Source organism: Hyla sarda, chromosome 7 (genome assembly GCF_029499605.1).
Source record: "Hyla sarda isolate aHylSar1 chromosome 7, aHylSar1.hap1, whole genome shotgun sequence".
In the NCBI taxonomy this organism is placed as follows: Eukaryota; Metazoa; Chordata; class Amphibia; order Anura; family Hylidae; genus Hyla; species Hyla sarda.
The window spans coordinates 27,995,448-28,113,476 of record NC_079195.1 but is presented as its reverse complement, the minus strand read 5'-3'; the positions used below and the strand labels follow the sequence as shown (position 1 = coordinate 28,113,476).

Genomic DNA, 118,029 nt, shown 5'->3' with positions numbered 1-118,029 from the left:
TGCTGTTTTCAGTTATGGCCAAGTTGTGCTGGTTTTGTGTTTTTGTTATGATTTATATTTTTCTAATAAAAGATCTACAGAATATAACTCAGGGTCAGTACAGGATAAGTAATGTAATGTGTTTACAACATTAGGGTACATTTACTCGTACAGTATCCTGCACATATTAGATGCTGCAGATTTCAATGTAAACTAAATAAATGAACACAGCATCAAATATGCGCAGGATTCTGTACATGTGAATGGAGCCTTACTCAACATTTTATGTAAGTTGGGGGAGATTTATCAAAACCTGTGTAGAGAAAGAGCGGTTGCATTTACCCATAGCAACCAATCAGATCGCTTCTTTCATTTTCCAGAGGCCTATTTAAAATGAAAGTAGTGATTTGATTGGTTGCTGTGGGCAACTGCCCCACTCTTACTCTACATAGGTTTTTATAAATCTCCCCCTTTGATTTTATACGTGAACAATAGAGGGTATAAGGTTGCGACTATTATGGGGGGTCCAGGAAGCTGAGCTGTGAGACGCTGTATAGAGCATGGTGAGACGATTTCCAAGTATTGATGATTTTGTAGGGTTGTGCACAGATCCAGTAGATTCTGGCCTTAAAGGGGTACTCCACTAGAAAAACATTTTTTTTTTTAATCAACTGGTGCCAGAAAGTTAAACAGATTTGTAAATTACTTCTATTAAAAAATCTTAATCCTTCCAGTACTTATCAGCTATTGTAATGCTCCACAGGAAGTTCTTTTCTTTTTTAATTTCTTTTCTGTCTGACCACAGTGCTCTCTGCTGACACCTCTGTCCATTTTAGGATCTGTCCAGAGCAGGATAGGTTTTCTATGGGGACTTGCTCCTACTCTGGACAGTTCCTCAAATGGACAGAGGTGTCAGCAGAGAGCACTGTGGTCAGACAGAAAGGAAATTCAAAAAGAAAACAACTTCCTGTGGATCATTAAACATCAGCTAATAAATACTGGAAGGATTAAGATTTTTTAATAGAAGTAATTTACAAATCTGTTTGACTTTTTGGCACCAGTTGATTAAAAAAAAAAAATAATAATGTTTTCCAGTGGAGTACCCCTTTAATTCTTATTTGCTGGACCTTGTGTCAGAACTCCGGGCTCGCCATCCCTTGGCGACTCAGTTGCTGAAATCCTATGATGGGATCTGGTTACAGAGAGTCAACGTTTCAGCGAGTTTTTGCAGATAAGACTTTGGTGCATAGATCAGTATATAACACCGTGTTCCCCAACCGGCGTGCCTCCAGCTGTTGCAAAACTACAACTCTGAGCATGCCCGGACAGCCAACGGTGCATAGATCAGTATATAACACAGTGTTCCCCAACCGGCGTGCCTCCAGCTGTTGCAAAACTACAACTCCAAGCATGCCCGGACAGCCAACGGCTGTCCGTGCATGCTGGGAGTTGTAGTTTTGCAACAGCTGGAGGCACCCTGGTTGGGAAACACTGGTATAACACAATAGAGGTGTAAGAGATTCTGCACTTGTCTCGATCAGTGATTTTCGGCGCACAGGCCGAGCAGTGGTGTGTTACCGTGCGAGTGGTGCACAAGCAGCTGTGCGGGGGTGGATGGTGTAAAGTTGCACATACAAACATGCTGCAGGTGTGCGGATGTGTGTATTGTGCCGATACCTTGTTGTGTGCAGGGACCGGGGGATGTGAAATTAGGGGGGGGGGGGGGGGGGGAGGGGGGGTATGAGCATTCAGAAATTCAAAAACTACCAAGTCATTGTTAAATGACACCGTCATCGATAAGAAGTGATAATGTGGTGTCCCAGCACCAGTGGCTGTCCCGTGGTTTAGGACTGTCCTGACAGCACAGGGTGTTGGGCCCATTGGACTTCTGCTGTTGAAATGATTATGTATTTGTTATAATATTGGAGCAATATATTTTCCTAAATTAACTTTATTATTCTTCAATGTATATATGTTCAATATGTTACTGCGCCTTTAAAGGACAACTGTAGCGCAATATACACTTATCCCCTATCTACAAGATAAGGGATAAGTGTTTGATCGCGGGGGGTCCGAGCGCTGGCACCCCCCGCGATCTCCCTAACGGGGCGCCGCCATTAGCGCTCATAGTGAGCGCTAAGGCGCGTAGCGTCGACCTAGAGGTCGGCGGTGACGCCCCGTCTCCTCCCCGTCCCCACGAAAACTGTCTCCCCGCCTCTCCCATAGAGATGCATGGAGGAGGCGTGCCGGCCACAACGTCATGCTGCGGCTGGCACGCCCCCTGCATGGGAGAGCCACGGCAAAGCCACGGGGCGTACAGAAGATCGAGGGAGGTCCCAGCGGTCGGACCCCCCACCCCCCCCCCCCCCCCCCCCCCGCGGTCAAACACTTATCCCCTATCCTGTGGATAGGGGATAAGTGTATAGTGCACTGCAGATGTCCTTTATGAGTGCTACCCATGTGACCCTGCCTGCCAATGAGACCCCAAAAGTCTCCCCTGTATAGTGAGGTACAGGGAAGGAGTTAGGGTGCGTTCACACCGGCCGTCTGTCCCCGTTTTCTTTTTTTATCTCCGTTTCGGTTCCGTTCTTGCAAGCTCTAAACGGATTCATGTCAATGGGATTTTTTTAACAATCCGTTTCCATCCGTTTGTACCCGTCTGCGCTCATTTCCGTTTTTTTGATGGCAGAAAAAAACGGCACATGCAGTATTTTTTCTTCTGTCAAAAGAACGGAAGCAAAAAGGGATACCGTAAAATTAACATTGAAGTCTATGGAAAACGGGAGAGCCTTTAATGTCATCAGTTTGCATCCGTTTTTTTCAATCCATTTTTTTATCCGTTTTTACTACCGTTTTTAAATTTTTTACATTTTTTTGGTTCATTAACAATAATGGATCCAAATGGATAACATCCGTTATTGTCCGTTTTTTTTTTTAAAGTCCCTTTTTATTTTTGAAGGGAGAACGTTCAGACGAGCGTATTTTCGCAACGTATTTCTCTGCGGATCCGCCGCTGAAGGACCTCTATATGCTGGCTTTACATGTGCCTGCTTGGAGCGGCAATACGCTGCTACGAGCAGACACACTGCGATGTGCGAGTCGCCGCGTGCATGCGCAGTATACTCGCACATCGCGGCAGCTCTGGGCCTAGCTCATTGAGCAGGGGGAGCGGCCGCGATGTGTATGAGTACACCGCACATGCGTGGCGACTCGCACATCGTTTCAGTGTGTCTGCACGTAGCGGCGTATTGCAAAATCCGCTGCGAAAACCCGCTCGTCTGAACGTACCTTTAGTCAGTCCACTGCTGACTAAATTAGTTCCATCAAGGCTCCTGAGGCAACAGCTTGGCTCAGGGTGTGCTGCGTGTCGTGTGCTCTGAGGAGAGGCCTACTTCTACTCTAATCTCTATCCTGGTCATCCTGCAAGAAAATACTCACGTGTGATAAATTCATGCCCTGAGGAGAAAGCTACAGTATGTTGGCAGGACCCTAGCTACCAGAATTCATTCATTCATTCAACTACTACAAGTCTCAGAACGGCAACAGGGCTCCCAAGGGGTTATGCTGCACTCTCGCACCAAAGGCCAGTTGTCTATGCAATTCCACCTTCATCTGCCTTAGTAAAGACAGTTATCCGTAACCTGACATCAGTGTGTTCATTTGCTCATCGTGTCTGGCCAGGAGACACTGCCTCCAATCTGAGACCATGTATAGGATAACTGTGCCCTGGCATCACGAATTATCAGATATTTCCACCATCACCACCCTGTGTGATAGTGATAAAAGCCTTGTACATTCAATTGAAAAATGATTGTCCATCTCCAATCGTGCACTGGGCCTGTTCCATGTAGAGACCTTTATTAAAGGGGTACCCTGGTAGATTTAAAAAAAAAAATATTTAATCAACTGGTGCCAGAAAGTTTTACAAATTTGTAAATTACTTCTATTTAAAAATCTTAATCCTTCCAGTACTTATCAGCTGCTGTATGCTCCAGAGGAAGTTGTGTAGTTCTTTCCAGTCAGACCACAGTGCTCTCTGCTGCCACCTCTGTCCATGTCAAGAACTGTCCAGAGCAGGAGAAGTTTGCTATGGGCATTTGCTCCTACTCTGGACAGTTCCTAAAATGGACAGAGGTGTCAGCAGAGAGTAGTGTGGTCAGACTAGAAAGAACTACACAACTTCCTCTGCAGCATACAGCAGCTGATAAGTACTGGGATGATTAAGATTTTTTTAATAGAAGTAATTTACATATCTGTATAACTTTCTGGCACTGGTTGATTTGAAAACATTCATTTTCCTCCGGAGTACCCCTTTAACCTGTCCCAACTAGGTGTTCCGGCTGTGGCATAATTTGACACTGTATGACGATATTATTAAGGTACTATATAGCAGTGCTTTTTTGGGCACTGTTTCAGTTCACTGTATGGCACTATTATGTAGATGCAGTGTTATGTGCAGTGTTAGTTTAAACCATGTGGCGGTATTATTTGGGCACTATTATGTCGCTATGTTATTTATTTTTTTCTGCTTATACAACAACAACATATTCCGCCGCACTACGCAGATTGTCGCTATGTCCCAATGAGGCTTAAACTCTAATTGGTTCTTAACCAGGGTGCCTCCAGCTGTTGCAAAACTACAACTCCCAGCATGCCCGGACAGCCTTTGGCTGGTTTAACTGGTTTACTGCATGGCGGTATAATTTTGGGCACTGTTACAGTTCACTGTATGGCACTATTATGTAGATGCATTGTTATGTTCAGTGTTAGTTTAAACCATGTGGCGGTATTATTTGGGCTTTTAATGGCGCTGTTATTTATATTTTTTCCACTTATACAGCACCAACATATTCCGCCGCACTGAGCAGATTGTCGCTATGTCCCAATGAGGCTTAAACTCTAATTGATTCTTAACCAGCGTGACTCCAGCTGTTCCAAAACTACAACTCCCAGCATGCCCGGACAGCCAAAGGCTGTCTGGGCATGCTGGCAGTTGTAGTTTTGCAACAGCTGGAGGCACCCTGGTTGCGTCTTTTGCTTCCTGGGCTTCACTATATGGTATTATTTCATAGACTTTGTACCAGGGGCATTGCTAGGGACCTAAAACATCCGGGGCACGGGAGCACTCCATAATGCTCAATAAGGACAACACAAGTTGACATACTCAAATAACCAAAATTATGCTGGGAGTTGTTGTTTCGGCCATCATAACTGCAGAACTTACAAGTGGCTACAGCTCTGAATGGACAGTAAGGCAGCATACACAATGATATCAGTGACTACAGGGGACGTCTTCTCTATAGTGAGGAGAATACACAATGATATCAGTGATTACAGGTGACATCTTCTCTATAGTGAGGAGAATGTACAATGATATCAGTGATTACAGGTGACGTCTTCTCTATAGTGAGGAGAATACACAATGATATCATTGACTACAGGTGACATCTTCTCTATAGTGAGGAGAATACCCAATGATAAAAGTGACTACAGGTGACGTCTTCTCTATAGTGAGGAGAATACAAAATATCAGTGACTACAGGTGACATCTTCTCTATAGTGAGGAGAATACACAATGATATCAGTGACTACAGGTGACGTCTTCTCTATAGTGAGGAGAATACACAAGGATATCAGTGATTACAGGTGACGTCTTCTCTATAGTGAGGAGAATACACAATGATATCAGTGACTACAGGTGACGTCTTCTCTATAGTGAGGAGAATACACAATGATATCAGTGACTACAGGTGACGTCTTCTCTATAGTGAGGAGAAGACACAATGATATCAGTGACTACAGGTGACGTCTTCTCTATAGTGAGGAGAATACACAATGATATCAGTGACTACAGGTGACATCTTCTCTATAGTGAGGAGAATACCCAATGATATAAGTGACTACAGGTGACGTCTTCTCTATAGTGAGGAGAATACACAATATCAGTGACTACAGGTGACATCTTCTCTATAGTGAGGAGAATACACAATGATATCAGTCACTACAGGTGACGTCTTCTCTATAGTGAGGAGAATACACAATGATATCAGTGACTACAGGTGACGTCTTCTCTGTAGTGAGGAGAATACACAATAATATCAGTGACTACAGGTGACATCTTCTCTATAGTCTTTCCTTATCTAATTCAGATGGTACATACCGCCAGGACTTCATCCAGCAAAATCTTCTCTCTGCAGAATGTGATGCCCAAATGGCTTCTCACTATGTCAGTGAATTCTGATCCTTTATATAAAAACAATCATCATTATAACCCTGCTACACACTGTACTCTCTGAATATAATACTGCTACACACTGCGCTCTCTGAATATAATACTGCTACACGCTGCACTCTCTGAATATAATACTGCTACACGCTGCACTCTCTGAATATAATACTGCTACACACTTCACTCTGTGAATATAATACTGCTACACGCTGCACTCTCTGAATATAATACTGCTACACGCTGCACTCTCTGAATATAATACTGCTACACGCTGCACTCTCTGAATATAATACTGCTACACACTGCCCTCTCTGAATATAATACTACTACACGCTGCACTCTCTGAATATAATACTACTACACGCTGCACTCTCTGAATATAATACTGCTACACGCTGCACTCTCTGAATATAATACTGCTACACGCTGCCCTCTCTGAATATAATACTACTACACGCTGCACTCTCTGAATATAATACTGCTACGCACTGCACTCTCTGAATATAATACTGCTAAACACTGCACTCTCTGAATATAATACTGCTACACGCTGCACTCTCTGAATATAATACTGCTGCACACTGCACTCTCTGAATATAATACTGCTACACGCTGCACTCCCTGAATATAATACTGCTACACACTGCACTCTCTGAATATAATACTGCTACACGCTGCACTCTCTGAATATAATACTGCTACACACTGCACTCTCTGAATATAATACTGCTACACACTGCACTCTCTGAATATAATACTGCTACACACTGTACCCTCTGAATATAACACTACCACACACTGCACTCTTTGAATATAACACTACCACACACTGCACTCTTTGAATATAATACTGCCACACATTGTACCCTCTAAATATAATACTGGCACACACTACACCCTCTGAATATAATACTACCACACTCTGAACTCTTTTAATATACTACTACCACACACTGTACCCTTTGAATATAACACTACCACACACTGTACCCTGTCCTGTGCCCTCATCATATTAATGCCCCCTGTCCTGTGCACCTACATAATAATAATGCCCACTGTTCTGTGTAAACGTCGACTGAATGGCATTATTATGTAGATGTTATGTGACACTATATGGCGATGTTATTTTTACATTTCACAGTGGTATTGATGGGCTCTTTATTGTGCTGTAACTGGTTTACTGCATGGTGGTATAATTTTGACTGTGTTGAACTTTTATATGTTCCCTTTCTGGTACTATTACATTAGACACCATATGGAAGTACTATGCAGAAAGTGGCCCCCCAACCCATGTCCCTCGCCCCCCCCCCCTCCCCTCCCCTCCAGCTTCAGTTTTCAGCATTATTTAGCAGCAGGAGGCTATATGAAAGTATTATATAGGCAGGTGGTCTCAACCTGTGGTTCTCCAGCTGCTGAAAATCTGTAACCCACAGTAAGGGGGAGGTTATAGAAAAGTAAAATCTTCACAACCACAGGATGGAGACCACAGATACAGACACCCGACACTGGTATTTTTACCAATATACTGGTATTATTTGGGCTCTGTTTAGCTCATTATGTGTTCACTATAATTGTATGGCATGATTATGTGAATATTACTTGCCAGTACTATTTCTGTTTGTTGGTATTTTTTTTGCCATTGTATGGGGGTTTTGTGTAGGCACAGTATTGCGATTGTATTGTGGTGATGTTAAGGCACATGTGGTGGCCCAGTATGGGAGTTGTTACCCCTTACCCTAGCTGTTCTGTCAGGCAGCCTTCACTCAGTGTCCCCTGGGCCCCCTCTACACCTGTCTCCTCATGTATATATTTTCTGCCATATGTTCTACTGTAAAGTGTGTATAGAAGTGTTATTGCTTTAATAAATGTTAACATGTGATCCCCAGTTGTCATGTGAGTTGTCATGTGATTGTTACCCAGGAGGTATCAGTGACCATGTGACCTAAGGGTGACCTATGGGACCCAACCAGAGTCTCCCCTATAAAAGCCCTGGGAGGAGTCTCTTTTCTCTCTTAGTTCCTAAGTCTTTGCTGAGATTCAGTCTAAGAGTGTTCAGTCTGGAGTCATAGGAGCCTAAAGTCAGTCCTGCAGCCACAAGATACAAGGAAGCTAACGTCACAGCTTAGTCTGACTCAAGTCAGTCACTGTCATCTATTGTCAAGTCAACGTGGCCTGCACTAAAAATGTCCAAATCTACTCCAAATCCCAGCAAGCCCTTAAGGTCTCTGAAGTCACTGGTCACCTCCGTGGCCCTGGCTACACTGTATAGACTGTACCATCTGTCACTCAATAAAGCTAACATTGTCCACAACATGGTGTCACAGTCATTATTGCCCCCGTGCCTAGCCCAGGATTCAGCGGTATACCTTCGGGTGGTATTGAGGATAAACCACGGTCTGGCGTCACAAATACAAGGGGTTAATGCCATCTGCCCCTAGGGTAATTCCACCTGCCCTATGTGGTAGCCCTTGGGGGGTGTTGGTAGTAGGGGTATTGTTTCGGTAGATGAGGGGTTAATGTTAACTCTATAGTTCGTGACACCAGGCTGAGGGCTAGTATGCTGAGGTAATCCTCCGGCCTATCGCCGCCCTTCCCAGAAACGACAGGTGCATGTAATGAAATGACTGAAGGTCCACAATGTACTTGAACTTGGGTAACTTTACTTAAAGGGGTACTCCGCCCCTAGACATCTTATCCCCTATCCAAAAGATAGGGGATAAGATGTCAGATCGCCAGGGTCCCGCTGCTGGGGACCCCGGGGATCGCTGCTGCAGCACCCCTCTATCATTACTGCGCAGAGCGAGATGGCTCTTCACGTAATGACGGGCAATACAGGGGCCGGAGCATCGTTAAGTCATGGCTCCGCCCCTCGTGACATCACGGCCCGCCCCCGTCAATACAAGTCTATGGGAGGGGGTGTGGGTGGCGGTCGTCACGCCCCCTGCCATAGACTTGCATTAAGGGGACGGACCGTGATGTCATGAGGGGCGGAGCCATGACGTCACGCTGCTTCGGCCCCTGTATCGCCCGTCATTACGCACAGAGCGAACTCGCTCTGTGCAGTAATGACAGCGGGGTGCCGCAGCGGCGATGCCAGGGGTCCCCAGCAGCGGGACCGTGGCGATCTGACATCTTATCCCCTATCCTTTAGATAGGGGATAAGATGCCAGGGGCGGAGTACCCCTTTAAGAGCTTGTGGTACATCCAGGGCCGGATTAAGAGCATCATGGGCCTGGTGCTGAAGATTTTGATGGGCCTTTTTGAAGAAATATATAAAATGAAAACTCAACACAAAGCAATTTTGTTTAACTCAAATAAATTGCATTCGTCACATGTTTTAAGCACATAAAATTACCAGGATAAATGAGTATATGATAGTGTATGGAAACTTTGCATATCTTTATAGATTCTGTTCTTCAGCTATAAAAAATAAAAATCAATTTTTTTGGGGCCCATATAAGCAGATATGCCATTCAGGAGCATGAAAAAGCTAGGTGAGAAATTATCACCTAGCTTTTCTGGGCTCCTGAATGGCATATCTGCTTTTCATAGCTCAGCTATTATAGACAGATTTGACTAAAAGTTATAGGTAAATCTATTTATAATAGCTGAGCTATGATAAGCAGATATGCCATTCAGGAGAATGAAATAAGAAAGGTTAGAAATTGTCACCTAGCTTTTCTGGGCTTCTGAATGGTATATAGCTCAGCTATTATAAGCAGACATGCCATTCAGGAACATGGAAAATCTAGGTGAGAAATTGTCACCTAGTTTTTCTGTGTACCTGAATGGCAGGTAAGTTCATGCCTGGTGGACTGGTGGTACCTTTGGGGAGAGACCGCCGGCGGGACCTCAGGCAAGCGGCAGAAACTGCTAATACTTCAATCTTAGCTGAACTAAAATGCAGCACATACGCTGCTTTTTCTAGAAATGGGGAGGAGCCTCCTATGCTACCCTGACGTCACGTGGGGCACGCGGGTCAAGAGGTTAAGCAGCCCGCTGTCCACCTAACCACCCAGGGTCGTAGGTAAGGAAACAGGACTGCCCTGGGACATCACATGGCCGCAGAGGCGGCTCTAGACTTTGTGACGCCTTAGGCGAAATGAGAACATGAGGCCCCACATAATTTTCAGCGGTCCTCCCATGGTGATCCGATCCTGCACTCAGGGACCGGAGCAGGACACCGGAGGCCCCATAGGAGCGCTGGAGGTGAGTACAGGTTTAATTTTCTATATACTAGATATAGGCATAATTCTGAAAATAAAACCCTTCAGCCAGATAGCCCCTTTAACAGTGTATTGTGACATCACTGTGCATATTAACCCTGTACTGGCATGTCACGGTATATATTAACCATGTATTGTGATGTCACTGTGCATTTTAACCCTGTACTGTAAATCACAGTACAGGGCTAACATGCACAGCACCATCACAGTACATGGTTAATATACACAGTAATATCACAGTACAGGGTTAATATACACAGTAATATCACAGTACAGGGGGAGGCCATGCTGCAAAGTACAGGGTTAAGCAGTGATGTCACAGTACAGTGTCAGTGTGGCACTGCACATAGTATTAGGGAGGGCATATAGCATGATGGGTATCATGGGTCGGCCAGGGCATGGTCAGTGTTATCATGACTGTAATGTTTTTGTAGCCGGCTGCTACAGAGTAGTGGAGCATTGTGATGGGGGAAAAGGCACAGGAGGCTGCACTGCCAAACACTGTCTGTGCTTACATACTGCGGTGCAGGGGTGCACTGACAACTCATGGGGCCACCATCCATCCATCCATGTGCAACACAAAACATTTATATTTTAACTCCTTTGGGACAGAACCCCTTTTGGCCTTGAGCCAAGATAGATAGATAGATAGATAGATAGATAGATCATTGTTTCCCAACCAGGGGGGCTTTATCTGTTGCAAAACTACAACTCCCAGTATGCCCCAAGGCTCTTTCGGCATGCTGGGAGTTGTAGTTTTGCAGTAGCTGGAGGCACCCTGGTTAGGAAACACAGATAGATAGATAGATAGATAGATAGATAGATAGATAGATAGATAGATAGATATGAGATAGATAGATATGTGATAGATTGATAGATATGAGATAAATAGATATGAGATAGATAGATAGATAGATAGATAGATAGATAGATATGAGATGAGATAGATAGATATGAGATATATAGATAGATATGAGATAGATAGATATGAGATATATAGATAGATAGATATGAGATATATAGATATTAGATAGATAAATAGATATGAGATAGATAGATATGAGATATATAGATATTAGATAGATAAATAGATATGAGATAGATAGATAGATATGAGATAGATATATACAGATACAGATAGATAGATATGAGATAAATAGATATGAAATAGATTGATAGATATGAGATAGATAGATATGAGATAGATATATACAGATACAGATAGATAGATATGAGATAGATATATACAGATACATATAGATAAATATGAGATAGATATGAGATAGATAGATATGAGATAGATAGATAGATAGATAGATAGATAGCTATGAGATATATAGATAGATATGAGATAGATGATAGATAGATAGATAGATAGATAGATATGAGATAGATAGATAGATATGAGATAGATAGATATGAGATAGATAGATAGATAGATAGATAGATATGAGATATATAGATAGATAGATAGATAGATAGATAGATATGAGATAGATAGATATGAGATAGATATGAGATAGATAGATATGAGATAGATAGATAGATATGAGATAGGTATGAGATAGATAGATATGAGAGATAGATATGAGATAGATAGATAGATAAATATGAGATAGGTATGAGATAGATAGATAGGAGATAGATAGATAGATAGATAGATATGAGATAGGTATGAGATAGTTAGATCGATATGAGATAGATAGATAGATAGATATGAGATAGATAGATATCAGATATATAGATAGATATGAGATAGATAAATATGAGATAGATAGATATGAGATAGATATATACAGATACAGGTAGATAGATGAGATAGATGATAGATAGATATGAGATAGATAGATATGAGATAGATAGATAGATAGATAGGTGCTAGATAGAGAAATAGATCAGTGTTTCCAACCCGAGGTGTCTCCAGCTGTTGCAAAACTACAACTCAGCTGTCCGGACATACTGAGAGTTGTAGTTTTGCAGCAGCTGGAGGCAGACTGTTGGGAAGCATAGAAAGATAGATAATCACATATCTATCTATCATTTCATATCTCTCTCATATCTATCTATCTATCTCATATCTATCTATATCTATCTCATATCTATCTATATCTATCTCATATCTATCTATGTATCTATCTCATATCTATCTATATCTATCTCATATCTATCTATATCTATCTCATATCTATCTCATATCTATCTCATATCTATCTATATCTATCTCATATCTATCTATCTCATATCTATCTATATCTATCTCATATCTATATATATCTATTTCATATCTATCTATCTCATATCTATCTCTCTATCTCTTATCTATTTATCTATCTCATATCTATCTATCTCATATCTATCTATCTATCTATCTATCTATCTATCTCATATCTATCTATATGCATTTTCCAAACAGGGTGTCTCCAGTTGTTGCAAAACTACAACTCCCAACATGCCCAGACAGCCGTTGGGAGCATGTTGGGAGTCGTAGTTTTGCAACAGCTGGAGGCTCACTGTTTTGAAAACACTGGGGGATTACTACCGGACAAAATGAGAACCCATTAAGGCATCCTTACCTCAACAGGACTACTAACTGCACAACAGATGACCTCCGCCCCCCACCCCCTCCCCCCCCCTTGGGACAGTTCTTCTTATCTTCTACACAGGCAGGTCTCAGGGGAATGAAGACAAGAACTTTTCAGAGCAGGGGGGCTGGGGGTGGGGGGGGGGGGGGGGGTTCAAGGTCACTGAGGGGGCACCTGAATCAGGCAACAGGCAGCCACGGACGTGATGGTGCTGAGGGTCGGCGCTCTTTTCTCCCGCGCTCCTTCTTTCTCCCATGCTCCAGGGCGGGGACATAGGGGACGTGTCTGCGCACGGCACACTCAGCAGCCCCAGGAGCCACCTGGAAGTGGCTCTTCCATTAGACCACTTAGGGCTTGAGCTTTGGTCGGGAGTCAGAGCGAGGCCTCCTCCAGAGCGAGTCCTTAAGCGGTGGCCTAATGAAAGAGCCTCCTCTACATGGTCGGCCCTCTTTTTCTGTAAATATAGCTGTCGCAGGCCGCCCGTGCTATTCGCTGGGCCTATTTTAACGTAGGGGCCTGGAGCGGCAGCTCCATCCGCCCCTACGTTAATCCGGCCCTGGGTACATCCAATGAACAATGACAGTCTCAGGCAAACAGTCTCTATATATCTCAATGACTGACAATTGCTGCGGACCTTGAATTAAATTAAAGTCTCTGACTTTAGGGTAATTATTGCAGATCCGTCCGGATTTAGGGGATAGATAAGGTCCGGTGATCCTGCAGAGTGCTTAGGGATTGATACACTCGCGATCCTAGATATATCAGCCGTTGCCGCAAGACTCAGGCCTAACTCACTGCGATAGACAGCTGCGCAGATCCTGCTCGTTTGACAGCCCGGGAACAAGAGACAGAACAATGGCTGCCGCTCCCCCCATATGGGCAGGGGCGGGGTGAATCTGATTGGTCCGAACATCTGTCATTCACTGTTACACAGTGTGATGGGATTACCTACGTCACAAGGACCTCCAAAGGTCCTAAAGCAGAAATACCATAGAGTTCACTTAACCACGTGACCCGCAGGTCCTGCTACGCTATAGCCAGGTAATTAACTAATTATAGGGCATTAATATAATATTTACATGCTTTCTAAGTAAGCTATTGGAGCAATAACTATCTGGATGAGAGGTGACTAGGGGTGAACTGGACAATGGGGACCCCCGACGTCCTAGGGACTCTGGCTAAGGGGACCCACACACGCAGGTACCGGATAGGATACGGTACCGGGACACCACACCTACATCTCACACCCCATACCACAACTTTTGGCATCCCACGAACAGGATACGGGTGCGCCTTATGCCTAAAGTCCCTCCCCACCCCCCACCCCAGTCTGAACTGTGCCCAGTATTGCAGAGTAAAATTTGCATGCCAATGCGAACAAAGTTTGCACCAGAAAGTGTACGGGACTTTGTCAGTGAAAAGTGTTTTAGCCGAGGCGCTTGTGAAATAGAGGGGGAGGTGAAGAAAGGACTGTTATTTGCCAGTGTGAACTATAGAGAGTCGGTACCTGAAAGGGTTAACATGGTCAGGTGTTTCCCGTGTGCACGAGCGGTCGCAGCTGTGCCCCGTCAGTCCCCAGCGGTGACGTCTCTTCAGTACAGCGAGGAGGAACCAAAGAGCCGCCCTATGTTGCACAGGGGAAGATTTTGCAGATCGGACATAAACCGGAAGTTCCCTGGGCGCAGCCATATTGGAAGCTCTGCTGCACTTGTCTCTGCTGTTATCTGTCAAGCACCTGCTGCAGCGCAGACTCTGCAAACACCAACTATTGTCAGTATTAAAGGGGTACTCCGGTGAAAACCTTTTTTCTTTTAAATCAACTGGTGGCAGAAAGTTAAACATATTTGTAAATTGCTTCTATTAAAAAATCTTAATCCTTCCAGTACTTATTAGCTGCTGAATGCTACAGAGGAAATTCCTTTCTTTTTGGAACACTGATGAAATCACGAGCTCAGTGCTCTCTGCTGACATCTCTGTCCATTTTAGCAACCATGCACAGGAGTGGTATGCTAAGGGAAGCATGGTGGCTCAGTGGTTAGCACTGCTGCCTTGCAGTGCTGGGGACTTGGGTTCAAATCCCACTAAGGACAACAATAAATAAAGCATTGTTATTATTATAATAACGTCAGCAGAGAGAACTGTGCTCGTGATGTCATCAGAGAGCATTCCAAAAAGAAAAGAATTTCCTCTGTAGTATTCAGCAGCTAATAAGTACAGGAAGGATTAAGATTTTTTAATAGAAGTAATTTACAAATATGTTTAACTTTCTGCCACCAGTTAATTTAAAAGAAAAAAAGGTTTTCACCGGAGTACCCCTTTAAGTCTCTGGTGCCAGTAGCTGTCAGCATTAACCCGTTAGAGCCTGCAAGTCTGGTCGCAAGACTATTCACAACCGGGTGCCCGCAAAATAGAGGGGGAGCACCCATTACAGTACCCCCATTAGTCAAGTTAAAGCCGCTACAGCGATACAGTGAGAATCTTGAAGGAGAATGCACCTTATTTCTCTTAAAGTGACAGCGCACTCAAAAATCAACAGGATGTCAGATCAACCAGGCAGCAGCACCCCTTCATCTCCAGCAGCGAGGTCATCACCTGCCCCAGCAGTCGGGACCCTGCCCACCCTCAGTAGTAACCAGTCTGCACTGGTATTTATGGGGAATCCTGTACTCCCTACCTACAATGGAGAGCCCTTCACCTTGAGGGATTTCAAAGAGAGGATCCAGAGTTTCTTTGTCTTTTACTCTTTCCCTCCTAATCAACAGGTGCAATTGCTCACAGGACAACTTCAGGGACCAGCGTTAGAGGAAGTCTGCACCTGGCCAGCCTCCGAGAAGGCAACTGTAGAGCAGATCTTTGAAGGACTGTATCAGGTATTTGAGTCACATTCTCCATCAGAGGTACATCTCCGGCTGTATGAAAGGCGACAAAAGCCAGGCGAGACCTTGAGAGCGTATAATGTAGCCCTGCAGAATGCCCTAGAGACTGTCCAAAAACTAGATGGTATAACCCCCGAGCAGGGCACCCAAGGTGTTAATAGACAGATTTATTGATGGGGCCCTTAACAAATGGGACAAAGCCCAGCTGAGAATGTTAGTGGTCCAAAACCCCAATATGTCATTCCCCGCTTCCAAAAGACTGGCTATCCAAGTGATTGAGTCCGGGACAGAGTTAGAGGAAGTTTGTGTACGCCTTACACCCATTCAAGAGCCACTGGGGGGGGGGGGGGGGGGGGGGTGGAAGCCAGACCTATACCACCACTTTCATCTGTCCGGCCCCAGTGTTATCTACTTTGCCAGTTGCACTGCCTCAGACTTACAGACTGTTAGGCAGGACGTTAAACAACTGGCCAAGGCTGTGAAGGAGCTTGCCACCCGGCCTGCTCCCCCTGACCATGAACCACTCCTGCCTAGAAAACCTTCTCCTACCTCCTGCAATCCCAACTACCACAATCCTCCACCTAGTAGAGCCTCTGGGACTCGAAGACCCTTTTGCACTAACTGTAATAAGCCAGGACATTGGAAAATGCAGTACTGGGATTGAGGACCGGAACTCAGGAAAACAGTTAGGACTCTCACTTTATGTCACCTCCTGCCCCAATGTAAAAATGGTTGTAGAAGGTGTACCGTTGGAGGCATTGATAGATACAGGGCCACAAGTCTCTACTATACCTAAAAGTGTTTTCTATCAGCATTGGAATGCTAGTTTATTGTGTGAGTCTGATGATATTAACTTCAGAGTAGTTGCAAGTAATGGTCAACCAGTTCCCAGACATGGATACTGGGAGCCATCTATTCAGTTTGGAGAGCATGTACTTACCGGGCAGGGAGTGATTGTAACTAATGTGACAGATGAGGGGTCTGACGAGTTTATATTGGGATGAACATTATGAAAAATAGTTTTGCCAAAATATTAGATGCCTTGCATGCCTCTCTTCCCCATCTGTCCCCCTTCAGGCCAGTGGGCTGCACAGCACCACTTGAAAGTTCTACAGGTTGAGCAGGAGTTTACCAACAAGCAAGATGAAATCTGCAGAGAACGAGTTCAAGACATCAGGTCGATGACCTTACAACCCAACACAGAGACCATCATCTGGTGTTGTTCACATCCCGGAGTCAAGAATAGGGACTATCAGGCCCTGCTGGGACCTATGCAACTAGAAGATCATCCTCTTGTTCGAGCTGCAAGAAGCCTTGTCACTGTCACCAACGGGAGAGTCTCAGTGCGGTTAGTAAACCTGTCTGATTCTGCTACTGTCTTGCTCAAATACACTCCTGTAGCCCAGCTGTATCTCCTAGAGTCGAAGGACATTGTGACAGAGAATCTGGTGGCCCGACAGTGTGTAACTCAATTGGCTGAAGGATCCAGTGTCAGCCTTCCAGAGCCTGGTGGGTGCAACTCCAGGTTGGAGATGACACCACCCCAAGGGACCAAGTCAATGGAATCATCAATGTCGCCAAGAGGTACCATGAGGCTTTCAGCAAGCACCCCACAGACTTCGGGCAGACTTCAATGATCCAGCACCGAATCCTCACAGGTGACAGCCCACCTATCAAGGAAAGACACCGTCCGGTCGCACCAGGCATGTATCAGACTGTCAAGAAGATGCTGGTCGACATGAAAGAGGCAGACGTGATTCAAGAAGTCAGAGCCCTCGGCGGCGCCACTTGTCCTGGTCAAGAAGAAAGATGGAACCATCCACTTCTGTGTTGATTACAGGAAACTGCTTACTTCTCCATCCTGGACTTAACCAGTGGATACTGGCAAGTGCCCATGACCGTGGAGGACCGGTAAAAGACCGCCTTCGTGATACCCATGGGACTGGTCGAGTTTAAAAGTATGCCGTTTGGGTTGTGCAATGCCCCTGCTACACTCCAGCGTCTGATGGAAAGGTGCCTGAGCCATCTGAATTTTCAAAGTGTCCTATTGTACCTGGACGATGTCATTGTGTATTACAAGTCCTAGCAGGAACACCTCAGTCATCTGTCGGACGTCCTTCAAGTCCTAATCAAGCACGGATCAAAGTGTCATTAACTCCCACCTCGAGCGCATTACTTGGGTCATGTTGTAAGCGCAGAGAGAGTCAAGCCCAATCCTAAAAAGGTGGAAGTTGTCCAGAACTGGCCTACCCCGCGCACGGTGAAAGATGTCAGGAGCTTCCTGGGATTTACCGGCTACTACCTGTTACAATTTGGCAGGCTGGATGTGGATCCTCTGTGTCAGCGAAGGATTGGCGTGGACCGTGTCGGTGGACTGGTTCTAAGTTGCTACTGGTATTCACCAGAGCCCGCCGCAAAGCGGGATGGTCTTGCTGCGGCAGTAGCAACCAGGTCGTATCCACCGGCAATGGCTCAACCTCGCTGACTGCTGAGAAGGCGTGGGACAGAAGAACTAGGCAGAGGCAAGGTCAGACGTAGCAGAAGGTCGGGGCAGGCGGCAAGGTTCGTAGTCAAATAGGAATAGCAGAAAGTCTGGAACACAGGCTTTGGACAACACTAAACGCTTTCACTGGCACAAGGCAACAAGATCCGGCAAGGAAGTGCAGGGGAAGTGAGGTAATATAGCCAGTGAGCAGGTGGAAGCTAATTAGGCTGATTGGGCCAGGCACCAATCATTGGTGCACTGGCCCTTTAAATCTTAGAGAGCTGGCGCGCGCGCGCCCTAAGGAGCGGAGCCGCGCGCGCCAGAACATGACAGCCGGGGGCCGGGACAGGTGAGTGACTTTGGAGGCGATTCGCGAGCGGGCGCGTCCCGCTATGCGAATCGCATCCCCGCCAGCAGTGTCAGTGCAGCGCTCCCGGTCAGCGGGTCTGACCGGGGCGCTGCAGAGAGAGGAACACCACGAGCGCTCCGGGGAGGAGCAGGGACCCGGAGCGCTCGGCGTAACACTACCGCTGCTTCACCCCATACTTCACCCAGATTGCAGAACCCCTCACAGCTCTACTATAGGGTACAGTGAAGGAGAATTAAAATGGAAGACTACTGATTGAATGGGCCGAAGAGCAAGAGACAGGGTTCCGAGCTCTTAACCCCTAAATGACTCAGGGTTTTTCACTTTGGTTTTTTCCTCCTCACCTTAAAAAATTCATAATTCTTAAACTAAACTAAAACTAAAAATCCATATGATGGCTTATTTTTTGTGCCACCAATTCTACTTTGTAATCACATCAGTCATTTTACCCAAAAATCTACGGCAAAACGGAAAAATAATCATTGTGCTACAAAATTGAAGAAAAAACGCCATTTTGTAACTTTTTGGGGTTTCCGTTTCTATGCAGTACATTTAAAATTTTAAATTTTTAAATTTAAATGATTAAAATTATACCCTACTTATATAGGTTTGATTTTGTCTTCTGGAAAAAATCATAATTACATGCACGAAAATTTATACGTTAAAAATTGTCATCTTCTGACGCCTATAACTTTTTTTATTTTTCCGCGTATGGTGTGGTATGAGAGCTGATTTTTTTTTGCCGTGATCTGAAGTTTTTAACGCTACAATTTTTGTGTTGATCGGACCTTTTGATCTCTTTTTATTCATTTTTTCATGATATAAAAAGTGACCAAAAATATGCTATTTTGGACTTCCGAATTTTTTGGTGCGTACGCCATTGACCGTGTGGTTTAATTAATGATATATTTTTATAATTCGGACATTTCTGCAGGCTATGATACTACATATGTTTATTTTCATTTTTATTTACACAGGTTTTTTTTATGACTAAAAGGGGGTGAATCAAACTTTTTTTCCACTTTTTTTTTGCAGTGTTATAGCCCCCATAGGGGGCTATAACACTGCACACACTGATCTTTTACATTGATCATTGTTATCCCATAGGATAACATTGATCAATGATTCTGCCACTTGACTTCTTATGCCTGGATCTCAGGCACTGAGCAGTCATTCGGTGATAGGACACACAGGAGGAAGGTAGGGGCCCTCCTTGTGTGTTCCAGCTGTTCAGGACACCGCGATTTTGCCGCAGCGGTCCTGAACAGCCGACTGAGCTAGCCGGACTAGTTTACTTTTACTTTAGACTTTGAACGCCGCGTCCAAAGGGTTAATAGCGCGCGCCACCGCGATCAGTGCCGTGCGCTATTAGCCACAGGTCCCGGCTGTTGTTAGAGGCCGGGCCCGGCCCACTATGACGTTATAGAAAGGGAGCAGACTCAGGTACGTCCTGAGTCCTTCAGTGGTTAAACATTTGTTGATAGGACCACCCATCTTGGCGTATCCAGACTACAGTCAGCCGTTCCAGCTATACACTGATGCCAATTTTGAAGGTCTGGGAGCTGTCCTATCCCAGGTCCAGGATGGACAAAAGCGAGTAATTGCTTACGCCAGTCGTAACCTGCGAGGAGCAGAGAAGAACGATGCTAATTACAGCCCATTCAAGTTGGAACTTCTTGCCCTAGTCTGGGCCGTGACCGAAAAGTTCAAAGACTATTTGGCTGCCATGCCATTCACTGTCTACACGGATAATAACCCGTTGGCCCACCTGAATGCTGCCAAGTTGGGTGCCATTGAACAGCGATTGGCTTCAAGATTGGCCTATTACAGCTTCACTATTAAGTACAGAAGCAGAAAGTCAAACGTCAATGCCGATGTATCTCGAATGACCCCCGGGGAAGAATCACCTGTCGAAGACGTGTAGGAAGATCTGGAGATGCCCCCATTTTATCAATGGTTTGTGAACCAAGATGTTGTGATGGACCGTGAACTCAGGTCCGAAAAGGATAAAGAAGACCTGTACACCTGGAAGACTCTTCAAGATTAAAGTCGAGTCATGGGGGATCTGTTGGACTACCTTCTAGCGAAAAAGGTACCAACCCGTCTACGCCGGGCCCAGTGTAATTATGAGCTGAAACGTCTGTGGCAACAGAGGAAGCGCCTGTTTCTGCACAAAGGACTATTGTACCAAAATTCTTTGGATCCGGTCTCTGGTGATCGACTTCATCAGATTCTGTTTCCCCGAAGAAACGCGGTGATGGTCCTCAACGCATATTATGATCAATTGGGACACTTTGGAGTCCACAAGACCGAAGCTACCGTCAGGCAAAGATTCTATTGGATCGGAATGCGGAGTGACATTGGGAAATGGTGCAGTGAATGTGCAATCTGTAACATCACCAAGAACGTGTGCAAGGATGCAAGAGCACCCCTCCATTCCATCCAGAGTGAAACGCCATACCAGTCGGTCGTGCTAGACCATGTCCAATTGTCTCCTACCTGGTCTGGGTATACTTATGCTCTCACCATCGTGGATCATTACTCCAAATGGGTTGTTGTTGTACCCATCAAAGATCTCATCGCCAAGACAGTGGCCCAGATGTTCTACTCCAATTGGGTGCAAACCCTTGGGTGTCCGGAGGCTGTCCTAACGGACCAAGGAACGGCCTTCGAGGCCCAACTCTTCCAAGAGTTATGTCAATTCCGTGCCTGCAACAAACTCCGGACTACTGCTTACCACTCCCAGGGGAAAGGGCTCTGTGAGTGCATCAATCAAGTCTTTATCCACATGTTGCGAGCAGTCTCTGTGTCAAGGCACAAAGAGTGGCCCCGACTGCTGCCCGAATTACTGGAGATAGATAACAATACAGTCCATTGTTCTACAGGGTATACCCCTTTCTACTTGATAATTGGGTGACATGTGCAGCTGCCTAAAGACCGTACATTTGGGTTCCAGGCACCGTTCAACAACTCTTCACAAGCCTACCTAGAATGGGTCTCTGACCACCAGAGAAGGATCCATGAAGCCAAAGAAATTGTCAGCAAGAAGATGGGCGAGGCTCAACAGAGACAACAAGAGGACTATAACCGTCATGCTTCCGCCAAACCATTCCAATTGGGCGATAAAATCTGGCTACGAAAGTTCCCAAGGACCAACAAGTTAGACTATCTGGGAGACAGAACCGTACACGGTGACGGCCATACCCTATCCTTAGTCTGATTTTTACAAAGTACTAAAATCTGGATATGAGCCACAAGTTGTTCACTGGAATCCAATCAAGTTATGTCTCAAAGAAGATCTACCAGTGCTCCCAGCACCGCCTCCTCCAGCCTGACCTGCGAGGGAGTACGTCCCGGGCAAGGGAATCCACTAATCTATGGATTTCCCCATGTTTTCTCCAAATCAGCCTGCGATCTTCTGTGTCTCACCAACCCCGGGGCTGGTTCAACCCACACTAGTCTCCCCGCCAGCCCCCACTCTGGGTCCAGCCAGTCCTGAACTAATACCATCTCCTGAGTTCACTGTGGAAGAGCCAGCCGCAGCTCCAGAAGTTCCAAGAGTTCCAGACTCTCCAGAGGTGGTGTTGCACAGGTCCAAAAGGTCGCCACAAGGACAAATACCAGCTTGGTACAGAGAATAGTGACAGTACCGTGCATAAAGTTGTCAGTATAATGTATAGTCCAATTCAGTAATGTACATAATGTATTATGTAGGCTAGTCATAAGTAATGCTTAGATAGGACTCCAACTAAAATGTATATTTCCAGTCCATAATGTCCAATGTTCACATGCCTAACCTTTTTCCTGTGTACAGGGCCCTCTACTGGCCAGAGGGTTCCCCTGAGATATAAATAAAGCACATATAGTGACAGAGTTGCTGTGTATAAAGGTAACAGTGGTATTTTGTATAAAAGTATGTATAGTGTTCTGGGGAGTAGTAGCTTTTGCCAATGGGCCCCAGCAGCTAAGGCATTGGGTAGAGAGCCTCCGGCAGCCCAATCCACACCGAATGTGTTAAAGTATGCTTAATTGTGTCCAGTATGCAGTTACGAGGGTAATGAATGCCACATGTTTATGTCTCAGTATCAAAAGGAGCATGTATGGACATTTTCACAAAGTGCTACATGGACTCGTCCCCTGTTTTTCTTACTCATATTCAGACCTGTGAAGGACATTTGACAATAATGCCCCAGGAACTGTTGACATCTGGCACCAGTGGCCACTTACAGTTGTCCACCCTCCAGGACTGGGTGCCGAGGACGGCTGTGTTCAAGAGGGAGAGTTTGTGGTGGCCCAGTACGGGAGTTGTTACTAGTGTTGAGCGGCATAGGCCATATTCGAATTCGTGAATATTCGCGAATATATGGACAAATATTCGTCATATATTCGCGAATATTCGCATATTCGCAATGTTCACGTTTTATTTTCGCATATACGAAAATTCGCGTATGCGAAAATTCGCATATGCGAAAAGTAGCATATACACAAATTAACATAAGCAAACATTGGCATATGCGAAAATTAGCATATGTAAATTTCCGCATATGCGAAAATTCACACACCAGTCTCACACAGTAGTATTAGAGCCTTCTTTACACCACACAAGCTGGAAGCAGAGAGGGATGATCACTGTGATGTGTACTGTGAAAAATAAATAAAAAAAATGAAAACAATATTCGTAATTACGAATATATAGCGCTATATTCGCGAATATGAGATATTCGCGAATAAAATTCGCATTGCGAATATTCGCGAGCAACACTAGTTGTTACCCCGTACCCTTGCTGCCCTGTCAGGCAGCCTCCCTTCAGTGTCTCCTGGGTCCCCTCTACACCTGTCTCCTCATGTATATATTTGATGCCATATGTTCTACTGTAAAGTGTGTATAGAAGTGTTATTGCTTTAATAAATGTTAACATGTGATCCTCAGCTGTCATGTGAGTTGTCATGTGAATGCAACCCAGGAGGTATCGGTGACCATTTGACCTAAGGGTGACCTATGGGACCCCACCAGAGTCTCCCCTATAAAAGCCCTGGGAGGAGTCTCTTCTCTCTCTTTGGAGATAAGTCTTTGCTGAGGTCAAGCCAAGCCTAGGAGTGTGTCTGGAGTCTATAAGAGACCTCAAGTCAGTCCTGCAGCCATAAGTCTACAAGTCTACAAGTAAGCTACAGTCACAGCTTAGTCTGCCTCAAGTCAAGTCAGCGCTAAGGCCCCTTCCTCCGGAACCCAAAGCAAATTACGGAACTTTAGTGGACGACAACTTGGCGGCAAGAAAACCTAAAAAAGTAAGTGACCTGTGTATGGACTCTTGTTCACCCACACTATAACCCAGTGTATTTGGCACTGTATGGCAATTGTATAGTGTTGCTGTTTAGGCACAGCATGGCAGTTGTATGTTGGTTTTAAATATGCACGGTGTGGTGCAGTTGTACAGTATGGCACATGCATTGGGATGTTGCATAGGCACAGTATGATACTTGTATAGTGCTATTGTATAGTCACAGTACGGCATTTGCATTGAGTTGTTGTATAGGCACAGTATGGCACTTGTTTGGTGCTTATGTTTAGGCTCAGTATGGCATTTGCATTGTGCTGTTGTATAGGCACAGTATGGGACTTGTAGGGTGCTGCTTTTTATGCACAGTATGGCACTTGTATGGTCCTGTTGTATAGGCATAATATTGCACGGTATGGTTTGGAGCTATTGTATAGACAACATTTGGCACTTGTACTGCACTGTTTTTAGGCACAGTATGGCATTTTATATGGTGGTGGTGTTTAGGCACAGTATGGTATTTGTATGGTGGTGGTGTTTAAGCACAGTATGGCATTTGTATGGTGGCGGTGTTTAGGCACAGTATGGTATTTGTATGGTGGTGGTGTTTAGGCATAGTATGGCATTTGTATGGTGGTGGTGTTTAGGCACAGTATGATATTTGTATGGTGGTTGTGTTTACGCACAGTATGGTATTTGTATGGTGGTGGTGTTTAGGCACAGTATTGCATTTGTATGGTGGTGGTGTTTAGGCACAGTATGGTATTTGTATGGTGGTGGTGTTCAGGCACAGTATGGCATTTGTATGGTGGTGGTGTTTAGGCACAGTATGGTATTTGTATGGTGGTGGTGTTTAGGCACAGTATTGCATTTGTATGGTGGTGGTGTTTAGGCACAGTATGGTATTTGTATGGTGGAGGTGTTTAGGCACAGTATGGTATTTATATGGTGTTGGTGTTTAGGCACAGTATGGTATTTGCATGGTGGTGGTGTTTAGGCACAGTATGGTATTTGTTAGTGGTGGTGTTTAGGCACAGTATGGTATTTGAATGGTGGTGGTGTTTAGGCACAGTATGGTATTTGTATGGTGGTGGTGTTTAGGCACAGTATGGTATTTGTATGGTGGTGGTGTTTAGGCACAGTATAGTATTTGCATGGTGGTGGTGTTTAGGCACAGTATAGTATTTGTATGGTGGTGGTGTTTATGCACAGTATGGCATTTGTATGGTTGTGGTGTTTAGGCACAGTATGGTATTTGTATGGTGGTGGTGTTTAGGCACAGTATGGTATTTGTATGGTGGTGGTGTTTAGGCACAGTATGGCATTTGTATGGTGGTGGTGTTTAGGCACAGTATGGTATTTGTATGGTGGTGGTGTTTAGGCACAGTATGGCATTTGTATGGTGGTGGTGTTTAGGCACAGTATGGTATTTGTATGGTGGTGGTGTTTAGGCACAGTATGGTATTTGTATGGTGGTGGTGTTTAGGCACAGTATGGTATTTGTATGGTGGTGGTGTTTAGGCACAGTATGGTATTTGTATGGTGGTGGTGTTTAGGCACAGTATGGTATTTGTATGGTGGTGGTGTTTAGGCACAGTATGGCACTTGTATGGTGCGGATGTTTAGGCACAGTATTGCATTTGTATGGTGGTGGTGTTTAGGCACAGTATGGTATTTGGTGGTGGTGTTTAGGCACAGTATGGTATTTGTATGGTGGTGGTGTTCAGGCACAGTATGGCACTTGTATGGTGCGGATGTTTAGGCACCATATGGCACAATTATTATTTTAAGAGACACAAATTATTATTTCCTAGCACAGAAAATTGAATTTTATTAGTTAGGTCCAATGATGCAAAAACATTATCACGGGTCCCTCTGCTTGGCATATATTATAGCAGTACAGGTATACATGTATATTATACAATAGAAGGTACAGCTGGCCTTATTAAATGTCTTTATATTGCAATTGTTACATCACTACATGTATATGGATACAGAGGCACAGATATTTTAAAAGGGCAATGTCATGTATTATGTAGTGCAACTGAGTTATCCCTGTAGATGAGTCCTACGCTGATCCCAGACCCCAGTATACAGCCCGGCCTCCTACAAGCTGAGGTAAATACTGCTCCCTAAACTTCTAGTCCCAGCTAATGTCAGCATGAATGTCTCAGTAAGGGTAGGGTCACGCGTAGCGCATCCGCAGTGTATTTGACAATCCCTAGAGTCAGCCTCTGGATGTGCCCATGTGTCCTGCTCGCAGCAGCACTCTAAAAGCCACTACGAGCAGACACAGAGGGAGCTGTGAGTTGCTTGCGCAGTGTACTCCAGACATCACGGCCGCTCTCGGCCTAGCTAAGGGAGCAGGGGGAGTGGCCGCGTTGTCTGGAGTGTACTGAACATGCGTGCACCAACACACAGCTCCCTCTGTGTCTGCTCATAGCGGCGGATTGCTGCTGTAAGCAGGACGCACGGGCACAGCCAGAGACACACTCCACAGGGATGGTCAGTAGCGCATCCATAGTGTCAAAAACGCTGCAGATGCGCTACGTGTGACCCTACCCTGAGACTGTCTTCACATGGGGTATTTAATTAGCAGCACTGCTGATTATTACTGCAGCAATTTTACTGCTATTTTCTGAAATCGCTTTCAAAATGTAACTACAGTTTGAATAATCACGTTAAGATTTAGCTATTTGCAAGAAAATTGCAACATTTTCACAGCGATTCCGAAAATTGTGGTAAAATTATGGGGGTAATTAGCAGCAGTACTGCTAATTAAACTCCCTGTGTGAACACAGCCTAAACTGTCATATACTGTGTCCATCCCTTATGATGGAGTACACATTTATATATTTTTCCTTTGCCAATTCTTGCCTACTGCTGGATATTATATAATCCGAGCACATTCATACTGCCCCCTAGGTGTCCAAATATGGAGGAGCGACGATCAGGTGTCTACACACTATAATACCGCCTCCTAGGTATAAAGGTAAGACTAATATAATACTTCCCCTTTATGACCAAGATTATAACTACTATAATACTGCCCCCTATGAATAAAAAATACAGATCTGATCAGGTAGGAAGGTTATGAGACCAGAATAGATTGTGCAAATTAATTTCTCAAAAAAAAAAGTGTCCCCTATGTGCAATGACCCTCGCGTTAATCCATGCCGACACCACCAAAGATGGCATCTGCATAGAGACTAAACTGGTAATGGGGTCGGTGTATGGGACAAGGCGGTGTATGGGACAATAATGCTACTAAATTCAGTGTTCTGAAGAAGGTCACCCCACCACCGGAGTGTATAATATTGGGGGTTTATAGACGATGTTTTTTGTAGTTAGTTCTCGTCAGGTGCGCCCTCTGCAGGTTCTTGAAGTTCTGGCTGGCGGCGTGGAGGGAGCCCAGCGAGCTGGCGACACTTTTCATCTGTTCATAAGAGAACACAAACATGACAATGAAACAACCGGGAGGGAGATGATTGGTTTCTTAGGTCAAGTTCACTCAGCTTAATGTCCGCGCTCAATTCCGCAGAAGTATTCCGCATGGACATTCCGTTACAGCAGAGACCCATTGAATTCAGTGGGATTCTGCTGCATTGTTCAGACGGTTGAATTTCTAGAAATCCTGATTCCGCAAAATGGTGTCCGCAAAAATAAAATAGCCGTTCTTTTGCAGACTTCTCTCAGAAATGCATTGCCGTCTATGAGACGGCGCATTTCCGACTGGCCCCAGTGGGCACCGGATTATTTGAATGTGCGGAATGTCTCCATGTGTTTTTCCTTGCGGACATTTTACGCTGTGTGAACATGGCCTTATAATCTTTAGGGCCCGTTCACACTGCGGAATGTTCCCCTGAAAATGTTCCAGACAGACATTCCGTGGGCCGTAGGCGGCGGCAGAACATGCCTGCACTAGGACCGCTCGGAAATGCACCATCTCCATAGACGGCAATGCAATTCTGAGTGGATTACGCTGAAAGATTGAACACGATATTACATTTCTGCGGCTGATGTTTCTACAGCAGAAATTCTGCCGCATGCGCGGTGCAGAAGAATCCCATTGCAAACAATGAGAGTCTGCTGCACCGCTGGATTCCACTTGGAAATAATGCCATGTGAATGGGTCCTTAGGGTGCGTTCACATTGAGGAATAGGAGAGGAATAGGAGAGGAATCCTCGCGTAAAAATTCTACGGGAATATAGGAGGAAACTGTTTTTTTGTTTTTTTTTGCTGGACTACAACCACCAATTGGAATTTCCCTTTTTATTTATTTATTTATTTTTTTTTGTGGAATTTCCGCGCGAATTTCGTTCAAATTCTCAGCAAATTCCATGTGGGAACCGATTTCAAGTGGAAAATTTTTAACCATTGACTTCAATGGACTTCTGCTCGGGTAGTCCCCAAAAGGAATGAACATGTTCTTTCTTCTAGCGGAACAGAATTCCGCAGTGGAATTCCGCGAGCAGAATTTACGCAGTGTGAACAGTGCAGAGTAAAATACATTGAAGTCAACGGCAAAGCAGATGTTAATTATTTCTAAGCGGAGAATTCAAGAGGAATTACTCGAGTAAATTCCTCTTGAATTACTCAGTGTGAACGCGCCCTTAGGGTATGATCACGTGATGGAATTTCCCAGCGGAATCCTAAGGAAAAACTCTGCTGCATTGTGCACAAGGCAGAATTTCCGCGTCACATATTTCCTCTGCAGAAATTCCGATCATGTCAATTATTTCTGCGTTATCCGCTCGGGAATGCCTTCCTGTCTATGGAGACAGAGCATTTCCGAGCTGTCCTAGCCATGGAGAAAAATGTTAATTGGACATTCTGGAATATTTTCCACCGTGTGAACGAGGCCTTGGCCTCTTATAAGACTCACCTTGAATGATCTCGTCTTCCTTGCACATGATCTTTGTACAGATCTCTTTATTCACCATGTAGACGCGCCGGACGCTGAAAGTAGAATGCAACGATTACAGGTAAAGGGAGGAGGAGCGGGAACCCTGTCGGGGAGGACAAAGATACAGCACGGTACGTACCTGGTGACACATAGGTAGCTGATACACTGCTTGACCGGCTTCTGTACCGAATATACGCGGGTGCAGGGATACTGAACCTCCTTACAGCCTGAGAGGGGGAAAAAAATCATGAAAAACAATGAGCTCTAAATTCCCTGTACAGACCTGTAGGGGGAGCTCCCTGCATATTGACTTATCCAGCTCCTTAAAGGGGTATTCCAGGCCAAAACTTTTTTTCATATATCAACTGGCTCCGGAAAGTTAAACAGATTTGTAAATTACTTCTATTAAAAAATCTTAATCCTTCCAATAGTTATTAGCTTCTGAAGTTGAGTTGTTGTTTTCTGTCTAACTGCTCTCTGATGACTCACGTCCCAGGAGCTGTGCAGTTCCTATGGGGATATTCTCCCATCATGCACAGCTCCCGGGACGTGACATCATCATTGAGCAGTTAGACAGAAAACTTCAGAAGCTAATAACTATTGGAAGGATTAAGATTTTTTAATTGACGTCATTTACAAATCTTAAGCCACTAGAGAAGAAGAGAGCACACCGTATAGCTTAAGCATGCAAATATACGATACCACTGGTATACACTGGCAGCCTCCGGACCCGATAAATAACGCAGCACCTGCGGGGTGCACACACTAGATAAAGTATCAAACAATACAATGAAAAAGAGTAGCGTGCACTCACCGCGGGTAAACAGCTGCAGGCCTGAGGTCCGGGATCACCGCGGCATAGACGAGGACGGTAAGGGGCGCTCAGAGGCTACGCCGGCTGTTTCGGACGTAGGAACGTCTGTTTCGGACGAAGGACGTTTCTACGTCCGAAACAGCCGGCGTAGCCTCTGAGCGCCCCTTACCGTCCTCGTCTATGCCGCGGTGATCCCGGACCTCAGGCCTGCAGCTGTTTACCCGCGGTGAGTGCACGCTACTCTTTTTCATTGTATCATTTACAAATCTGTTTAACTTTCCGGAGAAGGTTTTGCCTGGAATACCCCTTTAAATCTGTCTTCATTAAGTCTCCCCCTAGTGGTGGCCGCAGACAGTTAGAATGAAAGCAATAAAAGCAGTGGCCTCCAAAATGTGGACCTGCAGATGGTGCAAAACTACAACTCCCAGCATGCCCGGACAGCCGTTGGCTGTCCGGGCATGCTGGGAGTTGTAGTTTTGCAACATCTAGAGGTCCACAGTTTGGAATCCGCTGATTTAAAGCATACATAAAAATGTTGACGTGCAGGGAGTGAAGCACATGCCCAGGCACTTAATCAACGTCCTCCAACCCTGCCTACTCCCTACAGTACTCCTGCCAGTTCCCTGTTCAGAGCTGCTTCAGAACATTGCTCTACACTGGGGACTCACCATACTCTGTAGTAGCTGCTGCATTACCGTATATACTCGAGTATAAGCCCCCCTCACCCCCCTCGGCTAATACTCGAGTGAACAAAAACCGCTTCTGGCTTAGCTGTGAGGGGATGGGAAAGGCCATCCATCTTCGGCCATCTATGCTGCAGGAACCGTCCTGTGGGGAGGGTTAGTCGTTCCGGGCTGTCCATCTTCACCGGGAGGCCCTCTTCTCCGCTCCGGGCCGGCCCCGAACTAGTGATGCTTCCTTGACGCCACCGGGCAGGGACATTCATGCGCAGGGATGCCCCGGATGTCACGGACATCTGCTGCATACGGATGTCCCTGCGCGTCGTCGTCAATGCAACATCACTAGTCCGTGGCTGGCCCGGAGCAGAGAAGAGGGCCTCCCGGTGAAGATGGACAGCCCGGAACGACTAACCCTCCCCACCAGATGGTCCCTGCAGCATAGATGGCCGAAGATGGACAGCCCGGACCAGCTCACCCTTCCTTCCCACCGAGAAAGCAACAACTGGGGAGGTGAGTAGAAAACATAAGGTGGGTCTGGATGATGATGAAGGGATTGACAGGCGGTGATGATGAAGGGGGATGATGACGAGGGGGATGATGACGGGGGTGTTAATGACGGGGGTCTGGATGATGACAGGGGGGGATGATGACGGGGGGGGGGATGATGTATTTCCCACCCTAGGCTTATAGTCAAGTCAATAACTTTTCCTAGGTTTTTTGGGTGAAATTAGGAAGGGCTAATACTCGAGTATATATGGTAATTCCCTGTCTGCTCCTCTGCCTTTGGCATCATTCAGCACAAGGCAGCACGCTGTAAACACACCTAATTCTTTCTAAATATGTGTATATATATGACAGGAAGATGGTGAGGTAGGCTGTAGGCTGGTCAGAGGTGATGAGAACACTCAGGGGCGGGTATAGAGTGCAGAGACAACACAACACCGACCATAATAGGACTACACAACTTCATATCAGGTTAAAGGGAGGAGCTACTGAGACAACAACACACTGACAATGAGAAGAATACACAAATTCCTATTAGTATAGGGGGAAGAGCTACTGAGACAACACCACACTGACAATGAGAGGACTACACAACTTTCTGTCAGGATAGAGGAAGGAGCTACTGAGATATTACCTCACTGACAATGGGAGGACTATACAACTTCCTGTCAGGAGAGGGAGAGGAGGTGTTGAGACAACACCACACTGACAATGAGAGGACTACAAAACTTCCTGTGTGGGGTGAAGCAAGCTAAAACATGCTGAAGCCCATACAATTAGTGACAACACTATATTAGTAGGTTACATATCTATGGGGCTGATAGTTAAAAAAAAAAAAATCAGATACCGGAATACCCCTTTAAAGGGGATATCCAGAAAAAAATTTTTTTTATATATATATATATATCAACAGATTTGTAAATTACTTCTATTAAACAATCTTAATCCTTTCAGTACTTATGAGCTGCTGAAGTTGAGTTGTTCTTTTCTGTCTAAGTGCTCTCTGATGACACCTGTCTCGTGAACTGTCCAGAGTAGAAGCAAATCCCCATAGCAAACCTCTTCTATTCTGTGCAGTTCCCGAGACAAGCAGAGATGTCAGCAGAGAGCACTGTTGCCAGACAGAAAAGAACAACTCAACTTCAGCAGCTGATAATTATTAGAAGGATTAAGATTTTTTTAATAGAAGTAATTTTCAAATCTGTTTAACTTTCTGGAGCCAGTTGATATATAATTTATTTTTTTTTCCTGGAATACCCCTTTAATTACAGTGCCTCGCACTTGCACCTACTGGAGGGGCAGCTACTACCATGTGGTGTCTCTCGCAGTTCCATGAGCACCTCAAGAAGGGGTTCATCTATTATGTTATCTATTGTACTATGAGCCCCTGAGGATGAAATGTATGGTGGGGAATGCATTTTTTGGGTGGAGTGTCACTTGTCCCTGTATTCTGTCTTCCATTCTCAAAAATCCTAGGGGGGGGGGATGCTGTTTTATGAAAATGATATGGCAGTTTGTATAGAATCCCCCCCATCATACTCATTGGGGGAGATTTATCAAAACCTGTGCAGAGGAAGAGTGGGGCAGTTGCCCATAGCAACCAATCAGATTGCTTCTTTCATTCTCCACAGGCCTCTAAAGAGGCCTGTGGAAAATGAAAGAAGCAATCTGATTGGTTGCTATGGGCAACTGCACCACTCTTCCTCTGCACAGGTTTTGATAAATCTCCCCCCATTGTGTACTTACCTCCAGGGGACGGAGTCACTTTATTACCAGAATCATCTGTAACAGACAAAGGTTATGTTACTACCCACGGGCGCGATGACTTTATTATTTGGAAGAAATAATAGAAAACGAAATATTTCCTGATGGTATTTGTGTAAGGGGAACAGCTTCCTTTGGAAAGGACAGTGTGGGGGTCTCCCGAGGAACTTTGTGTTACACCTTATGACATGACGGATACTACAACCCTTATCATCAAACGCATACAAATACATGTCTGACCTTGGCTAAGGAGGTCCTACAGTTTGCAACTAAATACATTAGGGGTCTCTTCTATAAGTTCCTGAATATTAGCAGAAAATCAGAAAATCATGCAGGAATGTGCCTTGGGTGGTGGAGCGCGTCCCTGCTGCTGGCCTGTAGCGCCCTCTAGCAGCTCTATATGTGAATGGAATGGAAGCATGATAATATAGCTCAATGACTGAGCAATGACAGAATCACACTCTAAGAATCAGGGCCGGCTCTGCCTATAGGCAAAATAGGCAGCAGCGTAGAGCGCCCTCTTGAGGGGGGGCGCTGCTCTGATTGCCACCAAAAACTTAGCCAGCCAACATCCAAACCCTCTGCTCACAGCCAGAATCACACCACCATTGCTAGAGATTACTTAAGGAGCAGGTTTGTTACAGTGTGTCACCCCAGTAGTAACATTACATGAGGAGGAGGTTTGTTACAGTGTGTCACCCCAGTAGTAACATTACATGAGGAGGAGGTTTGTTACAGTGTGTCACCCCAGTAGTAAGGAGATTACATGAGAAGGAGGTTTGTTACAGTGTGTCACCCCAGTAGTAAGGAGATTACATGAGGAGGAGGTTTGTTACAGTGTGTCACCCCAGTAGTAACATTACATGAGGAGGAGGTTTGTTACAGTGTGTCACCCCAGTAGTAAGGAGATTACATGAGAAGGAGGTTTGTTACAGTGTGTCACCCCAGTAGTAACATTACATGAGGAGGAGGTTTGTTACAGTGTGTCACCCCAGTAGTAAGGAGATTACATGAGGAGGAGGTTTGTTACTGTGTGTCACCCCAGTAGTAAGGTGATTACATGAGGAGGGGGGGGGGTTGTTACAGTGTGTCATCCCAGTAGTAAGGAGATTACATGAGGAGGTGGTTTGTTACAGTGTGTCACCCCAGTAGTAAGGAGATTACATGAGGAGGGGGGTTGTTACAGTGTGTCATCTCAGTAGTAAGGTGATTACATGAGGAGGAGGTTTGTTACAGTGTTTCACACCAGTAGCAAGGTGATTACATGGGGAGGAGGTTTGTTACAGTGTGTCACCCCTGTAGTAAGGTGATTACATGAGGAGGAGGTTTGTTACAGTGTGTCACCCCTGTAGTAAGGTGATTACATCAGGAGGAGGTTTGTTACAGTGTGTCACCCCAGTAGCAAGGAGATTACATGAGGAGGGGTTTGGTTACAGTGTGTCACCCCAGTATTAAGGTGATTACATGAAGAGGGGTTGGTTACAGTGTGTCACCCCAGTAGTAAGGAGATTACATGGGGAGGAGGTTTTTTTTACAGTGTGTCACCCCAGTAGTAAGGAGATTACATGAGGAGGAGGTTTGTTACAGTGTGTCACCCCAGTAGTAAGGAGATTACATGAGGAGGAGGTTTGTTACAGTGTGTCTCCCCAGTAGTAAGGAGATTACATGAGGAGGAGGTTTGTTACAGTGTGTCACCCCAGTAGTAAGGAGATTACATGAGGAGGAGGTTTGTTACAGTGTGTCACCCCAGTAGTAATATACATGAGGAGGAGGATTGTTACAGTGTGTCACCCCAGTAGTAAGGAGATTACATGAGGAGGAGGTTTGTTACTGTGTGTCACCCCAGTAGTAAGGTGATTACATGAGGAGGGGGGGGGGGTTGTTACAGTGTGTCATCCCAGTAGTAAGGAGATTACATGAGGAGGTGGTTTGTTACAGTGTGTCACCCCAGTAGTAAGGAGATTACATGAGGAGGAGGTTTGTTACAGTGTGTCACCCCAGTAGTAAGGAGATTACATGAGGAGGAGGTTTGTTACATTGTGTCACCTTAGTATTAAGGAGATTACATGAGGAGCAGGTTTGTTACAGTGTGTCTCCCCAGTAGTAAGGGGATTACATGAGGAGGTGGTTTGTTACAGTGTGTCAGCCCAGTAGTAAGGAGATTACATGAGGAGGAGATTTGTTACAGTGTGTCTCCCCAGTAGTAAGGAGATTACATGAGGAGGAGGTTTGTTACAGTGTGTCACCCCAGTAGTAAGGAGATTACATGAGGAGGAGGTTTGTTATAGTGTGTCACCCCAGTAGTAAGGAGATGACATGAGGAGGAGGTTTGTTACAGTGTGTCACCCCAGTAGTAAGGAGATTACACGAGGAGGGGGTGTTGTTACAGTGTGTCACCCCAGTAGTAAGGAGATTACATGAGGAGGTGGTTTGTTACAGTGTGTCACCCCAGTAGTAAGGAGATTACATGAGGAGGGGGGGTTGTTACAGTGTGCCACCTCAGTAGTAAGGTGATTACATGAGGAGGAGGTTTGTTACAGTGTTTCACACCAGTAGCAAGGTGATTACATGGGGAGGAGGTTTGTTACAGTGTGTCACCCCTGTAGTAAGGTGATTACATGAGGAGGAGGTTTGTTACAGTGTGTCACCCCTGTAGTAAGGTGATTACATCAGGAGGAGGTTTGTTACAGTGTGTCACCCCAGTAGCAAGGAGATTACATGAGGAGGGGTTTGGTTACAGTGTGTCACCCCAGTATTAAGGTGATTACATGAAGAGGGGTTGGTTACAGTGTGTCACCCCAGTAGTAAGGAGATTACACGGGGAGGAGGTTTTTTTTACAGTGTGTCACCCCAGTAGTAAGGAGATTACATGAGGAGGAGGTTTGTTACAGTGTGTCACCCCAGTAGTAAGGAGATTACATGAGGAGGAGGTTTGTTACAGTGTGTCTCCCCAGTAGTAAGGAGATTACATGAGGAGGAGGTTTGTTACAGTGTGTCACCCCAGTAGTAAGGAGATTACATGAGGAGGAGGTTTGTTACAGTGTGTCACCTCAGTAGTAAGGAGATTACATGAGGAGGTGGTTTGTTACAGTGTGTCACCCCAGTAGTAAGGAGATTAGATGAGGAGGAGGTTTGTTACAGTGTGTCACCCCAGTAGTAAGGAGATTACATGAGGAGGAGGTTTGTTACAGTGTGTCACCCCAGTAGTAAGGATATTACATGAGGAGGAGGTTTGCTACAGTGTGTCACCCCAGTAACAAGGTGGGGTATGTCAAAAGGCGGAGACAATAGATGAGGTCAAGGGGGCAGCAAAATTAGCTTTCACCTAGGGTGACAAAACTCCTTGCACCAGCCCTGCTTAATATATATAGGTGAGGTCTTTGTATATAGATCCTATACGGAGTGATAAACTCACAAATGAGAATGTGGTTGTAACCCCCTGAAATTATTGCTGTCATTTTTCCTGCAATTACATGAAGTGTCAAGTAGATGGCAGACTGCACAAACAAATGAACTGAGCAGTGACTAAAGCTGGGGAAGAAGGAGTTTTGTAGACGTGCTCGTTGCCATCTTGGATTTTGCCGTTTCAGCCAAGCAAGCAAAAAGACAGGGCACCGAGGGACAGCCTTTCGAAGGGTCCTGGTTCAAAGAGTGCCTGCAGCAGCTGAGAGGAATCTGCCAGCAGGTTGAACCCTTCTCCCCTGTCCCATAACAGGGCACCCTGAATTTACATTCCGATGAAAGACCTTGAGATCTGTTTGCAGACATATTGAGAGTTTTAGCCTTCTCCAGGTCAGGTAAAGTATTTGGTGTTATTTTACCTTGTACAGAAACGCTCACCTGTGTCTTCAGCTGGAGTCACTGTATCCTCTGTCAAAAAAATATTAAAAATATTCCATTAATGAGTGAGGTATCATATACTGAGATGTAGTAAAAGTAGCAAGGTGGCCTATACAGATAAGGCTTAGATACGGGCAAGGTTTCTGAATATTATCACAAGGATTGCATTTCCCCTTTGTGTGCTGGGATACACTTTTCCTGCAGCATAAAAGGGGTTAAAGGGGTATTCCAGGAAAAAACTTATATATCTCAACTGGCTCTAGAAAGTTAAACAGATTTTTAAATTACTTCTATTAAAAAATCTTAATCCTTTCAATAATTATCAGCTGCTGAAGTTGAGTTATTCTTTTCTGTCTGGTCATAGTGCTCTCTGCTGACATCTCTGCTTGTCACGGGAACTGCACAGAGTAGAAGAGGTTTGCTATGGGGATTTGCTTCTACTCTGGACAGTTCCCGAGACCTGTGTCATCAGAGAGCACTTAGGCAGAAAAGAACAACTCAACTTCAGCAGCTCATAAGTACTGAAAGGATTAAGATTTTTTTATTGAAGTAATTTACAAAACTGTTTAACTTTCTGGAGCCAGTTGATATATAATTTGTTTTTTTTTTTCTGGATAACCCCTTTAAGCGAGATTTATAGAAATCTCCATGATCTCCATTGTGATTGCTGGACTGTCTGTAAGAAATTAATTATGAGATGCAGTTTTCAAATTGACCACTAGATGTCAGCAATACGACACATTGAAACAAATGGCAACACATAGGTATCCAGACTGCTTAGACCAGTATTTGTTAATCAGGGAGCCTCCAGCTGTTGCAAAACTACAACACCCAGCATGCCCAGACAGCAATGGCTGGAAAGTTATGGGGCACTAACGCCCCCCTTTAAGGAGATAACAATAAGAAAGGAATGAGCGCAGCCTCAAGTCTCAGCAGGCTTCATGGATAAAAGTTTCGCCTTCTTCAGTTCATGATGTTATAGAGGAGGCTTAAGTTTTAACCTCTGGCGATTTTAAGAATCACAGATATCACACTCACCAGAATTCCTCCGGACCACATTCCCCAAAGCGGGCAGCACTGCGGGCACAAAGCAACACAACAACACATCAGCCAAACATTGTATAATAGATAATGAGGAACATTACATCAGTGAGGCCTAAGAGACATAATACCTCTGTATACATGGTGTTAGATATGAATGCATGTAATGTTCAATGATATTAAGAATTGTACAGAACCTTTGTAATACTCACCGAGGGACAAAACTGTGAGAAGCAACAAGCAGCAATAACCAGTGTGCAGTCCTGACATCTCTGTGGATAGAAGACAACACAAAGGATGGGGTGAAGTCAATACACAAAATACATATTAAACACAGTGCCTGCATAATAGAGCCAGGTACAGAGCCTATGTAATAGAGCCAGGTAGAGTGACCATATAATAGAGCCAGGTACAGTGCCCATATAGTAGAGCCAGGTACAGTGTCCATATAATAGAGTCAGGTACAGTGTGCATATAATAGAGCCAGGTACAGTGTCCATATAATAGAGCCAGGTACAGTGTCCATATAATAGAGCCAGGTACAGTGTCCATATAATAGAGCCAGGTACAGTGTCCATATAATAGAGCCAGGTACAGTGTCCATATAATAGAGCCAGGTACAGTGTCCATATAATAGAGCCAGGTACAGAGCCTATGTAATAGAGCCAGGTACAGTGCCCATATAATAGAGCCAGGTACAGAGCCTATGTAATAGAGCCAGGTACAGTGCTCATATAATAGAGCCAGGAACAGTGCCCATATAATAGAGCCAGGTACAGTGTCCATATAATAGAGCCAGGTACAGAGCCTATGTAATAGAGCCAGGTACAGAGCCTATGTAATAGAGCCAGGTACAGTGTCCATATAATAGAGCCAGGTACAGAGCCTATGTAATAGAGCCAGGTACAGTGCTCATATAATAGAGCCAGGAACAGTGCCCATATAATAGAGCCAGGTACAGTGTCCATATAATAGAGCCAGGTACAGAGCCTATGTAATAGAGCCATGTACAGTGCTCATATAATAGAGCCAGGTACAGTGTCCATATAATAGAGCCAGGTACAGTGCCCATATAATAGAGCCAGGTAGAGTGCTCATACAATAATAGAGCCAGGTACAGTGACCATATAATAGAGCCAGGTACAGTGCCCATATAATAGAGCCAGGTAGAATGCTCATATAATAGAGTCAGGTACAGTGCTCATACAATAATAGAGCCAGGTACAGTGACCATATAATAGAGCCAGGTACAGTGACCATATAATAGAGCCATGTACAGTGCCCATATAGTAGAGCCAGGTGCAGTGTCCATATAATAGAGCCAGGTACAGTGCCCATATAATAGAGCCAGGTACAGAGCCTATGTAATAGAGCCGGGAACAGTGTCCATATAATAGAGCCAGGTACCGTGTCCATATAATAGAGCCAGGTACAGTGCCCATATAATAGAGCCAGGTACAGTGCCCATATAATAATAGAGCCAGGTACAGTGCCCATATAATAGAGCCAGGTACAGTGCCCATATAATAGAGCCAGGTACAGTGACCATATAATAGAGCCAGGTACAGAGCCCATATAATAGAGCCAGGTAGAGTGACCATATAATAGAGCCAGGTACAGTGTCCATATAGTAGAGCCAGGTACAGTGCCCATATAATAGAGCCAGGTACAGTGCCCATATAATAGAGCCAGGTACAGAGCCCATATAATAGAGCCAGGTAGAGTGACCATATAATAGAGCCAGGTACAGTGTCCATATAGTAGAGCCAGGTACAGTGCCCATATAATAGAGCCAGGTACAGAGCCCATATAATAGAGCCAGGTACAGAGCCCATATAATAGAGCCAGGTACAGTGCCCATATAGTAGAGCCAGGTGCAGTGTCCATATAATAGAGCCAGGTACAGTGTCCATATAATAGAGCCAGGTACAGTGCCCATATAGTAGAGCCAGGTGCAGTGTCCATATAATAGAGCCAGGTACAGTGTCCATATAATAGAGCCTGGTACAGAGCCCATATAATAGAGCCAGGTACAGTGCTCATATAATAGAGCCAGGTACAGTGCTCATATAATAGAGCCATGTACAGTGCCCATATAGTAGAGCCAGGTGCAGTGTCCATATAATAGAGCCAGGTACAGTGCCCATATAATAGAGCCAGGTACAGAGCCTATGTAATAGAGCCGGGAACAGTGTCCATATAATAGAGCCAGGTACCGTGTCCATATAATAGAGCCAGGTACAGTGCCCATATAATAGAGCCAGGTACAGTGCCCATATAATAATAGAGCCAGGTACAGTGCCCATATAATAGAGCCAGGTACAGTGCCCATATAATAGAGCCAGGTACAGTGACCATATAATAGAGCCAGGTACAGAGCCCATATAATAGAGCCAGGTAGAGTGACCATATAATAGAGCCAGGTACAGTGTCCATATAGTAGAGCCAGGTACAGTGCCCATATAATAGAGCCAGGTACAGTGCCCATATAATAGAGCCAGGTACAGAGCCCATATAATAGAGCCAGGTAGAGTGACCATATAATAGAGCCAGGTACAGTGTCCATATAGTAGAGCCAGGTACAGTGCCCATATAATAGAGCCAGGTACAGAGCCCATATAATAGAGCCAGGTACAGAGCCCATATAATAGAGCCAGGTACAGTGCCCATATAGTAGAGCCAGGTGCAGTGTCCATATAATAGAGCCAAGTACAGTGTCCATATAATAGAGCCAGGTACAGTGCCCATATAGTAGAGCCAGGTGCAGTGTCCATATAATAGAGCCAGGTACAGTGTCCATATAATAGAGCCTGGTACAGAGCCCATATAATAGAGCCAGGTACAGTGCTCATATAATAGAGCCAGGTACAGTGCTCATATAATAGAGCCAGGAACAGTGTCCATATAAGAGAGCCAGGTACAGTGACCATATAATAGAGCCAGGTACAGAGCCCATATAATAGAGTCAGGTACAGTGTCCATATAACAGAGCCAGGTACAGTGCCCATATAATAGAGCCAGGTACAGTGCCCATATAATAGAGCCAGGTACAGTGCCCATATAATAGAGCCAGGTACAGTGACCATAAAATAAAACAAGGTACAGTGACCATATAGTAGAGCCAGGTACAGTGACCATATAATAAAGCAAGGTACAGTGTCCATATAATAGAGCCAGGTACAGTGACCATATAATAGAGCCAGGTAGTGTTGAGCGGCATAGGCCATATTCGAATTCGCGAATATTCGCGAATATATGGACGAATATTCGTCATATATTCGCGAATATTCGCATATTCGTAATATTTTCGTTTTATTTTCGCATATGCGCAAATTCGCGTATGCGAAAATTAACATATGCAAACATTAGCATATACAAAATTAGCATAAGTAATAATTCGCATATGCGAAAATTCGCACACCAGTCTCACACAGTAGTATTGGAGCCTTCTTTACACCACACAAGCTGGAAGCAGAGAGGGATGATCACTGTGATGTGTACTGTGAAAAAAACAAAAAAACGAATATTCGTAATTACGAATCTATAGCGCTATATTCGCGAATATTCGCGAATTGGCAAATATGCGATATTCGCGAATAAAATTCGTATTGCGAATATTCGCGAGCAACACTAGAGCCAGGTACAGAGCCCATATAATAGAGCCAGGTACAGTGCTCATATAATAGAGCCAGGTATAGTGCCCATATAGTAGAGCCAGGTACAGTGTCCATATAATAGAGCCAGGTATAGTGACCATATAATAGAGCCAGGTACAGAGCCCATAGAATCGATCCAGGTTCAGTGCCCATATAATACAGTCAGTTGCAGAGCCCATAGAATCGATCCAGGTTCAGTGCCCAGATAATGGAACCAGGCAGAGTGCACAAGTAATACAAGTAAGCCATGTACAGTGCTCACATAATACAGCCAAGCCATGTACAGTGCACAGATAATAGAACCAGGCACGCTGTCCGTATAGTAGAGCCAGGTACAGTGACCATATAATAGAGCAAGGTACAGTGACCATATAATATAACCAGGCACGCTGTCCGTATAGTAGAGCCAGGTACAGTGACCATATAATAGAGCAAGGTACAGTGACCATATAATATAACCAGGCACGCTGTCCATATAATAGAGCCAGGTACAGAGCCCATATAATAGAGCCAGGTACAGTGCTCATATAATAGAGCCAGGTACAGTGCTCATATAATAGAGCCAGGTACAGTGTCCATATAATATAACCAGGCACGCTGTCCATATAATAGAGCCAGGTACAGAGCCCATATAATAGAGCCAGGTACAGTGACCATATAATAGAGCAAGGTACAGTGACCATATAATAGTGCAAGGTACAGTGACCATATAATAGAGCCAGGTACAGTGACCATATAATAGAGCCAGGTACAGTGACCATATAATAGTGCAAGGTACAGTGACCATATAATAGAACCAGGTACAGAGCCCATATAATAGAGCAAGGTACAGTGACCATATAATAGAGCAAGGTACAGTGACCATATAATAGAGCCAGGTACAGTGACCATATAATAGTGCAAGGTGCAGTGTCCATATAATAGAGCCAGGTACAGAGCCCATATAATAGAGCCAGGTACAGTGCTCATATAATAGAGCCAGGTACAGTGCTCATATAATAGAGCCAGGTACAGTGCTCATATAATAGAGCCAGGTACAGTGACCATATAATAGAGCAAGTTGCAGTGACCATATAATAGAACCAGGTACAGAGCCCATATAATAGAGCCAGGTACAGTGCCCATATAATAGAGCCAGGTACAGTGACCATATAATAGAGCCAGGTACAGTGCCCATATAATAGAGCCAGGTACAGTGTCCATATAATATAACCAGGCACGCTGTCCATATAATAGAGCCAGGTACAGAGCCCATATAATAGAGCCAGGTACAGTGACCATATAATAGAGCAAGGTACAGTGACCATATAATAGAGCAAGGTACAGTGACCATATAATAGTGCAAGGTACAGTGACCATATAATAGAACCAGGTACAGAGCCCATATAATAGAGCCAGGTACAGTGACCATATAATAGAGCCAGGTACAGTGACCATATAATAGAGCCAGGTACAGTGACCATATAATAGAACCAGGTACAGAGCCCATATAATAGAGCCAGGTACAGTGACCATATAATAGAGCCAGGTACAGTGACCATATAATAGAGCCAGGTACAGTGACCATATAATAGAGCAAGGTACAGTGACCATATAATAGAACCAGGTACAGAGCCCATATAATAGAGCCAGGTACAGTGCCCATATAATAGAGTCAGGTACAGGGCCCATATAATAATAGAGCCAGGTACAGTGCTCATATAATAGAGCCAGGAACAGTGTCCATATAAGAGAGCCAGGTACAGTGACCATATAATAGAGCCAGGTACAGAGCCCATATAATAGAGCCAGGTACAGAGCCCATATAAAAGAGCCAGGTACAGTGACCATAAAATAAAACAAGGTACAGTGACCATATAGTAGAGCCAGGTACAGTGACCATATAATAAAGCAAGGTACAGTGTCCATATAATAGAGCCAGGTACAGTGACCATATAATAGAGCCAGGTAGTGTTGAGCGGCATAGGCCATATTCGAATTCGCGAATATTCGCGAATATATGGACGAATATTCGTCATATATTCGCGAATATTCGCATATTCGTAATATTTTCGTTTTATTTTCGCATATGCGCAAATTCGCGTATGCGAAAATTAACATATGCAAACATTAGCATATACAAAATTAGCATAAGTAATAATTCGCATATGCGAAAATTTGCACACCAGTCTCACACAGTAGTATTAGAGCCTTCTTTACACCACACAAGCTGGAAGCAGAGAGGGATGATCACTGTGATGTGTACTGTGAAAAAAACAAAAAAACGAATATTCGTAATTACGAATCTATAGCGCTATATTCGCGAATATTCTCGAATTGGCAAATATGCGATATTCGCGAATAAAATTCGTATTGCGAATATTCGCGAGCAACACTAGAGCCAGGTACAGAGCCCATATAATACAGCCAGGTACAGTGCTCATATAATAGAGCCAGGTATAGTGCCCATATAGTAGAGCCAGGTACAGTGTCCATATAATAGAGCCAGGTATAGTGACCATATAATAGAGCCAGGTACAGAGCCCATAGAATCGATCCAGGTTCAGTGCCCATATAATACAGTCAGTTGCAGAGCCCGTAGAATCGATCCAGGTTCAGTGCCCAGATAATGGAACCAGGCAGAGTGCACAAGTAATACAAGTAAGCCATGTACAGTGCTCACATAATACAGCCAAGCCATGTACAGTGCACAGATAATAGAACCAGGCACGCTGTCCGTATAGTAGAGCCAGGTACAGTGACCATATAATAGAGCAAGGTACAGTGACCATATAATATAACCAGGCACGCTGTCCATATAATAGAGCCAGGTACAGAGCCCATATAATAGAGCCAGGTACAGTGCTCATATAATAGAGCCAGGTACAGTGCTCATATAATAGAGCCAGGTACAGTGCTCATATAATAGAGCCAGGTACAGTGACCATATAATAGAGCAAGGTGCAGTGACCATATAATAGAACCAGGTACAGAGCCCATATAATAGAGCCAGGTACAGTGCCCATATAATAGAGCCAGGTACAGTGACCATATAATAGAGCCAGGTACAGTGCCCATATAATAGAGCCAGGTACAGTGTCCATATAATATAACCAGGCACGCTGTCCATATAATAGAGCCAGGTACAGAGCCCATATAATAGAGCCAGGTACAGTGACCATATAATAGAGCAAGGTACAGTGACCATATAATAGAACCAGGTACAGTGACCATATAATAGAGCCAGGTACAGTGACCATATAATAGAGCCAGGTACAGTGACCATATAATAGTGCAAGGTACAGTGACCATATAATAGAACCAGGTACAGAGCCCATATAATAGAGCCAGGTACAGTGACCATATAATAGAGCCAGGTACAGTGACCATATAATAGAGCCAGGTACAGTGACCATATAATAGAACCAGGTACAGAGCCCATATAATAGAGCCAGGTACAGTGACCATATAATAGAGCCAGGTACAGTGACCATATAATAGAGCCAGGTACAGTGACCATATAATAGAGCAAGGTACAGTGACCATATAATAGAACCAGGTACAGAGCCCATATAATAGAGCCAGGTACAGTGCCCATATAATAGAGTCAGGTACAGTGCCCATATAATAATAGAGCCAGGTACAGTGCCCATATAATAGAGCCAGGTACAGTGCCCATATAATAGAGCCAGGTACAGTGACCATATAATAGAGCCAGGTACAGTGACCATATAATAGAGCCAGGTACAGAGCCCATATAATAGAGCCAGGTAGAGTGACCATATAATAGAGCCAGGTACAGTGTCCATATAGTAGAGCCAGGTACAGTGCCCATATAATAGAGCCAGGTACAGTGCCCATATAATAGAGCCAGGTACAGAGCCCATATAATAGAGCCAGGTACAGTGCCCATATAGTAGAGCCAGGTGCAGTGTCCATATAATAGAGCCAGGTACAGTGTCCATATAATAGAGCCAGGTACAGTGCCCATATAGTAGAGCCAGGTGCAGTGTCCATATAATAGAGCCAGGTACAGTGTCCATATAATAGAGCCTGGTACAGAGCCCATATAATAGAGCCAGGTACAGTGCTCATATAATAGAGCCAGGTACAGTGCTCATATAATAGAGCCAGGAACAGTGTCCATATAAGAGAGCCAGGTACAGTGACCATATAATAGAGCCAGGTACAGAGCCCATATAATAGAGCCAGGTACAGGGCCCATATAATAGAGCCAGGTACAGAGCCCATATAATAGAGCCAGGAACAGTGTCCATATAAGAGAGCCAGGTACAGTGACCATATAATAGAGCCAGGTACAGAGCCCATATAATAGAGCCAGGTACAGGGCCCATATAATAGAGCCAGGTACAGAGCCCATATAATAGAGCCAGGTACAGTGACCATAAAATAAAACAAGGTACAGTGACCATATAGTAGAGCCAGGTACAGTGACCATATAATAAAGCAAGGTACAGTGTCCATATAATAGAGCCAGGTACAGTGACCATATAATAGAGCCAGGTAGTGTTGAGCGGCATAGGCCATATTCGAATTCGCGAATATTCGCGAATATATGGACGAATATTCGTCATATATTCGCGAATATTCGCATATTCGTAATATTTTCGTTTTATTTTCGCATATGCGCAAATTCGCGTATGCGAAAATTAACATATGCAAACATTAGCATATACAAAATTAGCATAAGTAATAATTCGCATATGCGAAAATTCGCACACCAGTCTCACACAGTAGTATTGGAGCCTTCTTTACACCACACAAGCTGGAAGCAGAGAGGGATGATCACTGTGATGTGTACTGTGAAAAAAACAAAAAAACGAATATTCGTAATTACGAATCTATAGCGCTATATTCGCGAATATTCGCGAATTGGCAAATATGCGATATTCGCGAATAAAATTCGTATTGCGAATATTCGCGAGCAACACTAGAGCCAGGTACAGAGCCCATATAATAGAGCCAGGTACAGTGCTCATATAATAGAGCCAGGTATAGTGCCCATATAGTAGAGCCAGGTACAGTGTCCATATAATAGAGCCAGGTATAGTGACCATATAATAGAGCCAGGTACAGAGCCCATAGAATCGATCCAGGTTCAGTGCCCATATAATACAGTCAGTTGCAGAGCCCATAGAATCGATCCAGGTTCAGTGCCCAGATAATGGAACCAGGCAGAGTGCACAAGTAATACAAGTAAGCCATGTACAGTGCTCACATAATACAGCCAAGCCATGTACAGTGCACAGATAATAGAACCAGGCACGCTGTCCGTATAGTAGAGCCAGGTACAGTGACCATATAATAGAGCAAGGTACAGTGACCATATAATATAACCAGGCACGCTGTCCATATAATAGAGCCAGGTACAGAGCCCATATAATAGAGCCAGGTACAGTGCTCATATAATAGAGCCAGGTACAGTGCTCATATAATAGAGCCAGGTACAGTGCTCATATAATAGAGCCAGGTACAGTGACCATATAATAGAGCAAGGTGCAGTGACCATATAATAGAACCAGGTACAGAGCCCATATAATAGAGCCAGGTACAGTGCCCATATAATAGAGCCAGGTACAGTGACCATATAATAGAGCCAGGTACAGTGCCCATATAATAGAGCCAGGTACAGTGTCCATATAATATAACCAGGCACGCTGTCCATATAATAGAGCCAGGTATAGAGCCCATATAATAGAGCCAGGTACAGTGACCATATAATAGAGCAAGGTACAGTGACCATATAATAGAGCCAGGTACAGTGACCATATAATAGAGCCAGGTACAGTGACCATATAATAGAACCAGGTACAGAGCCCATATAATAGAGCCAGGTACAGTGACCATATAATAGAGCCAGGTACAGTGACCATATAATAGAGCCAGGTACAGTGACCATATAATAGAACCAGGTACAGAGCCCATATAATAGAGCCAGGTACAGTGACCATATAATAGAGCCAGGTACAGTGACCATATAATAGAGCCAGGTACAGTGAACATATAATAGAGCAAGGTACAGTGACCATATAATAGAACCAGGTACAGAGCCCATATAATAGAGCCAGGTACAGTGCCCATATAATAGAGTCAGGTACAGTGCCCATATAATAGAGCCAGGTACAGTGACCATATAATAGAGCCAGGTACAGTGACCATATAATAGAACCAGGCACGCTGTCCATATAATAGAGCCAGGTACAGAGCCCATAAGATAAAGCCATGTACAGTGCACAGATAATAGAACCAGGCATGCTGTCCATATAATAGAACCATGTACAGTGCACAGATAATAGAACCAGGCATGCTGTCCATATAATAGAACCAGGCACGCTGTCCATATAATAGAGCCAGGTACAGGGCCCATAAGATAAAGCCACGTACAGTGCTCACATAATAGAGCATATACTAGAGAATGGAAGCTGCCCAGATCCAATACAACCATAGTGGAGTAAATAACAAGTTATTTTGTACAATGCATTTCACATTGACCACCATAAATCGACCAATAGACTAGGAAGACCTTCCAGGCCCATTCAACTTCAGTAAGTGGTTTAGGTTCCAGGTGATTGCTGACTCCTCAATCCTAGATGGGGGGGGGGGGGGGGGGGGGGGTGATCACATGTAAGAGCTTGAACCCCTGAGACCTCAGCCCTTACTGGTCTTAACCTCAAGGTTCGATCTTCTTTTATATAAGTAATGTTGATGTAGTTTATCCTTAATGGCATGAGGAAAGCCTTAGTGTCTATTCACACGTACAGTATTCTGTGCAGATTTGATGCGCAGGATTTGAAGCTGTGTTCAGTCATTTAGTTTATATTAGAATCTGCAGCACAAAATCCTGTGCATCAAATCTGCGCAGAACACTGTACGTGTGGAAAGACCATTAATGTTAAAAGATCGCTGCTTTACCCTTTTGTGGTGTGAAATAAAGCTTTGAACACTTCGCTCTGGCAAGGCTTTAGACCTTGGACAGCAGCAGGAGGGTACACAGGATCACTGTCCTACTATCTGGAGCCACGAGATGCAGGCTGTCAGAGCATGTGGGAAGCTGGAGCCACAAGTTGAAGATCATGGTTGTAAATAATTGATGTAGAATTATACCTTTCTCAATGGAAGTTAAAATAATTTTTTTACATTTTTTATAACAATACTTTAAAATCATTTTATACATTGTGAGCACCGGCTACTAACTGCAGCTGACACCCACCTTCAAGGTCAATAGTAACTGCAGCATCTAGGCGGTTAGGTGCCATCTTTGGAGCCTAAATGCCAGTTGTCCATCTTACCTCTGCTCTGATGAACCCTCCCCCACAGGGCAAACTAACAGAGCAAATGTCTCATATCCTGTCCTCACTTCCAGACCTCATATCTTGTTCTCATATCCCACCCTCAAATCCGTCCTCCTATTCCATCCTCATATCCCAACTTTATAGCATATCCTTATTTTCTTTCCTCATATTCCGTCCTTATATCCTGACCCCTGCATTAACTGTCCTGGGAAATCTCGGCAGCCTCAGAGTAGCAGGATTAGGAGATGTCCCAGAAGTCCCATAGGCTTGCATGGGACTTCAGACATAAACCCCACCCACCCACATGGGGGTAGGTTAGGATTAATTTAACTATCATATTGTTGGTTGAATTATAAGTAACATGTGACCAAGTTTCATCTAAATATCTCCAGCTGTTTGAAAGTTATGCTGGAACACATGCATACACACATATAAACACATACATACATACATATACATACATATACATACATACATACATATACATACATACATACATACACACACATACATACAGACACATATATACATACATGCACACACACATACACGTACATACATACGTATAAATACATATACACACACATACACTCAAACATACACACATATATACACACAAACATATATACACACATACATACATATACATATACATATATACACACATACATACACACAAACATATATACACACATACATACATATACATACATACATACACACATACATACATACACACATACATACACACATACATACACACAAACATATATACACACATATATACATTTACATACATACACTCACACATACATACACACACATGTGTACATACATGCATACACACATACACACATATATACATACATACACACACATATATACATACACATATATGCATACATACACATACATACATACACACACATATATACATACATACACATACATACATACATACACACACATACATACATAAACACACATATATACATACATACACATACATACATACATACACACATACATGCATACATACACACACATACACACACACATATATACATACATACACATACATACACACATTTATACATACATACACACACATATACATACATACACATACATACACACACATATATACATACATACATACACACACATATATACATACATACACATACATACATACATACACACACATACATACATAAACACACATATATACATACATACACATACATACATACATACACACATACATGCATACATACACACACATACACACACACATATATACATACATACACATACATACACACATTTATACATACATACACACACATATACATACATACACATACATACACACACATATATACATACATACATACACACACATATATACATACATACACATACATACATACATACACACACATACATACATACACACACATATATACATACAGACACACACATATATACATACATACACATACATACATACTCATAAATACATATACACACACATACATACACACTTACATACAAACACACACAATACATACACACAAACATATATACACACATACATACACACATATAAACACATACTTACACACATATACACACACATATACACACATACATACACACACATTGAGTTACATAAATATTTATATATATATATGACTTTCTATAGTCAGCCTTGGAGCTTTCCTTCCATCCGGCTCTACAGCTCTTGACGTAGAGTCTTGTGGCCCTCCAGCTATAAGTGTTAAGGAGCTCTGATACACAGAATGTTACATTGTTACTGATTTGTTCTTTTTAGGAAAAGCCGGTATGTGAGGTGGAACCAGAAAGAAGTCAGGAATGCATGAATAGGCCGCATCTTATTACAGATCACAAGGGCCTCGTGCCAAGTTGCCTGGGGGCCGGAAAGTGAGAGCTGAGGTTTTCTCTGCAGTGTTTATATTCACATTCATAACTGCAAATTTAATGCCATATGTGAAGTCCTGTACAATAGATGGCGGTGGTCTATAGAAAACCTTACACCCGTAATACTAATGTTACCCCTTTAAATGGAGCCTGTCTTTAAAAAAAAAAAATGGAAACATATCAAAATTTTCATCAGTTGGGGTCTGAGTGTTCAGCCCCCAACCATTCACAAGAAGGGGCGGGGGAAAAGTCTGCAACTAGCATGTTCTCCTCCGGATCTGTGTCATGTGACATGGAGGGACTTAATATGAGATGTCCCCTTCAGCACAGGTGGCTGATGTACCCTGTGTACCCTAAGATGTTTGCCTGGCTACACTATGGCATAGGGGGGCACTGTGGTTTAAACCACCTTTCACTCTTTTGATAGCTTAAGTGATTCCTAAATCATTTCTAAATCACTTGTTTAACCAAAAATGATGCCTTACCTCACAAAAACAGCCCAGGAAGTGGTGGCCAAGTTTAGTATGTACTATGTGTAGAAAAGAGAGGGAGAGATCATGAGAAAGCCTGCACTCTGAACCTGCATGCTAAGCCAGTCTGTCTGCTGAAGAAAGTCCACACTGTACCTGAAAGGTAAAAGAAGGATTCCCTCACATCTCTGAACACCTTTAAAGCTCTGGACTGCTGTCCCTTGTGCAATTAGCAGTGTACCTACTGCTGCATGTCCATAGTGCAGTGTAATCCTCCCCTCATCCCTCAGCAAAAATAGTAGCAGCTTTGTGCTTAGTGTAACCCTTTCCTGGCTGTAATCCTGCTACTAGTGTTCCTTACCTTTCTGATCACACATTGTAAACCCAGTGCATTAGTAACCCTCTTCTCCCCTTCACATGCAATTTATAGTACTGTACTATATAAATCATCAACTCAGCATAGTGTTAGCCTGTTCAGTCCAGTGTAATTTCTCTTTGTTGTGTTATAGCAGAGAGTAGTATGTTCTTTGATTGGCTAGGGAAGTATAGGAAAGGAAGTCCCTGTGGATGTACTACTGGCTCAGGTCAGGTCCCACCCCCTAAAATGAAAAGAATGAGAAATATCTGTACACCATGGAGCGGGCTCTCAGGGGCCCAGCAGTAAAAACCCTAATGTGACCTTGTAACCTCTCTAAAGGGTTAATTTAACAAAACCAGGCATTTGAATAGAAATCTTTTTAGCACCAGGTAGACTTTAAGGCTTTCACTAAGAAAATGATGCTAACTGGTAGCACTATGGCTTACACTGGGGGCTGACACTAGAGGAAATGAATAGTACAGGGGGATAATGTCAGACATGGAGGCATTATAGTCCTCACTGGGGCATTGTGGCTAATACTGGGGGAAATAAAGCTGGACGTGAACTGTGGCTGACATTACAGTATGCACACTGGCCACGGAGGTTCACTAGGGTACTATAGCTTATGTTAGGGCCAACACTGAAGCTGGCACCGGGTCACATTGATCAATGCTAAAATACAGCAGTCCCTCAGCTTATAATGGCCCCAGGTTACAATATTTTCGGTCTTTTCTGGACTATTGTAACTTAAACTCTGACTCACCATACAATGCTACAGACAGTCCAGATCTGTGAAACGTGTCAATGGCTGGAAGATCTGACCAATCAGAATGGGCATTCACTGGTGAAACACCTGTATCACTGAAGTGCATGCACTGACTGGTGTCTGGTAGCGCCCCCTACAGTAGAGGGAGGTATTACATGTTCTGTACTCTTTACCTGTATTACTGAAGTGTATGCACTGACTGGCTGTCTGGTAGCGCCCCCTACAGTACAGGGATTTATTACACGTTCTGTACACTTTACCTGTATCACTGAAGTGCATGCACTGACTGGTGTCTGGTAGCGCCCCCTACAGTACAGGGAGGTATTACATGTTCTGTACTCTTTACCTGTATTACTGAAGTGTATGCACTGACTGGCTGTCTGGTAGCGCCCCCTACAGTACAGGGATTTATTACACGTTCTGTACACTTTACCTGTATTACTGAAGTGCATGCACTGACTGGTGTCTGGTAGCGCCCCCTACAGTACAGGGAGGTATTACATGTTCTGTACACTTTACCTGTATTACTGAAGTGTATGCACTGACTGATGTCTGGTAGCGCCCCCTACAGTACAGGGAGGTATTACATGTTCTGTACACTTTAGCTGTATTACTGAAGTACATGCACTGACTGATGTCTGGTAGCGCCCCCTACAGTACAGGGAGGTATTACATGTTCTGTACTCTTTACCTGTATTACTGACGTGTATGCACTGACTGATGTCTGGTAGCACCCCCTACAGTACAGGGAGGTATTACATGTTCTGTACTCTTTACCTGTATTACTGAAGTGTATGCACTGACTGATGTCTGGTAGCACCCCCTACAGTACAGGGAGGTATTACATGTTCTGTACTACTCTTTACCTGTATTACTGAAGGGCATGCACTGACTGGATTTCTGGTTGCGCCCCCTACAGTACAGGGATTTATTACATTTTCTGTACACTTTACCTGTATTACTGAAGTGCATGCACTGACTGGTGTCTGGTAGCGCCCCCTACAGTACAGGGAGGTATTACATGTTCTGTACACTTTACCTGTATTACTGAAGTGCATGCACTGACTGGTGTCTGGTCGCGCCCTCTACAGTACAGGGAGGTATTACATGTTCTGTACTCTTTACCTGTAGTACTGAAGTACATGCACTGACTGATGTCTGGTAGCGCCAATACAGTACAGGGAGGTATTACATGTTCTGTACACTTTACCTGTATTACTGAAGTACATGCACTGACTGATGTCTGGTAGCGCCCCCTACAGTACAGGGAGGTATTACATGTTCTGTACACTTTACCTGTATTACTGAAGTGTATGCACTGACTGATGTCTGGTAGCGCCCCCTACAGTACAGGGAGGTATTACATGTTCTGTACACTTTACCTGTATTACTGAAGCGTATGCACTGACTGGTGTCTGGTAGTGCCCCCTACAGTACAGGCAGGTATTACATGTTCTGTACACTTTACCTGTATTACTGAAGTGTATGCACTGACTGATGTCTGGTAGCGCCCCCTACAGTACAGGGAGGTATTACATGTTCTGTACTCTTTACCTGTCCCAGGGTTAGCTGCTCCTTTGGACACCAGGTGGGGCCGGCTCCAAGTTACTTTTTTAGGACATTGTGTGTACTGTACAGGACCCTGAAGAAGCTCCTGTCCTCTATAGCAGATCTTTCTTACTTTTATATGTAAGGACTTGCTTTATCTGTATCTATAACTTTATCTATAACTTTCTGGCACTCATTGATTTGATAATATATATTTTTCCCTTTGGAGGACCCCTGAGCACTGGCTGAGGATTTGTTACAATGTGTCAAGTCTAGGCAAACCCCTATGTGAGCTAAGCACAGCAGCAGCGTCCTCTATCCTCTCCTGATACTTTGCAACAATGCAGCTAATGCATAGGATTGTACAGCTCACAGAGGATTGTCTAGTCTGGATACAAATGCACCAAACCCTCAGCAGCGAGAAGTATTTTCAAATCAGAATACTCTAAATGCAAAGACAGAAAGCAGAAAACTTGAACATAGTGACGCATTGAAACACAAAGTAAATTAGAAAGTTGCAGAACTTTTTTTTTTAACACAATAAATATATTCTGGAGACCCCTTATAAATAGAAATATATTAAGGCAATATTCACACACATATATATATATATATATATATATATATATATATATATATATATACACACAATAAATAAAAATAAATCTAAATAAATTTTAGAGACCCCTTATAAATAGAAATATATTAAGGCAATAGTCACAATAAATAAATTATATAAATATATATATATATATATATATATATATATATATTTATATATATATATACACACACAATAAATATACATAAATTCTAGAGACCCCTTATAAATAGAAATATATTAAGGCTATATATATATATACACACACACACAATAAATAAAAAATAAATATATGTACAATAAATAGATTCTGGAGACCCCTTATAAATAGAAATATATTAAGGCAATAGTCACAATAAATAAATAAATATATATATATATATATATATATATACATATATATATATATATATACATACACAATAAATATACATAAATTCTAGAGACCCCTTATAAATAGAAATATATTAAGGCTATATATATATATATATATATATATATATATATATATATATATACACACACACACACAATAAATAAAAAATAAATATATGTACAATAAATAGATTCTGGAGACCCCTTATAAATAGAAATATATTAAGGCAATAGTCACAATAAATATATATATATATATATATATATATATACATATATATATATATATATATATATATATATATATATACATACACAATAAATATACATAAATTCTAGAGACCCCTTATAAATAGAAATATATTAAGGCTATATATATATATACACACACACACACAATAAATAAAAAATAAATATATGTACAATAAATAGATTCTGGAGACCCCTTATAAATAGAAATATATTAAGGCAATAGTCACAATAAATAAATATATATATATTATACATATATATATATATATATATATATATATATATATATATATATACATACACAATAAATATACATAAATTCTAGAGACCCCTTATAAATAGAAATATATTAAGGCTATATATATATATACACACACACACAATAAATAAAAATAAATACAATAACGTACAATAAATAGATTCTGGAGACCCCTTATAAATAGAAATATATTAGGGGCGATATATACAATAAATAAATATACACAATAAATAAAAGTAGATACACTATAAATAAATTCTGAAGACCCCTTAAAATAAAAACATATTAAGGCAGTGTTTATCAAACAGTGCATCTTAAGCTGTTGCAAAACTACAACTCCCAGCATGCCCAGACAGCCAAAATATATATACAATGAATACGTTCTGAAGACCCCTTATGAATGCCAACATGCCGGGATATGTAGTTGTAGTTTTGCAACAGCTGGAGACGCACTGTTTGGAAAACACTGTGTTGAGGAATTGCTATGTATCCAATCCAGTAGATAAAGCCGCCACTTACTGCTCTGTGTCCTGGATCTCTGCTCCTTCTCTCCGCCTGACCCAATGCCTCTCGTTCCTTCCTCTGTCCCCTTCTCTGTTCCCCCCTTCTATTCTACTAGATATTTGTCTTTTATCCAATATTCCTGAATTAAAAGCCGCACCCAAAGACACACAAAAAAATGTGAGCACTTGGGCAGCTGCTTGGCCTTGACACGGGGTCTGCATGTGCTCATATAATGTGTAAGTAAAGACGCCATCTATATGTCACACCTACTCTACTATGGAAAATAGGAATATCCTCCCGAATACTAGAGCTACAATATGGGTAACAGGAGCAGAAGTGGAAATTCCAGGAGATGGCAGAACCCAAAACAATCCGCAGACATTTCCATCCAGACTGAAAAAAGTTCTAAAGGAGTACTCTGCTGGAAAACATTATTTTATATATACAGTACAGACCAAAAGTTTGGACACCTTCACATTCAGAGTTTTCTTTATTTTCATGACTATAATAATTGTAGATTCACATTGAAGGCATCAAAACTATGAATTAACAAATGTGGAATTATATACATAACAAAAAAGTGTGAAATCTGTCATATTCTAGGCTCTAGACACCTTTTGCTTTGATTACTGCTTTGCACACTTTTGGCATTCTCTTGTTGAGATTCAAGAGGTAGTCACCTGAAATGGTCTTCCAACAGTCTTGAAGGAGTTCCCAGAGATGCTTAGCACTTGTTGGCCCTTTTTGCCTTCACTCTGCGGTCCAGCTCACCCCAAACCATCTCGATTGGGTTCAGGTCCGGTGACTGTGGAGGCCAGGTCATATGGTGCAGCACCCCATCACTCTCCTTCTTGGTCAAATAGCCCTTACACAGCCTGGAGGTGTTTGGGGTCATTGTCCTGTTGAAAAATAAATGATTGTCCAACTAAACGCAAACCGGATGGAATAGCAGCCGCTGCAAGATGCTGTGGTAGCCATGCTGGGTCAGTATGCCTTCAATTTTGAATAAATCCCCAACAGTGTCACCAGCAAAGCACCTCCACACCATCACACCTCCTCCTCCACACCAGCACACCTCCTCCTCCACACCAGCACACCTCCTCCACCACATCAGCACACCTCCTCCTCCACACCAGCACACCTGTGAAGTGAAAACCATTTCAGGTGACTACCTCTTGAATCTCAACAAGAGAATGGCAAGAGTGTGCAAAGCAGTAATCAAAGCAAAAGGTGGCTACTTTGAAGAACCTAGAATATGACATATTTTCACACTTTTTTGTTATGTATATAAAATTACTTTTATTTAAAAATCTTAATCCTTCCAGAACTTATCAGCTACTGTATGCTCCAGAAAAAAGTTATTTTCTTTTTTGAATTTCCTTTCTGTCTGACCACAGTGCTCTCTGCTGACACCTCTGTCCATGTCAGGAACTGTCCAGAGTAAGAGAAAATCCCCATAGCAAACCTCTCCTCCTCTGGACAGTTCCTGACATGGACAGAGGTGTCAGCAGAGAGCACTGTGGTCAGACTGAAAAGAAATCAAAAAAAGAAAAGAACTTCTAGAGTATACAGCACCTGATAGGTACTGGACGGATTAAGATTTTTTTTCGATAGAAGTAATTTACAAATCTGTTTAACTTTCTGGCACCAGTTGATTTTAAAAAAATGTTTTCCAGTGGAGTACCCTTTTAAGCTTAGGTTTGTATTGTGTGTGCAGGTTCATGGGGTAAGAATATATTGCTACTATCCATTTACAGACAACAAATCACTGTCAAAAAAGTGTCATTTTGGAAACACATTACATTACGGTACTTGTTCTGCACTGATCAGAATAGTGAGAACAGCTCTGCACTATAATACAGGGTATTATGCAGGATCAGTACAGGATAAGTAATGTACACAGTGACCCTCACCAGCAGAATAGTGAGTACAGCTCTGGGGTATAATACAGGCTATAACTCAGGATCAGTACAGGATAAGTAATGTAATGTAATGTATGTACACAGTGACCTCACCAGCAGAATAGTGAGTACAGCTCTGGGGTATAATACAGGATATAACTCAGGATAAGTACAGGATAAGTAATGTAATGTATGTACAGTGACCTCACCAGCAGAATAGTGAGTACAGCTCTGGAGTATAATACAGGATATAACTCAGGATCAGTACAGGATAAGTAATGTAATGTATGTACACAGTGACCTCACCAGCAGAATAGTGAGTACAGCTCTGGAGTATAATACAAGATATAACTCAGGATCAGTACAGGATAAGTAATGTAATGTATGTACACAGTGATCTCACCAGCAGAATAGTGAGTACAGCTCTGGGGTATAATACAGGGTATAACTCAGGATCAGTACAGGATAAGTAATGTAATGTATGTACACAGTGACCTCACCAGCAGAATAGTGAGTACAGCTCTAGAATATAATACAGGATATAAATCGAGATTTTCCTAGCTTGTGACAGAAAATATTAGTTATATGAAGACAGGAGGCGAGTATCTTGCATTAATCTTTCTTTATTAATGCCCATAGCAGAAAAAAATAAAACTTTCAGTTTAATGTATTCAAAGAGAAACTCCCAGCAGCCCCTTTGAGGTCCCTGTAGCCAATCGTAGCCCAGGTGGCTCCTATAAAGGGGGCTGCTGTACCATAACTCCTCCTCTTTCTTGACACGACTTCATAGCCGACTCAGTATAACCGAACACCGACACCATGACCACTCCACACCACCTTGACGGACTTCCAGAACCAGAACTCCATGGCGTGACCAGACGCAGGACCGCCGTCTTCCGGGTAACCGAACTGAAGAAAAATGTCCCAACGGGGACAACAGGAACATCTCAGCAGGCGTCACATGGGCACCGGCGATCGTCAGTAACCTGAAATTAGAGGAGAAAAGAACACCATAATAGAGTTGGGTTGGGAGGGAAGATACTCGCCTCCTGTCTTCATATAACTAATATTTTCCGTCACAAGCTAGGAAAATCTCAATTTATATATCAGACAGGAGGCTTGTATCTTGCAAGTTCAAAGCTATAACAATAAACACAGCACCGACCTGTCAAAAGTAAAAGTCAAATTAAACCCACGGTAGACAGGACCGACATGGAGACATGAGATTCCGGTCTGAAATAAAATTGGCGAAAAGTCGTCTCTGACGACCAGTCCGCAGCTAAAAGCAGATCTGAGAGAGAAGCAACTACCTTAGTGGCCATAGCACCCCTGGAAGAGTGTGCGCCGAAAAGGGAGACATCTATCCCCGCCATGTCCATGGCAGACCGAACCCACCGGGCTAAAGTAACTGATGACACCGGCAGGTGTGGTTGGACATAGGAAATGAGGAGCTGAGAGGAATCTGGTGACCGTAAGCTCGTCGTCTTTGCTTCATATGCCTGAAGGCAGCGAACAACACAGAGACGAGGATGATCGGGGAAAAAAGGATAAAAGACCGAGTGAATCCCGGTTTTGGTCCTACGAACGACCGAAAACTGGCGAAAAACTGAGTTTTTTTTTTTTCACAGTACACATAACAGTGATCATCCCTCTCTGCTTCCAGCTTGTGTGGTGTAAAGAAGGCTCTAATCCTGCTGTGTGAGACTGGTGTGCGAATTTTTGTATATGCTAATTTTCGCATATGCGAATATTTGCATATGCGAAAATAAAACGTGAATATTCGCGAATATATGACGAATATTCGTCCATATATTCGCGAATATTCGCAAATTCGTATATGGCCCATGCCGCTCAACACTATTTACAGAGACCAGACATAACAGAACGGTCAATTTGAAGGATAGAAGTCGTAAAGAAAGGTCCTCGTTATCCGCCCATGCGGAGAATAAGTCCAGGAGTTTGGAGACATCCCAAGTGGCCTGGTATTTGGGACGAGGGGGTCGCTTAAACTTAACACCCCTCAAAAGGCGGAAAAACAGAGGATGTTTGCCCACAGGCAAGGTGTCCACCGGGCAATGATAGGCTGAGATAGCCGATCGGTAGACATTGATGGAACTAAAAGACTTCCCTGATTCAAAAGAGTCCGCCAAGTAGTTGACCACTACGGACACAGGAGTGTGAACCGGATCAACTTGCTGTTGATCACACCAACGGACCCAGAGTCCCCAGGCTGATCGATATGCCTATCGAGTCCCGGGGGCCCAGGCCAGGGCGAGGAGATCCCTAGCTGATTTTGAAAGGTTGTTATCTGATTCTGGGACTCCGAAACCAACCACGCGAGGAGAGGCAGTTTGCCTTCCAGCACCAGAGGATGGAGACCCTTGGTCGGATTGGTGAGAAGGTGAGGGAGATGAGGAATCAACCGGGGATAGTCGATCGCCATCCCAAGAAGGAGAGGGAACCACGGTTGCATCGGCCACCAGGGAGTGATCAACACAATCGTCGCCCCCTGGTTCATCACATGAAGGAGAACCCTGGATATCATTGGAAACGGTGGAAATGCATAATGCGTCCCCTGAGGCCAGCGTTGTTGAAGCGCATCGACCGCGCAAGCTTCTGGGTCCGGCCTCCAACTGTAGAATTGGGGTAGTTGATGGTTGAGGCGGGAGGCGAAGAGGTCCAAACGAAGTGGACCCCAGAGTCGTTGTAACGCCACGAACACTGAGCGATCCAATCTCCAATCGCTTGCATCGATTAGGTAATGGGAATTCCAATCCGCCACGGAATTGGAAACCCCCGGAATGTATTCCGCCACTGGTACAATATTGCGGAGTAGGCAGAAGTGCCAGATATCCTTCACGATATCTGCCAGGATTTTGGACCTCGCGCCCCCTAAGCGGTTGACGTATTGAACCGCTGTCATATTGTCCATGCGCAATAGCACACAGCAATTGTATGCGTGTGGTAAAAAACTTCTGATGGCGAAAAACGCCGCCAGGAGTTCCAGCGCGTTGATGTGCAACAGCGACTCCTCTGCGGACCACGTCCCTCCTGTGGAGGACCCCCCGCACCGAGCACCCCAACCCTGACGGCTCGCATCCGACTCTATGATGAAGTCCGGACTGGAATTGAATATGGTCTTGCCGTTCCACTCGACGGCATGACAAAGCCACCACTGCAATTCTTCCGCTGCCTCCGGACAGAGGGGTACCACGTCCGAATATCTGAGACCCTGTCAAAGGTGTAGAGTTTTAAGCCTCTGAAGGGCCCGATAATGGAGTGGGGCCGGAAATATAGCTTGGATGGAGGCCGACAATAGGCCCACCAGACGAGCAAGGATGCGTAAGGATACGCAACCCTTGCGAAGCACAGCCCTGATCTCTTTGTGGATGAGGGTTAGTTTGGACGTGGGAAGCCGGAGAACCGCTTGTGCTGTATCCACCAAAAAGCCTAGGAATTCCATTTCCTGAGCCGGGGCGAGAACAGATTTCTCTTGATTGATCAGGAATCCCAAGTCCTGTAACAGGGAAACCGTCCATTCCATATGGGTAATGTCCTGAGCCCTGGAACGAGCCATGATAAGCAGGTCGTCCAGATATATGATTAGCCGTACTCCTCTGCTCCGCAGGGATGCTATCACGGGCTTCAGCAGTTCGGTGAAGCACCATGGGGCGGACGATAGGCCGAAAGGAAGGGAAGTGAATTGCCACATTCGACCTCTCCAAAGGAAGCTGAGAAATTGTTGGGACGAAGGATGAATGGGTACGGTAAGGTAGGCGTCCTTTAAGTCTACCTTTATCAGCAAATCCCCTGGCCACAAGAGATCCCGAAGGAAGTGGATCCCTTCCATTTTGAAGTGTCTGCACACTACATGTTGGTTCAAATTTCGCAGATTTATCACTGGGCGGAAACCGCCACCCTTCTTCTTGACTAAGAAGAGGTTGCTGATAAACCCTGGAGATGATGGATCGACTTCCATGACAGCTTGTTTTGACAGGAGATCCTGCAGCTCGCTGTCTATGAGAGTGGCGTTGAGGCTGGAGAATCGTATGGGGGGTGGGAGCACATCCAGCTCCGGAAGGGAGTGGAATTCTATCTGGTATCCTGCTACTGTACTGAGGATCAACGCATCTGCCGTAATCGCAGACCAGACGGGGGTAAAAAATTTCAGTCTGCCCCCCACTGGGATGTGAGAGTGTGTGTGAATTGGGGTACTCACCCGATGATGGACGGGAACGGGGATATCCTCTGGCACCACGTCCTCTCCACGGTCTACCTCTAGGAGGGAAAAATGGCGCGGGTTGTGCCACGGGAAGCAGATAGGATGGAGGAGCCTGTGGGTACTGAACTGGAGCTCGGGGGTTTGGCCTATAGTAGGTAGACCGGCCGGCAGATCGGCCCTTATTTCTGCCGGCCTTAGCAAAAATTTTGTTTGAGAGGTTGGACTTTTCAAGGACGTCTGGGCCTTGTCCAAACTGGTAAAGAGACCCATGAATTTATTTATGTCCTTGATTAGGATGTCTCCGAACAGCATGCCCTCGGCCGAGGGACCCGGCTCGGACTCCGCCAGATGAGACAGTTGAGGATCTAGCCTCATAAGTATGGACCTACGCCTTTCGGTAACGCAGGTGGTATTGGCGGATCCTAGCATACAAATGGCCCGTTGGGCCCAACCCCTGAGTTGATTAAGATCTACCGGTAGGCTGGATGCAGCCGCTTGCTCAGACAGATTAAGAATCTTTGTCAGAGGTCCCAGGAGATCAAGTATCCGGTCCTGGATAGATTTAAAGGACCATTCAATGCCTTTTTTAGTAAATGTACCATTTTTTGGAAGGTATTTCATAACTATAGGGTTGACCTCAGGGGTAACGGACACTTATTTAGGAATCGAGGGCCTAGGACACTCCGCCCTCAACTTGTTCCTGTTCGACTGTTGGATGGACCTATGGGTCCAGTGTTCAACAAATTTAGACACCTGGGGAAGAGGTGTCCATTTACCAGAGCGTGGGTGCGAAATGTCGTCTGAGTCCAGTATGGCATCGCCCTGGGGCTCAGGGTTAGCATTATCAGGGAACGCTGCGGTCCCAAACTCCTCATCAATAGATGCAGACTCAGCAGATGACTCAGAGTCTCTGGACGATTCCTCATCAGAGGAGTCCACAAAAGAATGTGGTTTTATGCCTCTTGTTCTTTAACTCCTCGAGGCTCGAAGGTCGGAGAGGGTCAGGAGGAAGTATGGGTTGGCAGTCGTGTTAGGGACTGGCGGGGGCACCAATTGTTCTTCCCCTGCCAGGGAGTCGGATGCAGGCATAGTGTGTTTGCGTTTTTGTGAGGCCTTACCCCTTTTTACCAAAGGCTCAATACTGTGAGGCAGTGAGTGTTGAGAGCCTGAAGGGAGCACAGCGGACGCCAGGGCCGCCTGTACGGACTTTGTAATGAGGTCCTGAATTTGGGCAGCATTCATAAACTGTGCCGAATCAGGGTTAGCCTCTGCCCCTGGCAAATCCCTGGCATTATCTTCATCAGACATGTTGGAGATATTAGAACTATAATCTCTAGAACTAACTATAAAAATTTGCTCTATCCAGGTAGGAGTAAATCCCACCTGTGGAATATATCTCTGAAAAACCTACAGTTTGGGCGCTCCTAATTTTCAGGCTCCTCTCCTCTACGCCGCTCATGCTGAACTGGCGATGCGGTGGGAGGAAGAAGCCTAGTCTCAGCGTCTAGAGACCTAGTCTCGTGAGACTACGGCACCTAAACGCTGTGATTGGAGGAGCGGAGAGTGCGCCTCCCGAAGTGCCCGCCCCTCCGCGCGTCAGCTGCGCGCGAAACTGAGGCGGCGGGAAGGAACGAAGGAGAAGAAGGGCGTGCCAGAAAAACACCGAGTAAGATGGCACCCGTAGAAAGTAAGTCGCGGAAAACACCGCGACCGCAAGGGAAATAAACGCGATGGTCGGGAGTATGTCCCACAGGTATAAACGCTGCGCTGCGAGTGCCAGATGTAGCGTTGGTATAGAAACTAATGGGAATGCAGTTTCCACTAGCAAACTACAGTTAGAGAGCAGACACTGCGCTCCTATGAAACAAGACAATACTCCAATGAGAGCTGAGACACTGTTGCGCCCTCAGTGAAGTGTAGAAACAATGAATAGCAACGTACAATAGACAATAAGTATATACAATAGACAATTAGAGAATACTTATCTGCAGCTATGAGCAGAAAGAAAGAGGAGGAGTTATGGTACAGCAGCCCCCTTTTTAGGAGCCACCTGGGCTACGATTGGCTACAGGGACCTCAAAGGGGCTGCTGGGAGTTGTAGTTGAGAAAAGTTTTTCTTTGAATACATTAAACTGAAAGTTTTATTTTTTTCTGCTATGGGCATTAATAAAGAAAGATTAATGCAAGATATGAGCCTCCTGTCTGATATATAACTTAGGATTAGTACAGGATAAGTAATGTAATGTATGTACACAGTGACCTCACCAGCAGAATAGTGAGTACAGCTCTGGAGTATAATACAGGATATAACTCAGGATCAGTAACTCAGGATCAGTACAATATAAGTAATGTATGTACACAGTGACCCCACCAGCAGAATAGTGAGTACAGCTCTGGGGTATAATGCAGGATATAACCCAGGATCAGCACAGGATAAGTAATGTAATGTATGTACACAGTGACCCCACCAGCAGAATAGTGAGTACAGCTCTGGAGTATAATACAGGATACAACTCAGGATCAGTACAGGATAAGTAATGTAATGTATGTACACAGTGACCCCACCAGCAGAATAGTGAGTGCTCTGGAGTATACTACAGGATATAACTCAGGATCAGTATAGGATAAGTAATGTAATGTATGTACATAATGGGTTCACCAGGAAAATAGCGAGTGCCGCTCTGGAGTAGTGGTAGTTGGTAGTGGGGTCTGTCATTAATTGGCTTAAAAATGTTTTTTTACGCAGTATGCACAGGGATGCTTTGAGAAAACATAATCTGTTCTGGAAGTGTAAAGACTGATGTCTGCAGACTCTGGTGAGACACGTGATTCGTGTGTAACACATCTTGATGTGTGCCATTTTGATCAGGGGACTGGTAGGAAGTCACCTGAATAGCCAGGGAAAACTATGCTTTGCTAGAGCAGGATTTATTTTGTATTTTTGTGTTTGAATGTACAGGATGTATTTACATTTTTTTTTTCTGAAAATAAAGTCTAGAGAAGCCCAGTTTTAAGCTGTACCACTATGTCACTGTCTCTGACTGCTAATTTGCACTATCTGCTTGTCTCTACTGAGCTAATCTCCCAAGATATAAAGTGTGTGAAGGTGGATGTAAAACCTTTTAAGTTAGTTGCAGTATAATGCACAAAAATTTTTATGAAACAAAATCAGTTTTGGAAGTAAAATTATTTTTGCATAAAATTAAATCAATAAACTTAATAGCTGTGTATTCCCCTGATGTACAGGTAGAAACACTCAACTCTTGGACGTATCCCCTATTGTATTGGAGGATGAGGCTCAGGCAGCTGTGGTCCAGTATATCAGGGTTTCTCAACCAGGGTGCCTCCAGCTGTTGCAAAACTACAACTCCCAGCATGCCCGGACAGCCTTCGGCTGTCCGGGCATGCTGGGAGTTGTAGTTTTGCAACAGCTGGAGGCACCCTGGTTGGGAAACACTGCTGTATACAGTCGCCATACGTCCACCTCTCGCTCGCTTCCCCTCTCTTTGCCTGTGTCTCTGGCCGTCTTCCCAGCTCTCTTCTCACTATTTAGGAATTTCTGGAAAGTGACCTGTTACATTATGGCAGCTGCGCCCCTCCCTGCCTCTCACACACTGCAGCGCAGCTCGTCGGCCCTCATCGATTAGGATTATGATATCATTGTGTATATGTAATACAGAAAGCAGCCATGAAGGACAGATAGAATCACATCCAGACAAGCCAGAGCTCTTGTTCAGAATTACATATTGGAGTTTGTGGTGGCCCAGTACGGGAGATGTTGCCCCTTACCCTTGCTGTCCTGTCAGGCAGACTCCTTCAGTGTCCCCAGGGCCCCTCTACATATGTTCTGCAGTGTATTGTATTATAAAATGTGTTGTATCTTTAAGAGTTATGTCATGTGGTTGTTACCCAGGAGGTACCAGTGACCAGGTGATCCCAATAGTGACCTATGGGCTCCCTGCTAGTCTCCCCCATATAAGTCCTGGGTGGAGCTTCTCTCTCTCTTCTGCTGAGGTCCAGTGCAGTCTTGTCTAGTGTGTGTGTCCAGAGTGTTGGAGACCTCAAAGTCCAGTCCTGCAGCCACCATCAAGTCAAGTAAGATAAAGTCACAGCTTTATGAGTCAAGTCAAGTCAGTCCCTGTCATCTGTCAAGTCAGCGTGGTCTGCATTCAATTGTCCAGTCCTACTACAAGTCCAAGCAAGCCCTTAAGGTTTCTGAGTCACTGGTCACCTCCTTGGGCCTTGGCTGAACTGTATAGACTTTACCATCTGTCTACTCTCAGTAAAGCTACCGTTGTCCGTAACTTGGCGTCGGAGTCCTTATTGCCCCCAGTGCCTAGCCCAGGATCCGACGGCATACCTTTGGGTGGTTTTTGGCTAAACCACACCCTGGCGTCACGAATACAAGGGGTTAATGCCATCTGCCCCTAGGGTAACAACATCTGCCCTCATCACACCCCGCTACCACAGAGTCAATAAAGCTCCTGGGGGCAAAATGACACTACAGCTGGATGTAAATGTAATGATAATCACTAATGATAATTATCCAGTCTGTAATGATAAAATGATCATTTTATAGACAGACACATCTGACTGAGGGTATATGGGTCTCTCTTGACCAAGTACAGTGATCACTCAACATACGATGGTAATTCGTTGAAAATAAACCATTGTTACTTGAATCCATCATATGTTGAGGGACCCGTGCAATAGTAATATAGAAAGTTATACTCATTACTCACGTGTCCCTGCCGCTCCGTACCGTCACCGCTGCCCTGGATCGTCGCTGTCATTCCGTCCCCGGGGTGTCCTTGCTGCTTCGGACCGTCACTGCTGCCCTGGATAGTTGCTGTCATCACGTCACCGGGGTGTCCTCGCTGCTCCGGACCGTCACCGCTGCCCTGGATTGTCGCTGTCATTCCGTCCCCGGGGTGTCCTCACTGCTCCGGACTGTCACTGCTGCCCTGGATCGTCGCTGTCATTCCGTCCCCGGGGTGTCCTCGCTGCTCCGGACCATCACTGCTGCCCTGGATAGTTGCTGTCATCACGTCACCGGGGTGTCCTCGCTGCTCCGGAACGTCGCTCTCCATTGCCGTCATCACGTCGCTGCGCACACCGCTCCTATTGGATGACGGGACGGTGTGCGCGGCGACATGAAGACGACGAAGGAGAGAGACAGCCATGCAGCGGAGCCTGGAGAGGACGGTCCGGAATGGCGGGGACAGGTGAGTGACACTCATCGGAGCCCACGGGGCACATTAAACGTCTATCCAGTGGCAGCTGAAGCAGTCTGCGCTGCCGGATAGCTGTTTATGCGATGGCCCCCGAAATTATCGTATGTCGGGACCATCGTAGGTCGGGGGATCACTGTGGTCGGCTCTCTCCAGATTCCCTGAGCAGCTCCTGATAAATACTATGATAGTATTGTTTAGAGCAGTTATACATCAAAAGCAACAATGCTAAATAATGCAAAAGGGATGACATTTGCAATATGGTTAATGATGATGGGAGAGATTTATCAAAACCTGTCCAGTGGAAAAGTTGCTGAGTTGCCCATAGCAACCAATCAGATTGCTTCTTTCATTTTTGACAAGGTTTCTGCAAAATGAAAGAAGCTATCTGATTGGTTGCTATGGGCAACTCAGCAACTTTTCCTTTGGACAGGTTATGATAAATCTCCCCCACTACAGTGTACAGCCTACAGTCTTCACTCTTTAGTAATATTACTCCTCGAGTGGGATTTGTGACGTCATTGAGGGGGCGTGGCGTCATTTAGGGGGCGTGACGTCATTGAGGGGGCGTGGCGTGACATCATGACATTTAGATTCCATTTCTGTTCATTATCTTTAGAATGACTTTGTTTTTCCCCATTGTCATCAGGATTGTTGCCTTGCTTGTTTTTGCACACACACCGAGAAAAACTTTCCTAATTCACGGCTCAAATGCGAATAATTCGTTGGAAGGGTTCACAAGAGCCAACAATACAATAGCGTGTGGGAACACACCTGACAAGAATATGTGAAAACCCCTAAGGTAAAATACCGTAAATAAAATAAAAGAGAAAAGAAGTATAATACACTAAAAGTTCATAGTTAAAAGTATTCTTTATAACAAATAGTATATATAAAAAATATATTCATACAGAATTGATTCATATGGGCATAAAAAGTATATATGTATATTAAAAAACAATGCAATATGGGGGTGCTGGGATATAGAGTCCTGTATAGCTAATAATATCACATATAATACGGCATAGGCCATATTCAAATTCACGATATATCCCGAATATATGGACGAATATTCGTCATATATTCGCTAAATTCGCATATTCGTGTTTTTTTCTTTTCGTATATGCGAAAATGTATGAACTTTATAGCAAGTAGACCAGTGTGTAACTTGATGGGAGCAGTAGAAGTACAAGTCGTACAAGTATCATGTATCATCTGTCAACATGGTTCGCAGCCAATTTGCGAGGAAGGAAGAAAGAATCATCATCAGTGTAAGTATTTCCGCATTACTTTTGTAGTTGTATCTTGTGAATTTATTTTTTATATATTCACGCATGAGAAAAACTTGCAAAACTACAACTCCCAGCATGCCCAGACAGCAAACAGCTGTCTGGGCTTGCTGGGAGTGGTAGTTTTGCAACATCTGGAGGGCCACAGTTTGGAGACCACTGTGCAGTGGTCTTTAAACTGTAGCCCTCCAACTGTTGCAAAACTGCAAATCCCAGCATGCACAAACAGCAAACAGCTGTCTTGGCATGCTGGGAGTTGTAGTTGCGTACCTCCAGCTGTTGCAGAACTACATCTCCCAGTACATGCTGGGAGTTGTAGTTTTGCAACAGCTGGAGGCACACTGGTTGGAAAATACTGAGTCAGGTAACAGAACCTAACTGAAAGTTTTCCAACCAGTGTGCCTCCAGCTGTTGCAAAACTACAACTCCCAGAATGCCCTGACAGACCATACATGCTGGGGGTTGTAGTTTTGCAACAGCTGGAGGCACACAGGTGGGGAACCACTGAGTTAGGAAACAGACTATAGCTCATTGATTCCAACCCGTGTGCCTCCAGCTGTTGCAAAACTACAACTTTCAGCATGCACTGACTGCCTGGGCATGCTGGAAATTGTAGTTGTGCAACATCTTGGAGGCTACAGTTTGGAGACCACTGTATAGTCGACCACGGTTTTAGGTCCGGTTGGTAAAGCACATACGGGGCAAAAATGAGCCGACCGGAGCGAACGTTTCACTCCGGTCGGCTCATTAAAATGAATTACCATACGGCGCATACGGCCGGGATACGGGAGCGCACGGTTTTAGCTCCCCCCAGCCGTATGCGGTCCCGTATGGGTAAAAACGTGGTGTGAACCCACCCATAGCGAAGGGTGGGATACTTTCCTATTGGTTGCTGGGTATGTTGCTAATCTCCGACAACTGTATTTGCATCATTCTCATTGGCCCACAAGCTAAAAGAAAGGAGGGATCAATATTCGTGAATATTCGCATATGCGAATATTCACCCGGTGGTCTCCCACAGTAGTATTAGAGCCTTCTTTACACCACACAAGCTGGAAGCAGAGAGGGATGATCACTGTGATGTGTACTGTGAAAGAAAAAATAAAAAAAAAAAAGCGAATATTCGTAATTTCGAATATATATTGCTATATTCGCGAATATTCGCGAATTCATGAATATGCAATATTCGCGAATAAAATTCTAATTGCGAATATTCGCGAGCAACACTAGTTACAAAGTGCTAGTGCAAAAGAATATAGATAACGGTATCAAGAATAGGGCAGGAAAGTAACACTGGTGCAGGAAAGGTGGTAAATAGATAATGATTAAAGTGCAAAATCAAGTGCAAAAATATGCAATACATACAATGTAAGAGAAAAGTGCACAAAAAATTATAAATAAATGCAAATATATGCAAGTGAATGAAATTAAGAAACACACAACTACCAAGTTTCTCCGAAAATAAGACCAGGTCTTATATTAATTTTAGTCACCAAAAACACACTAGGGCTTATTTTCAGGGTAGGGCTTTACGGTACCGTATGTACATTGAACAACATTTAACGGTATTTACTCCCCCCCATCATTATAATGTGATGGACGCAGCTCTGCCCCCCAACATCATCCCCCCCCCCTCCAGTTTATCAGCCCAGCGCTGCACACCACATCAGGGGACTAATCGTATGTCACCCACGAGCGCAGCTTCTCTCCCCCCCCTGCCAAATTATTATCAGCCGCTGCGCTGTACTTTGTATTCCTGTGCCCGGGCTGCAAATATTAAAAAAACAAACTTTAACTTACCTTTGTCCTCCGTTCCCGCGTTGCTAAGGAACCGGCCTCATGGTCCCTCCGCTGTTCTTGCTGCGGTCCTGGGGATGGGAACGTCACAGAGCCTTCAGCCTATCACCGGCCGCAGCGATGTCCCGCCTCTGCCGATGATAGGCTGAGCCCACTGTCATGTAAGGAGCCGGCCGACTCCTTACATGACAATGCGCTCAGCCCATCATCGGCAGAGGCGGGACATCGCTGCGGCCGGTGATAGGCTGAAGGCTCTGAGACGTCACAACACCAGGAAGCAGCAAGAACAGCGGAGGACAGTGAGGCCGGTTCCTTAGCAACGCGGGAACAGAGGACGAAGGAAAGTTAAAGTTTGTTTTTTAATATTTGCAGCCCGGGCATTGCCTAGGTCAGTGGTCTTCAACCTGCGGACCTCCAGATGTTGCAAAACTACAACTCCCAGCATGCCCGGACAGCCGTTGGCTGTCCGGGCATGCTGGGAGTTGTAGTATTGCAACATCTGGAGGTCCGCAGGTTGAAGACCACCGGCCTAGGTCTTAATTTCCGGGGTAGGGCTTATAATGCAGCCCACCCCGATAATATAGCTAGGGCTTATTTTCGGGGTAGGGTGTATTTTCAGGGAAACAGGGTAGCAGCAAGCAAGGAAAAAAGGCGACCAGTGCAATAGCAGCAATAATGGTAAGTAATAGCTAGCAGCAACAATAGAAAAGATAGGCTCAGTACAGCACGTACAGGACTCACCCAAACCCCCACAACCACAACTCCGACGCGTTTCGCCTGGAGCGGCTAAAGAATACTTTTAACCATGAACTTTTAGTGTATTATACTTCTATTCTCTTTTATTTTACCTTAGGGGTTTTCACATATTCTTGTAGGGTGTGTTCCCACACACCTTGTGGTGCTATTGCTTGTTTTTGTGCAAATTGCGCTCCAATTTATCGGCCAGCACGTAGTGTTTAACCCATAATAACATTGGGGGAGATTTATCAAAACCTGTCCAGAGGAAATGTTGCCCAGTTGCCCATAGCAACCAATCAGATGGCTTCTTTCTTTTCTAACAAGGCCTCTGCAAAATGAAAGAAGCAATCTGATTGGTTGCTATGGGCAACTGGGCAACTTTTCCTTTGCACAGGTTTTGATAAATCTCCCCCATTGACACTAATGGAATTGCCCTATCTACGGAGCCTTACTGTTGTATTCTTGACGCTCACCTAAAACCGATGTGGGGTCCAAACTAGGGATTGACCGATTATCGGTTTGGCTGATATTATCGGCTGATATTCACGATTTTGGACATTATCGGTATCGGCAATTACCTTGCCGATATGCCGATAATGCCCCACCCCCCGGCCAGAGACGACCGCCGCTGCCCCATTGCCTCCCCCATCCCCAGTTTTATAATTACCTGTTCCCGGGGTCCGCGCTACTTCTGGCTCCTGCGGCGTCCTGCGCTGTTGTTGTGCGCTGCGCAATGACGAGTGACGTCCTCAACGCGATGTCACCGTCAGTGCGCACAGTAACAGCTCAGGACGCCACCGGAGCCAGAAGTAGCGCGGACCCCGGGAACAGGTAATTATAAAACCGGGGATGGGGAGGCAATGGGGCAGCGGCGGTGGTTAGACTAAGGACTGGCAGGGGGAGAGAAGCAGGTAGCGGCGGCGGTCTCTAGCCCCGCAAAAGCTGCTGCAGTTCATTGATTTAAAGCGCCCGCTTTAAATCATTCATCTGCAGCAGCTTCTGTGGGGTCGGGGGGAGAAATAGCCGATAACTTATACCGGAATATCAGTATAAGTTATCGGCTATCGGCCTGAAAGGTCACAGATTATCGGTATCGGCCCTAAAAAAATCAATATTGGTCGATCCCTAGTCCAAACCTACCTTCCAGATAAGAGATTTAAATGAACCTTCCAGTGTAATTCTAACCATGAAATGTATAATCTTTGTGGTATCATTGTTGTTTTATCCATTCATGTGTTTATATATTGTATGTTCTTAATATTAGTAAGATTTTATTAGCGCAGTGCTAGACACACCCACTTACTAAGGGCGCCATGTGTGTTTTTAGATATTTAGCACTATCCAAGCTACATCAATCTGAGGAGGGGGCTATGACCCCAGAAATGCGTTAATGATTTATGTGCTTGGAATAAACTTTCTGTTTTCCATACAGCAGCATCCATTTGAAACATAATTTTCTCGAAAGGTCTTTTTTTTTTTTTTTTTTTTTGCTATCTCCGGTATTATTCGAAGGAAAGTATTTGTGGAGTTCACCAAGGAACATTTGGGTTTGGAGACTATCACTCTCATCATACAGCTCCCAGATAGATGACCTCACATTTGACTGTAGAATAATTTGGTATACAGTTCATCAGTTCGTCAGCTCGTTTGGTATAGGAGTTCATTGTAAAAATTCCGCCACAGAATTTCATTATTTTTTTCACGCTGAATTGGCGTGGAATTGATTCAGAATTCCACATGGAAATATAAGAGGAAACTTTTTGGTTTTTTTGCTGGACGACAACCACCAATTACAATTTCCCCTTTTTTTTTTTTTTTGTGCAATATTTCCTTGCGAATTCCGCACAAATTCTGCCCGAATTCCACGCGGAATGGCATCAGGCTGAATTTTTTTTATTGATTTCTATGGGACAAAGACGCAAATTCCGCATGAAGAAAGAACATTCTTCATGCGGAACGGAATTCCACTTGCGTAAATCTTTCAGTATTAACTGAGGAGCAGAAATACACTTAAAGGGGTTATCCAGGAAAAAACATTTTTATATATATCAACTGGCTCCAGAAAGTTAAACAGATTTGTAAATTACTTCTATTAAAAAATCTTAATCCTTTCAATAATTATCAGCTGCTGAAGTTGAGTTGTTGTTTTCTGTCTGGCAACAGTGCTCTCTGCTGACATCTCTGCTTTTCTCAGGAACTGCACAGAGTAGAAGAGGTTTGCTATGGGGATTTACTTCAACTCTGGGCAGTTCCCGAGACAGGTGTCATCAGAGAGCACTTTGACAGAAAAGGACAACTCAACTTCAGTAGCTCATAAGTACTGAAAGGATTAAGATTTTTTAATAGAAGTAATTTACAAATCTGTTTAACTTTCTGGAGCCAGTTGATATATATATATAAAAAAAAGTTTTTTCCTGGAATACCCCTTTAAGTGTATTTCTGCTCCTCAGTTCATACTGAAAAATGTCCGCAATATGAGCTTCTGAAGTTGAGTTGTTCTTTTCTGTCTAAGTGCTCTCTGATGACACCTGTCTCGGGAACTGTCCAGAGTTGAAGTAAATCCCCATAGCAAACCTCATCTACTGTGTGCAGTTCCTGAGAAAAGCAGAGATGTCAGCAGAGAGCACTGCTGCCAGACAGAAAACAACAACTCAACTTCAGCAGCTGATAATTATTGAAAGGATTAAGATTTTATAATAGAAGTAATTTACAAATCTGTTTAACTTTCTGGAGCCAGTTGATATATATAAAAAAAAGTTTTTTCCTGGAATACCCCTTTAAACTCTATTGGGTTTTTCACTGCTGACTGAATTGGAAAAGAATAAGCAAGCGGAATTGGAGAAGAATACTGATGCGGAATCATGCTAATTAATTTCTCGTTAGTGTGAATATATCCTAAGATGCCCAGGTCTTGTGGATGCAAAACAGGCCAAATCATTGCCTCTCCACTACTGTGCTTCACAGCTGGTATGAGGTGTGGTGAGGGTGCGATGTAAGGGCAGATGTTATTCCCTTAGGGGCAGATGGCATTGTGGTGTCCCGGTACTTACCTTGTGGTGGCGTCACAGGACCTGCGGGTCGCGTGATGCGTTCCAAAACTCTAGGGTTTTCTGGTTCAAGGACCTTTGGAGGAAGTCAGGTGATCGCCCACCATGCATTGTAACGGTGAGTGACAGCTGACACGGACCAATCCAAAACGGCCCTGCCCATATAAGGGAGCGGCGGCCATTACTCTCTCTTTCCTCGTGGGCTGCTGATGGAGGAGGATCTGCGCAGCTGTCATCAGCAATGACTAGGCCCAAGCCTTGTGGCAACGGCCATCTTTACAAAACTGTGAGTTATCTCAATCCCTGTTAACTCTGCAAGATCACCGGACCCAAACAGACAGATCTCTGCACCAATCCTAATTCTAATAATCCTTTGGATAAGTCAATGGTCCTCGGCATCTGTCAATCACTGCCGTGCTATATAGAGACTGTATTGCTAAGACTGTTGCTGTTAATTGGATGTACCGCAAGTACCTCAGTAAAGTTTATGCAAGTTCAAGTTCATCTCTATTGTGGACCTTCATTCATTTAAGCACGCACCTATCGTTTCTAGCAAGGGTGGCGATAGGCCGAAGATTTACCTCAGCGTATTAACCCTCACCCTGGTGTCACGAGTGACAAGGGTTAAATGAACCCTTCATATACCGAAGCAAAACCCCCACTACACTACACCCCAAGGCACCACAACATTAACCCCTTGTGTTCCCCTTGTGTTTTCCTCTACACCACCCGAGGTATCGCCGCTGGTTCCTGGGCCAGGCGCAGGGCAAATAATGACTCCAATGCCAAGTTACGCAACAACAGCAGCTTTACTGAGGCAGACAGATGGAATAGTCTTTACAGCTCAGTTAGGCCCAAGGAGATGACCAGTGACTTAGGAGACTTGCGGGCTCGCTGGGACTTGTAGTGGACTTGGACTGTATTATGCAAACCCACGCTGACTTTAGCAGAATTGACTGACTGGACTATGACTGACTAGGCTTCACCCCTGTGAATGTTTACCAGGCTTTGACGTTCACCTGTGGGGCACTTGGTTGGTGGAGTGGTTAGGCCTTGGGTCTCTTCAGGACACCAGATACTCTCAGGTCTTGACTGAACCTCAGCAAACTCTAGACTCAGAACTCAACTGGCTAGCTCCTCCCTGGGTTTATAAGGGAGCAAGTTGGAGGACTCCCATAGGTCACCACACAAGTCACCTGGTCACTGACACCTTCCCTGGTTACACAGGGCTTGGTTACAACATTTAAAGGGGTACTCCGGCGCTTAGACATCTTATCCCCTATTAAAGGATAGGGGATAAGATGCCTGATCGCAGGGGTCCCGCCGCTGGGGACCCCCGTGATCTTGCACGCCGCACCCCGTTATAATCAGTCCCTGGAGCGTGTTCGCTCCGTGGACAGATTATAACGGGTGCGGCGTGCAAGATCAAGGGGGTCCCCAGCGGCGGGACCCCTGCGATCAGGCATCTTATCCCCTATCCTTTGGATAGGGGATAAGATGTATAAGCACCGGAGTACCCCTTTAAAGGCATATGAGCATTATACACACAAATGAATAAATAACATGGGTCATTTAACCACATATAATGCAGGTGGACTGAGAGGACACTGAAATAGAGTCCGCCACACAGGACAGAAAGGGTACAGGAGAGCAACTCCTGTACTGGGCCACCACAGAGGCATATGTGCTGATATGTCGTGATTAGTTTTCACCAAATATGATGCTGTGTATTAAAGGTGTATAAGGACATTTTGTTCAGAACGCTTGGAGCAGGCAGCTGTGATCGTGATGTAACGGCCATGCCCCCCGTGGCGTCACACCACACCCCCGCCATTCATGTCTATGGGAGGGAGCGTGTCAGCTTCCTCCCATAGGCATGAATGGAGGGGGCGTTGTGTGAAATCACAGGGGGCATGGCCGTTACGTCATGAACATTGCTGCCGGAACCCTGTGTTTAGAATGCCAGGTGCTGCAGGAGATCCCCACAGCTCTACCGCGCTGGATAGGAGAGATGGTGGCTAAAGGACCTTTGGTGATGCTGTGGAGGAGATGAAGCTGAGCTGGAGTGGAGGTCACATGTTTCCTGAACAGTCACTATTGTTTTGTTGCATGTGAAGAAATCTGCACCTCAGTGTCCCACCAATAGTAATTACTGGAGGGGCAAGCTGTGCATGACTAGCTTGCCCCCTGACTGTTGAGCAGTAAGGGGTTAAGAAATATACAGGCAAGGTTTTTAGCCCCCTCCCTGCCTGTAAAACTTGTCAGTGGCTATAGTGGTATGTCCCATGGGTGGGGGGGAAGTAGTGCACCAATCAGGGGTGTAATAGTTTTCTTGGTTTTCATGGGCCCTCCCCTGGGTATATATAGCTGTGGTGCCTCCCTTCCCCCTTCAATTTGCCCAGGACCCGGAGTTTTGGCTGCTGGTTGGTATATTGCTGCCCCCTTATGGCTCAGATGGAGCAGGAGGGTGAGGGCTGGCATGCTCGCTTGTGGCTGAGCTGGCCTCCCCTCCTGTTGGGCCCAAGGCGGGTTCGGGAGGCTGGCGGACCTCTCGCAGTCCCGCTCTCCTTTCCCACTCTAGTCCCTGTGAGCCCTGTCCCGGCCGTTCCTTTTGCCCTCTTCCCTGCCCGTGGCCAAAGCCCTCTCCCCTGCCTGTGCCTTGAGCCTTTCCTCGGGCGTGCTCCTTATGAGCATGTTCTGCATTACTCCTTGTCCCCCCTCTCCCCCTCCTTGTCCCCCCTGTCCCCCTCCTTGTCCCCTCCGTCTCCTTTCTGTTGCGGTCCCCTCCTCCCCGCCCCCCCTGTTGTTCCCTCTGTCGCTGGTGGTGGCGGCCCCTGGGTGGCTGCTGCTGCTGGGTGGCGGCCCCTGGGTTGCTGCTGCTGTTTTAACCCCCTATGCGCAAATGGACGTTTATTAACGTCCATTTGCGCGTCCCCAAATATAATGCACGCTCACAAGGGGAGCGCGCATTATATCCGCTGGGTCCCGGTTGCTGTTAGCAACCAGGACCCATGCTAATGCCAGACATCGCCGATCGGGCAGATGTCCGGCATGACCTCTTTAGACGCGGCGATCAAGGTTGATCGCCGTGTCTGAAAGGGAAGTTACAAGCATCCCGGCTGCTCAGTCGGGTTGACCTGCTTCCTGCACGTCCGCTCGTGGATTGATTGCTCCAAGTCTGAATTTCAGGCTTGAGCAATCAATCCTTGATAGCACTGATCGTTGCCATGTTAATACATGGCAAGTGATCAGTGTCAGGATCTGTGTGTGCAGTGTTATAGCTCCTATGGGAGCTATAGCATTGCAAAAAAAAAAAAAAAAGTTTCAGTTATTTAACCCTTTAGATAATAAACGTTTGGTTCACCCCCCTTTTCCCCGACCATACAAAAAAAAAAAAAAAAATACATAAAATACTGTATATTACAAACATACACATATGTGGTATCGCCGCGTGCGTACATGTCCGAAGCATGAAAATATATGGTCATTTGAAGCGCTCCATCTATGGCGTACGCGCAAAAATGAATTCGAAAATAAATAAATAAATAAAAAGAATTAAAATTTAAAAAAATACAATAAATTAAATAAATAATAAAATGAAATAAATGCGTAAAATACATAAATAAATAATATTAGTAATAATTGAATAATTAAATTTCACAGTCCAAATTGGCGTATTTTGATCACTTTTTCTACCGTATATATGAATAAACAGCGATCCCACAATCCGCTTAAAACGACAAGGGTACTGCGGACAACTTCAGATCACGGCGCAAAATATTTGAGCCCTCATAACCTCCCACCTCCACATTCATTTACCCAGCTCCTCACCCCACCACACTAGCACCCCCCCCCCCCTTATCTCCCCCTGCCCACTGCTGCCGTGGCTGCTGCTGCTGCCCCCCCCCCCCTTTTTTCCTCATGCTTTTCTGGTGCCCCCCATGGTTCTTGCAGCCACTGCGTCCGCCCCACCCCCCGCCTCCCCAGCACCTCTCTGCCCCGAGTTCCCGAACCCCCCCCCGCTGTCCTTCTTCCTCCTGCCTCTCCAATGCCCCCTGTGGAGGGGTAGGGAGTGTGGCGGCCGGGTGCCCGCGACCCGGCGGTCTCCAGCGTGCCTTGTCCCACACCTGCGGCGGTGGTGAAGTGGTTCCTCCAGCTGTTGTCCTTCTTCATCTTCTGGAATTGGTGAGTGTTCTGATGTGGGGCTTGGCCCCTTCCCCAGTTAGTGTGTTTATGGCTGCGTTCTGTGCAGTGTTCGTGATGTCTGTTTTGGTCTCTGGTTGTGAGTTGGGTACGTCTCTTCTTGACGGGGGCTTTGGTATGGTATAATTTTCTGCGGTGCGTGCTTTGGTGAGTGGTCTTTTGGCCTTACGCTCTGGGTGGCCGGGGTTTGGCGGACTTAGCTCCCGATGCTTGTTCCTTATCCTGAATCGGTGGCTGCCACCCAGTCACGGTTTTGTTTCTTTTGGTTTTCTCCCCCTTTTGTTTGGTTTATCTCTCCGTCTTTAGTTGTAGTCTCTCTCCGCTGCTCCGTTTGTCCTGATGTATTTGTCTGATGTTTTTCCTGTTTTGCTCCCAATCTCTGGTAGGCATGGGACTCCTGTATGTCGTGCTGGGTGCTTTAGCTGATGTGGCGGTGGGTAGGTTTCGCTTGAGTCTCCGGTGGGTAGGTTTCGCTTGAGTCTCCGTTTTGTCTTGCCTTGTGAGTTCTTCTGTTCGTGGTGGTATTCCGGAGGGTGATTTTCCTGTGCTCTATGCTTGTTGGGGTGTGGTTTGTTGCTGCAAGGCTGACATGCAACTTCGTGAAGCGTTCCATATTTTGTGCTCGCTTCGGCAGCACATATGTTAAAATTGGAACAATACAGAGAGGATTAGCATGGCTTCCGCATGCCGCGTTGGTCTACTGTTTTCCTGTGGTCAGGGAGTGATTACGTTTTCTCTTTTTTTTTTTTGTTTCCTTGGGGCTCGCTAGGTGCCCTGGTTCTGGTCCTTGCTGGTTTACTGAATGTTCCACATGGAATATGGTTCTGGGCCGAGTTTTTTCCTGCAGGTTTTCTCTGGCTGCCGAGAGTGTGTGGTATCTGTGCCCCCGCATATGTGCCCCGGGTGCGCTAAGGGCTGATGTTTCAGTTGGTTGGGGTTTTTCATGAGTCGTGCAGTGGACAGGCCTGCTTTCAGTCCCCCATTGCGGATCACGGGGAGCTTGCTCTGTTCTCAGATGTGGCTGGTTTGGTTGGTTGTTGGGGTGGTGTTTGATCTTCCAGTGGTGCTGCAGGGTGGTTTACCCCTGGGTCTTGGTAGTCAGTGGGTTTCTGCCATGCTTGGGTTTTGTTTGCGCTTTTCTCTTGGTGTTGGTTGTGGGACTTTGGGTGCTTGCTTCGGCAGCTCATGTTCTAGAATTGTAACGGTACTGTGTGGGTTGGCGCCCCTGCGCTTGGTTGCGCTCTCATTTGGTGATACTTTTCTTCTTTTCTAGGGTGTGATTTGAGAGATTGTGGCGTGTTGTCGGTCTGACATTAGGGGCGTTGTCACTGCTATTATCTCTTTCGGCTTTCTTCCTGTGCTCTGCCTGTTGCACCTAGTTCTTCGCTGTTTGGAGTTACGATTTATTTTGGGGCTATGCTCCCTGGGGTCGGTATTGGGTGTTGACGATTTGTTCCGTTTTTTCTCTGGCAGTGGTTTCAGAGGTTGCTCCCTAGGGTGGAGTCAGAAGGTTTGCTCGTGGGGCTGGCCCGTGGGTCATCGTGCAGCATGGTGTATTTCTTGGTCCGCTTTGGTGGCTCCTGCGACTTGGTCGCACTCACGGTAAGGCGCTTGCGAGTGGTTGGTGTGGAGGCCGGGATGTCTACAGTCGAGGAGGGTCCCGGAGGTTCCAAATGTGTCTGTGGATAGGGATTTGTTTTTTTATACCTGGAATGCCCCTTGTAGTAACCTTACGAGGCTCTGATGTTTGATTTCCTATTTCATTTTTATAGGATGTGATAACGGAAGTTAACTGCTGTGTCACCTCTCCAAGGAGGTTCGAGATTTGGGCTGTGTTCTCCGTGCATCCAAATAACATTCTTAGTATGTGACGCTGGGTACTCTTCACCTGTTCATGTGAATCACCTACTATAAAAAAAAATAATAATAATAAAAAAAAAAAAAATAGGCAGCTTTCCCGCTGTGCTGCGATCCAGTGGGGTGCAGTTGCCGCACGGAGCATGGCGGGGGGCGAGTGGGTGGCCTTGCTGTCGGCGACCGGTTTTTCTTGAGTTATTGGGTCGCTTGGTGGGTCGGATTTTGGTTGTCACTTTTGCGTCGTTTTTCTGATCCGAGGATTTGCGCTGGCTTTTTTCTGGGCTATGTGGCTGGGGCACTTCCTTTCTCCTCGTCTCCTTCTATGGGACTTGGGTGTCTGATGTGTTTTTGGGTGCCTATTTCGTGCGTTTACAGGCCGTCGGTCCGAGACTGCTTAGGCGATCCAGGACATGCAGCTTGTGCTGCATAAGGGTCCGCGAATTACTGTTTTTCCGGTTGTCATCCTATTGATGACTGGGCGGCTCTAGGGCCCCACCCCCCTTTTTTAATTTTTCTCCCCGTCCCCGATTTCAGTTTTTTTGTCTGTTTTGCGTTTCTTTGCTTTTCTTTGATAGGATGGGGTGTTGTGAGTTAGGGATTCGATCTATTTTTGTGTCGGGGCCGGCGGAGGTGGCTGGGTTTCCGGAGAGGGTAGTTCAGCGCGTGGGGCGCTGGCGATCTGCATGTTGTGCTATTTTCGCACAGTTTGTGTTTCCCATATGTGTTTTTGTTTTGCGAGCGGCTTTCCGCAAGGTGGTGCGAGTGCTGCGGCACTCTTCGGTGTATGGGCGAGTCTGAGAGAGGAGTTCACACAAGAGTTATTAAAAAAAAAATAGATCCTAGCGGCAGGTACCTCAGATGGAAATGTGTTGGGCGGATTTCCTGGAGAGGAAATGTGTTGTGTGTGTCCGGGGGGCTGAGGTGGCCCCATGTGTTGGCTGTCCAGTGTCTCTTGGGTGGGGGTCGGAGCCCAGTGTAGGGCTAATTGGTCTCCTCCGTGGCGGTAAGAAGACGGTGAAAGCGGGGTCAACCCGGGGTAGACCTCCACACAGGACAGTGTGGCAGCACCTCTCGGGTTGGTAAGAAGCCAATCGGTGTCTTTGTTACAGTTAAATTGTTATTTCTATAAGTAATTTTATAAATAAAGCTGTGGCCGATCCCCACCCACGGAAAAGTTAAATTGTTGTTGTGTCAGTTATTATATAATGATTTATTGTAACAAGGGGGAGGGGTAGTTATAGCCTGCTAGGAGCTAATTGGGTCTCAACAGTCATGAGGAGGAGGTTTGTTACAGTGTGTCACCCCAGTAGTAAGGAGATTACATGAGGAGGTTTGTTACAGTGTGTCACCCCAGTAGTAAGGAGATTACATGAGGAGGAGGTTTGTTACAGTGTGTCACCCCAGTAGTAAGGAGATTACATGAGGAGGTTTGTTACAGTGTGTCACCCCAGTAGTAAGGTGATTACATGAGGAGGAGGTTTGTTACAGTGTGTCCCCTCAGTAGTAAGGAGATTACATGAGGAGGTTTGTTACAGTGTGTCACCCCAATAGTAAGGAGATTACCTGAGGAGGTTTGTTACAGTGTATCACCCCAGTAGTAAGGAGATTACATGAGGAGGAGGTTTGTTACAGTGTGTCACCCCAGTAGTAAGGAGATTACATGAGGAGGAGGTTTGTTACAGTGTTACCCCAGTAGTAAGGAGATTACATGAGGAGGAGGTTTGTTACAGTGTGTCACCCCAGTAGAAAAGTAATTAGATAAGGAGGGGGTTTGTTACAGTGTCACCCCAGGAGTAAGGAGATTACATGAGGAGGTTTGTTACAGTGTGTCACCCCAGTAGTAAGGAGATTACATGAGGAGGAGGTTTGTTACAGTGTGTCACCCCAGTAGTAAGGAGATTACATGAGGAGGAGGTTTGTTACAGTTTGTCCCCCCAGTAGTAAGGAGATTACATGAGGAGGTTTGTTACAGTGTGTCACCCCAGTAGTAAGGAGATTACATGAGGAGGTTTGTTACAGTGTGTCACCCCAGTAGAAATGTAATTAGATGAGGAGGGGGTTTGTTACAGTGTGTCACCCCAGTAGAAAGGTAATTAGATGAGGAGGGGATTTGTTACAGTGTGTCACCCCAGTAATAAGGTGGGGTGTGTCAAAGGGTGGAGCCAATGGGCAGTGTCAAGGAGGTGGCAAAATTTGCTAGGGTGGCAAAAATCCTTGCACCAGCCCTGCTTGTGGTTTGTTCTGATGCAACTTTGGAAATTCGAGCAGTTTTGTCATATTCTTTTTAGAAACATTAGGGCCCCTCCTGGCAACCCTTTGAAACAAGCTGTACTTGTTCAGTCTTTTTCTAATTGTACCATCATAAATACTTAACATGGTACCTGAGGACTATAGAGTTTAAGATGTAGCTTTTGTTTTTTTCGCAATTTTAACTGGAACATTTTAGATTCTGAATAATCTTTTTTCCACTGTAAAATGATTTGTCTTCAGATTTTCTGGAAATGGTCTTATAAGTTTTCCCACATTGATGGGCAATAACAATAGCTTCTCTAAGAATATTACTGATGTCTTTCCTTCTTGGCACATATACGAAAGCTTCAGACCAGAAAACTGCCCAAACCTCTGTGTTTAGGCTAGAAATAGACACAATGGGGGAGATTTATCAAAACCTGTCCAGAAGAAAAGTTGCTGAGTTGCCAATAGCAACCAATCAGATCTCTTCTTTCATTTTTGTAAAGGCCTCTGAAAAATGAAAGAAGAGATCTGATTGGTTGCTATGCGCAACTCAGCAACTTTTCCCCTCGACAGGTTTTGATAAATCTTCCCCAGGGTTTTTGAGGGGAAAAAAAAAAAAAAAAAGCCCAAAATTGCCAAACTCACTTTTTTGGGCCCAAAGCACTTTGGTCAGATGTTAGCTGGGAGTCAATAGGGAAATTTGGACCATTACCACATGGCATTTGGGATTTTTGATCCTTTAGGGCATTTTAGTAACACCTGGCTCTTACTTATCTTCTTAAAGGGGTACTCCAGTGGAAAACTTTTTTTTTTTTTTATGTAACTGGTGCCAGAACGTTAGCTTTTGAATACTACAGAGGAAATTATTTTCTTTTTGGAACACAGCGCTCTCTGCTGACATCACGAACACAGCGCTCTCTGCTGACATCTCTGTCCATTTCAGGGACTGTCCACAGTAGGAGAAAATCCCATTGGCAAACATATGCTGCTTTGGACAGTTCCTAAAATGGACAGAAATGTCAGCAGAGAGCACTAGGGTCATGATGTCAGCAGAGAGCTCTGTGTTCCAAAAAAAAAAAGCATTTCTTCTGTAGTATTCAGCAGCTAATAAGTACTGTAAGGATTAAGATTTTTTAATAGTAGTAATTTACAAATCTGATTAACTTTCTGGCACCAGTAGATTTAAAAAACAAAAAAGTTTTCCAAGGGAGTATCCCTTTAACCCCTTAACGACAATGGACGTAAATGTACGTCATGGTGACATGGTACCTAGCGCACCATGACTTACATTTACGTGGCACCATGATCGCGAGCACCGGAGCGGTGCTCGCATCATGCCCGGCAGGTCCCGGCTGCTATCAGATCGCAGCATCTGCAGCAGTGCGGTACATTGAATGGATGATCGGATCGCCCGCAGCGCTGTCGCGGGGATCCGATCATCCAGTATGGTGGCCGGAGGTCCCCTCACCTGGCACCGGCGTCTCCCGGGGTCTTCTGCTCTGGTCTGATATCGAGCAGACCAGAGCAGAAGATGACCGATAATACTGATCAGTGCTGTGTCCTATGCATGGCACTGCACAGTATTAGCAATCAAATGATTGTCCCTATGGGAACATTAAAAGTGTAAAAAAAAAAATAAAGTAAAAAAGTGTAAAATAAAAAAGTTAAATGTGAAAAACTCCATCACCAAATAAAAAAAGTAAAACATCCGTTTTTGCATTTTACCCCCAAAAAAGCGCAATTTTTTTTATTAACACACATATTTGGTATAGCCGCGTGCATAAAAGTCTGAACTATTAAAATATATTGTTAACTATCCCGTACGGTGAGCGGCGTAAACGTTAAAAAAATTTTTCAAAAAGTACAAAATTGCTGCTTTTTTGTCACATTTTATTCCCCCCAAAATTTTTTTTTTATTTATAAAAAGTAAAACTTAAGCAAAAGTGGTACTGATAAAAACTAAAGCTCATGGCGCAAAAAATGAGCCCCCATACCACCCCATATACGGAAAAATGAAAAAGTTATAGGTGGTCAAAGTAGGGCAATTTCAAACATACAAATTTTGTTAAAATGTTTTGAGATTTTTATTAAGCGGTACAATTATATAAAAGCATATAACATGGGGATCAATTTAATTGTATTGACCCACAGAATAAGGAAAACATGTCATTTTTACCGGAAAGTGTACAGCGTGAAAACAAAACCTTCCAAAATTTTCTAAATTGAGGTTTTCTTTTCAATTTTCCCACATAAATAATATTTGTTTGGTTGCGCCGTACATTTTTAGGTAAAGTAAGCGATGTAATTACAAAGTACAATTGGTGACGCAAAAAACAACCATCTGTGGATGGAAATATGAGAGAGTTATGATTTTTAGAAGGCGAGGAGGAAAAAACTAAAATGCTAAAATAAAATTGGTCTGGTCCTTAAGGCCAAAATGGGCCTGGTCCATTAAAGGGGTTGTCCAGGAAAAAACTTTTTTTATATATATCAACTGGCTCCAGAAAGTTAAACAGATTTGTAAATGACTTCTATTAAAAAATCTTAATCCTTTCAGTACTTAAGAGCTTCTGAAGTTAAGGTTGTTCTTTTCTGTCTAAGTGCTCTCTGATGACACTTGTCTCGGGAACCGCCCAGTTTAGAAGTAAATCCCCATAGCAAACCTCTTCTAAACTGGGCGGTTCCCGAGACAGGTGTCATCAGAGAGCACTTAGACAGAAAAGAACAACCTTAACTTCAGAAGCTCTTAAGTACTGAAAGGATTAAGATTTTTTAATAGAAGTAATTTACAAATCTGTTTAACTTTCTGGAGCCAGTTGATATATATATATAAAAAAAAGTTTTTTCCTGGATAACCCCTTTAATTCTTATGGAAGCAGTAATGGTGTACTTAATTTTTCACATACTCATTCTGCATTTTGGCCTAGTTTTTGTCAATTAAGTAATGACAGGGTAGAACCTATTGTGTGTTGTTGTTTTTTACGTTGTATTTACCTTATTTTAAGACCTTTGAAGGACTAGATGTTTTATTATGTCCTGCTGTGTAAAACCATAACATTCAATGAGGGTGTATTTTCTTTTTTCCATGACTGTAAATAGGAACAAATACATAGATACTCATAGATTCTGCACATTTTAGCATCTGTTCCTCTGTAGCATTCCCCTCTGTATTTATGTAAATTCATATTTCTTTACTGACGTATATGAAAATCTGCGGATTATTCTATTGTTCCAAGGAACAGTCAGTAAACACATATGCAGAGGTTTGGTAGATCGTGCCCTGAATTCTTCATTGCATTGATTCTGTAGAAGAAGAATTTGGCTGCTCCACTTTTTTAAGGCATTCATATGTATTTCTCCACCAGGTCATGACCATTCTTTATTAGACGATAAACACTGATCAAAAAAGGTCAGGCTAGATGACACCATAATATGGCCTCTACATAATATTAAAGGGGTTAACTTTTTTTTATATATATATCAACTGGCTCCAGAAAGTTAAACAGTTTTGTAAATGACTTCTATAAAAAAAATCTTAATCCTTTCAGTACTTATGAGCTGCTGAAGTTGAGTTGTTCTTTTCTGTCTAAATGCTCTCTGATGACACGTGTCTCGGGAGCTGTCCAGAGTAGAAGCAAATTCTGAGAGCAAACCTATTCTGCTCTGTGCAGTTCCTGAGACAAGCAGAGATGTCAGCAGAGAGCACTGTTTCCAGACAGATAAGAACAACTCAACTTCAGTAGCTGATAATTATTGGAAGGATTAAGATTTTTTAATAGAAGTAATTTACAAATCTGTTTAACTTTCTGGAGCCAATTGAAGAAAAAAAAAAGTTTTTTTCCCGGAATACCCCTTTAACCCCCCTGGTGGCTTATTACAGTACACTATACACCAAACAGACAAGGTAGAATGTCGGCACAGCGGTCCAGACCACAATGAGCCTGCAGACAGTCATGAATAATGCTCCAATTCACACAGGTACAGGGTGCTCTAGAAGAGGTATAGTCCAAAAATATAGAAATAGCACTTTCTTGTGTTCATGTGCAAAAATCTTTATTAAACTGCATAAAATCCATACTTATGGGTAGACAGGCTCACTCCGCCGGTATGTTTGTATGATACAATCAGTGACAGCTGTTTCACCCTATGGATGAAACAGCTGTCACTGATTGTATCATACAAACATACCGGCGGTGTCACACCTCCTGTGTGCATCCAGTTAATGCTGCTGGTCCATAAATGCAAACTCAGCACAAATTGTTTGCACTCTGGCTCTCCAGTTGTAAATGGGTTGATAAATTTGATTTCCATTGATAATTTTTGGGTGATTTTGTTGTCAGCGCATTCAACTATGTAAAGACGAAAGTATTTCATACGATTAGTTCATTCATTCAGATCTAGGATGTGTTCTCTTAGTGTTCCCTTTATTTTTTTTGGGCAGTGTAGATTTGCTTATTTGCTATTATTTGTATCCGTGAGCACCAACACATTCCGCAGTGCCGACCAGTTTATATTTGGACTTTAGTTGTCATGGTCTGGGTCAAAATGGTCATGATGGCTGGAGTGCTTGCTTTAGATCTCCCATTCATATTACTCAAGCTGGATCTGTGAATGGGTGGTTGCACTTAGGAAGATGGTGGTAGTAGTCTCCAGGGGCACTCTACCTGTGTGTATGTCTCCTCCTGCGTGGTGGTGGTTGGGGTGCCATGATGGTGGCCTCACTGGCCTGCAATAAGTAAGTGGGTAACCTGTAATATTGGTAACTCACAGTTCTTTCTTTGATGAAGCAGGTAACACATCCAAGGTGCGAGCACAAATATTCAACACTGGTCAAGCAGACTGTGCATAGGCTGGAGCAGAGCTTTCCAATGTATTGTTTTTCTGTAGCCTTCCGGAACTGTTTCTATCTGCAACTCTAGCCTTTTTTGGTACACAGGTTTCTCTTTTATGCAGGCTTAAAACGGCTTGGCTTATGGTTTTCTCTTTCTATTGATCCCTTTGGTACTGCAATTTCCAGCTGTGGGGTAAAGGTCTGTAATATTCGCAGGATGTGATAGGCCCTAGTTTAGGAGATATGGGACCCTTGGACAACTCCTGCTCCTTCCAGATGGTTCCTACAGTGTCATTTGTGTGAGTAGGTTGACATTTTTACAGCCTTAGCCTTACCTCATAAGATATGACACATGCAATGTAAAACACTCTGCAGCATAAAATAGCATAAAAACAGTATATGGCACAACACATTCCTAACCAGTTTTTTCTGTAGTTGACCCTATGGGACACTACACCAGTACACAGACCGGAGCACTAAAATAAAGGCGGGAAAAAGATTGGAACAGTATACAGGGAAGGCCCACTGAGTTCTGAACCTGCAACACCACAAGTAAATAAGCAAGAGAAAGATGACAGAGGAGCAAAGCAGGACATAGAACAACTTGGACCTCTACTGGTACACAGATACATGTCTTATGCAGGCCACATTCTGTTGACTGAAGCTGGAGGTCGCAGCTCAGAGTTGTCCCCTTTCTTATGCAAATCTAAAAAGTTTAGGTAAAGGGTCGGCACTACCAATAAGATTAGCAATGTTAGAATGGAGGAATGTGACACTCATATTATGCAATAATTAATGGCACCTCAATGTTAGTATAACAGGCAATGGGTGTGGATCCACTGTGCTACCGAAATGGTATGGCTTTGGGCCACGACCAGGAATAGAATCGAAGAACCTTCTAGATCTTTACCCTTTATTCCACTCCAGGATGCAGAAGCTGGACTTCTGCTACAAGAATGTACCAGGTTGTTCCACAACCATGGTCCCAGTATGGGAAGAGTCTGAAAAAACTATACGGTAAAAAAGGGTCAGGCAGAATCATAGTCCAGGAAACAGGCTAGGGTCAGAATATACAGGATAACAGGATCAGAATGGCACAGCTTTGCTAGGAACACAATGAGAAATGCACAGGCGCAGAATTCTGGGCAGAACAAAAAAGTTACTCTTGAGCAATGATAGGTGGAGGAATATTAGAAATTAAAGAGGCTGTGCATGGCCCCTATAATCCAAAACTGGAACTGCAGTGGAAGAAGCATGGCAGCATCCAGGAGAGTGGGGCATGTAGCGTGGCCTGGAGGGTGAGCAGTACTGAATGGTGCATTGTGTGTCATCATGACATTGTGCAGTTTACACCACTTTTAAAAGCCATTGGCATTGGGTCAATAAATAGTGTGGAGAGGTCAACTATACTATCACGTTCTTTCCTCTAGATATCTTTCTTTGCTGGTCCTGGAGTGAGTGAGACCTGCATTACTATACAGAGGGTGAACGAAAGGGAAAGCAGCTGTGGAGATCATTACTCATCTGGGATTCATTCACATTCCACTCTGTAATAGTCAACCCTATACAATGGCTTCAGGGAGGCGAGTTCACTGACACAACCACCACTCCCAGCTATACACAATGATCTTATATAAAGACATAAATAAAACAAAAAATACCAGCAACACAATACAACAACACAGTGCATTATTAACTGATACAGACCCTGGGTTACATCATGTATTATATTCCAGAGCTGCACTCACTATTCTGCTGGTGGAGTCACTGGCCCTGATTTACTATTGTAAACCTGTTTTGTCGGGTTGTGCACCACAATTCGGGCCAACAAATGTAAAAACCCGACAGAAAACCCCAAAAAGAGGTGTTGCAGTGGGGAAAAGGGGCATGACTGCCGAAAAGGGGCATGTCCCTGACATTTAAAAAAAAAAAAAAAAACTCAACATATTTACTAAGGTTTCCACAGAAAATGTGGTGGATCTGATCTCTGGAAAACCCCACAGATCAGAGCAGGTGTAAAAAAAAAACACAAAATGTAGGGTAAAGTGCAAAATGTAGGGAAACATTAGTAAATACATGAACAAATATCTCCCCAGGCCCCCTGACTCCCCAGGCCCCCTGACACACAGGTGACGTCTTCTCTGATCGGAGTCGTTTCCTTTTCTTCACTATCCGGCCTAGACCGCCATTAAAATTTCTCCTGGCCAAGACTTGTCTCTACGGAACCCACCAGACAAACATTTTCGGTTTCTTTCTCTAGCACAATGCTCACCTCTTTTCAAACTCCCCATGTGTATTGCCCCACACAGTAATAGTGCCCCCTCTGTCTCTCCATATAGTACAAGGTGGCCCATATACTGTCCTCATACATTAGTAGCCCCCTTCTGTGCCCCCATACAGTTATAGGTTTCCACATTGCCCCCATATAGTTGAAGGCCCACTCTGTGCCCCATATAGCTGTAGGCCCCCATACTGCTATGACTGCTGAGACCCTGCCAGCTCTTAATGTACCCAACCAGGCCTCTCCCCCCTGAAATAAAGAGTCAGGACACAAGTTTACACTTTTAAGTGGGTAGAGGTTTTATTTTAAATTAGCATATCAAACCAGCCGTAAGGCACAAATTCTCCATCAAAATCCGTGCGGTATTGCCCCACCGACTCCGATGTACAGGTCGCCCACCAGACTGACCACATCTTTGCCTTCTCTAAGCACCCGCTGTGACTTCAGAATCCATACACCAACAACTGTAAATGAGACTGCAGGAAAAAGGCGCCAGGGCTGCTATATGGTACCTGGGGAGGGGCTAGTAGCCCGGGAAAATAAGCCCTCAGGGGATTGGACAGGTTCCCCTAATAACCCACCCCCTCCAAGGGAAAAACCAACAGAGAAGTGGGGCGGAAGGAGAAAAACATGGGAGAGGGGCCTAAGGGGAATCCTCACTTCTGGCTCATCAGTCAGGGGGCAGGTTAGTTAAGCACAGCCTGGCCCTCCAGACTGTCGAGACCCTGCCAGCTCCTAATGTACCCAACCAGGCCCTTCCCCCCTGAAATAAAGAGGCAGGACACCAGTTTACACTTTTAAGTAGGTAGAGGTCGGCAACAGCTTTTATTTTAAATTAGCATATGAAACCAGCCGTAAAACACACAAATTCTCAGTCAGCCCCACCGACTCCGATGTGCAGGTCACCATGTGGAATTGTAGTTTTGTTACATCTGGAGTCACCCTGGTTGGGAAACACTGCACTAAATACAGTGACCCCCCGACCTACGATGACCCCGACATACGATCATTTCAACATGCGATGGCCTCTCAGAGGCCGTCGCATGTTGAAGGCAGCATCAACATACGATGCTTTTGTATGTCGGGGCCATCGCATAAACGGCTATCCGGCAGCGCAGACTGCTTCAGCTGCCACCGGATAGCCGTTTACAGTGCCCCGTGTGCTCCGGTGACGATCACTTACCTGTCCTCGGGGCTCCGGCGCGTCCTCTTCGGGATCCCCTGCATCGTCGGTGCTCTCCATCGGCATCATCACGTCGCGCTCACGCTGTCCCGTCATCCAAAAGGAGCAGCGTGCGTACGGCGTGATGGCGGCGACGAAGAGCGAGGATGCCGGGGAAGCAGAGGCCTTGCCGGAGCATCAGGGACACCTCGGGGACGCGGCGACAGCGATGGACGGCGACATCCAGGGCAGCGGTGACGAGCGGTGATGGTCCGGAGCGGCGGGGACAGGTGAGTATAACCTCCAATACCAGTGGTCTTCAACCTGCGGACCTCCAGATGTTGCAAAACTACAACTCCCAACATGCCCGGACAGCCATCGGCTGTCCGGGCATGCTGGGTGTTGTAGTTTTGCAACATCTGGAGGTCCGCAGGTTGTAGACCACTGTCCTATACTTTACATTGCACGGATCCCTCAACATTCGATGGTTTCAACAAACGATGGTCCATTTGGAACGGATTACCATGGTATGTTGAGGGACCACTTGTATAAAGAAAAGGATGTAGAAAATTATTTGACATTCTATCTAGTTGGAAAGATGATCAAATGTGAATTCCTAGTTTCAATTAAAGTTTTCCCTTGGCGTACAGTGTAATAATGAGCAATTGTTTTAGTAGAGGCCACAATATGTGTAGCGGAGCGTGAGATGGCAGACGGCCTGGTGGTTGCAGCGATTCCGCCTCGGTGCAGGTGTTTACATGTGGAGACTGAACAGGCAGATCTAGTGGTGAAGAAACAAACTTCTCTTATTCATTCAAAAATACCCAAAGTTAAAGGGGCCATCTGCTTTTTTTTTTAGGACATAATAAGCTAATAAAAGAATTAGTCCTACTGTCATGAAAAGTGTTCTTCTGAACCGGAGGACTGTATCCAACTGAAAAGGACTCTTGGGAGGAGCCTCGCGAGGAGAGCCAATCAGCAGCGTTGAGGACTATCCCTGATTGGTTGATTTTCCTCACAATGCTCCTCCCAGAGACATAATAAGCTAATAAAAGAATTAGTCCTACTGTCATGAAAAGTGTTCTTCTGAACCGGAGGACTGTATCCAACTGAAAAGGACTCTTGGGAGGAGCCTCGCGAAGAGAGCCAATCAGCAGCGTTGAGGACTATCCCTGATTGGTTGATTTTCCTCACAATGCTCCTCCCAGAGACATAATAAGCTAATAAAAGAATTAGTCCTACTGTCATGAAAAGTGTTCTTCTGAACCGGAGGACTGTATCCAACTGAAAAGGACTCTTGGGAGGAGCCTCGCGAAGAGAGCCAATCAGCAGCGTTGAGGACTATCCCTGATTGGTTGATTTTCCTCACAATGCTCCTCCCAGAGACATAATAAGCTAATAAAAGAATTAGTCCTACTGTCATGAAAAGTGTTCTTCTGAACCGGAGGACTGTATCCAACTGAAAAGGACTCTTGGGAGGAGCCTCACGAGGAGAGCCAATCAGCAGCGTTGAGGACTATCCCTGATTGGTTGATTCTCCTCACAATGCTCCTCCCAGAATTTTCCTGTTCAGTTGGATGCAAACCAAATATTCATCCTGTCATGGCAGCAGCAATGGTTTCATTATTAAAGGGATATTCCGGGCATTTTATTCGGAACATTTATTCTATGTGGGTGCTGAATCTCCAGTTTCGGAAACCTCCGGGTTTCCGGGACTGGGGACGTGATGTCACGCCACGCCCCCTCCATTCATGTCTATGGGAGGGGGCGTGACGGCTGTCATGCCCCCTCCCATAGACATGAATGGAGGGAGCGTGGCGCGACTTCACATCTCCAGTCCCGGAGGTTTCCGAAACTGGAGATTCAGGACCCGCATAGAATGCGGGTGCTGCAGGGAGATCGCGGGGGTCTCAGCAGCAGGACCCCCGCGATCAGACATCTTATCCCCTATCCTTTGGTTAGGGGATAAAATGTTTTTGCCCGGAATACCCCTTTAAAAGAATATCTTGCATTCACACCATGTTTTTGCAATATAGTCCCCGTAAACGTTTTCAATGTGAAAACCGTACGGAACCGTATTGAAAACCGTATGCATTGACCCTCCATTAAAAACCGTATGCCAAATGATGTATCCGGTGTAATCCGGTTTGGCATCTTGTACGGTTTTGTCCGTTTTTTTTTCCCGTACCCAAAACTGTAGCCTACCACGGTTTTTGGTCCAGGTGAAAAACCGTATTAAACCGTAAACAGTTTTTTTTAACATGGGAGTCAATGGGAACAGTACAGAATCGTATGTGCGTACGGTTCCGTCCAGTTTGCACTGTACGGTTTTTGACTTTGCATAGTTATTTTTTTTTATCTCAATCAAACAAGTAAAACTTTATTCATAATGGAGTGAAAAGTTAAAAACGTATACGTTTTTTTCTTAAAAATCGGATGCAACCGGACATCATTTTTCAACCTGCATACGGGTAAACATTTGTACACACGTTTTGATACAGTTTAGGAACCTCTTTTTCATCAATAACCTGATAAGGGAACTGTATTACAAAAACGTGGTGTGAATGCAGCCTTACAAAGTGGCCTTAGGGCAGCTGTGTTTTCTCCCTCTCAGCCTCTTATGGTCTTCACCTCCTACTTCCTCATAGCTAACTGTAAGATGTAGCTTTTAGAGAAGCCATTTTAGCAGGTACAGATTGGTAAATCAGTCACAGACTCACCCAGACTGCATAGAAATGTGCAGCTTTCCCCTTCTCTTCAGCTTTTTTTCTCTCTCTCCTCTCCTCTGGGACCCTCCTCTTATTGTTCCTCTCATTGGCTCATCCTCTCTCTATGGATCCTCCCTGTAAGGCTCCTCCCTACTCTCCTTTCTACTTGACTCCTCCCTACAGTTCCCACTTTTTTATTCAGAGTTCCTCCTTTATCTGTCTATTGAACATCATTCCTGTCTTGCTTCTATGTCTTCCTCCATCCTTTCCTCTCTATATGACTGCTCCACAACACTTTCTTCTTTACATAATTCCCCCTTCTTCTCCATCCCTATGGCTCCCTCCTCTCTTCTCCATCTCTATTGCTCCCTTTTCTCTTCTTCACCTCTATTGCTCCCTCGTCTCTTCTCCATCCCTATGGCTATTTCCTCTCTTCTCCATCCCTATGGCTCCCCCTTCTCCATCCCAATGGCTCCCTCTTCTCCATCCTTATGGCTCCCTCTTCTCTTTTCCATCCCTATGGCTCCCTCTTCTCCATCCTTATGGCTCCCTCTTCTCCATCCTTATGGCTCCCTCTTCTCTTTTCCATCCCTATGGCTCCCTCTTTTCCATCCCTATGGCTCCCTCTTCTCTTCTCTATCCCTATGGCTCCCTACTCTCTTCTAATATGACTTCTCTTCTATCTCTATGTTTCCTCATCTTTATCTGTGACTTTTCTTTCCTCTCTCTTTGTCTCCTCCCTTTTTTCTTCATCACTCCTTTTTCTTTTTTCTCTATCTGGCTCCTTCTGCCTCTTACACTCCTCCCACTTCTCCTCCCTCCATGAGTCTCCGGGCCAAATTTGGGGGGTACTGTGTGCAGGATGTATGGGTATGATCGTGACGCCAGGGCACAGTTAACCTACATGGTCTGAGAATAGGACAGCTTCTCCTGGGCACCAATCCCAGGTTATGGATAACTGTCTTTACTGAGGCAGGGGTAGATGTTACAATCCTCACAATGCAGATTAGAGTAGAGGAGATGCAGTGTAACCCTTGGGAGCCCTGTAGACTTCCTGTGACGTGTAATACTGTGCTTATAACTTTAGACTTAATGCTGAGGCCTCCCACACTGACTAGAGTTCTGATAGTTTCCAACTAACGCTACACCGCCAGGGTATGAACTATCTCTGTGTGGCCCTTCGACTCACCGGGTATTAAACTCACAATTAGGAATCTCTGAATCCTCCTGTCTGGGGAACACTTGCAGAATGGTGTGGTTGTTTGCTTGAAGATTTGATTTAAGCTTCCCTTGAATCACCTCACACTCCTGCTGTCTCTTCTCCACACTGCAGCTTACACTGAGCTCTGCACTGAACAAACACTCTCCAACAACTAACAACTGAACTCTGAAATTAGACTGAATAGCTCCTCCCCCTACACTACATATGGCCTAGCTAGGGGGAGCCTCCCATTGGGCAACCAGGATCACATGGGTACTCTGCATCATACCTTCTCACCAATATCTTGTACATTTCTTAAAGGTACAGTGAAACACAATATAAATTAACAGACAAAGATCATAACAAATATTAAAGCATCACCTGAGCAGCAGGGCCTACCTGACAGGACACACTCTGGTGCTGGGACACCACAGGTCCTCCCTGTTGTCCTCTCTATGGCTTCTCACAATGTCTTCTCTATCTGGTTTCTCTCTCTTCTCCAGGACTATTCCCATTTGTCTTTATATTCTCCCTTCTTTCTTCTCTCTATGGCTACTTACCCCTTCTTCTTTATCTGCCTCTCTGTACTCTTTCTCTGTTTAGGACTCTTCCCACTTTTTTCATTCTATGGCGTCTTATCTTCTCTATCTGGCTCCTCCCTCTTGTCTCTAGGACTCTTCCCACTTGTCTTACTTTTTTCTCTGGCTCCTCCCTCCTCTCTTTAGGACTACTCCTACTTTCCCTCAATCTTTCTATGGCTTCTCTCTCTATGGTTCCTCCCTTCTCTCCTCTCTTTATGACTCTCCCCTCTCTCTATGGCTCCTCCCTACTTACCTCTCCTCTCTCTATATGGTTCCTCCCTCTTCTCTCTATAGTCCCTCCCTCCTTCATTCTATGGCTCCTACCCTCTATGGCTCCTCCCTCTATGGCCCCACCCTATTCTCCTCTCCCCATGACCCTCTTAATCTATGAAGGTCTGTAAGAGGTCAGTTATTTTGCCACATATCTAAAGAGTTTAAATGTATTGCCCACATGCAGCTATACAGATTAGATTTGTAATGATAAATCTGGGGGTCACAGCAATTTGGAATATATCACTTCTAGGGTATCCAATACATGGGGGTTTCTTACACCAACTTGGCACCGACCTGCAAGCCCCTCCCTCCAGAGATGAATATAAGACACATGGCATAACCAATCGGGGGGGAGGATTGGCCAATCCAGGACACTGCAGTACAGGATCAGAGAGATTGAGGAGTTCACAATTATGTAACCAGAAGCCAAATGAGTAGACAACAATCCCTTTCCCCAAATACTCTCCGTTGTCCTGCCATAGACTTAAAGGGGTTGTCCAGTGAAAGAAAACCTGTTTATGGTGTCAAAAAGTATAATAAAGCTACTTACTAATATAATATGCAAAGATTTTTCATTATCAGCTCAGCTGTCTGGCTTGTAGCTGTGATGTCCTGTCACAAGTTGTGAATGTAGTCTGCTCCCCCCTCCCTTCCAGTTTGCTCAGCATAAAACCATTTATGTGTAGAGGGAGAGTTCATATTACTGATTATTATATTTTATTGTGAAATGCTTTCTGCTATCTAAAAATCTAATGAGCAGTAATATAAGCTTCCCATTCAGAGCTGATATGGAATGATCTGCGCAGTTTGGCTAATAACATTGTATTAGTGAGTTGCTTTATTATACTTTTTGACACCATACACAGGATGTTTCTTTTGCTGGACAACCCCTTTAATTAGGAGCTGCAGGTCCTGAGGCTACAGAGCCAGTAGAGTAAGAATCATTATCTGTAGTAGAACAGGTCACATAGATAATCTACAGGTTATAATAACCTTCCCAGATAATCTGCACCTCCCAGATTCTTCACATCCACCCACCAGCCCCTTATACCTCCTTATCAATATCCTCATCATTCTTTTTATCTGAGTCTAGATGACAAAGAGTAATAGCAGCCATTACAGCACCCATATGGGTCATCACTCAGCTTTCCACAGACCCTGAAGCATGAAGAAGACATTGACCCCATACAGACTCTGGACCTAGGATCCCAGTGATACATTATACCAGCACCAGTCACTGCGCCACCTACTGCCTGAATGAATGTATGTCAGTCTTCACTGTAGCCCTGGCTTTATATTCATGAACCAGGAGGATCAGGATGACTATAGCTATAGGCCCCACCCAGATATGAGAGGCTGTTTTGTGTGCTGTCTGGTATAGCCACCTTGTAAAAAGCTTTTCAGCCATTTCCCCTGAGGACAGAGTCGTCTAGCAGCCGTCAGATGGACCCTGAGGACGTGAAGGTAAAATCCCAGAGGAATCTTAGTAAGAGAACACATTGCAATTACTCTAATACAATCACAGTAAAGTGTATGACAGGTCAGGGCAAGGAATTCAATTGAGGTCAGAGGTCAGCAGGAAAAGGCCGCACATTTAGTAAGGTCAAAAAGAAGAAAATATCTACCAGGTCTATATGTATCTGTTCTTGCCTGTTCACACACTGTAGCTGAGAGTTTGTTACAGTGTGTCAGTCAGTTTTAACTAAGCACAGCAGCTGCACACACCTGTACTGGACTCAATGCTGATAGCACAAATGATACAATGTAAGGCTGGGTCCACACTACGTTTTGTCCCATACGGGAGCGCATACGGCAGGAGGGAGCTAAAAGCTCGCGCTCCCGTATGTAACCGTATGCGCTCCCGTATGTCATTCATTTCAATGAGCCGACCGGAGTGAAACGTTCGGTCCGGTCGGCTCATTTTTGCGCCGTATGCGCTTTTACAACCGGACCTAAAACCGTGGTTGACCACAGTTTTAGGTCCGGTTGTAAAAGCGCATACGGCGCAAATATGAGCCGACCGGACCGAACGTTTCACTCCGGTCGGCTCATTGAAGTGAATGGCATACGGGAGCGCATACGGTGACATACGGGAGCGCGAGGTTTTAGCTCCCTCCTGCCGTATGCGCTCCCGTATGGGACAAAACGTAGTGTGGACCCAGCCTAACTAGATCTAGACACATTCTCTGCCCCTGAATGGAAACAATGAATATCTGTGAAGGTAATGAGTCTTCTTGAGGAGACCACCATGATGATGTAGGGAGTCTTATATAGGGTACGCCATGCTGCAGGGAAATACACTGCTCAAAAAAATAAAGGGAACTCTTAATCAACACAATGTAACTCCAAGTCAATGCCACTTCTGTGAAATCACACTGTCCACTCAGGAAGCAACACTGATTGACAATCAATTTCACATGATGCTGTGCAAATGGAACAGACAACAGGTGGAAATTATAGGCAATTAGCAAGACACCCCCAATAAAGGAGTGGTTCTGCAGGTGGTGATCACAGACCATTTCTCAGTTCTTATGCTTCCTGGCTGATGTTTTGGTCACTTTTGAATGATGGCGGTGCTTTCACTCTAGTAGTAGCATGAGATGGAGTCTACAACCCAAGTGGCTCAGGTAGTGCAGCTCATCCAGGATGGCACATCAATGCGAGCTGTGGAAAGAAGGTTTGCTGTGTCTGTCAGCGTAGTGTCCAGAGCATGGAGGCACTACCAGAAGACAGGCCAGTACATCAGGAGACGTGAAGGAGGCCGTAGGAGGGCAACAACCCAGCAGCAGGACCGCTACCTCTGCCTTTGTGTAAGGAGGAGCAGGAGGAGCACTGCCAGAGCCCTGCAAAATGACCTCCAGCAGGCCACAAATGTGCATGTATCCACTCAAATGGTCAGAAACAGACTCCATGAGGGTGGTATGAGGGCCCGATGTCCACAGGTGGGTGTTGTGCTTACAGCCCAACACCATGCAGGATGTTTGCCATTTGCCAGAGAACACCAAGATTGGCAAATTCACCACTGGCGCCCTGTGCTCTTCACAGATGAAAGCAGGTTCACACTGAGCACATGTGGTAGACATGACAGAGTCTGTAGACGCCGTGGAGAACGTTCTGCTGCCTGCAACATCCTCCAGCATGACCGGTTTGGCAGTGGGTCAGTAATGGTGTGGGGTGGCATTTCTTTGGGAGGCCGTACAGCCCTCCATGTGCTTGCCAGAGGAAGCCTGACTGCCATTAGGTACCGAGATGAGATCCTCAGACCCCTTGTGAGACCATATTCTGGTGCGGTTGGCCCTGGGTTCCTCCTAATGCAAGACAATGCTAGTTCTCATGTGGCTGGAGTGTGTCAGCAGTTCCTACAAGAGGAAAGTGTTGATGCTATGGACTGGCCCGCCCGTTCCCAAGAACTGAATCCGATTGAGCACATCTGTGGCATCATGTCTCGCTCCATCCACCAATGCCCCGTTGCACCACAGACTGTCCAGGAGTTGGCGGATGCTTTAGTCCAGGAGCATGCCCAGGCGTTGTAGGGAGGTCATAAGGGCACGTGGAGCCACACACACTACTGAGCCTCATTGTGACTTGTATTAAGGACATTACATAAAGTTGGATCAGCCTGTAGTGGGGTTTTCCACTTAGATTTTGAGTGTGACTCCATATCCAGACCTCCATGGGTTGATAAATGTGATTTCCATTGATAATTTTTGTGTGATTTTGTTGTCAGCGCATTCAACTATGTAAAGACGAAAGTATTTCATACGATTAGTTCATCCATTCAGATCTATGATGTTATCTTAGCGTTCCCTTTATTTTTTTGAGCAGTGTATTATATGGCTAATCTATAACGCAATAAGATTCCAGGACTTGCAGTACACACGATCTGACACCAGAGGCCGCTGTGCCACCTCTGAAATAAATCTAAAAACTGTGCTATAATTATGCTGACACACACAATAGGGCGGATGGAGGGTGGGGGCATCCAGCTGGCAGCCCCCACTCATCATGTGTGTGACCTGAAGATACCCCTCCCTGTACATACCATCTATACCCAGTGCATCACCTGGGCACAGGTCTGCAGCAGTGTGGGCACCCCCCCTGCACAAGGCATAAATACCTGGGCTGCAGTGCCCTGCATTGATCTGCTGTGGTGTAGGAGGGAGGGGGGCAGCAATGCTGCAATGATGGCTGCAGGGAGGAGGAGGAGGGCACAGGGCGAGGTTTCCTGGTTTCCTCCAATCAGATTGCAGCTCACAGCCACGCCTCTCCTGCAGCAGCATCCAGCGATGACGTCATCAGGGCAGGAGGGACACGTCACCAACATCTGCTGCTGTGCCCCCCTAGTGCATGCAGTCTGTGCCTGCCTCATTGTCAGCATTCTGGGACTTGTAGTCCTTCATATATCATCTCACCCAGATCACCTCTCTGTTTTCATATGCATTCCATCTTAGGGTGCGTCCACACGACCGTCTGTCCCCGTTTTTTTTTGTTTTTTTTTATCCCCGCTTCGGTTCTGTTCTTGCAGGCTGTAAACAGATTAAAAAACGTTTTTTATTTTTTTATTTTTTTTTATAAAATCCCATTCAGTTCAATGTGATTTTTTTTACAATCCGTTTATATCATTTTGTACCCGTCTGCTCTCATTTCCGTTTTTTTTGTTTTTGACGGCAGAAAAAACGGCACATGCAGAATTTTTGACGGATACAGTAAAAACGAATACAGTAAATTTAACATTGAAGTCTATGGAAAACGGATGAGCCTTTAATGCCATCCGTTTGAATCCGTTTTTTGATCCCTTTTTACTTTTGAGCATTTTTTTTTGGTGGGGGGGTTTATTAAGGACTAAACAATAACTGATACAAACGGATAACATCCGTTATTGTCCGTTTTTTTTAAGTCCGTTTTTTTTTTTACGGGAGAAGAACGGGACGGGTCTGTGAACGCATCCTTACTCCCCAAATTTTCTCCCTTTTTTTAGAAGCTCTGGCTTGCTGAGACTTATAGTTCTGCACAGTCTTAGCATAGGGCAGTGTTTCCCAACCAGGGTGCCTCCAGCTGTTGCAAAACTACAACTCCCAGCATGCCCGGACAGCCTTCTCCCTCTTTTTAGAAGCTCTGGCTTGCTGAGACTTGTAGTTCTGCACAGCCTTAGCATAGGGCAGTGTTTCCCAACCAGGTTGCCTCCAGCTGTTGCAAAACTACAACTCCCAGCATGCCCGGACAGCCTTCTCCCTCTTTTTAGAAGTTCTGGCATGCTTAGACTTGTAGTTCTGCATAGTCTTAGCATAAGGCAGTGTTTCCCAACCAGGCTGCCTCCAGCTGTTGCAAAACTACAACTCCCAGCATGCCCGGACAGCCTTCTCCCTCTTTTTAGAAGCTCTGGCTTGCTGAGACTTGTAGTTCTGCAGCCTTAGCATAGGGCAGTGTTTCCCAACCAGGGTGCCTCCAGCTGTTGCAAAACTACAACTCCCAGCATGCCCGGACAGCCTTCTCCCTCTTTTTAGAAGCTCTGGCATGCTTAGACTTGTAGTTCTGAACAGCCTTAGCATAGGGCAGTGTTTCCCAACCAGGGTGCCTCCAGCTGTTGCAAAACTACAACTCCCAGCATGCCCGGACAGCCTTAGGCCGTCCGGGCATGCTGGGAATTGTAGTTTTGCAACAGCTGGAGGCACCTTGGTTGGGAAACACTGGCATAGGGGGTGGTTGAGCGTCCTGCATTCTGTTGTTGTACTAAGTCCTAATAGCAGGTGTAGCAGAGCTGTGCTTGTCCTTAGACACAAATCACGGCGATGTTACGGTGTACGGTGTTTGGTTTTTACATAGGACTGCAGGTAAGCTTACTAAGCTTTTTGTATGAGTGACACTTTCAGATCTACTACATGCGCAGGAGAGATGAGTTTGTCAATGTAGCAGAGCTAAATTTGACTATTGACATGAGACATTATGATAGCACAAAGTGGTCTAAATAATTTTACATAGGACTGCAGGTAAGCCCGATAAGATTTCCTGTCAATGACATGTTTAGATCGACAACATGAGCAAGAGAGGTGAGTTTGTGAATGTAGCAGAGCTGAATTTGCCAGTTGATACAAGTCATAAGGATAGCACGATGCGTCCTCTATCATTTTACATAGGACTGCAGGTAAACCTGCTACGTCTTATCACACATCCGCTCTGTTCTATGTGTCGTGGTCCCGGAATGTAGCAGAGCTGAATATCATCTGGCACGTCAATGTACTGCAATGTTAAACTACTTACAGTTCAATGACGATTTCATTCAGAGAGTTGTTCATGTAGCAGAGCGGAATTTGTCATGGTAATATCAAATGTGATGTCTATGATTTTACATAGGACTGCAAATCTACCCACTTCTTTATCCTTTCGCATGACGTTATCATTTTGCAGCAGGACCCGAAAGAATTACCGTAAATGACAAACTAATGTAGCAGAGCTGAGTTTGTCAAGGTGATGTCAAATGTGATGTCTATGACTTTACATAGGACTGCAAGTCTACCCACTTCATTATCCTTTCGCATGACGTTATCATTTTACGGCAGGACCCGAAAGAATTACCGTAAATGACAAACTAATGTAGCAGAGCTGAGTTTGTCAAGGTGATGTCAAATGTGATGTCTATGACTTTACATAGGACTGCAAGTCTACCCACTTCATTATCCTTTCGCATGACGTTATCATTTTACGGCAGGACCGCTAAACAATGACCATAAGTGACAAACTATTGTAGCAGAGCTGAGTTTGTCCTGGTAATAGAACAGTATCTGATATCCATGATTTTACATAGGACTGCAGGTCTATCCACTGCATTATCCCTCCACAGATCTTTACCATTTTTGCAGCAGGACCACAAATTTTTTTTTTTTTACCACAAATGACAAACTAATGTAGCAGAGCTGAATTTGTCATGGTAATATCACAATGTGATGTCTATGATTTTACATGGGACTGCAATTCTATTCACTACATTATCCTTTCGCATGACGTTATCATTTTGCAGCAGGAACGCAAAAAAATTACCGTAAATGACAAACTATTGTAGCAGTGCTGAGTTGGTCATGGTAATAGCACAGTATCGGATATCCATGATTTTACATAGGACTGCAGGTCCTTTTGCATCATTTTTCTGTCGAACCACAGAGAATTACCATAAAATGACAAACTCAGCTCTGCTACATCTGTAAAGGCAATGTCTTTCTAGACCCCGTGACCCTATGGGGGTGTCGCTCCGATAACAATGCACCATGTCTGCCCCCCCTTCCTTTTCCTCAGCCCGTCAGCTTGTATTATCATGCAGGAAGCAGTGCATGCTGGGAGAGTCACCCACTGACACACATACCATAGCAACCGTGTCTGACAAAACAAGGCAGTGCCGCCTTTGGGGTGATGTCAGGCGACAGCGCACACTAGTCATTAGACGCTGGGTCGTCGCCCTTCTGCTCGGGGCGAGATTGTTAAATACGACGACATATAGGGGGGAGAATTATCGAAACCTGTGCAAAGGAAACGTTGCCCAGTTGCCCATAGCAACCAATCAGATCACTTCTTTCATTTTGCAGAGGCCTTGTTAAAAGTGAAAGAAGCAATCTGATTGGTTGCTATGGGCAACCGGGCAACTTCTCCTCCGGACAGGTTTTGATAAATCTCCCCCTATTATGATTTGTATTGATTGGACAATTTGCTAAAAAAAAACATTCCTGTAATCCAGGGGTCTTCAGACTTTGGACCCCAGGCAGTTGCAAAACTACAACTCCCAGCATGCCCGGACAGCCGTTGGCTGTCCGGGCATGCTGGGAGTTGTAGTTTTGCAACTGCTGGGGGTCCAAAGTTTGAAAACCACTGCTGTAAATCTTTATTGATTGCGCACAAGCTGAAATTTTGTGGGAGGAGCATAGCGTTGTGGGAGGAGCATATGTTACTCCGCCTTCTCTGCTGCGCCCACGCTTCTTGATTGAACGCAGTTTAAGGCTATGGGGGAAGCAGAATGGCGTATAGGTCACATGCTCCTCCTTAGGATGTCATGTTACAGACGGGGAAGCAGAGCTACATTTACAGGGGGACAAACTACCTACAGGGGGGTCTTTATATAGGGGACAAAATACCTACAGTGGGGTCTTATATATAGGGGACAAACTACCTACAGGAGGGTCTTTATATAGGGGACAAACTACCTACAGCGGGGTCTTATATATAGGGGGCAAACTACCTACAGTGGGGTCTTATATATAGGGGACAAACTACCTACAGGGGGGTCTTATATATAGGGGACAAACTACCTACAGGGGGGTCTTATGTATAGGGGACAAACTACCTACAGGGGGGTCTTATGTATAGGGGACAAACTACCTACAGGGGGGTCTTATATACAGGGGACAAACTACCTACAGTGGGGTCTTATATATAGGGGACAAACTACCTACAGGGGGGTCTTATGTATAGGGGACAAACTACCTACAGGGGGGTCTTATATACAGGGGACAAAGTACCTACAGTGGGGTCTTATATATAGGGGACAAACTACCTACAGGGGGGTCTTATGTATAGGGGACAAACTACCTACAGTGGGGTCTTATATATAGGGGACAAACTACCTACAGGGGGGTCTTATATATAGGGGACAAATAACCTACAAGGGGAGGGTCTTATATATAAGGGACAAACTACCTATAGGGGGGTCTTATATATAGGGGACAAACTACCTACAGTGGGGTCTTATATATAGGGGACACATAACCTACAAGGGGAGGGTCTTATATATAAGGGACAAACTACCTACAGGGGGGTCTTATATATAAGGGACAAACTACCTACAGTGGGGTCTTATATAAAGGGGACAAACTACCTACAGGGGGGTCTTATATATAGGGGACAAACTACCTACAGGGGGGTCTTATATATAAGGGACAAACTACCTACAGGGGGGGGTCTTATATACAGGGGACAAACTACCTACAGCGGGGTCTTATATATAGGGGACAAACTACCTACAGTGGGGTCTTATATATAGGGGACAAACTACCTACAGGGGGGTCTTATATATAGGGGACAAACTACCTACAGGGGGGTCTTATATATAGGGGATAAACTACCTACAGGGGGGTCTTATATATAGGGAACAAATAACCTACAAGGGGGGGGGTCTTATATATAAGGGACAAACTACCTATAGGGGGGTCTTATATACAGGGGACAAACTACCTATAGGGGGGTCTTATATACAGGGGACAAACTACCTACAGTGGGGTCTTATATATAGGGGACAAATAACCTACAAGGGGGGGGGGGTCTTATATATAAGGGACAAACTACCTACAGGGGGGTCTTATATATAGGGGACAAACTACCTACAGGGGGGTCTTATATATAGGGGATAAACTACCTACAGGGGGGTCTTATATATAGGGAACAAATAACCTACAAGGGGGGGTCTTATATATAAGGGACAAACTACCTATAGGGGGGTCTTATATATAGGGGACAAACTACCTACAGTGGGGTCTTATATATAGGGGACAAATAACCTACAAGGGGAGGGTCTTATATATAAGGGACAAACTACCTACAGGGGGGTCTTATATATAAGGGACAAACTACCTACAGTGGGGTCTTATATAAAGGGGACAAACTACCTACAGGGGGGTCTTATATATAGGGGACAAACTACCTACAGGGGGGTCTTATATATAAGGGACAAACTACCTACAGGGGGGGGTCTTATATACAGGGGACAAACTACCTACAGCGGGGTCTTATATATAGGGGACAAACTACCTACAGTGGGGTCTTATATATAGGGGACAAACTACCTACAGGGGGGTCTTATATATAGGGGACAAACTACCTACAGGGGGGTCTTATATATAGGGGATAAACTACCTACAGGGGGGTCTTATATATAGGGAACAAATAACCTACAAGGGGGGGGGTCTTATATATAAGGGACAAACTACCTATAGGGGGGTCTTATATACAGGGGACAAACTACCTACAGTGGGGTCTTATATATAGGGGACAAATAACCTACAAGGGGGGGGGGTCTTATATATAAGGGACAAACTACCTACAGGGGGGTCTTATATATAGGGGACAAACTACCTACAGGGGGGTCTTATATATAGGGGATAAACTACCTACAGGGGGGTCTTATATATAGGGAACAAATAACCTACAAGGGGGGGTCTTATATATAAGGGACAAACTACCTATAGGGGGGGTCTTATATATAGGGGACAAACTACCTACAGTGGGGTCTTATATATATAGGGGACAAATAACCTACAAGGGGGGGTCTTATATATAAGGGACAAACTACCTACAGGGGGGTCTTATATATAAGGGACAAACTACCTACAGTGGGGTCTTATATAAAGGGGACAAACTACCTACAGGGGGGTCTTATATATAGGGGACAAATAACCTACAGGGGGTCTTATATATAAGGGACAAACTACCTACAGTGGGGTCTTATATATAGGGGACAAATAACCTACAAGGGGGGGGTCTTATATATAAGGGACAAACTACCTACAGGGGGGTCTTATATATAAGGGACAAACTACCTACAGGGGGTTCTTATATACAGGGGACAAACTACCTACAGGGAGGGGGGGGGGTCTTATATATAAGGGATAAACTACCTACAGGGGGTCTTATATATAAGAGACAAACTACTTACAGGGGGGTCTTATATACAGGGGACAAATTACCTACAGGGGGTTGTATATACAAGGGGCAAACTACAGTACCTACAGGGGGATCCTACATACAAGGGGGTCTTGTATACATGAGGGTACTACATACAGTGGGCAAACTACTTACAGGGGGTCCTCTATACAGGGGGGCAAACTACCTGCAGAGGGTCCTACGTACAGGGTGCAATCTACCTGCATGGGGTCTTACATACAGGGGGTCTTATATACAAAGGGGTCCTACGTACAGGAGGCAAACCATCTACAGGATGTCCTATATAGAGGGGGCAAAATACCTACAGGGAAGTACAACACACAGGGAAGTCTTCTACATAGGGGGGGTCCTCCATACAGGGGGCAAACTACCTACATGGGGTCATCTATAAAGGGGACAAACTACTGTGGTAGTGACGCAGAGACCTTAAGGGCTTGCTGGGACTTGTAGTAGGACTGGACAATTGAGTGCAGACCATGTTGACTTGACAGATGACAGGGACTGACTTGACTCATAAAAATATGACTGTATCTTACTTGACTTGATGGTGGCTGCAGAACTTGACTTTGAGGCCTCCAACACTCCGGGGACACACACACACTAGGCACGACTGCACTGGACCTCAGCAAAAACTAGGAAAAAAGAGAGAGGCTAGCTCCACCCAAGGCTTATATGGGGGAGACTAGCAGGGAGCCCATAGGTCACCCCTGGGATCACCTGGTCACTAGTACCTCCTGGGTAACAATCACGACATAACGCTTAAAGATACAACACATTTTATAATACAATACACTGAACATATGTACAGGGGGGAAACAGGTGCAAGGGGCCCTGGGGACACTAAAGGAGGCTGCCTAACAGGGCAGCAAGGGTATGGGCTAAAATCTCCTGTACTGGGCCACCACAAACTCCCCCTCTTAAATACAGTCGTCCTTGACGCCCAGTCCTGGAGGGCGGAGGACTGAAGTGGCCACTGGGGCCTAGTGACAGCTGCTGGGGAATTATGCAAAATGTCCTTCACAGGTCTGGTTATAGAACAAGGTAGAAACGAGTCCATGTAGCACTGTAAATGTCCATACATGCTCTTTGGTTTGGTAAACATGTGGGATTAACGAGCTTTGTAAATGCTCTAGGAACACATTTTAGACCATAATACTCACAAGTTTGCAGATTGGGCTGCTGGAGGATACAGTCATGGCCATAAGTGTTGGCAACCCTGACATTTTTCAAGAAAATGAATTATTTCTCACAGAAAAGGATTGCAGTAACACATGTTTTGCTGTACACGTGTTTATTCTCTTTGTGTGTATTAGAACAAAACCAAAAAAGGCTCACCAAACTCCAAAAATGGTCTGGATAAAATTATTGGCACCCTTAAAGGGGTTATCCGGCATAAGGTGATTTTAGTACGTACCTGGCAGGCAGTAATGGACATGCTTAGGAAGGATCTGTGCTTGTCTTGGGGCTAAATTGCTATGTCATGAGATTACCATAACACTGTGGCTAGCTTTTTGTGAACTTGTATTTCCTGTTTGACTCATGTTTTTTTTCACTACAAATCCCACAATGCCATTTTCCTCCCTCTCACACATCAGCCACCCCACCCATTGAAACAAAAGACCTGTGGTTTTCACTCAGGGTGCCTACAGCTGTTGCATTAGTTGCAGATTGATCCCTCCACCCATTGAAGCAGACAGGCTCCCTGTCATCAGCTGACTAGTGAGTCAGGTCTCGGCCGCATTGCAAGCTGGGAAAAATCCAAGACAACAGTAATTTTGTATGCTGGTAAAAATAAATAGTGGGGTGAAAATCACAGAGGAATTGTGAGAAATCCATCACACACAGGTAAAGACACTTTATTATGAACTACACTAACTTTACAGCCCCTGTAGCATAGTCAAATAAAAAAAAAATCCTGGAATACCCCTTTAACTTAATATTTAGTTGCACACCCTTTGGGAAAAAATAACTGAAATCAGTGGCTTCCTATAACCATCAATAAGCTTCTTACACCTCTCAGCCGGAATGTTGGACCACTCTTCCTTTGCAAACTGCTGCAGGTCTCTCTTATTGGAAGGCGCCTTTTCCCAACAACAATTTTAAGATCTCTCCACAGGTGTTCAATGGGATTTAGATCTGGACCCATTGCTGCCACTTCAGAACTCTCCAGTGCTTTGTTGCCATCCATTTCTGGGGGCTTTTTGACGTATGTTTGGGGTCATTGTCCTGCTGGAAGACCCAAGATCTCGGAAACAAACCCAGCTTTCTGACACTGGGCTGTACAGTGCGACCCAATCTGTTCGTAATTATCAGATTTCATGATGCCTTGTACACATTCAAGACACCCAGTGCCAGAGGCAGCAAAACAACCCCAAAACATCACTGAACCTCCACCATATTTCACTGTAGGTACTGTGTTCTTTTCTTTATAGGCCTCATTCCATTTTTTTGTAAACAGTAGAATGATGTGCTTTACCAAAAAGCTCTATCTTGGTCTCATCTGTCCACAAGACGTTTTCCCAGAGGGATTTTTTCTCAAGTTCATTTTGGCAAAATGTAGTCTTTCTTTTTTATGTCTCTGTGTCAGCAGTGGGGTCCTCCAGGGTCTCCTGCCATAACATTTCATTTCATTTAAATGGCGACGGATAGTTCGTGCTGACACTGATGCTCCATGAGCCTGCAAGGACAGCTTGAATATCTTTGTAACTTGTTTGGGGCTGCTTATCCACCATCCGGACTATCCTACATTGACACCTTTCATCAATTTTTCTTTTCCGTCCACACCCAGGGAGATTAGCTATAGTGCCATGGGTTGCAAACTTCTTGATAACGTTGCGCACTGTGGACAAAGGCAAATCTAGATCTCTGGAGATGGACTTGTAACCTTGAGATTGTTGATATTTTTCCACAATTTTGGTTCTCAAGTCCTCAGACAGTTCTCTTCTCCTCTTTCTGTTGTCAATACTTAGTGTGGAACATAGACACACAATGCAAAGACTAAGTTAACTTCTCTCCTTTTTATCTGCTTTCAGACGTGATTTTTTATATTGCCCACACCTGTAACTTGCCCCCGGCGAGTTTAATGGCGCATCACATGCTTAAAACAATCTTATTTATCCACAATTTTGAAAGGGTGCCAATAATTTTGTCCAGCCCATTTTTGGAGTTTGGTGTGACATTATGTCCAATTTACTTTTTTTTCCTCCCTTTTTTGGTTTAGTTCCAATACACACAAAGGGAATAAACATGCGTATAGCAAAACATGTGTTACTGCAATCCTTTTCTGTGAGAAATACTCACCTTCGGTTCTTAACACTTCTGCCCAGAACTCAACAAGTAGTGTGATACTATTTAACCATTTTACCTCTGCATAATGTACTCTGCCTCTACACGTGTCTTACCTTTAGTTTCAGGGGAACCCTCTGGCCAGTAGAGTACCCTGTACACGAGGACAGAAACATTTTAAACAGATGTATATACATTGGACATTTGTGGACTGGGACTACAAGTAATGTTACAGTCCTAACTTAAGTGTTCACATATGAACGGACTATGTGTGGTACATAACCTTATACACTATATTGTGAGCTAACCTTTGTAGCTTGCAGGAATTTGTCCTTGTATTGACCTTTGGGACCTGCGCAACACCACTTCTGGAGAGTCTGGAAAGCCTTCGTCTTCAGGAGCTTTTGGAACCTCTGGAACGGCTGCTGGCTCTTGCTCAGCGAACTCGGGAGCTGGTTTTAGTCCAGGACCAGTTGGATTCGGAGTCGCTGGCAGCAGTGGTGGAGACTGGTGGGGTATAAGCTGGAGCCAACGATGACAACACTGGGACTGTTGTGGAGATTAGTGTCGGTTGGACCGGCCCCGGGGTTGGTGAGACACAGAAGATCGCAGGCGGACTCGGAGTAAACATGGGGAAATCCATAGATGGATGGATCCCTTCGCCTGGGACGTACTCTCTCACAGGTCTGATGGCTGGAGGAGATGGTGCTGGGAGCACTGGCAGATCTTCTTTTAGACACAACTTGATCCGGTTTTGGTGAACAACTTTTGGCTCATACCCATGCTTTTGTAGTTCGTACACATCAGAATCTGGATAGGGTATGGCCGTCACCGTGTACGGTTCTGTCTCCCAGATAGAGTCTAATTATGAGTTCTTGGAAACCTCCGCAGCCACACTTTATCACCCAATTGAAGTGCTTTGGCAGAGGCATGACTATTATAGTCCTGTTGTTGTCTTTGTTGAGCCTCACCCATCTTCTTGCCGACAATTTCTTTGGCTTCTTGGATTCTTCTCTGGTGGTCAGAGACCCACTCCAGGGAGGCTTATGGAGAGTTGTTGAACAGGGCTTGGAGCCCAAATGCTTGGTCCTTAGGCAGCTTCCCATGTCGACTCATCATCAAGTAGAATGGGGTGTACCCCATAGAACAATGGACGGTGTTATTATAGATCTCCAATAGTTCGGGCAGCAACCGGAGCCACTCTTCATGTCTGGAGACAGAGGCTGCTTGCAACATGTAGATAAAGACTTGATTGATGCGCTCACAGAATACATTCCCCTGGGGGTGGTAAGCAGTAGTCCGGACTCTCTTGCAGGCATGGAATTGCCACAGCTCTTGGAAGAGTTGGGCCTTAAAGGCCGTTCCACGGTCCACCAGGACAGACTCCGGACACCCAAGGGTTTACACCCAATCCGAGTAGAATATCTGGGCCGCTGTCTTGGCTGTGAGGTCCTTAACGGGTACAACGACAACCCACTTAGAGTAGTGATCCACCATGGTGAGAGCATAAATAGACCCAGACCGGGTAGCAGACAACTTGACATGGTCTAGCATGACCAACTAGTTGGGCCTTTCACTCTGGATGGAATGGAGGGGTGCTCTTGTGTCCTTGCGCACATTCTTAGTGAAGATACAGACTGCACCATTTCTCAACGTTGCTCCGCATTCTGATCCAATAGAATCTTTGCCTGACAGTAGCTTCGGTCTTGTGGACTCCAAAGTGTCCCGACTCATCATGGTATGCGTTGAGGACCATTACTGCGTCTCTTCAGGGAACCAGAATCTGATAAAGTCAATCGCCAGAGACCGGATCCTAAGAATTTCGATACAACAGTCCCTTTCAGTGCACAAACAGTCGCTTTCAGCTCGTACTCATGTCACACAGAGCCCGGCGTAGACGAGTTGGTACCATTTCAGCCAGAAGGTAGTCCAACAGATCCCCCATGACGACTTTCGTCTTGAAGAGTCTTCCAGGTGTATAGGTCTTCTTTAACCTTTTCAGACCTGGGTTCACCGTCCATGAGGGCGGTCACATCATTCTCTATCAAGAACCTTTGATAAAATGGGGGCATCTCCACGTCTTCCCACACGTCTTCGACAGGGGGTTCTTCACCGGGGGTCATCCTAGACAGTACGTCAGCATTGACATTTGACTTGCCGCTTCTGTACTTGATGGTGAATCTGTAATTAGCTAATCTTGAAGTCCAACACTGTTCGTTGGCACCCAAATTGGCGGTGTTTAGGTGGGCCAATGGGTTATTATCCGTGTAGATAGTGGCAGCCAAATAGTCTTTGAACTTTTTGGTCACGACCTGTACCAGGGTGACAAGTTCCAACTTGAATGAGCTGTAATTTGCATCTTCTCTGCCCCTCGCAGGTTACGACTGGCATAAGCAATCACTCTCTCTTGCCTCTCCTGGACCCTCAAAACTGGCATCAGTATATAGCCGGAATGGCTGACTGTAGTCTGGATACGCCAAGATGGGGGGTTCTGTCAGAAGACGTTTAAGAGCTTGGAATGCAATAGGTAGTCTTCCATTGTACTTCTCCTTCATCGTACCCCGTAAGAGAGCTGTGAGGGGTTCTGCAATCTGGTCGAAGTGGGGAATGAAGCGGCGATAGTAGCCGAAAAATCCCAGGAAGCTCCTGACATCTTTCACCGTGCGTGGGGTAGGCCAGTTCTTGACAACTTACACCTTTTCAGGATTGGGCTGGACTTCCTCGGTGCTGACAACATGACCCAAGTAGTGAACCTGAGGTTTAAGCAGATGACACTTTGATGACTTGATCTTCAGCCCACATTTGATCAAGACTTAATGCTTGATCAGGATTTGGAAAACGTCTGACAGATGACTGAGGTGGTAGGGCTTGGAATACACAATTACATCGTCCAGGTACAATAGGACACTGAAAATCCAGATGACCTAGGCACCTTTCCATCAAACGCTGGAACGTAGCAGGGGCATTGCACAGCCTAAACGGCATACTTTTAAACTCGGACAGTCCCATAGGCGTCATGAAGGCAGTCTTCTCCCGATCCTCCACAGCCATGGGTACTTGCCAATATTCACTGGTTAAGTCTAGGGTGGAGAAGTAAGCTGCCGACCCCCCGAGGGTGGTGAGTGACTCCTCGATCCTTGGCAATGGATAAGTGTCCTTGTGTGTGACATTGTTCAATTTGCTGTAGTCGACACAGAAGCAGATGATTCCGTCCTTTTTCTTGACTAGGACAAGTGGCGCAGCCCAGGAACTCTGTCTTTCTTGAATGATGCCTACCTCTTTCATGTCGGCAAGCATCTTCTTGACAGTCAGATACATGCTTGGCGCGACCGGGTGGTGTCTTTCCTTGGTGGACTGTTGCTTGTGAGGATTCGGTGCTGGATCTTTGAAGTCTGCCCAAAGTCTGTGGGGTGCTTGTTGAAAGCCTCATGGTACCTCTTGGCAACATTAATGATTCAGCTGACTTGGTCCCTTGGGGTAGTGTCATCTCCAACTTGGAGTAGCGCTCACCAGGGCTCGGGAGGACTTGTACCAGATCCTTCAGCCACTTGAGTTGCACGCTGTCGGGCCACCAGATGTTCTGTCACAGTGTTTTTCGACTTTAGGAGGTACAGCTGGGATACAGGAGTGCATTTGGGCAAGACAGTAGCAGAATCAGACATTTTTACTAACCGCACTGGGACTCTCCCGTTGGTGACAGTGACACAAGGCTTCTCGCAGATCGAAAAAGAGGATGATGTTCCAATTGCATAGGTTCCAGCTGGGCTTAATAGTCCCTATTCTTGACTCTGGGACATGCACGATACCAGATGATGGTCTCCGTGTTGGGTTGTAAGGTCACCGACCTGATGTCTTGAACTCGTACTCTGCAGATTTCACCTTGCTTGTTGGCAAACCTTTGCTCTGCCTGCAGGACTTTCAAGTGGTGCCCAAAGGGGACAGATGGGGAGGAGAGGCATACAAGGCATCTAATATTTCAGCAAAACAATTCTTCATAATGTTCATCCCTAAGATAAACTCAGCAGACCCCTTATCTGTCACATTAATTACAATCACTCCCTGCCCTGTAAGTAAATTTTTTACCAACTGAATGGTTGGCTCCCAGTATCCATGTCTGTGGACTGGTTGCCCATAACCCACAACTACTCTGAAGTTAATATCCTAAGGCTCACACAATAAACGAGCATCCCAATGCTGATAGAAAACACTTTTAGGTATAGTAGACACTTGCAACCCTGCATCTATCAATGCCTCCAACGGTACACCTTCTACAACCCTTTTTACATAGGGACAGGAGGCGACATAAAGTGAGAGTCCTGACTTAGGTTGTTCGGGGATTGGACCTGATGACTGTTTTCCTGAGGGCCGGTCCGCAACCTCAGGGGAAATCCGTTTAAATCCCAGCACTGCATTTTCCAATGTTGTGGTTTATTATAGTAAGTGCAAAAGCGTCTTTGAGTCCCCAAGAGTCTATCGAACGGAGGATTGCGGTAATTTAAATTGCGAGGAGCAGAAGCAGGGGCCGGTTTTCTAGACAGGGGCGGTTCACAGTCAGGTGGAGCGACCTGGGTGGCAAGCTCCTTTACAGCCTTAGTCAGTTGTTCAATCTGAGATGATCAACAGAATGAAATTGTTCATCAATCTGTAAATCTGAGGCTGCGGTGACTGGCAAAGTAGAGGACACTGGGGCTGGCGATGGTGGTGGTATAGGTCTAGCTACCGCCCCTAGTGGCTCTGGAACAGGCTTCCTTTAACTCAGTCCCGGACTCAATCACTTGGATAGCCAGTCTCTTGAAAGCGGGGAAGGACAAGTTGGGGTTTTGGATCCCTAACATTCTCAGTTGGGCTTTGTCCCACTTATTATGAGCCCCATCAATAAATCTGTCCATTAACACCTTATTGCCCATGAATACCGGTGCATGCGCTGGAACACCAGGACTGTTGATGCTGACTGCAGGCAGGGCTGGCAAGATCCTGGCTGCTGGGGCAGGTGATGACCTCACTGCTGGAGATGAAGGGGCGCTCTCGCCTGGTTGATCTGGAGAGCTGGGTTCTGACATCTTGATGAGTTTTGAGTGCACTGTCGCTTTAAGAACAATAAGGTTTTATTCTTCTTAAAGCGACAGGAACTTCCTGTTTTGGTCCAGTCAGCAAAATCTTCCCCTTTGTAACACAGGGCAGCTCTTTGGTTAATCCACGCTCGATTGAAGAAGCGCCACCGCTGGGGACTAACAGGGCGGAGCTGCAACCGCTTGGGCGCGCTGGAAACCCCGGACCAGCTTTTCAGGTACTACCTCTGTACAGTTCACAGTTCACAGTAGCAGATAACAGTACTTTTCTTCAACCCCCCCCCCCCTTCTATTTCACAAGCGCCACGAGTAAACCACTTTTCATTTGCAAAGTCCCATACACTTTCTGGCGCAGACTTAAACCGGATTGGCATGCGGTTGTTGCCGACGATATTGGACACAGTTCAGACTAGGGGAGGACTTGTGGCATAAGGTTGTGGTAGCAGGGTGTGATGAGGGCAGATGTTGTTACCCTAGGGACAGATGGCATTAACCTCTTGTATTCGTGATGCCAGGGTGTGGTATAGCCTGAAATCACCAGAAGGTATACCGCTGGATCCTGGGCTAGGCACAGGGGCAATAAAGACTCCAATGACAAGTTATGGACAACCGTAGCTTTACTGAGGGTAAACAGTTAGTACAGTCTATACAGTTCAGCCAGGGCCCAAGGAGGTGACCAGTGATGCAGAGACCGTAAGTGTTAGGAATCACGGCAGGTGGACAGCAGGTGGTGGATCCTCTGGGCCTGTGTGGAAGGAGACTTGAGCTGTGCCAAGGAGCAAGGTCTAAGGTGCCACAGGTTTTCACCAGAGCCCACCGCAAAGAGGGATGGTCTTGCTGCGGCAGGTGGCACCCAGGTCGCTACCCCTAGCACGACTCATCCACACAGGTAGCTGGGGGGGGTGGCGTGACACAGACAGAGACTGGCAGGACATGGCTGGCAGGACGTGGCGGGATGGCAGCAGGACAAGGCAGGTACACAGATTCAGCAGGAAGCAGGAACGGGTACATTGGAAACTGGAATACAGGACTTCACAAAGGCAAAGACTATCAAGGAATACCAAAGATCTGCCCAGGGAACCGGGAGGGGAAAATACTTAGCCCAGGTAACAGGTGCTAGAACTAATTGGGCGCTGGCCGTTTAAGAAAGTGAGCCCTGGCGGGTGCACGCCCTAGAAGGCAGAGGCATGCTCACCAGAGCTGCGTGGACGTATGGAACAGAAACACAGGACCGTAAGTGACAACGGGTTGAGACTCGCATGCGGGCGCATCCCATGATGCAAATCTCAGCCCCGCCGGCAGCGGGGACAGAAAGCGCTCATGGCCAGCAAGTCCGGCAGGAGCGCAACTGTAACAGTAAGGGCTTGCTGGGACTTGTAGTAGGACTGGACAATTGAATGCAGACCACGCTGACTTGACAGATGACAGGGACTGACTTGACTTGACTCATAAAGCTGTGACTTTAGCTTACTTGAATTGATGGTGGCTGCAGGACTTGACACTACTGCCCTGGACCTCAGCTTAGCAGAAGAGCAGAGCTCAAAGAGAAAGAAGCTCCACCCAGGACATATATGGGGGAGACTAGCAGGGAGCCCATAGGTCACTCTTGGGGTCACCTGGTCACTGGTACCTGGGTAACAATCACATGACATAACTCTTAACCCCTTAACGACGCAGGACGTATATTTACGTCCTGCGCCGGCTCCCGCGATATGAAGCGGGATCGCGCCGCGATCCCGCATCATATCGCGTGGGTCCCGGCGCTAATCAACGGCCGGGACCCGCGGCTAATACCACACATCGCCGATCGCGGCGATGTGCGGTATTAACCCTTTAGAAGCGGCGGTCAAAGCTGACCGCCGCTTCTAAAGTGAAACTGAAAGTATCCCGGCTGCTCAGTCGGGCTGTTCGGGACCGCCGCGGTGAAATCGCGGCGTCCCGAACAGCTGATCGGACACCGGGAGGGCCCTTACCTGCCTCCTCGGTGTCCGATCGACGAATGACTGCTCCGTGCCTGAGATCCAGGCAGGAGCAGTCAAGCGCCGATAATGCTGATCACAGGCATGTTAATACACGCCTGTGATCAGGATGAGAGATCAGTGTGTGCAGTGTTATAGGTCCCTATGGGACCTATAACACTGCAAAAAAAAAGTTAAAAAAAAGTGTTAATAAAGGTCATTTAACCCCTTCCCTAATAAAAGTTTGAATCACCCCCCTTTTCCCATAAAAAAAATAAAACAGTGTAAAAAAAAAAATAAATAAACATATGTGGTATCGCCGCGTGCGTAAATGTCCGAACTATAAAAATATATCATTAATTAAGCCGTACGGTCAATGGCGTACGCGCAAAAAAATTCCAAAGTCCAAAAAAGCGTATTTTGGTAACTTTTTATAACATTAAAAAATGAATAAAAAGTGATCAAAAAGTCAGATCAAAACAAACATCCTACCAATAAAAACTTCAGATCACTGCGCAAAAAATTAGTCCTCATACCGCCCTGTACGTGGAAAAATAAAAAAGTTATAGGGGTCAGAAGATGACATTTTTAAACGTATAAATTTTCCTGCATGTAGTTATGATTTTTTCCAGAAGTGCGACAAAATCAAACCTATATAAGTAGGGTATCATTTTATCCGTATGGACCTACAGAATAATGATAAGGTGTAATTTTTACCGAAATATGCACTGCGTAGAAACGGAAGCCCCCAAAAGTTACAAAATGGCGTTTTTTTTCGATTTTGTCGCACAATGATTTTTTTTTCCATTTTGCCGTGCATTTTTGGGTAAAATGACTAATGTCACTGCAAAGTAGAATTGGCGACACAAAAAATAAGCCATAATATGGATTTTTAGGTGGAAAATGGAAAGGGTTATGATTTTTAAAAGGTAAGGAGGAAAAAACGAAAGTGCAAAAACGGAAAAACCCTGAGTCCTTAAGGGGTTAAAGATACAACACATTTTATAATACAATACACTGCAGAACATATGTACAGGGGGGAAACAGGTGCAAGGGGCCCTGGGGACAATGAAGAAGGCTATCTAACAGGGCAGCAAGGATATGGGGCAATATCTCCCATACTGAGCCACCACACCACCTACAGAGGGTCCTGCATACAGGAAATAAACTACCTACAGAGAGTCCTGCATTCATGGGGCAAACTACCTGCATGGGGTCCTACATACAGAGGGGTTTTATATACACAGGGGTCCTACATACAGGAGGCAAACCACCTACAGGATGTCCTATATAGAGGGGGCAAAATACCTACAGGGAAGTCCAACACACAGGGAAGTCTTATACATAGGGGGGTCCTGCATACAGGGGGCAAACTACCTACAGGGGGTCCTCTATAAAGGGGATAAAATACCTACAGGGGGTCCTCTATAAAGGGGATAAAATACCTACAGGGGGTCCTCTATAAAGGAAATAAACTACCTAGAGAGGGTCCTACATACACAGGGCAAACTACCTGCAGGGGGTCCTACATAAAGGGGGGTCTTATATACTCAGGGGTTCTACATACAAGAGGCAAATCACCTAGAGGATGTCCTATATAGAGGGGGCAAAATACCTACAGGGAAGTCCAACATACAGGGGGGTCTAATGTATAGAGGGATCCTGCATGCAGGGGGCAAACTACCTGCAAGAGGGTCCTACATTCAAGGACAAATAACCTACAGGGGTCTTATATACAGAGGGGTAAATTACCTTCAGGGGGGTCTTATATACAGTGGGGTAAATTACCTTCAGGGAGGTCTTATATACAGAGAGGTAAATTACCTTCAGGGGGTTCTTTTATACAGGAGGTCCTACATACAGGGGT

At 44.9% G+C, this 118,029-nt stretch overlaps 1 protein-coding gene and 1 pseudogene across 4 annotated transcripts; one reads left to right on the top strand and one right to left on the bottom strand.

Moving 5' to 3' along the window:
* Positions 1–25,835: 25,835 nt before the first annotated feature.
* MFAP5 (microfibril associated protein 5) lies at positions 25,836–102,640 on the bottom strand. 4 transcript variants are annotated; one of them, XM_056532369.1, is made up of 9 exons: positions 102,507–102,640; positions 99,565–99,678; positions 37,783–37,842; positions 37,568–37,606; positions 36,530–36,559; positions 32,672–32,707; positions 29,067–29,154; positions 28,907–28,980; positions 25,836–27,456 (listed from the first exon to the last, which is right to left on the bottom strand). In XM_056532369.1, exons 3-9 carry the CDS (start codon positions 37,838–37,840, stop codon positions 27,368–27,370), a joined length of 414 nt encoding a protein of 137 aa, XP_056388344.1. In that variant the 5' UTR covers positions 37,841–37,842; positions 99,565–99,678; positions 102,507–102,640; the 3' UTR covers positions 25,836–27,367. The 4 variants fall into 4 exon arrangements, with proteins under 4 accessions (XP_056388344.1, XP_056388345.1, XP_056388343.1 ...); XM_056532370.1 differs by having other exon boundaries at positions 99,574–99,678; XM_056532368.1 differs by lacking the exons at positions 99,565–99,678; positions 102,507–102,640 and adding an exon at positions 48,437–48,594.
* LOC130283660 (U6 spliceosomal RNA) lies at positions 78,642–78,709 on the top strand (annotated as a pseudogene).
* Positions 102,641–118,029: the final 15,389 nt, after the last annotated feature.

Excerpts from the sequence above, each read along its gene's own strand:
- MFAP5 (XM_056532368.1), bottom strand. The coding sequence starts at position 48,482 with ATGGCACCTAACCGCCTAGATGCTGCAGTTACTATTGACCTTGAAG. Across the intron at positions 37,607-37,782 it reads TCTCACAGTTTTGTCCCTCG|TGCTGCCCGCTTTGGGGAAT; the intron begins GTGAGTATTACA and ends TTGTGCCCGCAG. Across the intron at positions 36,560-37,567 it reads TGTGGTCCGGAGGAATTCTG|AGGATACAGTGACTCCAGCT; the intron begins GTGAGTGTGATA and ends TTTTTTTGACAG.